This window comes from Bombina bombina, chromosome 2 (assembly GCF_027579735.1).
Source record: "Bombina bombina isolate aBomBom1 chromosome 2, aBomBom1.pri, whole genome shotgun sequence".
Taxonomy (NCBI): domain Eukaryota; kingdom Metazoa; phylum Chordata; class Amphibia; order Anura; family Bombinatoridae; genus Bombina; species Bombina bombina.
The window spans coordinates 743,965,479-744,109,657 of NC_069500.1; positions in this window are offsets into that span (position 1 = coordinate 743,965,479).

Sequence of the window (144,179 nt, forward strand, 5' to 3'; positions counted from 1 at the left end):
AAAAAAGAGTTTTAATTTTTATATTTAATAATTATATCTTTAATCTGAATTATTATGTCACTGTATTCATTTAAATATTAATTTCAAGTGACATTAAAAAATAAAATTGGAGAAATATGTATAAATAGCATAAAATGTGGTAAATTTCGATATTTGTTATACATTTGGTTTATTAAAATTTGTTCCAATAAAATTTAAAGACGATAATATGCCGAAAAAATATATAGCTGCTGATTGATGAATGCACATAGATACATTGAGGCACATTTATTGAGGGACCCTGTTTCTGGCGAGTATTAGGAATCAACAGAAACACAAGTTAGGGAGCAGCGGTCTAAAGACTGCTGCTCAATAACCCTGTCCACCTGCTCTGATGAGGCGGACATGAATCTCAACAATTCAAAACGATCGAGTACGATCGAGTTGATTGACACCCCCTGCTTGTGGCCAATTGTCGTCAAGTCTGCAGGGGGCGGTATTGCACACAAGAGCTGCTGGTGCAATGATGAATACGGAGAGCATATTGCTCTCCGCATTCAGCGAGGTCTGGCGGACCTGATATGCACTGTCGGATCAGGTTCGGCAGATATTTGTTAAATCGGACTCATTATATGATTGGCTTTCACATGTGCATTGCTATTTCAATTAGAAAAGGTTATCTGAGGATTAAAGTGAAAATGAATATCAATTTTATTGTTCATAATTCAGATAGAGTGTACAATTTAAATCAACTTTGTAAGATAGTCACATTCTCAAATTGTCATCAGTCTATATTTGTATCTGTATTTTAAATCAAACATTTCAAATTATGAATTGTGACCATTTTTAATCAGAACATGAGTTGACCTTGCTGATTGAACATCACCAATGAAATAGTGCTTTTCCATGGGGTTCAATTGAATTTATCCTGCTCCTCAGCCTGGATTCCTTCTTTTTAAAATAAAGATAACCAAAGAACTAATCAAAATGGTTAATAGTAGTAATTTTGACAATAATTTTAAATTGAATGTTCAATCATAATTCTGAAAGTACATAAATGTGCTTAGTGTTCCTTTAGTAAAAGTTCAAGGTTTGTATTGTTGCTTGAAATTATATTCTATGATATTGGTGTCCCATTTATTAATTAAAAATATATATGATATTTAAAAAAAAAAAAAAAAAAAAAAAAATATATATATATATATATATATATATATATATATACATAAATAAATACATCTATCATTCTATTTAAAAATTACATATATCAATATGTACATACATACAGATAGAGATATCAAGGAATACATATATATATGAGATGCTGAAAAACAATTAAACATATAACCTAACAAGTCAATTACAAACTATTACTATTAAATATGTAGCCACTGTGAAAAAAAATTGACATTTAATGCACTAGATATAGAAATACAAGAAAAATGCTTTGAATGGATTAGGCTCCAAGTTTGTCTCTCTTTAAAAATTAGAGATTACATATTTTATGCACAGTTTTGCACTTAACTTGTCGCAATACTTAATATACAAAGACAAAAGAAGTACATAATAGGCTCAGTGAGAAGCTAGCTCCCACTAGTGTAAATAATACATTTTTTATTTCCTATCACCTTCAAATAGTGATAGATATCAAATACATATACTCTGTATATACACACACATAGAAGTTGCAAATATAACGTAATTATATTAAAATATGTCCAATATATAAATTTTATAAAAAAATATAAATTCCCTCTCCATTTTGCTAAGAATATGTCGCTACTTGCTATCATTAAAATTCGATTGAAAACAAAAATTACAATATCTATATACAATCATCTGCTCACAAGGTATGTGCTATGTTCATGGAATTTACTGCAGATATAAATAAAGTAGGGAAAAAAACGAATCGCTGAGACGTCAATGACTCTTAGTTAACAAAAGTCCGCTCCTCTTCACACCGTACTTGACGCGCATGTTTTGGACGTTTTTTTTATAATTATGGTGAGCGTATTAAGGTCCACAACGGCGATGTATTGCGAAGTTTGGCGAGCGTATTGACGCCCGCAAATGCACCATATTAGAAGCTTTGATAACTAGAGGCCATTATCTAAGATCCTGCTGGTTTCCACAGAGCAGTTGAAGGTAGTGTAAAGAAATATATTCAGTATGGAGAACCGTGTCATGCTACAAGCAGCATTGCGGTATGTTCAGTCATTTGTTTCTGGGGAGACTTGATACATCAGAACAGGCTGACATTATTCCCTATCTGGGGAGGGGTAAGCAGTATGCACTATATGTATGGAAATGGTGTACCTGAAATTCCCTTTTATATTGATAGCTTGATGCGAACGTTATTTTGATATCAGTATGTTTTTCACTTATGTGTATAAAAATCAGTGTGGGCTAGACGCTGGGAGATGCGGTTTCTGTCTAAGGGCTGTCATTGTTATTTCATTGTAACTGTCTTGAGAGAGGGCAGTGTTTCATGAGGTTGCGCTTATTATTGAGAGTATGGAGGGGCACATGGCTTTAACGTTGTGAGTATCCGACATGTTGTTTTACTCCCATGCGGTTTTCAGTTTGGCTCGAGTTATGCCCACGGTGGGCAGGGCCTAATTTTGCACGCTCAGACGCGCAGCATTCATCCGGATCAACTGCAAGGGCCTTAGCTCCGGTGGGGCCTACATTGTTCTTGTATGAAGGATACTTAGGCAGAATCAGTGTGATCTGGGGGCAGGTAGGCACCGCAGCAGAGCTGTGGCGAGGTGAAGGGGCCTAAATTGAGATAAATTGATAAAACCAATAAAAGTTTATATAAATTGACAAATAACATAACCTACCAAGTGGTGCACTATTGTTAAGCTATTTTGGGCACATATGGGCATTTTTTATTGCTGCAAATGTTGTTTTGTCTGCTAACAGAAAAATAGTTGCACTTTTATTATTTAAAGGTGCAGTACACTTTTAAGTTCAAAATTTTTGTCTATGTAATTTGACTTCAGAGCTCAATATATCAAGTAAAGAACAACTATTATTGCTATTGCTAATCTGTTTAACATGCCTGAACTTGTAACTACTTATATGTGTTTTGATGCCATTGTGGAACCCCCTCTTACTTTTTGTCCCTCATGTACTGAAAGGGCCTTACAATGTAAAGAGCAGATTTTCTTTAAGGAAAGTGTGTCTAAAGATGCTTCTCAGTCTGATGAGAATCAGGGTATGCCGCTACTTTCTCCCAAAGCGTCACAACCTTTAACGCCCACTCAAGCGACGCTTGTTCTTCAACCGCGCCCACTTCATTTACACTGCAGGATATTGCTGCAGTTATGTCATCTACCCTTACAGAGGTTTTGTCTAAGTTGCCAGTATTGTAGGGCAAACGCAGCAGGACAGAGGCCACTCTGATCCCTGTGACTTCTGATGCTTTGATGGCTATTTCCGATGTACCCTCACAGGGATCTGAATTGGGGGTCAGGGAACTTCTGTCTGAGGGGGAACTTTCCAACTCGGGAAGTGTATTACCTCAGACGGATTCGCACGTAATGTCATTTAGATTTAAGCTTGAACACCTCCGCCTGTTACTTCGGGAGGTTTTAGCGGCTTTGGATGACTGTGACTCTATTGTGGTTCCACCAGAGAAATTGTGTAAGATGGACAAATATTTAGAAGTGCCTGCTTACTCTGATGTTTTTCCGGTTCCTAAGAGAATTTCGGAAATTATTACGTGGGAATGGGAAAGACCGGGTATCCCGTTCTCACCTTCTCCTAATTTTAAGAAAATGTATCCCATAGCTGACACCGTCCGGGACTCTTGGCAAACAGTCCCTAAGGTGGAGGGAGCTATATCTACCCTGGCTAAGCGTACTACTATTCCTATTGAGGACAGTTGTGCTTTCAAAGACCCTATGAATAAAAAATAGGAGGGACTTCTAAAGAAGTTATTTATTCATCAGGGATTTCTGTTACAACCGACTGCCTGCATTGTGCCAATCACAACTGCGGCGGCCTGCTGGTTGGATGCCTTAGAAAGTCTCTTAAGATTGAGACTCCTTTAGAGGAAATTTTAGGGACATGGCTGTGTTCTAGCTAAGCTCCGTAGCTGTCGTAGCTCAAATTATATATAAGGGGTAGGTGAAGGCTCCAACTTGAGTACAATTCCCTTACTGATACCTGGGGCATGACATTGAACTAGATTTGGCTTACTACGGATCCACAGAGAGCTGTAAAAGAACTAAGGAAGGCCTGATGAACTTGCAGGCCACCATCTTGAGTCACAATACAGAAACGGGCCTTGTTGACCAGAGGACGGTGCCTGTGTGTGGGCAGATTGATTATAAGACCAGTTCAGAAACTGGAGGTCTCGCCTACCTGATCTTTTGATACGACCTGTGCTGTCCTGGTCGGATGCCGGAGTGGAACCGCTTTGTTGGTTGCTATGCCATATGTCTTTGCGGTCCCTGAGGTGGTGAGTCTACATGTTCCCTGAGAGGGATTAACATTAATTGGGACTTAACTGCAACTTATATGAGAGAATCGGGTCACTCAGAGTTGAAGATTGCTGTGTGAGCAGTGGAAGTTTGAGGGAGGATTTTGTAATAAGATTCTGGGCCTTTCTGATCTACTAGACATTTCATATAACACACTTTAGGCTGCAAGCCAGCAAAGGAAAACATAAGGTGATAAGAAGGAGAAGATTGCAGGTATATCTTATATGTTTTCTAAGAGAGAGATATAGTTGGGATACTGAATAAACTGTTACACGTCATAATTATTATTGCCATTATTGTGCCCTCAATACAAACTTACCAAATAGGCATATATATACCTGAGCACCAGTGTTTATATGCTTTCCTGGATGCAACAACCCAATTATAGTGCAGCGTGATTAAGGACTTAAGAACATAATACATTGAGGTTGGCCGAGATCTGGGGACATATTTTCGTGTCTCTTTGGAGCTCACGGATATGTTGCAGCCCAAAAATGGATAACCCAGCCAAAACGGCATTAACTACTCCCTCAGTGACTGCTTTTTTCCACACTTCTGAATCAGCAGCTCCTGATTTATCCCAATCTTTAGATAAACCCAGCTTTACACCATACTACATTACAGATGTTACATTCACAGCTTGCAGACCTCCCTTCTAAATCTGATCTGGCATCGTTAAAATCTTTTATAAAGGAGGAAATGAGGGACCTCAAGAAAGACCTAACAGATATGGTTTCTAGAATTGAATATCTTGAAGAGGGACAAGAAGCTCTCAATAACCTTGTTAGCTCAAATACTACTCAAATATCAATACAGGACTCTATGGTACAAACACTACAGGAAAAGTTAGAAGATTTAGATAATCATGGAAGATGTAACAACCTCAGGATAAGAGGTATTCCAGAAGAGGTCCAACAAGACCAATTAAAGCCATATCAAAAGGACTTGTTTGCTTTTTTACTCCCGAGGTCACCCATCCTCCAACCTGAGGATATTGAACGAATACACAGGGCACTCAGACCGCCCTCAAAGTCTCCAGCACCACCAAGAGATGTGATTATAAAGTTCCTACGTTATACCACCAAAGAAGACCTTTGGCATGCTGCTCGGTGCAGGAGGGAAATCACATTCAGAGACAATTCTTTACAAATCTATCAGGACTTATGCCCTCAGACCATTCAGAGAAGAAGAGAGGTGAGATTTATCACCAAGACTCTTCAAGAAAATAGTATTCGTTATCGATGGGGTTTTCCTTTCAGTTTAATTGCCACACACAATGGCTCTCAAGCCATATATAAGGGTTTCCAAGACTTAGATAATTTCTCCAAGAAATTAAACATCAATATTGTCCCACCAGAGGACAATGTATTGGAAGCTCCTCCTCGGTCAAGAGACATTAACCTGGAGGTCCCCAAAGAGCAACAGTCTCAATGGACAAGATCACAACCTAAGAGAAGAAAAATAGATCCTCCTCCACCAGAAGGCTGAACTTGACCTTTTTGTCGGCACTTATGGGCCTCAATATTAACCCTTACAATACGGCATAACTTAGGGCCTGTATTGCTGACCTCATGTGGTCTTCTTACAGAGGACACCTGGACTTGAAGGTTGGGTAAGACCCATATGACTAATATTACTGTAAAAAAATGTTTAGACTAACCTGTTTATGGCTCTAGGGGTTCTTAGTCCACCCTTTCCCTTTAAGCATTGATGTAAGTTTATGATAATTAATATACCACTCTTCCTAACTTTTAGATTTTTGTCTATGAGTGTTAGTTCCCCTGGGTTACGTAACAGTGATGATACTAAATTCAATTGAGCCTTTAAAAACTCTCATGTCGGGGAATTTAGCAAAAATACTCATACAATCTATACAGATGTCCCTGTCACCTGGGCCATTCACCACCCCCTATTGTAGATTAATTTTATCTATCTAGAGCAAACATACAACACAATTTCCCTCCAATTAAGGTGTATAGTTCTAAAGATACACTATGTTTTAAAAAAGTTTACTGTTTGTGTTTCATAATTGTTTTGTCATATGTGTTTATGTTGTCTAACATGTTCTTGTATGATATCACTTCAGAGGCTAGAAGTTATATCTATAATTTTGCCAAGTTAGTCGAAATAAGATATGTGCTAAAATTCTACAATGACATCAGATATGAATAATCTTAAAATTCCGTTGCATAATGTTAAGGGGCTCAATATACAGCAGAAAAGATCCATAGCAATTAGGGACTATAAGAGAATTGGATGTGATGTAGTAATGCTCCAAGAGACCCACTTTAAAAGAGGTCATGAACCTAAATCCTCCTTTTTGAAATTCGGCCCTGCATATTTTACCTCTAACTCCACCAAACATAACGGTGTATGTATACTGATTAATAAAAACACTCCTTTGTTCAGTCATAAGGGATAGGGAGGGCAGATATTTGATTCTCACGGGGATCTTTCATCACAAACATATCACAATAGTCAATATTTACGTACCTAGCACAGACTCCCCTTGATTTTTCCATCATATTTGCAAAATAATTTTTGAGACGGCAAGAGGTAGCCTGATTGTTGGTGGAGACTTCAATATGGCCTTAGACCCATCTATAGATTGCTCTATGGGGAGATCATCGACCCCTAGTAAAGTTCTCCATCAAATAAGAACATACATCTCCTCTCAGTTCATGACACCCAAATGACAAAGATTATACTTTTTACTCTTATCCTCATCAACATTATTCTAGGATAGATTACTTAATGATTGATGTCACTAGTCTTGCCCAGGTGTGGCGTTCAGATATATACCCTATCACATGGTCCGACCACGCTATTATTAGTTGCACATTAAACTTCCCAGCGCGTACACACTCGCAGCGTACCTGGAGAATAGATGAGACCCTTTTGAAGGATGATCCGAATCCAAGTCACAAACATGCTAGAAGATTATTTTAAAATAAATGATACTCCCAACATCAGTCCCCAACACCTATGGAATGCTCACAAGTGTGTCTTAAGGGGGGAGATTATAGCCCTAAAGCAGATAGGATAAAACAAAATCAGGTCTACTTGTCACCCCTTTTGGCTGATTTAAATAAGTTACAGGAAATCCACAAGGCTTACCCTAAAGATCACTCTTTACTAGACAGCCTTGAACACAAAAGGCAGCAACTTAATTGTTATTTGGGGACTGAGGCCAAAAGAAATGCTCTGTACCTTAAGAAGAAATTCGATAAGGGTGCTAATAAGCAAGGGAAGATATTGGCTAGACGGCTTAAGAGGAAAACACTTAGTAGATATATCACACATATTAAAGATGACAAAGGCAAAGACTGGTATAATTCAGCTGAAATAGCAGAAAAGTTTAGAGGGCATTATGAATCCTTATACAGCTTGAACCAAGTAGATGCATCCCCTATGGATAATGCTATACAGAGTTACCTGTCGCAACTGGGTCCCCCAAGATTACGACGGAACAAAAAGATGACTTGGATGCCCCATGTACAACAGCAGAGATTCTGGGTGCTATCAAAACACTAAAGGGAGGGAAGTCCCCGGGCCCTGACGGTTTTGGTAATGACGATTATATCATTTTTAAAGACCTTTTGACTCCTTATCTTTTACGATATTTCCATAATATAGACAAGGATTGTGTGTTCCCTCCTGAGGCCTTGTAGACAAGACTGACCTTGATACCAAAACCAAATAAATCTAGTTTATATATCCGAAATTATAGACCAATCTTGTTATTGAACTCAGATATTAAAATTTATGCTAAAATTCTGGCGAATCGTCTGAATAGAATATTGCCCCAAATTATACATCAGGATCAGGTGGACTTTGTCCCTTTTTGTGAAGCCAAGGATAACACGGTACAAAACTTACATTTGTTGTGGCACGCTAGGTCTAAAAATATCCCTTCAATCTGGCTATCTACTGATGCAGAGAAGGCCTTTGACCATGTCGGATGGCCTTTTCTAAAGGCCACACTTGGTTCATTTGGGTTGAGAGACAAGACCGTTCATAAAATCTTTGCCCTATACAATAAACCAAGAGCCCAGATAGCTCTTAATGGCATGGTTTCAGACCCCCTGCAAATAACAAACGGAACCAGACAGGGCAGTCCCTTGTCTCCCTTACTGTTTACCTGCCTTATTGAGACATTGGCAACCAAAATCAGATTAAATAAAAATATACAGGGTTTTTGTGTAGGGGGAGAAGTGTACAAGTTGTTGTTATTTGTGGACGAGATCTTGTTTTCTTTAACAGACCCTATTAATTCTATCCCACCCCTCTTAGACGAACTAGGATTATTCAATAGACTTTCCAACTTTAAAATAAATGAAAATAAATCTGAAATGAAAGGTGTTGCTTTAGACCAGCAGACAGAAACCTTGATCTCTAATAGATGTACATTTAAATGAAGCAAGGGTTCCCTAAGATATCTGGGAATACAGCTTGCTGATAATCTCCCTATTTTCCTCAAATTATGCCCCAATTCAAACTGCCCTGATGAGAGAATTCTCGTCCTGGACAAGGAAGAACCTTTCTTGGTTAGGCAGAGTTCATACAGTTAAAATGAACGCTTTCCCCCGTCTGCTTTACATTATGCATACACTACCTATTCTCATACCTAACAATTATACCCTTCAGATGCAACAATTATTTGGGTCGTTCATTTGGAATAAATGCCCTCCTAAGATTAATAAATCTATAATGTCCCGTTCTGCAGACCGGGGGGGTTTGGGTGTCCCTGAAATTGAATACTACCGTAGATCCATATTTCTACAGAGAATCCTAGACTGGAGAATCCACAGAGCACAAAAGAGATGGATAATTTTAGAAGTGAGTCTTAATAGAGGGATACATCTCCCCACTATTTGTTGGAAACCCAACTTCAGTGCTATTTGTGGCCAGATTGCTAACCCATTCACGCGGGAAACACTTAAGACTTGGGAGCACACTACTAGAATAAACCCTTACTTGTCCTCCTGCCCCGGCCCCTTAACGTCACTTATTCACAATAGCGAATTCTCTCTCCTATCTGAATCATGAAAGTTTATTTTGGTTTAGACTGTCCCTTTAAATTTGACGCGACCACTGACCTTAACTGAAAAACTGTTTTCCTCATCTCCGCCACTTAGACATAGTCTCTTGTACATATATCACATGATTACACAACCTCCTCCGGGTGATGTGCCACGTTCGATATTTACCTGGGAGTCTGAATTGGGGTTATCAATCACTCCCAGAGTGGCTACTAACATTTTCCAAAACACTAAATCCTGCTCCACATCAGCCTGGATAAAAGAACTGAATTTTAAAATCCTACATTCTTGGTATTTGACCCCAAGGAGGCTTCATAAACTGTTCCCCAAAACTAGTAATACTTGCTGGAGATGTGGTCTTGTGGGTAGTGGTATGGGACACATGTGGTGGTGGTGTTCCCAGCTGAACTCTTTGTGGAGAAACATAATAACAGAGATAGAGGGTATCTTTCATATAATCCTCCCCTTGGACCCCCTTGTGTGGCTGCTTAATAAATCAATCGAGCTCCTTCAGGTACACTTTAGACCCCTTATGAGAATCATGATAAACAGTGTTAAAGTCTTGGTGGCACCGAACTGGAAATCTTCGGAGGTTCCTTCCATGGAAATGTGGTGAAATAAAGTCACTGAATTTATTGAGTTGGAGGAATATGGCTCCTATTCTTCAAATAAAAGGGATAACATCATAGAATTACAGATTACTTGGGAACAATATCTTAAAAATTCATAGGACCTGGTCTCTTTTGTGATTAACTTTTAAAATTCAATTCACATCCTAGAATAACTTTTAGACGAATAGAACTACACTACATTCTTATAGACATCAGGGTATATTATAGGGATGTTTTTGGACAGTGAGACTTTTATGTTTTATGTTTTGTTAAATAAATATATAAGTGAAAAACTAGAATCCATGATACATATCAATCCAAGTTTGAGATATTTCCGTATGTCAGGATTTGTTGTGAACCAGATCCATATGTAATTTACATTTTTCTTGAGAAAAATTGTTCATATTTTGTGAATTTTTCTTTGCTATGTTGTAAAATTTTGCTAATTGGATTCTCAATAAAAGAATTTGAAAAAAAAAAAAAGAATTAAGGCTCTTAAGCTGGCTAATTCTTTTATTACGAATGCTGCCTTTCAGATTGCCAAGTGTGGGGGTAAGAATGCCGGATTTGCCAATTTAGCACGTAGAGCGTTATGGTTAAAGTCTTGGTCTGCTGATGTGTCATCTAAGTCAAAGCTTTTGGCTATTCATTTCTGACATTACGTGAGGTAAGGGTCATCTCCTACCTCAGGATAAAGCAGCTAAACTGAGGGGTAAACAAAATAATTTTTGTTCCTTTCGGAACTTCAAAGGAGTCCCTGCTTCTTCTTCTGCTAAACAGGAAGGGAATTTTGCTCAAGCCAAGGCCATCTGGAGACCCAACCAGGCTTGGAACAAAGGTAAACAACCCAAGAAGCCCACTGCTGCTCCCCCCATGAAGGGGGGATGTTTCTTCATGATTGTCTGTAGACCAGATAAAAAGAGAGGCGTTCTTACGTTGTGTAAAATACCTCTCTACTATGGGAAAATTAGTTCCGTTCCAATACTGGAACAGGGACAAGGGTTTTACTCAAATCTTTTTGTGGTTCTCAAAAAAGAAGGAATGTTCAGACCCATTTTAGATCTCAAGAGTCTAAACAAGTTTCACAGAGTCCCATCCTTCAAGATGGAGACTATTCGAACAATTTTACCATTGATCCAGGAGGCTCAATATATGACTGCCATGGAGTTGAAGGATGCATACCTTCATATTCCTATCCATAAGGATCATCATCAGTTCCTAAGGTTTGCCTTCCTGGACAAACATTTTCAGTTCATGGCTCTTCCCTTCGGGTTGGCCACAGCACCTAGGATCTTCACGAAGGTTCTAGGGTCCCTTCTTGCTGTTCTCAGGCCGTGGGGTATTGCAGTGGCGCCTTATCTAGATGATATTCTGATCCAGGCATTGTCTTACCATCTGACAAAGTCTCATACAGGCATGGTTCTGTCCTTTCTGAGGACTCACGGGTGAAAGGTGAATCTAGAAAAGAGTTCACTAATTCCACAGACAAGGGTTCCATGAAAATTTTCTTGACAGAGGTCAGAAAGTTAAAGATTCTGAATACATGCCGAACCCTTCAGTCCAATCCTTGGCCATCAGTGGCTCAGTGCATGGAGGTAATAGGATTGATGGTGGCACAATGGACATCATTCCATTTGCTCGTTTTCATCTCAGACCGCTACAACTGAGCATGCTCAGGCAGTGGAATGGAGATTATGCAAATTTGTCTCCTCAGATAGATCTGACTGGAGTCAAGATACTCTCTTCTTTGGTGGTTGTCGCCGGATCATCTGTTCCAAGGGACGTGCTTCTGCAGACCCTCATGGGTGAAAGTGACAACAGACGCCAGTCTACTAGGTTGGGTTGCAGTCTGGAATTCCCTGAAGACTCAGGGTGTGTGGACTCGGTCGGAGTCTCTGCTTCCAATCAATATTCTGGAATTGAGAACAATATTCAATGTGCTTCAGGCTTGGCCTCAGTTGGTATCGGCCAAATGCATCCGGTTTCAGTCAGACAACATCATGACTGTGGCTTACTTCAATCATCAGGGAGGAACAAGGAGTTCCTTAGCGATGACAGAAGTATCCAAGATAATTTGGTGGCCGGAGGCTCACTCTTGTTATCTGTCAGCAATCTACATCCCAGGAGTGGACAACTGGGAAGCGGACTTTTTAAGCAGACAGATGTTTCATCTGGGGGAGTGGGAACTCCATCCGGAGGTCTTTGCCACCCTGATTCTCAGATGGGACAGACTGGAATTGGATCTGATGGCGTCTCATCAGAATGCCAAGCTCCCAAGATACAGATCCAGGTCAAGGGATCCTCACGCTGAACTGATAGATGCCTTGGCAGTGCCTTGGTCGTTCAACCTAGCTTATGTGTTTCCACCATTTGCTCTCCATCCCCGAGTGATTGCTCGGATCAAAGAGGAGAGGGCTTCAGTAATTCTAATCACGCCTGCGTGGCATCGCAGGACTTGGTATGCCGATCTAGTGGACATGTCCTCTCTGCCGCCGTGGAAACTTCCATTGAGGCAGGACCTTCTCATTCAGGGACCCTTCCAACATCCGATCTAGTTTCCCTGCAACTGACTGCTTGTAGATTGAACGCTTGATTCTATCTAAGCGGGGGTTCTCTGATTCGGTCATTGATATTTTGATTCAGGCACTTAAGCCTGTTACTAGAAAGATCTACCATAAGATATGGCGTAAATATCTTTATTGGTGCAAATCCAAGGGCTACTCATGGAGTAGAGTTAGGATTCCCAGGATTCTATCGTTTCTCCAAGAAGGATTGGAGGAAGTGTTATCAGCAAGTTCCTTAAAGGGACAAATCTCTGCTTTGTCAATTTTACTACACAAACGTTTGGCAGATGTTCCAGACGTTCAGTCTTTTTGTCAGGCTCTGACCAGAATCAAGCCTGTGTTTAGACCAATTGCTCCACCCTGGAGTTTGAATTTAGTTCTTAATGTTCTTCAAGGGGTTCCGTTTGAACCCATGCATTCCATAGATATTAAGTTGTTATCTTGGAAGGTTTTATTTTTGGTTGCTATTTCTTCTGCTCGTAGAGTTTCGGAGCTTTCAGCGTTACAATGTGACTCGCCTTATCTTATCTTCCATTCTGATAAGGTGGTTTTACGTACCAAACCTGGTTTCCTTCCTAAGGTTGTTTCAAATATGAATATTAATCAGGAAATTGTTGTTCATTATGTCCTAATCCTTCTTCTAAGAAGGAGCGTCTGTTGCATAACTTGGACATGGTCCATGCCCTGAAGTTTTACTTGCAGGCGACTAAGGAATTTCATCAATCAATCATCTTCATTATTTGTTGTTTTTTTCTGGAAAGCGTAGGGGCCAGAAAGCTACGGCTACCTCTCTTTCTTTTTGGCTGAAGAGTATCATCCGTCTAGCATATGAGACTGATGGACAGCAGCCTCCTGAAAGAATTACGGCTCATTCTACTAGAGCTGTGGCTTCCTCATGGGCATTTAAAAACAATGCTTCTGTTGAACAGATTTGCAAGGCTGCAACTTGGTCGTCTCTTCACACTTTTTCCAAATTTTCCAAATTTGATACTTTTGCTTCATCTGAGGCTGTTTTTGGAGAAAGGTTCTTCAAGCAGTGGTGCCTTCCATTTAGGTTCCTGTCTTGTCCCTCCCTTTCATCCGTGTCCTATAGCTTTGTTATTGTATCCCATAAGTAAGGATGAAATCCGAGGACTCGTCATATCTTGTAAAAGAAAAGGAAATTTATGCTTACCTAATAAATTTATTTCTTTTATGATATGACGAGTCCATGGCCCACCCTGTCATTTCTAAGACAGGTATTTATTTTTGTTAAACTTCAGTCACTTCTGCACCTTTGGCTTTTCCTTTCTCTTCCTAACTTTGGTCGAATGACTGGAGTGGGAGGGAAGGGAAGAGCTATATATACAGCTCTGCTGTGGTGCTCTTTGCCACTTCCTGCTGACCAGGAGGCGTAATCCCATAAGTAAGGATGAAATCTGTGGACTCGTCATATCGGAAAAGAAATACATTTATCAGGTAAGCATAAATTTCCTTTTATTTTGATTTATTTTAATTATATTTAAGTTAGGGGTGTTAGGGTTAGGGTTAGCTTTAGGGGTTAATACATTTATATAGGTGGCAGTGACATTGGGGGTGGCAGATTAGGAGTTTATAATATTGAACTAGTGTTTTTGATACGCGAGTGCGTTGGTTTAGGGGTTAATACGTTTATTATAGTGGCGGCGATGTCCGGAGTGGCAGATTAGGGGTTAATATTTTTATTATAGTGTTTGCAATGCGGGAGGGCCTCGGTTTAAGGGTTAATAAGTAGTTTATGGGTGTTAGTGTACTTTGTAACACTTTAGTTGTGAGTTTTATGCTACAGCTTTGTAGCGCAAAACGCATAACTACTGACTTTAGATGGCGGAATGAAACTTGTTGGTATGGGCTGTACCGCTCACTTTTTGGCCTCCCAGGCAAAACTCATAATACCGGTGCTATAGAAGTCCCATTGAAAAAAGGACTTTTTGAAAGGTGCTGTAGTTACGTTGCATTACGGCCAAAAAGGTGTGCGGTACAGCTATACCTACAAGACTCGTAATAGCAGCGGTAGTGAAAAAGAAGTGTTATGAGCCATAATACAAAACTAGTAATCTGGCCGTTTGTGTTTACCACCTCAATTGGAAGTTTTTTCCATGAATCCAAAACCCTTTCTGAAAAAGAAAAAAATGCTTCCTCACATTTCTCCTAAATCTGCTAGGGATAGTCTAGTCAAAATTGAAGTTTCATGATTCAGATAGAGCATGCAATTTTAAGCAAATTTCTAATTTACTCCTTATTTAGACACCAATTAGCAAGCACTTCCCAGGTGCGGAACCAAAAATGGGCAGTATCCTAAGCTTACATTCTTGCTATTACAAGTATATATATATATATATATATATATATATATATATATATATATATATATATATATATATATATATATATATATATAAATACTAGCTGTTGCCTGCGTCTTCGTTTGTGTGGATTTTGTGATTTGTAAAAAAAAATGCGACCTCTTGCAATGGCATGTTCCCTTACGTGTGTGCCCATTTGGGTTGCACACTCGCTGACATGAACTTCATGAGTTTTCATTAATTTTTGTTGTTTTTAGTACATGGGCATCAATCAGCTAAGTTGTGGGCGGGGCATCTGTTCGGCACATCAAAATATTTTATTATATCTTTTCATTTGACAACACTGAAGCAATAACACTTTGCTACAATGTAAAGTTGTAAGTGTACAGCCTGTATAACAGTGTAAATTTGCCTCAAAATAACTCAGCACACAGCCATAAATGTCTAAACCGTTGGCAACAAAAGTGAGTACACCCCTAAGTGGAAATGTCCAAATTGGGCCCAAATTGTCAATATTTTGTTTGGCCACCATTATTTTTCAGCACTGACTTAACACTCATGGGCATGGAGTTCACCAGAGCTTCATAGGCTGCCACTGGAGTCCTCTTCAACCCCTACATGACGACATCATGGAGCTGGTGGATGTTAGAGACCTTGCACTCCCCACCTTCCATTTGAGGATGCCCCACCGTTGCTTAATAGGGTTTAGGTCTGGATACATGTTTGGCCAGTTCATCACCTTTACCCTCAGCTTTTTCAGCAAGGCAGTGGTTGTCTTGGAGGTGTTTTTGGGGTTGGTGGATGTTAGAGACCTTGCGCTCTCCACCTTCCATTTGAGGATGCCCCACAGATGCTTAATAGGGTTTAAGTCTGGAGACATGTTTGGCCAGTTCATCACCTTTACCCTCAGCTTTTTCAGCAAGGCAGTGGTTGTCTTGGAGATGTTTTTGGGGTTGTTATTATGTTGGAATACTGCCCTGCGGCCCAGTCTCCGAATTATATTTTTTACTTTTCTAACATCTTTGGTTTTTGAGATATAGGTACCCTCATAAATCATCTCCCCTTTTCACCCCCCTTAAGTGGATTTTGGGGAAATGGTAAAACACATATTTCTTTAATTTTAAAGGAGAATGTAAATACCAATTTTCACATCAGTAACATCTTTGGTTTTTTAGATATTCTGTAGGTAGCCTCATAAATACCTCCCCTTTTCAACCCCCTTAAGTGGGTTAACAGGAAATGGTAAAGCATGGGTTTCTTTATTTTTAAAGGAGAATGTAAATACCAATTTTCATGTCTGTAAAATCTTTGTTTTTTGAGATTTAGGTATCCTCATAAATGACCAGCCCTTTTCACCCCCCCCCCCCCTTAAGTGGATTTTCTGCAAATGGTAAACACTTGTTTCTTTATTTTTAAAGGAAAATGTAAATACCAATTTTCATGCCTGTAACATCTTTGTTTTTTGAGATATAGGTATCCTCATAAATCACCCCCCCCCCATTTTGAGAAATGGTGAAACAGATTTCTTTTTTTTAAAGGAGAACCTAAATACCAATTTTCACTTCTTTAACATCTTTGGTTTTTGAAATATAGTTATCCTCATAAATCACCCCCCCCCCATTTTCACCCCCTTTAAGTGGATTTTCTGGAAATGATAAAACACATGTTTCTTTATTTTTAAATAAGAATCTAAATACCAATTTCCACGTCTGTACCATGTCAAGGTCTCTTCCAAAACCTGGGTTTGTTTGATTGAGAGCTTGCATTTTTATTTATATTAGCTACCCAGGTTATTTGTTTTTTTTATGTGTTCTCCCTTAAAGCGGCACTATGGCAACCCTATATATATAGGGTGGGCAAGCAGTATGGGGTCACTTCAAATCAGGCAACCTGACACCTTTATTACAGAAAGACATTACACATAGTGTAATGCAAACTTCAATATTTAATGCTAGGGAGGGGTATTTATTGCTGACCTCTAATGTAACGAGGTACATATGTTGCTGCACCTCTATTTTTAACCTATGGTGTTTGTAAATAAACACAAGAAAAACGCCTTCTTGTGCATTTTTTAGTGTAATATTATTTAGGTGTTTATTCACAATGCTTCCCTGTTAAATCACAGTGAATAAATAATATTTATGGTGATTATCATAAAAAAACTGAACCCAGCTAGATGGGCCAGGAACCTGTGCATGCACTATAACAGTACTATGCATTACAATACACTAGATTATCAGAATTTATTTTACCCAAATGTATCCTCTTGCAAACCCGGGCAACAGAAGCAACTTTAAAAGAAAGCTTCTTTTTTTTATTATTATTTTTAAATGTGTTACCTATGTAATGCAGTTGAGAAAACATAATTTATGCTTACCTGATAAATTATTTTCTTTCTTGGCAGTGAGAGTCCACAAATTCATTCATTACCTATGTGAAAAACTTCATGTGGCCATGAGGAGGAGACAAAGACACCCCAAACAAAGTATCAAATATCCCTCCCACTTGAGGGCCCAGAGGAGGGACACTACAAGATAGAAAGTTGTTATTTGAGATAAAGGTCACTGGCTCGCCTGAATCTATGCCAAGCGAATCAAGCGTCAGAGTCAAAAGGATGAAGAAACAGCAATAGCTCTCTGCCCTTTGTGGTTACTAGAGTGCAGAACAAATAAGTAAGATGATTGACAAAATTCCCTGGAAACATGAATAAAAACTTCAACGTTCCAACGACATCCAGAATATGCAAAGCCTCTCATAAGAGGAAGAAGGATTGGAAACAAAGAAACAGGACAACAATCTCTTGATTAATATTGTGGGATGACCCACCAACAGAAAAAAAAAATCTCATTCTCAGTATGTCCTTATCTAAAAGAAACAACTAGATAAGGAGGGACCCATTGAAGGGCAAACTAATCAGCTAGCCTTCAGTCAGAAAAAAGAGCCAACAGAAAAACCACTTTCCACATAAGAAACTTGATAACAAAAGAAAGCACAGGTTCAGATGACAACTGTCAAAAACTCGGAGAACAAATTAAGTTCTAAAGACCGCTGCTCCATAACCCTGTCCGCCTGCTCTAAGCAGACGGACAGACATCGCTGGAATTCAACCCTATTGAGTACAATCGGGTTGATTGACACCCTCCTGCTGGCAGCATTGTCTATCGGACATGATCCGCACTGTCGGATCAGGTCCGATAGACATTTGATAAATAGGCCTCTATGACTCTTTAAAGAACAACAGGTTTGCAAACAGGTCTAATTCTAGCAAGAGCCAGAACAGATCACCGAACATTTGGCAAATAGGCCAAAAACTATGGAACATGTCAAAAGTTTGAACTTAAAGAAAACTAACCTACAGACCCACTCTCTAAACCATATAGAACCAAACAGTAGGGCAGATGCACTTTCCATACCTTATGGAAACTGACACAAATCTGAATCGATCACCTTCTCAGAGAAACCTCTCTGAGACAAAAGTATTAGTACAATCTCCATGTATGCATCCTCAGAGAATCTAGAGATTGAAAGAAAAAAAGGCTAAGATGATTTGTAAATAAGATGATTAGCATTGAAATGCTAAAATTGCTCAAACAAGATCTGATCTTTTATTGAACCTGTGACTTCTGGTTCACAGTCTTTTGCTCTATCCTTGAGCCACAAAAAGGCTCTCCCAACAGGAAAAAGAAGTCAAGGGCTGGAAAGCTGATAAGCCATCAGATATGATATTGACGAAATAATAAATAAGAATGGTTGAGCATTGGGAGTAGTCACAAAATGCCTATAATGTCTGCGTTTGCACTTAGTGATCGCAATTGCTGACCGCCAAACATACCCAAAGTAAAAATAGAGAGCATTGTCTCAGGGACTCCACCGGATTCCTCCAAATATATATGTTTACACAGAACTGCGTGCAATGACTTCCGCTCATCTTATGCACAAGGAGCCGCTACCACTGAAGGAAACGTACCGGCACATATTAGCCTTCCACTAGAAGTCCCAAATAAAAAGTGTCCCTAAGATCATTTGCATGATTGCCCACCCCCACTGAGGGCTACCCAGCCAATTGAAAATGTCCCCTACCCTTAGTCAGAGATGTAGCCCCACGAATTAGACTACAAGCCATAGAGGAGATAAGGGGTTCCAAGGATTTACCGGTCAGAAGTCATGCAGTATATGCAACTGTCTTTGCAGCCCGAGATCTGACAGAAGCTGTCTTCATCCTGACAGGAACCTGTGGTACAAGTAAAATCATCGTAACTAACACTGTTTGTCCAAAAGGGAGGATAGCATAAGTGTACTGGAAGGGGACATGGAAACGTCCCTGCAACATCTAGAGCTAACATTCACCAAAACTCTACTAAGAGAATTACATGGCTACTAACAGCTCCCCTGTCCTCTCTGGCAGGAAACAATAAATTGAGGACAATAAAATCAGAATCTTCAGCAGAGCACCACTCTCTTCCAAACTTTATGAATGAGGCAAAGAACTACTGAAATTGTAGGGGAAGTGGGAGGGATATTTGATACTTTGTTTGGGATGTCTTTGCCTCCTCATTTCATGTCCACAATAGACTTACAGGACGCTTATCTTCACATTCCAATTAATACAGAGCACTATCGTTTTCTGAGATTCTCTTTTCTAGAAAAGCATTACCAATGTGTCGCTCTTCCATTTGGCCTAGCAACAGCACCAATAATTTTATCGAAGGTTATCGGTGCCCTTCTATCTGTAATCAGAGAGCAGGGTACTGAAGTGTTTCCTTATTTGGAAGATATCGTGGTACTAGCTCAATCTTTTCATTTAGCAGAATCTCACACAAAACAACAAATGTTTCTTCAAAGACATGGTTGGAGGATCAATTTACCAAAGAGTTTCTTGATTCCTCAGGCAAAGGTCACCTTCTTAGGTTTCAAGATAAATTCAGTGTCCATGACTCTTTCTCTAACAGACAAGAGATGAATGAAAATGGTCTTAGCATGTCTAAACTTTCAGTCTCTATCATTCCCTTCAGTGGCTATGTGCATGGAAGTTTTAGGTCTCATGATTGTAGCATCGGACGCAATCCCCTTTGCTCATTTTCATATGAGACCTCTACAGCTTTGCATGTTGCACCAGCAGTGCAGGGATTATATTCAGATATCACAGATATCACTCTCTCTGACTTGGTGGTTAAACCATCACCTTATTGTTCAAGGGGCCTCCTTTGTTCATCTTTCATGGACTGTGATCACAACAGATGCAAGTCTTACAGGTTGGGGAGCTGTTTGGGGGTTTCTGGCAGCACAAGGGGTTTGGAATCCTCAAGAGGCGAGGTTACCAATCAATATTTTAGAACTCTGTGCTATCTTCAGAACTCTTCAGGCTTGGCCTCTATTGAAGAGAGAACTTTACGTTCATTTTCAAACATACAATATCACAACAGTGGCATATGTTAATCATCAAGGGGGGACTCGCTGTCCTTTAGCAATGAAAGAAGTTTCTCTGATTGTGATGCACCAGGGTTATCCAACCCTGCCCCAGTCACTTATTTGGCACAGAAAGGGTCATCAGACCCCTTCTACTCTCACTAATATATCGCAATCTAGCCACACCAGGCCAACTTGTGATTTAGCACAGTGGGTGCAAGGGTTAACAACACTCTCCAGTCTGTACTAAACTTAAAAGAAATGCCCAAAACTCCCCTTTAATGCCACCCACACTAAACTAACTATGCTACCTAGCTAAAACACTGCCACCACTTATGATTTATTAAAGGGAAAATCCTAAGGAAAATCCCAGACTTACACATTAACTCTCTGAATACAATTTAGCAGAAAATAACTTAAATTATACAGTTCTAATATTCCAGTCTCTTTCAGTAAAGTGGTTCAATTATTAGACAAAGGCCAACACTTAATAAAGGAATTATTTATTATGCCAAAAATATTATGCACAATGCATTATTAATAAAAAGCTGTTACAAATACAATTACACACAGCAAACAGGTTAAAATAAAATGAAGAAAATAACAGACCTAATAGTTTCCTAGCTTATAAGTCTGCCCCCATGGAGATGGGCAAGAGAAAATGGTCACTCATGCTGTGGAAGCCTCCCTTGTAGAATGAACAATCTTATAGTTAAAAAATAATATTCTTATACCTATTGTCCAGAGATCAAGTTGCCTGACCACACCCTACTGGGTGGGCTAAGAAACCCCCCCTGTCTTTATGACCTTCAATAAACTAAATTTTTTGCCTGAAATTATAGAACCCATTATAATTTCTTCTAGGTAAATCTATTTTCAGATAAACTGACTGGCAGTCTCTTCCTTACATTGTTAGCAATGGTTTGATACCAGATATGACATGGTTGCCATACTTCCCGTAATTTAATGTCATAATAGTTTTAAACACATATATACATTATACCCATGTACCTTTATTGACCTTATCAGTTTCTGTGACTGAGGCACTGTTTTCTATCATGCCTTCTGCTGACAGTCTGAGCCATAAAGCTCTGTCCTGTGTATATTACAAAGCATTTATGAGGCTCCTGGCACTTCAAAGAAACACAAACAAGAACAAGACACAATTCTTCTTGAAAAGCAAATAACTGTTTTTAGTTCACAAACTAAAGAGAATTAACCCCTTAGCAGCTAAATCCTGAGGTATTTGTGACACTGATACTTTCTTGGGCAGAATCCAACTCTTGTCAAATCTCTGCAATTCATATCCCAGATATAGACAATTGGGAAGTGGATTATCTCAGTCATCATTCTGTACATCCAAGGGAGTTTTCTCTCCATTCAAATGTGTTTTTCAACTTGTACAGATGTGGGGTCTTCCAGAAATAGATCTGATGGCCTCTCCTCTGAACAAGAAACTTCACAGATACCTTTCCAGGTCCAGGGATCAGGCAGAAATTATGGATTCTATAGCAGTTCCATGGTTTTACCAACCTGCTTACATTTTTTCCACCTCTGGTTCTTCTTCCAAAGGTGATCTCCCAGGTTTTGGTATGCAGACCTTGTCCAAATGTCCAGTTGCCAGCCTTGGATATTTCCTATAAGACCAGACCTTCTGTCTCAAGGCCCAGTTTTCCATCAGGATCTCAAATCTCTAAATTTGAAGGCATGGAAATTGAACGGTTAGTTCTTAATCATAGAGGTTTCTCTGACTCAGTAATTAACACTATGATACAGGCTCGTAAGTCTGTTTCAAGGAAGATTTATCATAGGGTTTGGAAAACCTATATTTCATGGTGTTCCACTCATGATTATTCTTGGCATTCTTTTAGAATTCCTAGGTTTCTACAGTTTCTTCATAATGGTTTGGATAAAGTTTTGTCTGCAAATACTTTGAAAGGACAAATCAATTTCTCCTCCTTGGAGTCTCAATTTGGTTTTAAAGATTTAGCAGGCTCCTCCTTTCTTTTGATCCTATGCATTCTGTGGATATTAAACTACTTTCTTGGAAAGTGTTATTTCTTTTGGCTATCTCTTCTCCTAGAAAAGTTTCTGAATTGTCTGCTCTCTCTTTTGAGTCTCCTTATCTGATTTTTCATCAAGATAAAGCTGTTTTGCAGACTTAGTTAAAATTTTTACCTAAAGTTGTGAATTCTAACAACATCAATAGGGAAATGATTGTTCCTTCCTTGTGTCCTAATCCTGAGAATACTCTTGAAAGGTCTTTACATTCTTTTGATGTGGTAAGAGCTTTAAAATATTATGTTGAGGCTACTGAATATTTCAGAAAGACTTCTAGGGGTCAATTTATTAAAGTGAGGATGGACATGATATGCTACATCAGCATACACTGTCAGTATTTATCATTGCACCAGCAGTTTTTGTGAACTGCTGGTGCAATACCACCCCCTTGCAGATTTCCGGCCAATCAGGGAGATTGGCCGCTAGATTGGCCGTTATTAGGGAGTGTCAATCAAACTGATTGCATTCGATCGGGCTGATTGCTGTCCGCAACCTCAGAGGTGGCAGACGAGTTAAGGAGCAGCAGTTATAGGACCGCTGCATCCTAACTTCCGCTTCAGGTGGAACTGAAGCGGAGTGGGTTGGAAGCAGCATCGACTGATTCTTGAATTGACCCCCTAGTCTATTTATTATTTTTCTGGTTCCAGAAAAGGTCAGAAAGCCTCTGCCATTTCTCTGACAACTTGGTTGAAGCTTTTGATTCACAAAGCTTATTTGGAGGTGGGGCAGTCTCCGCCTCAGCGAATTACAGCTCATTCTACTAGATCAGTCATCACATCTTGGGCTTCAGTTGATCAAATTTGCAAAGCAGCAACTTGGTCTTCTTTGCATACATTTACCAAATTTTACAATTTTGAAGTGTTTGCTTCTTTGGAAGCAGCCTTTAGTAGAAAGGTTCTCCAGACAGCTGTCTCAGTTTGATTCTACCCCTATGATTGGAGTTTTTTTATTTTTTTTAAGAAAATATAATTATTTTTTGGATTTAATTTCTCAGCGTAAATAGCTGTTTTTATTGTATCCCTCCCGACTCTTGCCATCTATATGAAAGATGTAAGTACTTACCTGATAAATTAATTTCTTTCATGATGGCAAGAGTCCCCGAGACCCACCCAATTTTTTGGGGGTTATGATTTTTTTTATATAAAACACTTTATTTATCCTGTTCCTCTTTTTTATGGTTTTACTCCTTTTACACCTCACTAACTTGGCTATACGTTAAACTGAGCTATGAGTGAGGTGGGTGGTGTATTTATAGGCATTTGAGTTTTGGGAAACTTTGCCCCCTCCTGGTAGGAATGTATATCCCATATGTCACTAGCTTATAGATTTTTGCCACCATTAAAGAAATTAATTTATCAGGTAAGTTCTTACGTAAATTATGTTTTTCTGGCAGCTGTGGTATTCAAGTAATGAATTTCTATCTGTTATTTTTGAAAAAGTGATCTACCAAATTTACACTCAGTGTCTGACTCAATCTTGAATATATTAAGGTCCAGGAAATGTATTTCCCTTTCTGAAGATTCAATTTTGAATCTAATGGGAACTTAAAATAGTTCAATACTTTTACCCAGGTTTGCAGTTCTGGTACAGTATCCGCCACATCAAGAACACATCATCGATGTAGCGGGTATAGTATGCTATTATAGCCTCTATGTGTGGCTGCATGATACCATGCCATATATAGGTTGGCATATGCTGGGGCCATGTTAGAGCCTATGGCAGTTCCAGAGGTCTGTAAGTAGAAGTCTGATTCAAATCTAAAATATTTGTTACTTAAACATAAACTCATAAGTTCTAGAATAAACTCAATTTGCGGACCTCATTGGAGTCTGAATGTATTAACATTATTTTAGTTGCTTGTATGCCTGTCACATGTGGGATACAGGTTTAAAAACTACGTCCATGGTGACATTATGTCACCTTGTTGTAGCCAATCTGATGGTTTCAAAATTTTTATCAGTGTTGTAGGGGCATATTTATCAAGCTCCGTATGGAGCTTGATAAATACGTCCGCCTGTTTTGAGGCGGCAGACAGAAATCAACTTGATCAAATTCGATAGGGTTGATTGACACCCCCTTGTTCAAAATACAGCAGCATTTAGGACAAAACTCTGGGCATGAGCTACCCAGGGTAGGTACATTTTTTATTCTAAAACCCCTAGGTATTTTGCCTATTCTTATGATATCCTGAGAGATAAACCGCATGCAGATGGTAATCTTTTTCTCTTTTCCTCAAATTAACAAGTTTATGGTACACATTAATTGGGGTGTCACCAATCAACTCACTCAGGTCAGTATGGATCCGGATCATATCCGCTGTCATATTCGTCTGTATACATAAAGGTGTCTGTATTTGCAGCATCATCTCCCAATGCTGTTAGTGAGGGAGGTATTCCTTCCATGTTATCCATGTTATTGTCCCTTTATCAATAAGGTGCAGTTATAAGCAAAGTCAATGAGATATAATTTAAGCAGTTTCTTTTTATTTCCAATGTGATGAAGGGTGAAAAAATCCAAGGAATAATACAAAGTCAGAGAGAGACCAAACTACTATAAGAGAGAACACAGGATACACAGAATATCACAGCAAGAGGGGGAAACATAACACCGCAATAGTTACATAATAGCTGCATAATATTGCGGTTACACACTTACAAGTGAAGTGAGTTCCTCTACTATTTAAATATAAACAGTTAAATGTAACAGTTGGTGCATCTTATTATTTCAATAGTTACTAATAATCAGCACACTTATATTGGCTTAGTCATTAGGTGTAAGAACTATATTACACTTGGTTACTGGAAAGTGCACATTAGTACCATTAGAATTGGACCTAATGGAAGTCGTACATATACTCCCTATTTCAAAATAACACAATCCTACAAGAATCTCATATGTGAAAGTGGTACTGAGATAATAGGATAATAATCCCAACGCCAAGCATAGGATTACTGGTATTTTAGACGTATGACTAGCTATTAAACAGAAACAGACTTTGTTAATACTTTTGACACAAATTAATCAACTGAACCACACAGAGATTGTAAATAATTTATTTTGATAATAAACCTACAAACTGTGGAAATAAGTTGATTAAAGGAGATATACAATACACATTTGAATATTTAAAATACAACCAAAATAATACAGGATCACAAATTGTTACGTGAAACCTGATTATTCTGAATATCTCAACTATCTATACTCCAACATAAGATCAAACAGGAGTGACATTTATTAATAAAGTGAAGTTTCTAACACTACTTTTTATGTGTATTTTTGAGTTCACTGAGCGTTACTAGCATTGAATCTAATTCCAATACCCAAGCATAAATCAATAGCATATTTAGATACCTAGATATATGTGCATTTGACACAAAAATATTAACCCTTTAGTACTAGAAAAATTACTGAACAAAGAGGTCTCACTTATAACTCCCTGCCTACACATTTTCCTTCTAAGCACTTATAACATATCAAAGGCTTACTGAAGATTTAGGAATAGGCCTACTACTTCCAGGTTGTTTTTAATTGAGTGTTTAATTTTAATGTACTTAATAAAAGTTATATTTTAAATTCCCAATTTCTCCACTACTAGTCCAGGCACAGAGTGCTGTATGCGCAGTCTTTTAGAGAGGTCTCTCCCTCTCTTTTGGTTTAATATAATACAAAGTCAGTTCAAAAGGATGCACTCCATTCAACTAAATAACAAATGCCACAGTGCTTCACAATAGACAAATAGTAGTACAGAAGTCAGCACTCATTGGTCTTGTGTAATAAAACTTAGCATTTATTAGCCATATTTAAAAACAGCAAACGTTTCAAAGCCTAACTGGCCTCTTTGTCAATGCAAATAATATGGCCCAGTCATATGCCAACCTATATATGGCAACCTATCGGCTAGATTATGAGTCTTGCGTTAGGGTTAAAAAGAGGCGTTGAGAGGTCCCAACGCTGCTTTTTAACACCCACTGGTATTACGAGTCTGGCAGGTACAGGTGTATCGCTCACTTTTCTTCCGCGACTTGAGCTTACCGCAAATCCCCTTACGTCAATTGCATATCCTCTCTTTTTAATGGGATTTGCCTAATGCCGGTATTACGAGTCTTGGAAGAAGTGAGCAGTAGACCCTCTCCTGGCAAGACTCCTACCGCATTTAAAAATCAGTAGTTAAGAGTTTTATGGGCTAAGGCGTAACATAAAACTCTTAGCAAAAGTGCTAAAAAGTACACTAACACCCATAAACTACCTATTAACCCCTAAACCAACCCCCCCCCACATCGGAATCACTTACATAAATATATTAACCCCTAATCTGCCGACCGGACATCGCCGCCACTTTAATAAATATATTAACCCCTAAACCGCCGCACTCCTGCCTCGCAAACACTAGTTACATTTTATTAACCCCTAATCTGCCGACACCTACCTACATTTATTAACCCCTAATCTGCCACCCCCAATGTTGCCGCTACTAGATTAAATGTATTAACCCCTAAACCTAAGTCTAAACCTATCCCTACCCCCTAACTTAAATATAATTTAAAATAATCTAAATAATATTGCTACAATTAAATAAATTAATCGTATTTAAAAATAAATACTTACCGATAAAATAAACCCTAAGCTAGCTACAATATAACTAATAGTTACATTGTACCTAGCTTTGGATTTATATTTATTTTACAGGCAATTTTGTATTTATTTTAACTAGGTACAATAGTTATTAAATTGTTATTAACTATTTAATAACTACCTAGTTAAAATAAGTACAAAAGTACCTGTAAAATAAACCCTAAACTAAGTTACAATTACACCTAACACTACACTATCATTAAACTAATTACCTAAACTACCTACAATTAATTACAATTAAATTAAATAAACTAAATTATGAAAAAAACACTAAATTACCGAAAAAAAAAAGAATTACAAGAATTTTAAACTAATTACACCTAATCTAATTCCCCTAATAAAATAAAAAAGCCCCCCAAAATAATAAAATTCCCTACCCTATACTAAATTACAAATAGCCCTTAAAAGGGCCTTTTGCGGGGCATTGCCCCAAAGTAATCAGCTCTTTCACCTGTAAAAAAAAAATACAATACCCCCCCAACATTAAAACCCACCACCCACACACCAAACCCTACTCGAAAACCCACCCAATCCCCCCTTAAAAAAACCTAACACTACCCCCCTGAAGATCTCCCTACCTTGAGCCGTCTTCACCCAGCTGGGCACAAGTGGACCTCCAGAGGGGCAGAAGTCTTCATCCGATCAGGGCAGAAGGGGTCCTCCAAGCGACAGAAGTCTTCATCCAAGCGGCATCTTCTATCTTCATCCTTCTGGAGCGGAGCGGGTCCATCTTCAATGCAGCCGACGCAGAGCCATCCTCTTCAAACGAAGTCCAAGCGAAGAATGAAGGTTCCTTTAAATGACGCCATCTAAGATGGCGTCCCTTGAATTCCGATTGGCTGATAGGATTCTATCAGCCAATCGGAATTAAGGTAGGAAAAATCCTATTGGCTGATTGAATCAGCCAATAGGATTGAGCTTGCATTCTATTGGCTGTTCCAATCAGCCAATAGAATGCGAGCTCAATCCTATTGGCTGATCCAATCAGCCAATAGGATTGAACTTCAATCCTATTGGCTGATTAGATCAGCCAATAGAATTTTTCCTACCTTAATTCCGATTGGCTGATAGAATCCTATCAGACAATCGGAATTTAAGGGACTCCATCTTGGATGATGTCATTTAAAGGAACCTTCATTCTTCGCTTGTACTTTGTTTGAAGAGGATGGCTCCACATCGGCTGGGTTGAAGATGGACCCGCTCCGCTCCTGAAGGATGAAGATAGAAGATGCCGCTTGGATGAAGACTTCTGCCGCTTGGAGGACCTCTTCTGCCCGGATCGGATGAAGACTTCTGCCTCTCTGGAGGTCCACTTGTGCCCGGCTGGTTGAAGACGGCTCAAGGTAGGGAGATCTTCAGGGGGGTAGTGTTAGGTTTTTTTAAGGGGGGATTGGGTGGGTTTTAGAGTAGGGTTTAGTGTGTGGGTGGTGGGTTTTAATTTTGGGGGGGTATTGTATTTTTTTTACAGGTGAAAGAGCTGATTACTTTGGGGCGATGCCCCACAAAAGGCCCTTTTAAGAGCTATTTGTAATTTAGTATAGGGTAGGGAATTTTATTATTTTGGGGGGCTTTTTTATTTTATTAGGGGGATTAGAGTAGGTGTAATTAGTTTAAAATTCTTGTAATTTTGTTTTTTCTTCTGTAATTAATGTTTTTTTCTCCATAATTTAGTTTATTTACTTTAATTGTAATTAATTGTAGGTAGTTTAGGTAATTAGTTTAATGATAGTGTAGTGTTAGGTGTAAATGTAACTTGGGTTAGGTTTTATTTTACAGGTAATTTAGTACTTATTTTAACTAGGAAGTTATTAAATAGTTAATAACTATTTACTAACTATTGTACCTACTTAAAATAAATACAAACCCCTCCATATATGTTGGTGTGTACTCTACTTATCTAATTTTCATATCCTACCTATCTCATACCGCTGTCTGGTTAAAATACATCTCTCTCCACAGAGTCGGTATATTCGTAGCTTCTCAATTGTACACACCTCCCTCTCACTTCTTATTACTTAACACAAAAAATGAGGTTTCATTCTCATATACTTATCTTCCTATCCAGATAACAATCCAGTTATAGTCCTAAAGCGTTTTTGTTGCTGTTATTTGTTTTCTATGTTTATTCCTTGCAGATTACTTCCTCCCTATACTCATATGTATGGCAGCTAACCGTAGATTTCTCTTGCTATTTTTTTTTTTCCCCTTTGACAAGTGTATCTAGAAAAAGATTTGTAATACCACATTTCTGAAGTCTAAACATTGCCTCAGGTTATCTGAGCATAATCTTCAGCTATAACTCCTTGTAACTGGACATTCCCTATCTACTTTTTCTATTGTATTTTTATAATGCCTCAATAAAAATTTAAAAAAATAAAAAAAATAAAAAATAAATAAATACAAACTTGCCTGTAAAATAAAAATAAACCCTAAGCTAGCTACAATTTAACTATTAGTTATATTGTAGCTAGCTTAGGGTTTATTTTATCGGTAAGTATTTAGTTTTAAATAGGAATAATTTATTTAATTTTAGTAAATTTATTTAGATGTATTTAAATTATATTTAAGTTAGGGGGGTGTTAGGGTTAGGGTTAGACCTAGGTTTAGGGGTTAATAAATTTATAATAGTGGCGGTGGCGTTGGCGGCGGCAGATTAGGGGTTAATAAATTTAATATAGTTGTGGTGAAGTTGGGGGGGGGCAGATTAGGGGTTAACAACTATAATGTAGGTGGCGGCGATGTTGGGGGCAGTAGATTAGGGGTTCATAAGTATAATGTAGGTGGCGGCGGTGTCCGGAGCGGCAGATTAGGGGTTAATAATATAATGTAGGTGTCAGTGATAGTGGGGGCGGCAGATTAGGGGTTAATAAGTGTAATATTAGTGGTGTTTAGACTCGGTGTTCATGTTAGGGTGTTAGGTACAGACATAAAATTCCTTTCCCCATAAGAAACAATAGGGCTGCGTTAGGAGCTGAACGCTGTTTTTTCGCAGGTGTTATTTTTTTTTCAGCCAGCTCAACCCCATTGTTTTCTATGGGGAAATCATGCACAAGCACGTTTAGCCAGCTCACAGCTGACTTAAGCAATGCTGGTATTGAGGTGAGATGTGGAGCAAAATTTTGCTCTACGCTCACCTTTTTGCGGCTAACGCCACGCTTAAAAAAAAAAAAAACCCTGTAATACCAGCGTTGTCTTAAGGGAACAGTGGGGAAAAAAGGCTTGTTAGCACCACACAGCTTTACCGACAAAACTCGTAATCTAGCCGTATATATGGCATGGTACAGCTTTATATCATGCAGCCATACATACATGCTAGAATAGCATACTATACCCGCTACATCGATGATGTGTTCTTGGTGTGGCAGGGTACTGTACCAGAACTGCAAACCTGGGTAAACGTATTAAACCAATTTGAAGTTCCCATTAGATTCAAAATGGAATGTTCAGAAAGGGAAATACATTTCCTAGGCCTTAATATATTCAAGATTAAAGGGGCAATCAACACCAGAATTTATGTTGTTTAAAAATAAAGATAATCCCTTTATTACCCATTCCCCAATTTTGCATAACCAACACTGTTATAGAAACGCACTTTTTACCTCTGTGATTACCTTGTATCTAAGCTTCTGCAAACTGCCCCTTTATTTCAGTTCTTTTGACAGATTTGCATTTTAGCCAATCAGTGCTCAATTTTAGCTAATCAGTGGGGCATTATATAGCCCAAAAGGCATTACGTTGTACTCATACAATCCATAACGAGTCCTAAAGGCAGTTTTCCATTTGTTGTCTTTCCTTATTCTTATTAGATTGTATGCACCTTTTAAATCCAGCTTGGTAAATATAGTGGCATGGATGAGACGTTCTAAAATCTCGGGGATAAGAGGTAGCGGGTAACGATTTTTCACTGTTATAGAGTTTAACCCCCTAAAATCAATATTAGGTCGAAGTGATCTGTCCTTATTCTTCACAAAAAATATGCCCTCAGCAGCAGGGGAAGTAGATGGGCGGATTCAATTTTTCTTAAAATTTTCATTGAGATATTCTCGGAGGTGTTTTAATTCTGCCTGGGATACAGGGTATATACGCCCAAAAGGAATTTTTGCCCCAGGTAGAGTATCTATGGGACAGTCAAACGGACGATGAGGAGGGAGAGTCTCAGCTTCCTTTAGGTCAAATACTTCAGAAAAATCTGCATATTCAGATGGAATGAGTGTGGAAATATGATGTATAGAAGTGTGAGTTTGACAAGTTGAAAGGCAGTAAGAGGACTGGAATGTTATTTTGTTTAATTCCCAATCAATGTGAGGGTTGTGTTTCTGTAACCATCTGTGTCCTAGTATGATTGGGTGGATAAAAGAGTTGATGACGTCAAATGACAAATATTCAGTATGTCTAGAGGCAGTGGTAACTAATATTGGAAATGTGTGGTGAGTGATAGGTTCTTTCAAGAAACTAGAGCCATCAATAATTCTCACATGAACAGGAGTATGCTTTAACACACAATGAATTTTATTTTTTTTAACTAATCTGGCATCAATGAAGATTCCATATGCTCCCGAATCAATCATTGCTTCTGCTTGGATGACTTGATGATCCCACTGTAAAGATAGAGGTAATGAGCAAAAAGTGGTAAGTTTCTGTGTGTTAGAGTGTAATATAGTAGTAGTCTTACCCTTCTTTTGACGTAACAGACTTGGACATATTGATACTATATGTTCAGAACTAGCGCAGTACAGGCAATGATTGGCCAATTTTCTTTGTGTCTTTTCCTCCTGGTATAAAGGACCTTTGATGGCTCCTATTTCCATGGGTGTTACTTGTTGGGTGTCTCTATCACTTGACTAGAGAGGGTATCCTTTGGGGAAGACTTGTGGATAGGACTTCTTGGATTTCCTATCCCTGTATCTGCGATCCAGAGTTATGCATGTCTTAATGAGGAGATTGAGTGTTTCAGGCATTTCCATGCGGGCCAATTCATTTTTAAGATGTTCCGACAAGCCTAAATAGAATTGATTGCGTAGGCTCAGTTGGTTCCAACCAGAGTCCTTGGTCCACATCTGGAAATCTGCTATGTACTCCTCAACTGGCCATTTTCCTTGTCTAAGGGCTCGCAGGGTGTTTTCCGCAGTCAACTGTTTGTTTGAGTCATTATATAAATTGGCCATAGCATGGAAGAAATCATCTAGAGAGTTCAATATGAGATCATATGAGATCATTACTCTCAAAAAATCGATTGGCTCAAACTCTTGGCTGTAAAATAAAACCTAACCTATGTTACAATAACACTTAACACTACACTATAATTAAATACAATTAGATAAATTAAATAAAATTAGATAAATTACAAAAAAACAAACACTGAATTACAGAAAATAAAAAACAAATTACAGATCGTTAAACTAATTACACCTAATCTAATAGCTCTATCAAAATAACCCCCCCCCCAAAAAAAAAAACCCTAGCCTAAACTAAACTACCAATAGCCCTTAGAAGGGCCTTTTGTGGGGCATTGCACCAAAGAAATCAGCCATTTTTTCTGTAAAAACAAATACAAACACCCCCAACAGTAAAACACACCACCCACATAACCAACCCCTAAATTAAATAATAACTAAAAAAAACCTAAGCTCCCCATTGCCCTGAAAAGGGCATTTGGATGGACATTGCCCTTAAAAGGGCATTTAGCTCTATTGCAGCCCAAAGCCCTAACCTAAAAAATAAACCCACCCAATACAACCTTAAAAAATCCTAACACTAACCCCCAAAGATTCCCTTACCGGGAGAAATCTTCATCCAAGCAGCAAGATGTCCTCAACGAAGCCGGCAGAAGTGGTCCTCCAGATAGGCAGAAGTCTTCATTCAGACGGCATATTCTATCTTTACCCATCCGGCATGGAGCGGCTCCATCTTCAAGACATCCGGCGCGGAGCATCCTCTTCCAACGGCGTCTTCTTGCAGAATGAATATCTCTTTAAGTGACGTCATTCAAGATGGCGTCCCTTAGATTCCGATTGGCTGATAGAATTCTATCAGCCAAACGGAATTAAGGTAGAAACTTCAATCCTATTAGCTGATCCAATCAGCCAATAGTATTGAGCTCACATTATATTGGCTAACTGGAACAGCCAATAGAATGCCAGCTCAATCCTATTGGCTGATTGCATCAGCCAATAGGATTTTCTCTACCTTAATTCCAATTGGCTGATAGAATTCTATCAGCCAATCGGAATCTAAGGGACGCCATCTTGGATGACGTCACTTAAAGAGATATTCATTCTGCAAGAAGAGAATGCTCCATGCCGGATGTCTTGAAGATGGAGCCGCTCTGCGCTGGATGAATGAAGATAGAAGATGTCGTCTGGATGAAGACTTCTGCCCATCTGGAGGACCACTTCTGCCGGCTTCGTTGAGGACATCTTGCCACTTGGATGAATACTTCTCCCGGTAAGTGAATCTGCTGGGGATAGTGTTAGGATTTTTTAAGGGTGTATTGGGTAGTTCATTTTTTAGGTTAGGGCTTTTGCTGCAATAGAGCTAAATGCCCTTTTAAGGGCAATGCCCATCCAAATGCCCTTTTCGGGGCAATGGGGAACTTAGGTTTTTTTAGTTAGGCTTTTATTTGGGGGGTTGGTTGTGTGGGTGGTGGGTTTTACTGTTGGGGGGTGTTTGTATTTTTTTTTACAGGAAAAAGAGCTGATTTCTTTGGGGCAATGCCTCGCAAAAGGCCCTTTTAAGGGCTATTGGTAGTTTAGTTTAGGCTAGGGTTTTTTTTATTTTGGAGGGGCTTTTTTTATTTTGATAGGGTTATTAGATTAGGTGTAATTAATTTAAAGATCTGTAATTTGTTTTTTATTTTCTGTAATTTAGTGTTTGTTTTTTTGTAATTTAGCTAATTTTATTTAATTTATCTAATTGTATTTAATGAAGGGAATTTATTTAATTATAGTGTAGTGTTAGGTGTTATTGTAACATAGGTTAGGTTTTATTTTACAGGTAAATTTGTATTTATTTTAGCTAGGTAGTTAGTCAATAGTTGATAACTATTTAGTAACTATTCTACCTAGTTAAAATAAATACAAACTTGCCTGTAAAATAAAAATAAACCATAAACTAGCTACAATGTAACTATTAGTTATATTGTAGCTATCTTAGGGTTTATTTTTTAGGTAAGAATTATTTAGGTAATGATAGGAATTTTATTTAGATTTATTTAAATTATATTTAAGTTAGGGAGTGTTAGGGTTAGACTTAGATTTAGGGTTAATAACTTTAATATAGTGGCGGTGACGTTGGGGGCAGCAGATTAGGGGTTAATAAGTGTAGGTAGGTTGCAGTGACACTGGGGGCGGGAGATTAGGGGTCATTAAATATAATGTAGGTGTCTGTGATGTTGGAGGCAGCAGATTAGGGGTTTATAAGTATAATGTAGGTGTCGGCGATGTTGAGAGCGGCAGATTAGGGATTAATAAGTATAAGATTAGGGGTTTTTAGACTCAGGGTTCATGTTAGGGTGTTAGGTGTAAACATAAAATGTGTTTCCCCATAGGAATCAATGGGGCTGCGTTACTGAGTTTTACGTTGCTTTTTGGCAGGTGTTAGACTTTTTCTCAGCTGGCTCTCCCCATTGATGTCTATGGGGAAATCGTGCATTAGCACATACGACCAGCTCATTGCTGACTTAAGCAGCGCTGGTATTGGAGTGCGGTATGGAGCTCAATTTTGCTCTATGCTCACTTCTTGCCTTTTAACACTGAGTTTGTAAAAACCTGTAATACCAGCGCTGCAGGTAAGTGAGCGGTGATAATAAACTGCACGGTAGCAACGCACAGCTCACAACGCAAGACTCACAATCTAGCCGTATATTTTTTCTTTTAGAGTTTATAAATTTGCAGATTTTAATAGGTTGATGGTAACAATGATGGGTAGTTGCGCGCCCGGGATCTACTGGTATATGTGGTATTTCGCTACTGTATGGTTCTGTCTTACACAGCCAGGCAGAGGGTAGGATGTGAGTATGACAGCTGTCAAATTCAACTGATCGTAAGTCACATGGTACGGAGCCGACCGGCAACACATGATGACATCATAGGTGCAACACCTATCACTTATCCACACACACATGGTGTTTAGCATTTACATCACACAAGTGTGCAGCTTGTTAGTGAAATTAGCTGTGTATATAAGGGGTTTAAGAGGGAAGCACTTTAGGTAAGATTTTTGTATTTGCATTGACAAAGAGGCCAGTTAGACTTTGAAACGTTTGCTGTTTTTAAATATGGCTATTAAATGCTAAGGGCTCCATGTACTAAGCAGTCAGCGAGCTACCCGCAACAAATCTTGCGTCAAAACTCGCAAACTGATATGTACAAAGCCGTCAATTATGTTAAAACTCGCATCTTTAAAATTGCGAGCGTACTTATCCGCCAAACCTCGCTACCGCTACATTTTTCACTGTAATTAGACACATTTGACCACCAACTCGCCAAAAAACGAATGTACTAAAAAATCTATTTGTCCGCTCGCTACAATTTCCGCTCCCACCTCGCTATTTTTGCCTCGCCACCTTTTAGGTGGCGGGCAAGGTACAAAACAATAGGAAAGTCAATCTAGACGCCAGTCTAGACATATATAAAAGGCAGTAATATCAGCATTGTACTTACAGCATAACTGGCGTCTAATTTGTCTCTCATTTCCATGTACATAAATTGCGCCCAATTTGTCGACTGCAATTAAAGAGTAATCTATTTAAATTTGTATTGTTAGTTGTCAATCTTTATAATTATTTTTATATTAATATTTATATATTATCAGATCCAGATGAAGCCATATCCAAATTGTAAATAAATATTACAAAAATAACGCTCTGTTATCACTCTTCAAAAAATTTTGAACAATAATAAAGTTGTTTAGATAAGTTGAACTTTTATAGGAGCAAAATTCTATTCCCGCGACTACTATGATGTTCGTGACACCTTGCATGTCACGTGTTAATAATTGGCCAGACAATTCAACTGAAAGTTAAGTACCATCAGCTTAGTCGCGGCGAGCGAGGCGTCAAATTTATCAACAATCCGCAACTGCTCGCGGCAGGCTAGACTTGTCTATTTATTGGGGGAATATTAGTACATAGCGACAGCGGACACCATTTCGCCCGCGGCGAGTAACGGCGAGTTTATCCGCGTCTACAATGACGGATGAATTGACGGCTTAGTACATGGAGCTATAAGTTTTATTATACAAAACCAATGAGTGCTGACTTCTGTACTACTATTTGTCTATTGATTGTGAAACACTGGGGCATTTGTTATTTAGTTGAATGGAGTACATCCTTTTGAATTGACTATATATATATATATATATATATATATATATATATATATATATATATATATATATATATATATATATATATATAGGTATATATGTATATTGTACCAAAAAAATCACATAAATGTAGATATATGTATTTATGAATAAATAGAACATTTTCTGATATGTGAAGAACATTGGAATGTGAAATATAAATTTTTACTTTCAACTTGTAATTCAATCGCTACCCAAAATCAATTACATCTCAGCTCTATAAAGAAAGATGTGGGCAGCTCTTAAAAAAACCTTTCTGTAATACAAACTAACAGGCGATCCAATTGCTCTTACCTTTCACAGATAGTCTGTCCCTGAAATGGGAACCTTTACATAGTTCTGTGCATAACAAGGCAGAGAGCGACAATATCTATAAACTGCGCATGCACAATTTAGCATGAAAGTGCTAGAGTCATCATGGCTGACACTTCAGGAGATTTGCTGGTTAAAATCGGGTTCATAGTGACGTAAATATAGAGGGAGTTATGGAGCCATGCTTTTTTTTTCAAAACGGCAGTAAATTTTTTTTAATAAAATTGAGATTCCATGTGGACTACTGCTCTGAGTATTGATGTATGGACTAATCATGGGGAAACTAACGCCTAGTCAGGCAGGAAAGGGTCTACCGCTCACTTTCTTTCCACGACTCGAGGCTACCGCAGATACCCTTACGTCAATTGCGTATCCTATCCTTTCTATGGGATTTGCATAACGCTAGTATTACGAGTCTTGGAAGAAGTGAGCGGTAGAGCCTCTACCGACAATACTCCTACCGCCAAAAAAAGTCAGTAGTTAAGAGTTTTATGGGATAACGCGGGAACATAAAGCTCTTAACTACTGTGCTATAAAGTACACTAACACCCATAAACTACCTATGAACCCCTAAACCGAGGCCCCCCCACATCGCAAACCCTCTAATAAATTTTTTAACCCCTAATTTGCCGCTCCGGACACCGCCGCAACCTACATTATACCTATGAACCCCTAATCTGCTGCCCCTAACATCGCCGACACCTACATTATATTTATTACCCTCTAATCTGCCCCCCCATGTCGCCGCCACCTACCTACACTTATGCCGACCGGACCTCAACGCCACTATAATAAATTTATTAACCCCTAAACCGCCACACTCCCGCCTCGCAAACACTATAATACATTTTATTAACCCCTAATCTGCCCTCCCTGACATCGCCGCTACCAACCTACAATTCTTAACCCCTAATCTGCCGCCCCCAACATCCCCGCTACTATAATAAAGTTATTAACCCCTAAACCTAAGTCTAACCCTAACCTTAACACCCCCCTAACTTAAATTTAATTTAAATTAATCTAAATAAATTTACTATAATTAAATAAATTAATCCTATTTAAAACTAAATACTTACCTATAAAATAAACCCTAATATAGCTACAATATAACTAATAGTTACATTGTAGCTATTTTAGGATTGATTTTTATTTTACAGGCAACTTTGTATTTATTTTAACTAGGTACAATAGCTATTAAATAGTTAATAACTAGCCTAGTTAAATACCTAGTTAAAATAATTACAAAATTACCTGTAAAATAAATCCTAATCTAAGTTACAAATACACCTAACACTACACTATCAATAAATTAATTAAATAAATTACCTACAAGTAGCTAAACTAAAATACAATTAAATAAACTAAAAAAACAAACACTAAATTACAGAAAATAAAAAAGAAATTACAAAAAGTTTAAACTAATTGCACCTAATCTAAGCCCCCTAATAAAATAAAAAAGCCCCCCAAAATAATAAAATGCCCTACCCTATCCTAAATTACAAAGTAATCAGCTCTTTTACCAGCCCTTAAAAGGACTTTTTGCGGGGCATTGCCCCAAAGTAATCAGCTCTTTTACCTAAGAAAAATACAGTACCCCCCCAACATTACAACCCACCACCCAAATACCCCTACTCTAAAACCCACCAAACCCCCCTTAAAAAAAACCTAACACTAACCCTTGAAGATCTCCCTACCTTGAGTCGTGTTCACCCAGCCGAGCCGAATTCTTCATCCAAGCGGAGCAAGAAGAGGTCCTCCTTCCGGTAGAAGTCTTCATCCAAGCGGGGCAGAAGAGGTCTTCCATCCGATTGAAGTGTTCATCCAAGTGGTGTCTTCTATCTTCATCCATCTGGAGCGGAGCCATCTTCCATCCAGCTGACGCAGAGCCATCCTCTTCAACCAACGACTAACGACGAATGACGGTTCCTTTAAGGGACTTCATCCAAGATGGCGTCCCTCGAATTCTGATTGGCTGATAGGATTCTATCAGCCAATCGGAATTAAGGTAGGAAAAATTTGTTTGGCTGATTCAATCAGCCAATCAGATTGAAGTTCAATCCGATTGGCTGATCCAATCAGCCAATCGGATTGACCTCGCATTCTATTGGCTGATCGGAACAGCCAATAGAATGAGAGGTCAATCTGATTGGCTGATTGGATCAGCCAATCGGATTGAACTTCAATCTGATTGGCTGATTGAATCAGCCAATCAGATTTTTCCTACCTTAAAGTGAAATTAAATTTGGTCCCATTTGAACAAAGTACTGCATTGCCTAACTGTATAATAAGCAAATCACTTTTTTTTTTCTAATAAATGTATTGATTTATGCCTTTTTTTAATACATTCTTTTTATACCGATATGCTGCTGACTCCTCCCATCTACTTCTTCCAACTTTTTGCAGTGTTTGCGTATAGAGCGGTCCCACCCGCTCTATACGTATTAGAGAAGTGCATTTACATGGACAATTTATTGTGCGCATGCGCGAATCGCCGATTCCACTACAACAGGGCGATCAGAGCGCATGCGTGTATTTAGTTCACAACATAGTAATGAATGAATAACTATTGTATTCATTCATTACTATGCGTTTTTAAAAAGTGACAAGCTGCATCTTTTCATACCTCCGCGATCCGTCCTGAAAAATATAATTGCGCTTCAGTTTCTTCTTAGTCCGTCCCGAATGGTCTGCGAATGCGCGAAAAGGGCACGCGCATTGAAGAAAAAAGTAGACAGTTTATTTTACTGCATGCGCAGATGCCACAAGAGACCGATGACGTCGCTTCACGGCCGCCTAACGGCCAGTATTTCAGTTGGCCCAAATAAGAACGTGACCAGGAAGCAATATGCAGCCAAAAAATTGGGTTGCATTTATCGACACTAAAATTCAGAATTTATTTCAGGAAAAAATTGATTTGCAAACAAGTTATAAAAATTTGATGAATGAAAGTCCTATTCATTTAATACATAATATATTATAATGGTGAGCAACTAAGGAATGTTTACTTTCACTTTAATTCTGATTGGCTGATAGAATCCTATCAGCCAATCAGAATTCAAGGGATACCATCTTGGATGACGTCCCTTAAAGGAACCGTCATTCGTCGTTAGTCTGTCGGTTGAAGAGGATGGCCCTGCGTCGGCTGGATGGAAGATGGCTCCACTCCGGATGGATGAGGATAGAAGACGCCGCTTGGATGAACACTTCAATTGGATGGAAGACCTCTTCTGCCCCGCTTGGATGAAGACTTCTACCGGATGGAGGACCTCTTCTTGCTCCGCTTGGATGAAGAATTCCTCTCGGCTGGGTGAAGATGACTCAAGGTAGGGAGATCTTCAGGTGTTAGTGTTAGGTTTTTTTAAGGAGGGGTTAGGTGTGTTTTAGAGTAGGGGTATGTGGGTGGTGGGTTGTAATTTTGGGGGGGTATTGTATTTTTCTTTACAGGTAAAAGAGCTGATTACTTTGGGACAATGCCCCGCAAAAAGCCCTTTTAAGAGCTGGTAAAAGGGCTGATTACTTTGTAATTTAGGATAGGGTAGGGCATTTTATTATTTTGGGGGCTTTTTCATTTTATTAGGGGGCTTAGATTAGGTGTAATTAGTTTAAACTTCTTGTAATTTTTTTTCTGTAATTTAGTGTTTTTTTTGTATTATAGATTAGTTTATTTAATTGTATTTTAGTTTAGCTAATTGTAGGTAATTTATTTAATTAATTTATTGATAGTGTTAGGTGTATTTGTAACTTAGGTCAGGATTTATTTTACAGGTAATTTTGTAATTATTTTAACTAGGTAGCTATTAAATAGTTATTAACTATTTAATAGCTATTGTACCTAGTTAAAATAAATACAAAGTTGCCTGTAAAATAAAAATCAATCCTAAAATAGCTACAATGTAACTATTAGTTATATTGTAGCTATATTAGGGTTTATTTTATAGGTAAGTATTTAGTTTTAAATAGGATTAATTTATTCAATTATAGTAAATTTATTTAGATTAATTTAAATTATATTTAATTTAGGGGGGTGTAGGGTTAGACTTAGGTTTAGGGGTTAATAACTTTATTATAGTAGCGGCGATGTTGGGGGCGGCAGATTGGGGTTAATAATTGTAGGTAGGTGGCAGCGATGTTAGGGAGGGCAGATTAGGGGTTAATAAAATTTATTATAGTGTTTGCAAGGCGGGAGTGTGGCAGTTTAGGGGTTATTACATTTATTATAGTGGCGTCGAGGTCCGGTCGGCAGATTAGGGGTTAATAAGTGTAGGTAGGTGGCGGTGACATGGGAGGGCAGATTAGGGGTTAATAAATATAATATAGGTGTCATCATCCAAGATGGCGTCCCTCGAATTCCGATTGGCTGATAGGATTCTTCATTCCTTAAAGGAACCGTCATTCGTCGTTAGTCCGTCGGTTGAAGATGATGGCTCTGCGTCGGCTGGATGGAAGATGGCTCCGCTCCGGATGAAGATAATAGACGCTGCTTGGATGAACACTTCAATCGTATGGAAAACATCTTCTGCCCCGCTTGGATGAAGACTTCTACCGGATGGAGGACCTCTTCTTGCTCTGCTTGGATGAAGAATTCGGCTCGGCTGGGTGAAGATGACTCAAGGTAGGGAGATCTTCAGGGGTTAGTGTTACGTTTTTTTAAGGGGGGTTTGGGTGGGTTTTAGAGGAGGGGTATGTGAGTGGTGGGTTGTAATGTTGGGGGGGTATTGTATTTTTCTTTACAGGTAAAAGAGCTGATTACTTTGGGGCAATGCCCCGCAAAAAGCCCTTTTAAGGGCTGGTAAAAGAGCTGATTACTTTGTAATGTAGGATAGGGTAGGGCATTTTATTATTTTGGGGGACTTTTTTATTTAATTAGGGGGCTTAGATCAGGTGTAATTTCTGTAATTTAGTGTTTGCGAGGCGGGAGTGCGGCAGTTTAGGGGTTAATACACTTATTATAGTGGCTGTGAGGTCCGGTCGGCAGATTAGGTGTTAATAAGTGTAGGTAGCTGGCGGCGACGTTGAGGGATGGCAGATTAGGGGTTAATAAATATAATATAGGTGTCAGCGATGTTAGGGGCAGCAGTTTAGGGTTTCATAGCGATACTGTAGGTTGCGGTGGTGTCCGGAACGGCAGATTAGGGGTTAATAATATATTGCATGGGTCAGCGATTGCGGGGGCAGCAGATTAGGGGTTAATAAGTGTAAGGTTAGGGGTGTTTAGACTCAGGGTTCATGTTAGGGTGTTAGGTGTAGACTTACAGAGTGTTAGGTGTTAGGTTTTTTTTCAGCCAGCTCAGCCCCATTGTTTCCTATGGGGATATCGTGCACAAGCACGTTTTTCCAGCTTACCGCTACCGTAAGCAACGATGGTATTGAGGGTTGAAGTGGCGCTAAATTATGCTCAATACTCACTTTTCAGAGCCTAACGCAGCCATTCAGACAACTCGTAATACCGGCGTTGGCTTAAGGGTGCGCTGGAAAAAAAAGGAGCGTTAGCACCGCGGGTCTTTACCCACAAAACTCTAAATCTAGGGGTATGATAATACATTAATTGTATTTTGAGTGTTGACTGTCGCTTTAAAAGCTTACTTCTATCGGCGATAGCACTTGAGCACTTGAGTGATAAATAGAGCTCCACTTGTAATTTAGCCCACAATGATGTACTGACAATTAAACATAGAATATACCAATATATATGGGGTAAAAAAAATTGCTAGTCCACTCAATTTTAAAGATAAGAAAATAGTGCCACTGTAATTCCTTAATCATTCGTGACTAGTGGAAATTTTCAGCCCTTAATGTAATATATATATAGAGAGAGAGCAATCCAAATGTCCACTAGCTCACAGGATTTTTATAAACACATAGGGGCATATTTATCAAACTTCATATGAAGCTTGAGTCCCCTTTTTTCCGGCGAGCCATTGATAAATGCAGACAACATATGCTATTGGCATTTATCGATGTGGAGCAGACATGCTATTTTGTATCATGTCCGCTCGCACATTGATAAATATACCCCAGAAAATCCTTTATTGCAGTTCTTAGTACAAAGTAGATATTTTGGCTCCAATAGGAGCCTTTGTCAAAACAAAACAAACTCCTCCAGTTGCATAACAAAAAGTGCTCCTCTTACTAGTGAATGTTTAGATTTAAAACACAATCCCGGATTAGAAACCACATATAGTTTTGCACAGCAGACACAATTATATTAATATACTTTATACCGCTGTGATTCGCTGTGTTAGCTTGTAAGAGGATCACTGTTTGTTATGTGACTATTTGGAGAACTTTGTTTTGTCTTGACAAAATCCCCTATTGGAGCCGAAACGTTGACTTTGTAGTAAGAACTGCAATAAAGAATTATATGTGTTTATAAAAGTCCTGTGAGTGTCTGTATATTTGAATTGCTCTTTACATGAAGAACAGACCACCCAGGCAGTAAGGATTTGAAAGCGATGAGTGCATGACTTCAGGAACATATATATATATATATATATATATATATATACACAGTATATATATATATATATATACATATATATACACACAGTATATACATATATATATATATATATATATATATATATATATATATATATATATATATATATACACATGCACACACATCACTCGTATGTATAAAATAGGTTCCTAATTAGTTTTGTTGCTGCTAAAGCATAACAGCATATAATGGCAAGTTACAAAAACTGGACAGTGTAGTTTATTGATGGAAAACGCTTTTTAGCTGCATTAGCATCAATTTACTTTCTGTCGTAGAGCCTCTGAAAATATTTTCTTTAATAGCACCAAACAGCTTTTGTATGTCATTTTCATTGGGCTTATTTTTTTAGCTCATTTAAAGCTTTTTAATGTTCTATTTGTACATTGTATCATGCCATGCACAGTTACACAGTGAATAATTATCCTTGCAGCCTATAAAATATTCTTTGTTAGGTGTGAGAGTTCAGGGGGCGGATATGTTTTAGAAAGAGAGTTGCCTTCTGATCCGTGCTGCTGCTTTCACTGATTGTGTCAGACACAATCTAAAAAGCAATGTGACATTAGCATATATTTAACCCATTCTATTTACAATAAAATAGCTTACCTACATACTTTATATTTATTCCCTGTATCCTTGTAAATCTCAATGCTTTATTTCCATGGCAACATGTTGCTCAAGTTTGGACATCTTTCTGATATAACACTTGGGATGGAAAGCAGAATATGATCACATAAATCCTATGCATCTTTACTTTTGCTTATTACTTTGCTTTGTTGTTGTTCTGCTTTATTCATCCTGAGTCCCTCACAGACATTAAAGGCACATTAAATACATGACATGTGCACGGAAAGAACAAAATGACTTAGAAAGATTTGTTTCAGGTTTTCCTTGAGGTTCGTTTCTACATAATTTGGTTCATATGGCCATCAGCTCATCAGAATATTGATTGTTTTTAACAAAATGTGTTCATCATTATTTCTAATAGGAAGGGAAGAGAAAATTAATTTAAAAAAAAATACACTATGGAATGCCAACAATTAAAATTACCCATCTTTCAAGGCTAACAGAACATTCAAGAACTATAGGATTTTTAGATTGCAGAGAATGCGCTAACTTTATCCGCCACCCAATTATCTCATCCCATTCTAACCTTTAACTTCCCACTCATTCATCTTTCCGTACCATCTTATTTTCTGCACTTCCTCATCCATCCTCTGTGCTGCCATATTCTTTGCACTCCGTGGGGCCAAATTATCAAGCTCTGAACGGAGCTTGATGCCCCTGTTTCCATGTGAGTCTTCAGGCTCTCCAGAAACAGCAGTTATGAAGCAGTGGTCTTAAGACCCCTGCTCCATGACTTGTCCATCTGCTCTGAGGCTTCAGACATCAATCTGCCTGAACCTACACAATCAGGCTGATTGACAAACCAAATCTGCATTGGGCAGCATTGCACAAGCAGTTCACAAGAACTGCTTGTACAATGATAAATCACTGAGCGGATCATGTCGGACAGACCAATGATAAATCGGCCCCCATATGTTAACTTTGGGGAAACTATTGAGGCACTTAAATTACAGTTTGTGACAGAGCAAAGGGAATTGAAATTAGTATGGATGAAAGGAAATAAAGCTCCTACATTCATAGTTATCCTTGGAGACTCAGTTCACAGAAATGTGTATAAAGCTTCCAGACCATTGCTGCTACATCATTACTTAGTACTGACAGCTCTCTCAATTCTGTATCTGAAGGGGAGACAAGCGCAGAGCAATATATCACTGCATGATGTGAGAGTTGTTTTTTTTTTTAAATCATATGTTTATTAGTTTCAAATACACATGCACAGGGCTACTTATTCCATAAGCCACATAGAAACATACAAAAAAGAAAAAATTATAGATACATAACTAGTGATGTCCCGAACTGTTCGCCTGCGAACGGTTCACAGCGAACATAGCTTGTTCACGTTTGCGTTTGTGGGCGAACACATGGTGATGTTCGATCCGCCCCTATGTGTCATCATTGAGGAAACTTTGACCCTTTATGTCACAGCCGCCTTACACATTAGAGCCAATCAACATCAGACATTCCCTCACAGACCCACCCAGCTACTCGGAATCCCCCATTTTAGACTCATAACGACCTTGCTTTCTTAATGAGAGGACGTGTTGTGTTTTTGCTCCTGACATTAATAGGAAAAACATAGCTAGGCTAGTGTATTTACAGTCCAGAAGGACTCCACTCATCTCTGCTGCAAGCACAGCACCCCAAAAAGCCCTTTTTAGGGCTATATTTCGTGCTGTTTTTTTTTTTTTTTTTCGTTTTTTTTTTATTAGCATTTGCCTGGCTTTCAGGCTGTGTGTTTAAGGCTCACAGCATATGCTGTGATTACTGCCACCACTGATATCTCCCTAACAACATTAGTTTAAATTTAACTAACCCAAAAATATAATTATTTTGCTAGTGTAATTTTTTTTTCATTTTCTATCAGGCTAGTGTCACACAGCATATACTCTGGTTCATTGCTCTGTGCCAGCCACCAGTGTTAATATCCGTTTATAACATTATTTTTTAATTTAAAAAAAAAAAAAATATTTTGCTAGTGTAATCTAATTACATTTACTATCAGGCCTGTGTCTGTCAGGCTTACTCAGCATTAAGATACCTAATTTTTTTCAGTCTTTTGGTTAATTGGTCTGTGCCAGGCAGCCACCCAGCACTCATATCTTCTTCACCTTAATTTTAATATAAAAAAAAAAAAGTTTAAATTTGTTTGATAGTGTAATCTAATATAATTTTCTATCCGGCCTTTGTGTTTTGCTGACATACAGAGCCTACTGTGTTTACTTGCTGCCCTCCCTAGTCTATGAGCCATGACTCATATGTGTTTAACCTTTTTTTTAACCCCCCCCCCCCAAAAAAAAATAATTTAAATCATTTTTCTAGTGTAATCTAATAGTATTTTCTATCAGGCGTGTGTGTATCTGACTTACAGAGCCTACTGTTTTTAATAGCTGCCCTTCCAAGGCTATCAGCACGACTCATATGTATGTGCTTAACCTTTTTCTTTAAATTCCCCCAAAAAAGTCTTTAAATCATTATGCTAGTGTAATCTAATTTTATTTTCTATCAGGCCTGTGTCTAACTGTCTATCTGACTTACACAGCATACTGTTGTTAATTTCTGCCCTACGTAGCAGCCAGCCAGTGCGACCACTCATAGAGTCATATGTGCATTGCACTTCTTAACATAATTTTAATATTAAAATCTAAAATTTTAAAATATTTTGCTAGTGTAATCTAACTTAATTTTCTATCAGGCCTGTGTTTTTGTCACTTACACAGCATACTGTGTTAAATTGCTGCCCTACCTACCATCCACGACTCATATCTGCCAGCCTGTGTGCCAGGCCCAACTAGCCAATTAGTGGCACCAATCATAATTCTTCTAACAGTATATTAAAAAATAAAAATCATAATTTTTTTGGACTGCAAATATTCAGTCTCCTAGTGCCATTGAATTGCATTTAGCTCCTGCCTGCCACTGCCAGCCTTTTGTGCCAGGCCATCTAGCCAACTATTTATACCAATCATAATTGTTGTCACAGACAGTATAATCATAACCGCCATATAGACCTCCACCAATAGGGGGAGTTACAGGGCTGAAAGTGCGAAGAACAGTACTACTTAACACAACCTAGTTGGGTCCAAGAACGCATGTTTAATTATTAGACTTTATCAGGGTAATTATATATCTAATAAATCTATCTATTTCTCTTCTATCGATTCTATCTAACTATCAATCTATGTATATCTATCTATCCTATCTATCAATCTATCTTCTGTCCGGGATGTTTTGAGACAGCCACTTTGGGAATGTTAATTGATTTAGGCCCATTATGGCTTAAAAGCAGATTCTGCATAAACTATGTAATTTTCCATGGGAGTTTTGCCAGGGATCCCCCTCCAGCATGCGACAGTCCAGGTGTTAGTACCCTTGAAACAACTTTTCCATCACTATTGTGGCCAGAAAGAGTCCTTGTAGGTTTTAAAGTTTGCCTGCCTATTGAATTCAATGGCGGTACGCGACATCACTATACATAACCATCTACATTTCTCAACATAGTTCCAAATTGGATAGATATGAAATTGTAGCAAATTTAAAGCAAACATAAAACAGAGCAAAACATTGAACATATTCAAATCCTATAAAACTTGTAGGGTTTGGCCAAATAACATAAATGACCTGTACTTAAGAACACAAGAACAATCTGCAGAATATTACATTGGTTTAAAACAAGACACTTTAAATAGCCAACATTCTTAAATAGCTATAGCTAGCTATAGCAAGTCTATAGAATGGAGCCAACTTAACATACATAAAAAAGTGAAATTTAATATCTAGATGCCCACCTATTTAGTTATTATAATGTCCCCATATACTAAGATGTATCTACAGACCATAAAAGTGCAGATTATCTGCTGCACAAGAAGGAAAAAAAAATCAAACGAGTAACTTTAAATGGATACTGAACCCAAATTTTTACTTTTGTGATTCAGATAGAGCATGCAATTTTAAGCAACTTTCTAATTTACTCCTATTATCATTTTTTCTTTGTTCTCTTTCAATCTTTATTTGAAAAAGAAAGTGAGAACCCTGGACAGCACTTGTTTATTGGTGGATGAATTTATCCACCAATCAGCAGAGACAACCCAGGTTATTCACAAAAAATGGGCCGGCATCTAAACTTACATTCTTGCTTTTCAAATAACAATACCAAGAGAATGAAGAACATTTGCTAATGGGAGTAAATTAGAAAGTTGCTTAAAATTACATGCTCTATCTGAATCACAAAAGAAAAAAAAATTGAGTTCAGTGTCTCTTTAAGGTTATGAATACCCAGAAGTGAGGGAGGGGGGAGATTCCCAATAAACAAACTTCACTTTTATAATAATACTTTCCAGGCAGGCGGAAGTTTATTTGTAACAATCCAATTCATCATTAACTTAGATCTTTTTAATGGCTGAATGGGTTGGAGTTGAGAATTTAATGACAATGTCTCTATGACATATAACCATTTCTGAAAAAATGCCTTAAAGGGACACTAAACCAAAACATTTTCTTTCATGATTCAAGAAGATAATACAATTTTAAACAATATTCTAATTTACTTCTATTATCTAATTTGCTTCATTCATCTATGCACAGCAACCAATCAGCAGCTACTGAGCCTCAATATGCTTTTCTGCAAAGTATATCAAGAGAATGAAGCAAATTAGATAATAGAAGTAAATTAGAACGTTGTTGAAAATCGCATGCTCTTTCTAAATCATGAGAAAAAAAAAACATAATTTATGTAAGAACTTACCTGATAAATTCATTTCTTTCATATTAGCAAGAGTCCATGAGCTAGTGACGTATGGGATATACATTCCTACCAGGAGGGGCAAAGTTTCCCAAACCTTAAAATGCCTATAAATACACCCCTCACCACACCCACAAAATAAGGAATTGGAATAATTGTGCTTTATACAAAAAAATCATAACCACCACAAAAAAGGGTGGGCCTCATGGACTCTTGCTAATATGAAAGAAATGAATTTATCAGGTAAGTTCTTACATAAATTATGTTTTCTTTCATGTAATTAGCAAGAGTCCATGAGCTAGTGACGTATGGGATATAAATACCCTCCAAGATGCGGAACTTCCACGCAAGAGTCACTAGAGAGGGAGGGGTAAAATAAAGACAGCCAATTCCGCTGAAAAATGAATCCACTACCCAAATCAAAAAGTTTTAATTTTTATAATGAAAAAAACTGAAATTATAAGCAGAAGAATCAAACTGAGACAGCTGCCTGAAGTACCATTCTACCAAAACTGCTTCTAAGAAGAGAAAACATCAAAATGGTAGAACATAGTAAAAATATGCAAAGAAGACCAAGTCATTGCTTTGCAAATTTGATCAACAGAAGCTTCATTCTTTAAAAAGCCCAGGAAGTAGAAACTTACCTAGTAGAATGAGCCATAATCCTCTGAGGCGGGAATGGCAGAAGCTTTTTGACCTTCCTAAAACCAGAAAAGATAAAAAATAGACTAGAAGTCTATCTGAAATCTGAATAGCTTCAACATAGAAAGTAAGAATCTCACCAAATAATTCCTTCCTAATATTTGTTAGAATTTACAACTTTAGGTAAGAATGGAAATGAGGACAGCAAAAACCACCTTTTCCTGATGAAAAAAATCAGAAAAAAGAGATTCACAAGAAAGAACAGATAATTCAAAAGCTGTTCTAGCTGAAGAGATGTCCAAAAAGAACAATACTTTCCATGAAAGTAATTAATGTCCAGAGCAAGCATATGCTCAAATAGAAGAGCCTGAAAAACCTTCAGAACCCAATTAAGACTCCAAGGAGGAGAAATTGGCTTAATGACAGGTTTGATACGAATCAAAACCTGAAAAAATGATGACTATCAGGAAGTAACACTGCCTTATCCTGATGAAAAATCAGAAAAAGATATTCACAAAAAAGAGCAGATAGCTCAAAAATTCTTCTAGCAAAAGAAATAACCAAAAGGAACAATACTTTTCCAAGAAAGTAATTTAATGTTCAGAAAATGCATAGTTTCAAACGGAGGAGCCTGTAAAGCCCTCAGCACCAAATTGAGACTCCAAAGAGGAGAGATTGAATTAATGACAGGCTTGATACGGACCAAAGCCTGAACAAAACAATGAATATCAGGATGATTAGCAATATTTCTGTGAAAAAAAGAACAGAAAGAGTAGAGATTTGTCCTAACAAAGAACTGCAGACAAAACCTTATCAAAACCAACCTGAAAAAAATAATAAAATTCTATGAATTTTAAAAGAATGCCAAGAAAAGTAGGTCTTCCAGACTCAATAATAAATCTTTCTAGAGACAGATTTACGAGCCTGAAACCAAGCGTCTCCATCCCTTCAAATTTAATGATTTGAGATCCTGATGGAAAAAATGGGCCTTGAGAAAGAAGGTCTGGTTTAAACGGAAGTGTCCAAGGTTGGCAACTGGCCATCTGAATGAAATCTGCATACCAAAACCTGAGAGGCCATGCTGGAGCCACCAGCATAACAAACAAATACTCCATAAGAATTTTGGAAATAATTTTGGAAGAACTAGAGGCGGAAAGAAATAGGCAAAAATATAATTTCCAAAGAAATGTCAATGCATACACCACTTCCGCCTGAGGATCCCCGGACCTGAATAGGCCCCTGGGAAGTTCTTTATTCAGATGAGATGCCAACAGATCTATTTCTAGGAATGCTCACATCTGAAAAATTGAAAAACATATCTGGTGTGAGAGACCATTCTCCCGGATGTAAAGCTTGATTAACAGAGATAATCCGCTTCCCAAATATCTATACCTGGGAAAAAAAACACAGAATTTAGATAGGAGCTGGATTTAGCCTAAGCTAATATCCGAGACACTTCTGTCACAGCCTAAGGACTGATAGTCCTACCCTGATGATTGACATACACCATAGTTGTGATATTGTCTGAAAAACAATAAACGTCTCTTCCTCAAAAAGGAACTAACTGAAAAACTCTGAGAAAACACGGAGTTCTAAAATATCAAATGGTAATCTCGCCTCCTGAGATTTCCAAACCCCTTGTGCTGACAGAGATCCTCAGACAGCCTCCCAACCAAAAAGACTCACATCTGTAGAGATCATGGTCCAGGTTGAGAACTAAATGATGGTGATCTTAACCACCAAATCAAGAGAGATAAATATTAGGATTTAAAGATTTAAAATGCAAAATCCTAGAATCCCTGCACCATAATTCAGCATAAAAGACTGGAAAGGTTCTGTCTATTGAAAATGAGCAAAGGGAATTGAATCCAATGCTGTTGCCATAAGACCTAAAATTTATATGCATATATAGCAACTGAAGGAAATAATAGAGACTAAAGGTACCGACAGACGGAACCCAATAAAATTGTCCCTTGTCTGATAGAGACAAAGACAGTGACACAAACTATCTGGAAACCTAAAAAAGGTGACCCTTGTGAGAGGAATCAAGAGCTTTTGAAAAAAAAGATCCTCTAACTATGTCCTGAAGAACAAAGTGAATCATATGAGATTCCGCATCCTCAGAAAATAATCTGAATAAATACAGAAAAAATATGCATTTATTGTATCTAATGAAAACAAATAATGCTATCACTGACCAAAAAAAAGGCAGAATAGTTTGAATAAAAACTCCAAAACCCAGTTCCTAAAAATGGAACTGGAAGAAATACCCCAGAAGATTCCAGGTCTGAGCAGCGCTTGAACCCCACGGGTGACCAGCCATGCTTCAACAGTACCCAAAATATCGAGGACCGAAACACACTTAAAGAAAGTGTTAGCCTTACTGGAATAAAATCAAAGAAATTTGGACTGAATAGAACCAAATAAATTTCAAAAAAGTCTTAACCTGCCCCTTGCCAGCCAAGCTGGAATACGGCACATACATCGCAATTTAAGGGAGCTGATTTCGAACTGAAAACATTTCCGATTAAAAACATGTTACTTGGGAAAGAATTCAGGAATTCATTCCTTAATAAGAACAACCAAATTAGTATAAGCTTAAAGTTTTAGTCTTAGAACTCAATCTTGAAGCCCAGAGTAACAGTTAAGAATTGAATCCAATTATAAAACAAATAATTGATTATCTTAGAACAAAAGAAATATGGATTTTTAGAAATCACAAAATTCTTCTAGCTCAAACAGCTAAAGACATATATTAAACCTCATTTGCGAAAATATTCAATAAAATGAAGACACAAATTAAATTATTAGCATGATAGTCCAGTTAAAGGACCAGACAATACAGTGGACTTGCATAATCAATAAATGCAAAACAACAAGACAAATGCAACAGCACCTAGTCTAGTAAATGTTGTCCATTTAACAATGCTAAAATAAATCATAATCTGATACTTGATCTTAAAGTAAACAGAAAAACTGAAGCAATTGCAACATCCAAATAAATCACAGGTCCAAGAAAGGTACCTGAAACTAAATAATTTTCCATAAATAAGATACAACCATCTAAAGGAAAATAAATACTATTTTGCTATAGAAACAATAGCATAATTAGTAGGAGTAGAGATAGCCCCAATAAATTGGAGAACCCTCCAAATTGAATTAAACTGCCGGCAAAGAGTATACTGTAGTTTAAAACCTTTGAAGAAGGAATAAAAGAAAATTCTCAGCCTATTCCATTCCCTAGTATAAGGAATTGGAAAAAAACCTCTGAAAACACAGAAGAATAAATAAGCAGAAATAGTTTTAGCTAGTCTTGAAAAAGAACTAGTTACCTTAATGTCCAAAATAATCAACACCTTTTCAACAAAGAACAAATGTACTTTAATAAAAAAATAGATTTGTTAGTGTCAATATCTGATGAAGAAAATTCTGAATGAGAAAAAACATCATCAGAGAAGGATAAATCAGTATGTTGTTGGTCATTTGAAACTTCAATAAAAAAGAAGTTTGAAAAAGACCTAACAATTTTATTAGAAGGCACAAAGTCAGACAAAGCCTTTAAAATAGAATCAGAAAAATATTTCTTAAAAATCTTCTAAATATTTCTTGTACATAAGATGTAAAAAGAATGGCAATATATAAAGCATAAATACTAATGGATTCTGCATGTAAAAGTTTATCATGATAACCTATTACAAACCATAGCTAAAGATAAACATTCATAACATTTAAAATAAATGAACTTAGCTTTGGCAGGACTGAACTCAGTCAAGCGTTTTTCCAGAAGTAGCTTCTGATCCATGGTCAATCTGAGACATCTTGCAATATGTAATAGAAAAAACAACATATAAAGCAAAATCTATCAAATTCCTTAAATGACAGTTTCAGGAATGGGAAAAAATGCCAATGAACAAGCTTCTAGCAACCAGAAGCAAATAAACAATGAGACTTAAATAATGTGGAGACAATAATGGCGCCCATATTTTTTAGCGCCAAAAAAGACACCCACATTATTAGGCGCCTAAATGCTTTTGGCGCCAAGAATGACGCCACATCCGGCGACGCCGACATTTTTGGCGCAAAACGTCAAAAAAAGGACGCAATCACAAACAACTTCCGGCAACAAGTACGACGCCGGAAATGACAAAGAAAATTTTTGCGCCAAAAAAATCTGCGCCAAGAATGACGCAATAAAATGAAGCATTTTCAGCCCCCGCGAGCCTAATAGCCCACAGGAAAAAAAGTTAATTTTTAAGGTAAGAAAAAAATGAATTATTCATATGCATTATCCCAAATAATGAAACTGACTGTCTGAAATAAGGAATATTGATCATCCTGAATCAAGGCAAATAAATGTTTAAACACATCTATTTAGAACTTTATATAAAAGTGCCCAACCATAGCTTAGAGTGTCACAAAAAAATAAGACTTACTTACCCCAGGACACTCATCTACATGTAGTAGAAAGCCAAACCAGTGCTGAAACGAGAATCAGTAGAGGTAATGGTATATATAAGAGTATATCGTCGATCTGAAAAGGGAGGTAAGAGATGAATCTCTACGACCGATAACAGAGAACCTATTAAATAGATCCCGTGGAAGGAGACCATTGAATTCAAATAGGCAATACTCTCTTCACATCCCTCTGACATTCACTGCACTCTGAGAGGAAAACCGGGCTCCAGCCTGCTGCGAAGCGCATATCAACGTAGAAATCTAGCACAAACTTACTTCACCCCCTCCACGGGAGGCAAAGTTTGTAAAACTGAATTGTGGGTGTGGTGAGGGGTGTATTTATAGGCATTTTAAGGTTTGGGAAACTTTGCCCCTCCTGGTAGGAATGTATATCCCATACGTCACTAGCTCATGGACTCTTGCTAATTACATGAAAGAAATGTCCCTTTAATTTTTTTTTCTGAATCAATCACAATATTATATTGTTCCAGAATCATCTGGTTTATTATACCTTTACAGAATTCTGCTATGGTGGTTGCATATGGTGATTTCCACTTGCTTAGAATTAAATTGCAGAATCACTGTATTAATCAGCTTAGCATTTAATTTATCTACAGAACATCTATATAAAAAATAAAATTTGTCTCCTGTCAAGCTTAAAACTATGCCTAAGTACTCTTACTATCCAAAAGTTAATTTTCGCCAAAATTGCGAGATCTTGGGACAGGACCATAAACAGTGAATGTTGTCAGCACTTACATCTATGCATTTATAGAAAACTATTGTCATTTTTAAACCATTTTGCAAATTTAATAGGTCTATAATATAGTTGGCTAACTACTTTAAAATGAGACTCTCGAGTCTGTCCTTTGGAGGTTTAGAAGGCTGTGGATATTCTGGAGACTCTTCAGGCAGAGTCACGTAACTTTATTGGAAGTCAGGCTCATCTGTGGGGCCCTGAGGTGATACCCAGCTGCATCTCAACGCGGACCCTGCTGCGGCTTTGATATATCTCCCTGTCTCTACTGACCCTGACCGGGGGTCCACGGCAACACTACCTGAGCTACACTGCTGACCGGAGGGTCGGGGCTCCGCTCCGGTACAGCAGCTTCATACCCGACAGCTGGATTGAGGGGTTCGGGAGTCTGGATTCCCTCTAAGAGACATAATCGTTGACCGGACTCATCCCCTAATGGTCCCTCATCTGCGATCACAACCCGGCCCTGACTGGGAGCTGGCAAAGGTCCGTGAGGGGCGAGAAGAGAGTGAGCTGCGCCACAACCTTTTCGGCGTGAACACCCGCCATCTTGCGGCCGGCTATCCTGCCTCCGCTGACACTTCTGCAAAAGATTAGCCTACCTTGTCACGCTAGTAGCGGGTAAGACCAACAAGCTTATAGGTAGACTGGAGCCTGTACATTTTGACTTTTAGTGCTAATGCTGCTCCTACAACACCCAACCTCCACACACAGGATATAACCTGCATTATCCCCCAGGGCAAAATAGCACCATAGGTTAGTGGAACTGTTACCAGCTGTCCTGCTGTTTAGCCCTTTGTTAGAGAGGCTTATTTTGATTTGGTCACTGACTCTCACTGCCCCTGCCTTTGCCGGTAACAAGAGACTCCCAGCCAATTAAAGTCTGAGGCCTATGAGGGTGATAGGAGTCTGCTGACTGGCAGCCAAGTCTACCTAAAAAAATCATCTCAGGCCATTTATACCTAAGAGTGTACATCCTCAATCAAACACAGACAGACCTGCTTTTACCATCCCACTTAGATCAATATCTGCAGAGGGCCAGGAACACTTCTCTTTTCACTATTATTCCAGCAATTCTGTGGCCACCTTGCCCTTGTACACTGTCACAACTCACCTCCACATAATTTGAGGTGATCCATAAGGCTTTTGAATTTGAAACAACAAGCTGGACTTTCAGTGACATTCTATCTCACACAGAGGGTTTGCACTCATCCTCTTAAATACTTACCAGCTATTCTACCTAAAGCTGCTGCGTCAACGCCTTTGTTTTGTCAGCATTAGACACAAAGTGTAATGTGATGCTTGTTTGTAATCTGTGACCTCTCTAATAACAACTATTTTTTTTTTTTTAGCAGCGCTGCCAGCCATTGTCAGTTTATGAACAAATACTGCTTAGAAGCTACTATGTGTAAATTAAATTAAAGCTGGTATATACAGTGTACACCTAAGGGGGCTTCTACAACCTGATCTTTATCGTCTGACTAACCACTCTTATTCCCTGACAGGTTACCTTTATTATTGTCCTATTTATTGCAATTGGTTGATCATTTACTTGCTAAGACAGTAACCCCTCAAGACTCACCCTTTCCGGCCTAGCCAGTCTAGGTTGGTCACTACCCCTTCCCCTTTCCCCTTCCTCAGGGTCGTATCCTCTGTCCCCGAGTCGAGAGGGGGCCCTGGTGTCCTGGAGATAGTCTATCCAGCAACATTATTTGTAAAGGTATATGTGTGGTATTTAAACTTTACTGATAGCACAATCTTCAACCATTCCTCTCTGTTGTAATGCACTTTGAAAACATGTAGGCTGCTTTTTTTCTTATGCCATGACCCCAGTCAACCGGATATAAGCGAATCTCTATAGTGCTGTCTTGTGTCTACAAATCTTACTGAAAACCTGTGCAAGTCCACAAAATACCTCAAACATTTAAAAGAAAACAAAAAACCCTTAATACCACCAAGCGTACAGTGGTGGACCACTTCAGCAATCCCCTCTCCAGATCTCGGGCTGGCTCGGATGAGGAGCTTACAGATGCTAGTAGCTCGACTGAGACCGCTGGTGAGACTACCCTGTCCCAGGCTGTGGGACGTTCACTGTGTGCTGAAAAGGAAGTTAATAACAACCTCATGGATTCTATCACAGCACTCCTTGCTTCTCACCATGATTCTCTAACTAAAAAATTCGAGAAGAGCCATGCAGATTTGAAAGCGACATAGCCTCCATAGGTGAGCGCACAGACATAATAGAGCGCAAACAGGAGGATCTGATGGTTGACCATTCCAACCTACTTAGTTACTCTCAGTGCTTAGCCGAGCAAATAACAGATCTTGAACTCAAATTGGCTGACTTAGAAGACCGCACCCGACACAACAATATCCGGGTGAAGGGTATCCCTGAGACTGTCTCCCCTCAAGACCTAGAGAAATACCTACGGGAGTTGTTCACTACAATAGTGGGCTCAGAAGAAGGGCAAGAGATGATGATTGATCGGGCACACAGGGCACTGAGGCCCAGATCTAGTGAAGACGAGAAGCCTCGAGATGTCATAATCCGCCTCCATTATTATACCTTTAGAGACAAACTCCTTCGAGCTCTTGCAGGGGGCAGAACCCTCCCAGGCCAATACTCAGAGGTGCAGATTTACCAGCATCTCTAGCCGCACACCCTTCAATTACGGCGCCATTACCAGCCATACACCAGATTAATGAGAGATAAAGCAATAAAATACCGATGGGGGTTTCCCCTCAAGCTACATATAACCAAGGAAGGCCATCAGTACACGGTCTCCTCACCGGAACAGGCTAGAGAACTCATGCAAAAATGGGACCTGTTACCACCAGACCCGCCTAACTCCCAGCAACAAAAAGATCCAACCAGGGGTTTAAGGGCTTCAGCTCTGGAGTGGCGACCTCTCCCCCAAAGAGTGGGAAATCCTCAGAAAACACCCCCTCAACATACGGGAAAGAACCCCCCTGCAGGTGGTGCCCCTACAGATCCAGGCACCACATGAACCCCGCTCTGTTTAACACTCCACACTGGACTTTGGGCAATGAGGCCCCTTACTTCACTTAGACGATACTGATATCCCCTGCGGGATTTGACACTTTTACTGTTCCTTATGGGACCTTGCATGGATGTTTTCAGTTCCTCCTGTTCTATGGTTCCACCTTATCCTCCTTCTCTTTCTTTTTTTTTCTTTTTTCTAGGAGCTTCCCTCCCTATGCTGAGGGATATGCAAATGTTAATGTGTTGCAGCATTGTTATTATCATTAATGATTGTATGTTTATATTTTGCAAAGTTGAGAGACTTGTCATTAGCATGGCTTAATTACCACAGCCATGAGTATGGGATTCTATTCTACTGCATTTTCCAAGTCTTGAGACATAGCTCAACAGTGATAATCTCCCCTAGGGTAAACGTATATCATTACCCCTTTGCAATATCCAACTGAAATTACTTAAAATGGGAATTATGGGAAAAGATACCTTGTCATCAAATATCTGTCACTAGTAAGTAGATTGTTAAGAAAGGAGCCATTCTACAAGAATAATTTATCTAGCAATATTGCTAACGTTGTTATGTGTACCAGTTCTTGCCTTATAGTTAATGACACTGTTTAACTCTGTATCTTGTGTTCAACCTTATTGAAACGTGATAATGTATATTTTCTGTAGAGCTGTGTATTTGTCACGCTTGACCCACTACATGCTGCATGTGAAATGATACACATGACACAGACCGGAGAATCTTGACATCTGTAGACGTTTGACGCATGACACAAAACGACTGACTGGGGTCAGGCTATGTATGCTGACCTCCCCCCCACCTTAATAGTTGTGACCTCTTGCTATTTTTAGTAAGAGCACTCATAGAGATAGTGTACTCTACACATCACTGAGTATCCTGACTGTTCCTAAAATAATCCATACAGTTCCTTGAGCGCGGAGAGACCCACCTCTCCCTTCCTTCACCCCCCCCCTTTTTTTCCCCTGCCTCTCTAGTAAACACCCCCTTCCCATCCTTTCTTTATTCTACAAGAGACATAGAATGTCCTAATCATATGGCGCCTATAACTGTAGCCACTCTCAATGCCCAGGGCTTAAACTCCCCTACTAAACGAAGCCTTTTATCTAGCTACCTTGACTCCCACAAACTGCATATTGTGTTTCTCCAAGAGACTCATTGGGATAACAAAGCTAGGCCGTTCCGTGCCCCAATACATTACCCCATATGTGAAATGGCTTCCTTCTCAGATAAAAAGAGAAGGGTTGCGATCCTGGTCCACAGAGACATTTGTTGTGCCATAGAACATGTTGACCGGAATCCCGAAGGCAGATACCTGATTTTGGTCTGCTCATTAAATCGAATCCTATACACTTTAGCCTCCATTTACACCCCAAATGTCAAACAGATTCCATTCTTGAGAAAGTTTCTGCAGAGACTGGGAGAAGTTAGGAGGGGACACCTATTGATAGGGGGGGATCTTAATTTGGTTTGGGACCCTACTCTAGATAAAAAGACCCCGAAAACATAACCATCCAACCGAAACTTTAACACCCAATCCAATGCGCTGCGCAAGCTTATGTACCAGTATGGCCTCTATGATATTTGGCGTTGCCTTGACCTGACTGAACGAGACTACACACATCATTCTAAGCCACGTAACTCCTACTCCAGGATCGACTATCTCCTGTGTGATTCTTTGGCCCCACGTATAAGACCATGCCCCTGGTCGGATCATGATCTCGTCAGTGCCAGGTGTTCTATATTACGCCCTCCTGATTGCAAGCCCTCCTGGGGGTTGCCTGACCATATCCTCTCAGAGGGGAAAATCCCCCAATTGGTAGAGACAATCTCAGATTTTCTGAGGCACAACGACACGGGTGACACGAGCCAGGGAATTCTTCGGGCCGCACTCAAAGCCTATCTCAGGGGCCATTTCATTAAGAGAAGTGCGCTGTTAAAAGCTAAAAACAAGGTTTCCCTTGCTAAATTATATGCGGAACTGAGACAGACTGAACTGGCTAACAAAAATATCCCAACTCCCGCCTTGGGCGACCGAGTTGGCGCTATCAGGGATGAAATTAATAAGAGAGAGCAGCTACGAGTTCAGGCAAACGTGCTTCGACTTCGACAAGTGTACTTTTACAAAGGAAACAAAGCTGATAGGTTGCTGGCCCGTAAGCTTAGAGATCGTGCGGTTCAAACCAGGATCCCCACGATCTCTACGACAGCAGGCGCAGTTCACTCACCAAAAGATATTGGGAAGGCGTTTGCTGACTATTATACCTCACTGTATAATCTAAATAGTGACTCTTTAGGAGTCAAAGCTCGCAGAACAGTTCCTGGAGGGGTTAGAACTTCCCTCCTTGGAAGCAGACTCGGTTGATGACCTGACTGCCCCTTTCACTCTAGAGGAAATCAAAATGGCCATATTGGCCTTGAAACCACACAAGGCTCCGGGTCCAGATGGATTTACGGGCCTTTTCTATTGTACCTTTGCCCAGCTGCTATCCCCTATTTTGCTCCACCTTTTTGATGAAGTTAGAGAGAGGGGAGCCTTTCTCCCTGAATTTTTGGAAACTAGCATCCTGACTATACCCAAATAAGGGAAGGATCCGGCGCTCTGCGAGAGCTACCAGCCCATCTCCCTTATTAATGTGGATGTGAAAGTCTATGCCAAGGTCCTTGCGACCAGGCTTGGAAAACACTTACCGTCGCTGATCCATTTGGACCAAGTGGGATTTGTGAAAGGAAGGCAAGGTACAGATAACACCCGCAGACTACTGAACATATTCATGGAAGCGGCAGATATGGGATTACCCCTCCTCACCCTGTCTATGGACGCAGAAAAAGTGTTTGACAGAGTGGGGTGGGATTATATGTTCTGTGCCTTGGAACGTTTTGGGATTCCTGAGATGTTTCGTACAGCTATTGCAGCCCTCTACACCTCTCCGACGGCCGTGATCAAGGGTATGGGCTTCTGTTAAAGACTAAAAAGAAAAAGACATGGAGCGCAAGGAAGAAAACAGAGAACAGATCATTGTGCAGTATATCAGATTTAAAATTACAATTTATTAATAGCAAAAAACAAACTCACAAAGCAAACCCTCAAACAATATGAGGTATGTAGCAGCGTGTTGTATAGATGTTACTATACATTTTCACAGTATCCAGTTTCACCCTGCTGGCTAATCTGGTTGTGACCATCCAGTCTCGATGTTTCTTACACAAAGTCAGGATATATTGTCTTTGTTGTAGTCCTTCAAAAACAGAGATTTCCCTCCTAGGGTGGTTCAATCTGTATAGCCGGCAACAGATTCTCCTAACCTGGAGGGATTGTGACGTGACTCAGCGTGTGCGTGTGGGCGTGAGTCACGTCACAATCCCTCTCTGTTTTTGAAGGACTACAACAAAGACAATATATCCTGACTTTGTGTAAGAAACATCGATGATTGCTGTCAGCATTTATCATTGCATCAGCAGTTCTTGTGAACTTCTGGTGCAATGCCGCTCCCTGCAGCTCGTATTGGATCGGGTTGATTTCCGGCAATGTCTTTCCACCGCCTTAGAGCAGGCGGACAGGTAATGGAGCAGCGGTACATACGGAGCTTGATAAATATGTCCCATTGTCTCATCTGCTATTTTCTTGGTTAAATTTGCCAGGGGGTAATGTAGAAGGGCTGTCATGGCATAAGTCTTTTTCTAGTTGAAAGTATGTAGTATAATTTCCTTCGGTAAGCCAGTCAAGGGCAAATTTCAATAGGGCCACCAAATTATACATTTTTAAATTAGGTAAGGTCAGTCCCCCTGTTTCAATATGCAGGCTAAGAATATCTGCTGAATATCTAGATTTCTTCCCCTGCCATATAAAAAGGGAGCACATCCTATTACATTTCTTAATATCTTGCCACTTTATTATCAGTGGTATATTCTGTATAAGTATAGCAATCATGCAGCCAAGCTTTACGGCTTTCATTACACCCATCTAGGCAGGTAGTGAAATTCTGTGCATACCAATATGCTTAATTTGCTCCACCTCTTTAAATGAGCAGTTTTCCTGAGGACTTGCAGAAGAAGTAATCCACATAATTTCCGATTTTTGAGAGTTAATCTTGTACCCAGAAAAGTTACTAAAAAGGCCAGTGATGTCCAAAAACTGCTTAATACTCTGGTTTGTGTCACTAAGAAAAAATAATAAATCATCTGCAAATAAAGATAAAAAACAATTTGCTCTGCCGAACGGAAATACCTATCATCTCCTGTCTAAATTTAACCTCCAGAGGTTCAATTGAAAGGTTAAAGAGCAGGGGTGAGAGAGTCTTGTACCTTTTTCTAATTGGATATTTGTTGTTAATTCATTATTTGCAATTATATTAGAGAGAGGATTTCTATATATTAGCCAAATAAGAGAGGATATATTCCCACAAAGTCCAAACTTCTCTAGTACTGTAAACAAGTGATCCCATGTTATCGAATTAAACACTTTTTCAGCGTATAAAATTCGTCTGGTAAATGGTCTGGCCCTGGGGCTTTGTTCAGTATCATTTGATTTATAACGGTTTGGACTTCCTACTCAGTTATGGGTAGATTTAAGCTTATAATATTTTCCTCATTTAATTTAGGTATATTAATATTCTTCCAAAATTCGTATTTACGTTGCTGATTAACCTACTTGCTGTATATAATCTGGAAAAATAGTCATGCAGGACCTGTTTGATTTCTGGTGTAGTTGAAATAAATACTCTATGGTTACCGGATTTAATTGCTATGATATTATTTTTATGGTGCCTATTTAATCTGGACAGACATTTTGTAGATCTCCCATAATTACCATTATAGCTAGCTTTTTCTTTCATGTCATTTTGTGTTGAGTTCTGTTTTAAAAATAGGTCTTTTTCTTGTTTATTTTCCCTATATTTATTCCATAGCTGCTTTGTGGGGTTATCTATATAGGCTATGTAACTATTTTCTACTTAGCTATCTGTAATTCTCTCTGTTTACTTTTCTTCTTTCATTTGAAAAGATAGGCCTTTAATTTTCCTCTCATATAGGCTTTGGCTGTCTCCCAGAAAATCTCACTTTTGTGTTTGTAGGCGCTATTATGGAATTTAATTTTTTTTCCATTTCTCTACCATTTGATTTTTAAAATGTATGCTTGGAAGTAAATATCTCGGGAAGAAGAATGTAGAGGGATCATGCTTAAAATTTGCTGAGAATTGTATATCTAAAGAAATAATAGCATGGTCTGAGATACATATATCCTTAATGTCTGTTTTAAGTCCAAAACCTAATAAACTCTCTGAGAGTAAAACAAAATCAATGTGTGAAAATGTTCTAAAGGATTTAGATTTACACATAAATGTGCATAAATCAGGCTTTTGTATGCGCCATATATCTTTCAATCTTAACCTATTGCAGAAAGTGTGCATCAATTAAGATTCTCTTTTTTGATCATTTGATAGGTTATGCAAAAATCAATTATTTATGTCACCTGTGTATCTATTTCTTGTGACAAATTCTTACAAGATAAATTTTTGTTAAACAGAAATATGACTCCACTTTTCCTGCCACAATAAGGTTTTAATATAACCTTTGGATCTTGATAAAAGCTTCAAAGCCGAAAAGCGTAGATCACTATATCTGACCTCTGAGGACAAGTTTCACCGATTTTAACCCACTGTAACGGTTGAAAACTGACCAAAGGGGAAATACAAAGGGGGGGGAGACTGATTGAATACCCCATATGTACATTGCCCATTGGAGGTACATCTTCACATTTTGAATGTAAATACTTTGAGCACACAAATAATCTTTTTTGGATACACTGTCAATACTGCACACAATACAGGAGATTAGCGGCATCGTGTTCGACTGATCACAGGTAACGTTGACAGTGACGATTTTCAAAGAAGCAATGGATACTTACCACCAAACATGGAACCATAACTAAGGTACTGCCTAAAAGAGACCTCTGTTTGGAACATCTAAATTGTTTATATAGGGGCAATTTTTTTCATCAGTCTGTCTGACATGATGCGCTCAGTGGATCATGTCCAACAGATATTGATGAATGTCGTCAGATTACACTGTCAGCATTTATCATTGCACAAGCAGTTTTTGTGAACTGCTTGTGCAATGCCACCTCCTGCAGATTCGTGGCCAATTGAACGCTAGCAGGGGTGTCAATCAGCCCGATCATATAGGATTGTGCGGATTGATGACCACAGCCTCAGAGGAGGCGGACCAGTTATGGAGCAGCAGTCTTAAGATCGCTGCTTCATAACTGCTTTTTCTGGTGAGCCATTCGAAGCTTGATAATTCAGCCCCATAATATCAGTTGTTTAAGAGACATTGTTGCAAACAACTGACGATTATTGTATTACTTTAATAGTCTTTTGGAATGTTGCCAAATTAGTCCTGTTGAAGCCTGGTACACAGATTTTTAAGAGACTATGGGGGGTAGTTATCAACGTGTCAACTTTCCTGCCTTCGCCAGCCCAATACGCCCGCCTAAGCTCACCTCACATCGCCTCCGCGGACCTGAAAAAATACGCCTAAGTTATCAAATAAAGCTGTCAAAAAGCCGCGGGGCGATGAGCAGCGGACTGTGAGAGTTATCAATCATCCGATCTCGCTGCTATTCAGCTTATTTCCCAGCTTTATTTCTAGGCTGTCACTAAGCACTCACACTAAACTGCACTGTTCTACCGCCCCCGGAGCCCCCCACAACTAAATAAATTTACTAACCCCTAAACCGCCGCTCCTCCTAGACCCTGCCGCAACTCTGCTAAATGTATTAACCCCTAAACCGCCGCTCCTAGACCCTGCCGCAACTCTGATAAATGTATTAACCCCTAAACAGCCGCTCCTAGACCCTGCCGCAACTCTGCTAAATGTATTAACCCCTAAACCGCCACTCCTAGACCCTGCCACAACTCTGCTAAATGTATTAACCCCTAAACCGCCGCTCCTAGACCCTGCCGCAACTCTGATAAATGTATTAACCCCTAAACCACCGCTCCCTGACACCGCTGCCACCTACATTATAACCCCTATCCTGCCCCCCCTATACCGTCGCCCTCAATAATAAAGTTATTAACCCCTATCCTGCTGATCCCGCAGCTCACCGCAACTAAATAAATAGTTTAACCCCTAAACCGCCGCTCCCTGAACCCGCCGCAACCTATATTAAATTTATTAACCCCTATCCTGCCCCCCCCTAACACCGTCGCCACCTATAATAAATTTATTAACCCCTATCCTGCCCCCCACTACACCGCCGCCACTGTAATACAATTATTAACCCCTAAACCTAAGTCTAACACTAACCTAACACCCCCCTAACTTAAATATTAATTAAATAAATCTAAATAATATTTCTATTATTAACTAAATTAATCCTATTTAAAACTAAATACTTACCTATAAAATAAACCCTAATATAGCTACAATATAAAGAATAATTATATTGTAGCTATTTTAGAATTTATTTTTATTTTACAGGCAAATTTCAATTTATTTTAACTAGGTACAATAGCTATTAAATAGTTATTAACTATTTCATAGCTTACCTAGCTAAAATAAAGAGAAATGTACCTGTAAACTAAAAACTAACCTAAGTTAGAATTACACCTAACACTACACTATACTTTAATAAATTATTCCTATTTAAAACTAAATACTTACCTGTAAAATAAACCCTAAGATAGCTACAATATAATTAATAATTACATTGTAGCTATCTTAGGATTTATATTTATTTTACAGGTAACTTTGTATTTATTTTAGCTAGTTAGAATAGTTATTAAATAGTTATTAACTATTTAATAACTACCTAGCTAAAAGAAATACAAAATGTCCTGTAAAATAAATCCTAACTTAAGTTACAATTAAACCTAACACTACACTAACATTAAATAAATTAAATAAATTAACTACAAATAACTACAATTAACTACAATTACATAAACTAACTAAAGTACAAAAAATAAAAAAAGCTAAGTTACAAAAAATAAAAAAATAAGTTACAAACATTTAAAAAAATATTACAACACTTTTAAGCTACTTACACCTAATCTAAGCCCCCTAATAAAATAACAAATCCCCCAAAATAAAAAAATGCCCTACCCTATTCTACATTAAAAAAGTTCAAAGCTCTTTTACCTTACCAGCCCTTAAAAGGGCCTTTTGTGGGGGCATGCCCCAAAGAATTCAGCTCTTTTGCCTGTAAAAGAAAAATACAACCCCCCCAACATTAAAACCCACCGCCCACATACCCCTAATCTAACCCAAACCCCCCTTAAAATAACCTAACACTAATCCCCTGAAGATCATCCTACCTTTAGTCATCTTCACTCAGCCGAGCCACCGATGGAACTGAAGAGGACATCCGGACCGGAAGAAGTGATCATCCAAGGGGCGCTGATGTCAGATCCTTCCTTTTTTCTCTGCTCACTGCCCCTTTAATGAATGCACCTGCCTATTTAAGACACACCTTTGCCTCTCTTCTATGCTGGATTATCTGCAATTCTCAGTGAACTGTGTGTGAAACTGAGCCAATCCGGCTCCACCTAATTTCCCCAGCATCTCAGAGCGGCACTCTCGCTCTCGCTACTAACCGCAGCTTGTACTTTCAGCTTGTCTCAGACCAGTATCGGCTGCTACCCGCTGACGTCATCAGCTACCGCCTGGAGCCATTCTCACACAGCTCCACGCTGCAAGCCGCAAACCTCCGCGGTCTATCATATAACTTTGCACACCTCTGTTTCCAGGACTGATTAACAGGTCGTATGTTTACCAATACTATTACTTGATACCTTATATTTCATTCGCTTCAGTATCTACCTTGATCAATATCTCACTGAATATCTGGACAGTATTATTGCATGAACCTGAACTTTAATCCTGCCTAATTAGTTTACTGCAGACTACAGTGTTTGTAGGATAAAACTATCTAGCTGGCAAATATTAATACAGATAGGTTAACCTAGCAAAAGTCTTATTCTGTTAACCAACCTGTAACACTATACATATTTTTTGTCAATTCCTATAATAATTGCTATAAGAAATCCTGTATGTTTCACTTTCCATAGTGAACAAACAAACAAGAAATATAATTATAACAGTATAATCCAGCCTCTAAATACAGGTATAGCACTATGGATATGACAGAAATTGCAAACCAAATTGCCACTTTAACTCAACGTTTGGATTCTGTAAATTTAACTCTCAGAGATGTGCAAACTGAAAATCAGGTGCTCAAAGATTGCCTTAGAGATATGTATACTGCTAAAACTGCACATTCAGAAGCACATCCTGAACCACAGGTGTCTTTTCCTGACAAGTTTAGTGGTAATAGAGCAATGTTTAAGGAATTTAGAAATGCTTGTCTTTTGATGTTTGAACTAAAACCCAGAACTTATAGCACTGATAGAATTAAGGTGTTGACTACTATCTCTTATTTAAGGGGTGAACCCCGTGTCTGGGCGGATAGTTTGTTTGAAAATCAGAATCCCATTCTAAACTCTATACAGGATTTTCTAAAGGCTCTATCCTCACTATATGAAGATCCTTTTAAACAGGAATCTGCTGAATCCTCTCTCAGGGCCTTGAGACAGGGCAGACAACCTGTAGAAAATTATATATCACAATTTAAAATCTATGCAATTGAATCAAAGTGGAATGAACCCTCGCTTAGACATCAGTTCAGGATTGGGCTTTCAGAAGACATCAAAGATGAGCTCTCCCGTACTGGTGTACCTGAGCATTTGGAGGATCTCTTCACACATTGTACTACAATTGATAGGCGTATAAGGGAACGCAAACAAGAGAGGGCAAACACCCCAACCTCATACAAGCGACAGAATACTCCACCAGTACCCTCTAGGGATAATGAGACACCAATGGATATTGGATTTATCAGAGGTCCTTTATCACCTGAGGAGAAGGGCAGAAGACGCACTCATCGTCTGTGTATGTACTGCGCTGCCCCTGAGCATGACCTGACAGCATGTCCTCTCTTAAAAAAGACAAAAAACGGTAAGACTTCTTCAACATTTCTTAGCCTTTCAGTAAACAGACCAAAACAACCACATATTTCTATGTCTTTTACTTTACAGTGGGATCTACATTGCATAAAGATTGATGCGATTATTGATACAGGCGCTTCAGGAAATTACATTGATTGTGATTTTGTAAATAGAAATAAAATACCCTCACAAGCAAAAATGTCTCCTGTTTCTATAAATTTGGTTGATGGGTCTTCATTATCCTATGGTCCAGTAACTCTTGAAACCACTCCCTTACTTATGTGCACCTCCACAGGACATAGAGAATCTATCAGCTTTGACATTATACCTAGTCCTCTATATCCTGTTATATTAGGTCTTACTTGGTTACAACTCCATAAACCTATCTTTGACTGGCACAAATTGACTATAGACCTAACGTCTTCCTACTGCTCTCAGACTTGTTTCCCTCTCAATAACATTCTTCTCTCATCTACTTCTCAGTTGCCATCCGAATATACTGATTTCCAAGACGTATTTAACAAGACTGATGCACAGACACTTCCGCCACACAGGACCTACGACTGTCCTATAGACCTCTTACCTGGCTCCACAATACCAGTGGGTCACATATACCCCCTATCTAAACCCGAATTAGATCACCTAAAATTATATCTACAGGAAAATCTAGCAAAAGGGTTTATTAGACCTTCCACCTCACCTGCTGGCGCAGGTATATTTTTTGTTAAAAACAAAGATCAGTCGCTCAGACCAATTATTGACTACAGGGAGTTAAACAAACGTACCAAGAAAAATCGCTACCCATTACCCCTCATCCCTGAATTGATAGAAAGATTACGCACTGCCAAAGTCTTCACAAAATTGGACCTCAGGGGTGCTTACAATCTTATAAGAATGAGAGCTGGAGATGAATGGTTAACAGCTTTCAGAACTCGTTATGGCTTGTATGAATATACCGTTATGCCTTTTGGGTTATGTAACGCTCCAGCTACATTCCAATGTTTCATAAATGACATTTTTAAAGACATCTTGGACACCTTTATAGTAGTTTATCTTGACGACATCTTGATCTATTCTGATACTATACAACAACATGTGACCCACGTGAGAACAGTGTTAGCAAGACTTCGTCAACATAAGTTATACGCTAAACTAGAAAAGTGTGAATTTCATTGCAGTCAAGTCACTTTCTTGGGTTACATTATATCGAACACTGGTATTAAGATGGATGACTCTAAAATCCATGCTATCACTCAGTGGCCTACCCCAAAAAATCGCAAACAAGTACAAAGATTCCTTGGTTTTGCGAATTTCTATCGAAAGTTTATTCGTAATTTCGCCCAGACTGCTAAACCACTTACTGATTTAACAAAACACACAAACACTTTTAACTGGACATCTGACTGTCAGAGAGTCTTCCAACAGTTGAAAACTGACTTCACCACGGCACCTATTCTTAAATTCCCAGACCCAGATTTACAATTTATTGTAGAGGTTGATGCGTTGGATTATGCTCTGGGGGCAGTGTTGTCACAGAAACAATCTCTTACTGATGTGATGCATCCTGTCGCCTATCTTTCCAGGCTCATGCTACCAGCTGAACGAAATTACCCCATAGGGGAAAAGGAATTACTGGCCATCAAAACTGCATTTGAGCAATGGCGACATCTATTAGAGGGAGCTTTACACCCTATTATCGTTATTACAGATCACAAAAATTTACAATATTTACAACAAAGTAGGACTCTCTCCTCCAGACAACTCCGCTGGAATCTCTATTTCTCACGATTCAATTATCTCATCACCTACAGACCTGGTAGTCGAAACGGCAAAGCTGACGCCCTCTCCCGCAAAGACATTAGACCGCTCAATGTGGAAACCCCGTCTACAGTTATACCCTCATCAAACTTTTTAGGTCTACTCGTCCATAAAGATCCTCAGTTCCAGAAAGCTCAAAATCAGGATTCCACAAAACCAACTCATCTTCTGCAAAGAAATCCAGATGGTTTATATTACCATGGTAAACATCTATACATACCACCTCAGTATAGAATTTCTCTTTTACGAGCTCATCATGATTCCCCACTCACGGGACATTTAGGCATACAAAAAACTCTAGAGCTACTTAAGCGTAATTACTGGTGGCCAACTATGCTTTCCTCTGTAGAAGACTATATTTCAAATTGTGGTATTTGTGCCACGTGTAAACCATCACATCAATCTCCGATGGGACTTCTACAACCATATCCAGTTCCAGAAACCCCTTGGACTCATCTCGCAATGGATTTTATTGTCGATCTACCAAAATCTTTGTCCTACACCTCCATTTTTGTAGTAGTTGATTTACTAACAAAAATGGCGCATTTCATACCAGCTATAGGAGTACCCACTGCACAACAAACTTGCGACTTGTTTATTAGGAATGTTGTTAGATTACATGGGTTGCCTATGGTACTCCTTTCGGACAGAGGATCACAATTCACCTCTCGGTTTTGGAGACATTTATGTAATACTCTACAAGTAACTCAAAAGCTCACAACTTCATATCATCCACAAACGAATGGACAGGCAGAGCGCACCAATCAGTGGTTGGAGCAGTACCTCCGCTGCTTTTGCTCCAACCAACAGGATCATTGGGCTGACCATCTAGCTCTGGCAGAATTCGCCTACAACAACGCTAAGAATTCTTCAACTGGCTTTAGCCCTTTCTTTCTCAATCATGGACTCCATCCCAGAATCAGCTTCCTTCCTTATGCACCATCTCCCTGTCCTAAAGTCAACGACACTGTGAATGACATCTCCCAGACCTTGTCTGTTGCTCGAGACAACATAAAACATGCACAAGCATCCCATAAACGTTATTATGACTTGCGGCATAAGCCTCAACCTGTCTACCAGGTTGGACAACTAGTCTGGTTGTCAACTAAAAATTTGCGCTTACATACACCCTCCAAGAAAATGAGTAAGCTATTTATAGGTCCTTTTCCTATAATTGCCGTTAGGAATCCAGCTACTGTCACTCTACAACTGCCTCACTCATATAAGTTGCACCCGACTTTCCATGTCTCCCTGGTTAAACCCTGTCTTTCCGACAGATTTACTGTGGATTCTGTTACACATGTTCTTTCCCAGGATTTGGAATATGAGATAGAAGCTATTCTTGACTCCAGGAGGCGAAGGGGTGTTTTGGAATATCTAGTACGATGGAAAGGGTATGATCATTCTGAAGACTCATGGGAACCTGCTACTTCAGTCACGGCCCCCAGGTGTGTTTCACTTTTCCACCGTAGAAATCCGGAAAGACCTTGTCCTTAGAACCCTCGCTGTGGGTGTTCTTGGGGGGGGGATATGTCAGATCCTTCCTTTTTTCTCTGCTCACTGCCCCTTTAATGAATGCACCTGCCTATTTAAGACACACCTTTGCCTCTCTTCTATGCTGGATTATCTGCAATTCTCAGTGAACTGTGTGTGAAACTGAGCCAATCCGGCTCCACCTAATTTCCCCAGCATCTCAGAGCGGCACTCTCGCTCTCGCTACTAACCGCAGCTTGTACTTTCAGCTTGTCTCAGACCAGTATCGGCTGCTACCCGCTGACGTCATCAGCTACCGCCTGGAGCCATTCTCACACAGCTCCACGCTGCAAGCCGCAAACCTCCGCGGTCTATCATATAACTTTGCACACCTCTGTTTCCAGGACTGATTAACAGGTCGTATGTTTACCAATACTATTACTTGATACCTTATATTTCATTCGCTTCAGTATCTACCTTGATCAATATCTCACTGAATATCTGGACAGTATTATTGCATGAACCTGAACTTTAATCCTGCCTAATTAGTTTACTGCAGACTACAGTGTTTGTAGGATAAAACTATCTAGCTGGCAAATATTAATACAGATAGGTTAACCTAGCAAAAGTCTTATTCTGTTAACCAACCTGTAACACTATACATATTTTTTGTCAATTCCTATAATAATTGCTATAAGAAATCCTGTATGTTTCACTTTCCATAGTGAACAAACAAACAAGAAATATAATTATAACAGCTGAAGAAATCTTCAATCCGATGAAGTGATCCTCCAAGCGGCGCTGAAGAAATCTTCCATCTAAGCGATGTCATCTTCCAAGAGGCGCTGAAGAAGTCTTCTATCCGGGCGAGGTCATCTTCGAAGCCGGGTCTTGAATCTTCATCCCGCCGACGCGGAACATCCTTCTTTCCCGACGGACTACCGATGAATGAAGGCACCTTTAAGGGACGTCATCCAAGATGGCGTCCCTTCAATTCCGATTGGCTGATAGGATTCTATCAGCCAATCGGAATTAAGGTAGGAAAAATCTTTTTAATTTATTTAATGATAGTGTAGTGTTAGGTTTAATTGTAACTTAGGTTAGGATTTATTTTACAGGTAATTTTGTATTTCTTTTAGCTAGGTAGTTATTAAATAGTTAATAACTATTTAATAACTATTCTAACTAGCTAAAATAAATACAGTTACCTGTAAAATAAATATAAATCCTAAGATAGCTACAATGTAACTATTAATTACATTGTAGCTATCTTAGGGTTTATTTTACAGGTAAGTATTTAGTTTTAAATAGGAATAATTTATTTAATGATAGTGTAGTGTTAGGTGTAATTGTAACTTAGGTTAGTTTTTATTTTACAGGTACATTTCTCTTTATTTTAGCTAGGTAAGCTATTAAATAGTTAATAACTATTTAATAGCTATTGTACCTAGTTAAAATAAATTGAAAGGTACCTGTAAAATAAAAATAAATCCTAAGATAGCTACAATATAATTATTATTTATATTGTAGCTATATTAGGGTTTATTTTAAAGGTAAGTATTTAGTTTTAAATAGGATTCATTTAGTTCATAATAGAAATATTATTTAGATTTATTTAATTAATATTTAAGTTAGGGGGGTGTTAGGGTTAATGTTAGACTTAGGTTTAGGGGTTGATAAATTTATTACAGTGGCGGCGGTGTAGTGGGGGGCAGGATAGGGGTTAATAAATGTATTATAGTTGGCGACGGTGTAGGGGGGGCAGATTAGGGGTTAATAAATTGAATATAGGTTGCGGCAGGGTCAGGGAGCGGAGGTTTAGGGGTTAAACTATTTATTTATTTGCGGCGAGGTGCGGGATCGGCAGGATTGGGGTTAATAACTTTATTATAGGGGGGGCAGGATAAGGGGTTACTAGGTATCATGTAGGTGGCGGTGGGCTCCGGGAGCGGCAGTTTAGGGGTTAATATGTATAGAGTAGCTTGCGGTGGGCTCCGTGAGCGGCGGTTTAGGGGTTAATCATTTTATTTAGTTGCGGCGGTGTAGGGGGGACAGATTAGAGGTGTTTAGACTCGGGGTACATGTTAGGGTGTTAGGTGTAGACAGCTCCCATAGAAATCAATGGGATGTCTGGCAGCAGCGAACTTGTACTTTCGCTATGGTCAGACTCCCATTGATTCCTATGGGATCTGCCGCCTCCAGGGTGGCGGTTTGAAAACCAGGTACGCTGGGCCGTAAAATTGCCGAACGTACCTGCTAGTTTTTTGATAACTAGCAAAAGTAGTCAGATTGTGCCGCACATCTGGAGTGTGTGCGGAACATCTGGAGTGACGTAAGAATCGATCTGTGTCGGACTGAGTCTGGCGGATCGAAGTTTACGTCACAAAATTCTACTTTTGCCGGTCTCTAGCCTTTGATAACTAAGGAGAATCAGCCTCGCCACAAATACGCTGCGGAATTCCAGCGTATTTGAGGTTGACGGCTTGATAACTACCCCCCAATGTAGCAAACATTTTGGAAATAGATAATTTATCTCAGAACAATTTTTTATGCTTCGACATTACGAGACCCTTGAGCTTGACAAACGGATTTTTGTGAAACATTGTTGTTAATACTTTTAAAAGGACAATATATCCCAGAATAAGTTTTCTGCCTAATATTAGGATAATCTTGAGCATTAATTTATATTTTCATACACAGAGATCTGTGGCTGTATGCAAGTTTATCAAGAATGAATGGTGTATGGTGTATAGTTTTATTTTAAGGAGGCATTTGCATAAAATGCTATAATTTTATTATTAACGTTTAAGATACCAGTATCATTTGTTTTAACCTGTTTTGGGTTTGTATACATTTTATTTTTTTTAAATACTTTTATGAATAACATTTTAAAAGTCTTTGAGGGATATTTATCAAAGGTATGTTGGACCTGATCCGACAGTGTGGATCAGGTCCGACATACCTCGCTGAATGCGGAGAGCAATACGCTCTCCATATTCAGCATTGCACCAGCAGCTCTTATGAGCTGCTGGTGCAACGCCGCCCCCTGCAGATTTGTGGCCAATCAGCAGGGGGGTGTCAATCAACCCGATCGTACTCAATCGGGTTGAATTCTGGTGATCTCTGTCCGCCTGCTCAGAGCAGGCGGACAGGTTATGGAGCAGCGGTCTGAAGACTTGCCAGAAACACGGGCCCTCAAGCTCCATCCGGAGCTTGATAAATGGGCCTCTTTGTCTACAAATCAGTCAATATCCTGACCTGCATATTGTTTGTGCTACCTCATATTCAGCCAGATTACAAGTTATGCGCTAAACCGGGTGCATAAATAACGCAAAAAAATGAGCGGTATCACACTCTCCATAACACTGCCATTACAAGTTACACAAAAACCTTCTTTAGTTGTGTGGTATGGTGCGATAAGCTCCATACCGCACAAAAGCCAAGGCCTGACTCATGCATGTTTTCCCCCATAGACATCAATAGGGAGAAAGTGTTAGAAAAGACTATGGGGAAAAGAGAGTTACATTAAAACCTTACACCCTAACATAAACCAACATCCTAACATAAATCCCTAGTCTAAATACCCCTAATCCGCTGCTCTTAATATCGCCGACACAAATTAAAGTTATTAACCCCTAAACCGCCATCCACCTACAATGCCGACATTACATAAAGATATTAACCCCTAAACCTCCGCCCCCCACATTGCTACTACTATAATAAACCTATAAACCCCTAAACCGCTGGCCCCACATCACTAATAGGATAATAAACCTATTAACTCCTAAACCGCTGGCCCCCCACATCGCAAAACACTAAATTAAACTATTAACCCCCGAACCTAAAAAAAAATTCAAATCAGTCAATAGGATGAGAGCTGCTTAAATCCTATTGGCGGTTAAAATTTTATTTCACAGGTAAGTTTTTATTTATTTTAAGATAGTTATATTATAAAAATAATTTAAATTAGGGGGGTATTAGGTTTAGGGGTTACTAGTTTAATTTAGTGTGTTGCGATGTATGGGGCTGGTGGTTTAGGGGTTAATAGGTTTAGTTTAATAGTTGCAATGTGGGGGGCGGTGGTTTAGGGGTTAATAGGTTTATTATAGTATGAACCTTAGTTACAAAAAGAAAAGGATTGAATAAAATTATGTATCAATCAAAGAAGGACCAAGGCTGCACAGGGTTCAACATGCTTTATTACTAAAAATACACCAAATCACTCCCTAGACAGGGACGTCTATGCTCCACCCAAATCCCAACAATAAAGAACCCACAACTAAAAACAAAAGAGCTGAGAGCAGGAAACCAAACCGACCTCCTAACTATGATACTGCAGTATGCTATTAAAGTGCGATATAGAGTTGCCCTAACAGGCTCAATCACAAACTACATGGCACATATAGTATCAAAAAACTCAAGTAACCGGTTACTGTTGTGAAATGTGGCAGGCGGGGCCCCAGTAAAAAAACTTCCAATGATAGCTAGGAATCTGTGAATAGCAATGTCCAGTCCTAGACACTGAGTGCTAATTGCACGCTGTTGAAAACATCACAGTCTCTTTAGTAATTGCAGTTCATGGAAAACAATGATAACTTTTACTGGAATCGCCTGGCACATAAGTGTAAACTACACGCACAGGCTATAAACTTGTAAATCCACTTCAATATATATAAAGTGTTGCCGCTTGCTTTTTCATCTGTTCATAATGTAACCTTTTCAATACTGTTTGCATGCAATGTGTCAGATAGCTGATACCAATATACAGAGATGCTGTTGTGTTGATTGCTTGATCTCTTAAACAACTTAATCGTCGCTACGGTAAGCAAGACTTATCCTCGCCTAATCTCACCTTCAAGTCCAACTGCATTAACCACTGTGCAGCTTGTAAGTATGCGTAAACATATCCGACTTCACTAGAGTTCATTGAGGGATGTGAGCTGGCGTCTTCGCTCGCTTTACCGTAGAGGAGATCATGAGTTAGTTTGGCGGTCCATTTGATTCACCTGTTCCAGGCTCTTCGTCACCAGTGTCTCTGCATGACGCGTTTCGCCCCTACCACACCAGGTAAGAGACCGGGGCTTCATCAAATGTGCTAGAGAGAGACTGATCCTGACTTTTAAATGATTTCTTCACTTCAGGTTACGCCTCCTTTTGCACTGAGAAGTAGTTCGAAAAAAAGATCAAACCACATTCCGTGACATTTGCCCCCTTTAGTATGTGCCGTTCAAAAGTTGGGACAGGCTGGGAAAATCTTTTTCTTTTTTTATATAATTTCGTTAACCTCTTGTTTCTTGTTGCTATCTTTTGCCACAGAGCACAACTTACAAGAATTTTCGTTATTTACAATATGGCCATCATCTTGTTACATTTTAACACTAACTTTTCTGTACATATTTTTAAACACTTTTTATTGTTACTACTAAAGACATCAGAGAATTAAATAAAGAAAGAGATACAGTTATTGCCATATTTTGCAATCATATGGCTATACACACCATTAAAGCATACCCCATATAGTATATATTTTTAACCATTCAATTTTATTACCATCTCCGGTAAACCCCAGAGCAATGGTTTAGAATATTAATGCTCACCTAAATACATTTTTAACCTCTTCATGATACTACTCCATATACATAAACAAGATTTTACACTTCTAGTATATATCATAAACAGCTATAGGGAGTCAAATGGGGACATTTGCTTATTACAGACTGGTGGATATTGCTTGTTATATATATCCAAATTACCTTAGTGAATATGGATAGTTTTATACAAACTTGTAAAGATTTATAAAAAAACATGAGTACTCAATCTTCTCATTCAAAAGAAGATTGAGTACTCATGTTTTTTTATAAATCTTTACAAGTTTGTATAAAACTATCCACCAGTCTGTAATAAGCAAATGTCCCCATTTGACTCCCTATAGCTGTTTATGATATATACTAGAAGTGTAAAATCTTGTTTATGTATATTGAGTAGTATCATGAAGAGGTTAAAAATGTATTTAGGTGGGGGGGCGTGTCCGGCCAGCAGCCATACTAGCAGGGAAAAATGGAAGCTCCTCAATTACACTACAACAAACTGCTAATTATCCTGGCTATATGCATCCTTAAAGTTTTATATCCAAGAGACAAGTAATGCCAGCATGTGCTGCCCTGGATAATGCTAATTTTATATAATTAAGTGAAGTGGTGAGCTCTATTCTAGCCTATTCAAGACTCTAACTGCGGCCCTGGTTTTGACCGCCAACTCTCCCATGTCACTTGGCGTAACGCAACTAACATTGCATTACAGAAATAACTTCTACTAGTCACTTGAATAATTGCATATCAGCTAATCAATTTTCTTATTCCTGAAAAAGAATGCAAAGAGACGAGACATTTATTAAAAAAAAAAAAAAAAAGCCCACGCAATACTCCTTCAAAATGGAGACGGAAGTCATCGCGGTGCTTGCTGCATTGGAACGGACTATGGACTTGCAATTTGCTGACTTGTCGCATCAAGTACTGCGAACCGGAATGCCCAGCTGTCCTGGCCATGAAGCTCCTCAAGCAACACCTCATTCTATGGTGATAGAAGACGTAAGTTACCCACCGCTGATAAACCCGACCAAAACATCTGAAACCCGATCTCTTACCCAGCCCAGCATGTACCCTAAGCGGGCCGAAGAGGTTCATGTCCGAGTGTTCCGCTCTATGGGTCTTGAATCTAAGGCAGACATGGGCCATGAAATTGCAGCAGCCTCACCTGCACCTGTACCTATAGCGACACAGCCAATTAAGACAGGACCGGACTTTAGCGCAGTAAAGTACATACAGGCCCCACGCCATACACCATGCGCAGAAAACCCTCAGAGTCTAAAGACAGGCAACAAAAGCTTACTGACAGCCACTTACTATGACGGCTCAACTGGACAACAGCGCTTACAGCCTACTCTACTTCTAAGACTCGCACAAGTACCGGACACTGAAACCTGGTATATACCTGGTATATAGCTACCGATTTGGCGAGACATAGCCGGTTTTTGTGGCTTGGGATCTCCCTGCTACTTTTCATCAAAGGCCTGTTTGCGTCCATAATGAGTCCCCCACCAGCTACAGAAGGGGAGTCGGTTAGCAGCTCGAGGTATTTCTTTTTGAGAGTTGTGATAACCAGGAATGTCCTGTCGAATACAATATTTCATCACACTCTCTGAACTTATTCATCTGACCATTAAACTGACTTTCCCATTCTATACTGGAGATCAAGTAGGACATACACCCTTCAATTTTGAGAATATGCTTGTACAGGGAAAGCTTCAACATCACAGGCCTATATAACAATGGACATACTTATGATAGTTAGCTTCCCACACCGCAAGTCCCCACGAGGCAAACACCAAATCAGTCTCCTTCTTTCAAAGGACTGAACATTGATCCTGGGACACATAGCAGCACTCTCCTACGACAACTTTTTTCGCTAAAGTTTTCCTCTATGTTATCTTTACTAATGGGATTACCCACAGAATAGCTTAGTATCTGTCAAAGTTTATTCAGGTTTATGCACTGTGTACTTATGGTCTGCTTTGCATGTTGCAGTGTTTTATATTTTTCAACTGAGCACAGTATGCGCCATGTTACTGATAATATGTTTTATGTTTTACTAGATGCTTCGTGTGATATATAATGATACCCCATATGTATATTATGTACACCTCCCTACTCTCTCTATAAGGAGTCAACCCAGAGAAATATGTGATATCTCCCTCTACCTCCTTTATAACATTTAACTTAACCTATATCTTTCATCCAAAGATCTTGAGAGCATAATATCCTTTTTCCTAGAGAATCTGTATATTCTACTATGAAAATTTGAGTTACTTACAGTTTGAAAAATAATCCTGTTCATGAGATCTATTTGTCCTGTGCAATATTCACGTGCTTAAGAGATTTCTCCTCTGTATTGACACCCTCTCACTTTGTCAAAAAGGTCATTAATGTTGTACATAACTGATAATAATTAGATTTATATGCTTTCAATGTTAGAAAAGAAGTTTAGGCTCCATTGTTTTGCTTTTCTTGTGCACACATCATAGGTCTCTAGGGTTCACACTATATTTATATGCACCATGTATTTGCACACTGAAGTGGGAATATAAGTTTGTATAAGGGTCTCTGTCAGTTTTATTCCCAGCTTCTAAGACAGTCCTACACTTTGCTGGAGTCAGTAGGGTTGAGTATTCTCTATCTAACTTACACAGGACTCGCTAGCTTATTCGTTGAGTTTAGTAATTTCCACTAGAAGGTGGCAAGAACTGTTCGCCCTTCTATGTATGTTGGTGTTTCTCCCAAGTGCTCTAGAGTTGCTGTTAGCTCTGGATTTTTCAGTGATATTTAACCCTGTTCTCACAGACCTATATGCTCTTAATAGCCTTATAAGGAAAGATTGTATTCCCTATATTATCGCTTACACCCTTTCTGTCCTAACATAAGGCCCACTTTAGGGAAGTTAGCTCAACTCTCAATATATTAGCGATCAAGTGTAGCCTCTCAGCTCTCTGTTGGTAGATTTTGTTCATATAATCTCTTTATCCTCATAATTGTTTTTGGCCCAGACCTAAAACACAAATGTCATGGGTATGCAGGTCTCAAAGTAGCTTTTCATGTGCTTTATATATGGGAATTTCTAGAGTTTCAAGTCCTACTCTTTATGTAAATTGTAGAGTTCAAATTTATGTTATTAGGCATTAATATAAGCTCTGGTCTCAGACATTACATTGCCCTATCTTCACACTAGAGTTCTTAACTTATCCACGATTAAGTATTTCCCTGTATGTCCCTACACATTTTACCACTCAACAGTTTTTGTATTGTTATTAATGATTATCTAGTTCTAATATATAATCTCAACTGTATATTCTCCTCTATTGTGTTAGGGGCTAACCTCCAACCAATCTTCCCCTGGGCCACATAATGATCCCTTTATATGCTAACTCCTCTACATTTAGTTAATAAGTTTGGTATGGCCTAAGAGTAGCTATAGATATCCTATGAGGAACCTGTTCCCCAACCAACCTGTTGTCCTTCCCACTAAGTTTATAATGTGCTCAATTCTGATCCATCTAAACCATACTATAACAACTGAGCTATATCTTTCAAATTTCCAGATGCGCCCCCCCTATCCCCTTTTTCTTTAACCAGAGCGACTCTTGCCCGCTGAACCCCTCTCCCCCCAAAATAAACCCACGATACTCACCCCCATCTTACCACGATTCGCTTTGAATAGACAACTTACTTTATGGTTTTTACAGTAATTTGGGGACCATTCTTACCTTTACTAAGCCAAAGGTTATAAAATGAGGTTCCTTTATAATATGTTCTAGTTAGCTATCTCTACCGGACGCAAGTCTCTACTTTTTATTCTTAATTCTACATGTTAAATATCTTACAATTCACATTTTAGTCAGACTTCTGTAACTTCTCCCGGAGCTTGTACTCCCAGTGCTAGACTTGTGGCCTTGCCATTTAGTATAGTTCATCTCTTCATTCACAGGTACTTAGCATAAAGGTGGCTTTGGTATGGAAATTATAACAATTACATTGGTACCTTGATGCTTTTGACCTAGCCTACTCTCTTCGTTTGAATTGTTAAAAGATTTTGTCCCGGTTTTTCCTCCCAAGTTTGGTTTGTATTTAAACATATGTACTGTTTCTATGTCATTGCTCAATACCTCAATAAAAAAGTTATTTACAAAAAATTTATTTAGGTGAGCATTAATATTCTAAACCATTGCTCTGGGATTTACCGGAGATGGTAATAAAATTGAATGGTTAAAAATATATACTATATGGGGTATGCTTTAATGGTGTGTATAGCCATATGATTGCAAAATATGGCAATAACTATCTCTTTCTTTATTTAATTCTCTGATGTCTTTAGTAGTAACAATAAAAAGTGTTTAAAAATATGTACAGAAAAGTTAGTGTTAAAATGTAACAAGATGATGGCCATATTGTAAATAACGAAAATTCTTGTAAGTTGTGCTCTGTGGCAAAAGATAGCAACAAGAGACAAGAGGCTAACGAAATTATATAAAAAAAGAAAAAGATTTTCCCAGGCTGTCCCAAGTTTTGAACGGCACATACTAAAGGTGGCAAATGTCACGGAATGTGGTTTGATCTTTTTTTCTAACTACATCTCAGTGCAAAAGGAGGTGTAACCTGAAGTGAAGAAATCATTTAAAAGTCAGGATCAGTCTCTCTCTAGCACATCTGATGAAGCCCCGGTCTCTTACCTGGTGTGGGAGGGGCGAAACGCGTCATGCAGAGACACTGGTGACGTAGAGCCTGGAACAGGTGAATCAAATGGACTGCCAAACTAACTCATGATCTCCTCTACGGTAAAGCGAGCGAAGACGCCAGCTCACATCCCTCGATGAACTCTAGTGAAGTCGGGTATGTTTACGCATACTTACAAGCTGCACAGTGGTTAATGCAGTCGGACTTGAAGGTGAGATTAGGCGAGGATAAGTCTTGCTTACCGTAGCTATGATTAAGTTGTTTAAGAGATCAAGCAATCAACACAACAGCATCTCTGTATATTGGTATCAGCTATCTGACACATTGCATGCAAACAGTATTGAAAAGGTTACATTATGAACAGATGAAAAAGCAAGCGGCAACACTTTATATATATTGAAGTGGATTTACAAGTTTATAGCCTGTGCGTGTAGTTTACACTTATGTGCCAGGCGATTCCAGTAAAAGTTATCATTGTTTTCCATGAACTGCAATTACTAAAGAGACTGTGATGTTTTCAACAGCGTGCAATTAGCACTCAGTGTCTAGGACTGGACATTGCTATTCACAGATTCCTAGCTATCATTGGAAGTTTTTTTACTGGGGCCCCGCCTGCCACATTTCACAACAGTAACCGGTTACTTGAGTTTTTTGATACTATATGTGCCATGTAGTTTGTGATTGAGCCTGTTAGGGCAACTCTATATCGCACTTTAATAGCATACTGCAGTATCATAGTTAGGAGGTCGGTTTGGTTTCCTGCTCTCAGCTCTTTTGTTTTTAGTTGTGGGTTCTTTATTGTTGGGATTTGGGTGGAGCATAGACGTCCCTGTCTAGGGAGTGATTTGGTGTATTTTTAGTAATAAAGCATGTTGAACCCTGTGCAGCCTTGGTCCTTCTTTGATTGATACATAATTTTATTCAATCCTTTTCTTTTTGTAATTAAGGTTCATATTATTTTCTGGGACTGCTAGCACTGTTGTTCTGTGCAATTGATCATTGGTGTAGCACCACATTTTTATTTTTATTTTTGTCATAGGTTTATTATAGTAGTTGCGATGTGGGGGGCTGGCAGTTTAGGGGTTAATAGGTTTATTATAGTAGTTGCGATGTGGGGGGCCGGCGGTTTAGGGGTTAATAGGTTTATTATAGTAGATGCGATTTTAGGAGCAGCGGTTTAGGGGTTAATAGCTTTATATAGTGTTGGCTATGTGGGTATGTGCGGCTGATTAGGGGTTAATAAGTTTAATATAGTACTTGCGATGCAGGAGGGTGGTGGTTTAGGGGTTAATAGGTAGTTAAGGGGTGTTAGTGTACTTTGTAACATTTTAGTTATGAGTTTTGTGAAACATTTTTGTTTTGCAACATCCATAACTACTGGTCTCAGATCGAGGAATGGATAGTGTCGGTATAGGCTATAATGCTAGCATTTTAGCTGCACCGCACAACCTGTAATACAGCGTTATGGAAATCCCGCACTTAAAGATAATTTTTGAGTGCGAAATGGATTATTGCGTTACAGGCTAAAATGCTTGTGGTATAGCTACACCACCGCAACTTATAGTACGGGAGACCTGCCATTCCACGCGCAATGGTCAATTTTTCAGTGGTATAGCCTTAACGCACCATACTGCAAAACTTGTAATTTCGCTGTTAGTTCATAATAATAGTGCTTTAAGGCAAGCTGCACTACTCTTAATGTTTCTCTTTAGCACCATTTAAATGTATGCAATGGGCAACCAGAAATACAAAGGTCTTAAATCAATTAGGTCACTGAAAAATAAGTTTTTACTTCTATATATAATATTTGTAAAGACCTCAATTCTTGCTTATAAAGCCTATAACGTTAACTTTTGATACCATAACAACAGCATTTGATATACTTATTGACTTTTTACTAATTCAGTGCCTGGTACCTGATATATATTAGCAAGTTTAATGATTTTAGCAACATACAGATATACTTCATATCTTCTCTTACTTGCACCTTAAAGGGACATTAAACCCCAAAATTTGCTTTCATGATTCAGACAGAGAATACAATTTTAAACAACATTCCATTTTACTTCTATTATCTAATTTGCTTAATTCTTTAGATATCCTTTGTTAAAGAAATATCAATGCACATGGGTGAGCCAATCACATAAGGCAAACATGTGCAGCCACCAATCAGAAGCTACAGAGCCTATCTAGATATGTTTTTCAGGAAAGATTATAAAGAGAATGAAGCAAATTAGATAATAGAAGTAAATTAGAAAGTTGCTAAAAATGGTATTCTCTATCTGAATCATTATAGACAAAATGTGGGTTTAATGTCCCTTTAAGATATAACACAAAATCAACGTTTCAATTTATGTGTAACATGACTCAAAACCAACGCAGCAAAAGGCCATGTCAAAGTTAATAACGCTACAACTGTCCTAGGGTTTTTACTATAGGGCTATGATGTCCCTATGCAGCTTACAAAAGACTATCTTCTGATATGCTTTCATACATCTATTTTTTGCCAGTTATATGTTGCTTTTGCAACTGGTTAGATTTTTAAAAGTTTTATTCTTTTCTTCCTTTCAGTAACGTTAAACAGGCATACATCTGATGTTGGATACAGTATGAAATTGTTAATGACTACAATAAGAAGGTTAAACTTCGTCAAGGCTTAAATCCCATACATGCAGCTTCTTAAAGGAAATACTTAGCTTCAAATAACAAGGTCTCTTTACATAGGAATACAGAGTCTTGCAGCACTACAATTGAGCCCAGCTCCAGAGGAGCCCAAATCATATATATATATATAGCACTGCATGATATGAGAGTTTTGTTACACTTAACAATTTATGCATTGTATTTTATACTACTTTACACTTCAGATTGGGTCCATTCAGTATTATTACATTTAAGCTGTGCACTTTCCATTTTATATTTTTTTATATTTGATAATTTTTTATTGAGGTTATTAGCATAACAACTACAGAATAAGACAAACAAAGCATGTTACAATAGATGTTCAGAAACATATACTTAGATTATGATAATGTTAATAAACGCTCAAGTATATTATATAGTCACATGTAAATTAGAAATACTGTATTCCCTAAGAACATCCAGATTGGGCTCACCATAGTAAAGTGTAACAAGCTAAACTGAAACCTCATTTTATGTTTGAAAGCATCTCCCTCTCCTATTGTGATAAGCCACTCCTGGACTCATTTAACTCTCTATATGTCAGCTAAAGGGAGTAAAATGTTGAAAATGGTCTCTCTTGGACCCGTGAAAAATTAAAGTAAGATTCTCAACTGCTAACCGCAATGGAAAAATTTAAAAACAGTATATTCTATAATAGCTTCTCACATTTCCATTGCAATAATATCTTTAAAATTTCAATACGTAATGTAAAATAGCATATGATCTAGATGTAGCCTGAACTCACTACTGTATAATTTTTAACAAACAAACATATAGGCTATGAAACCAAAAAAAACAAACAAATTGTTATAAAGAATAGCGGACCAGAGCCGCTCTTGTCCATTTTATATTTTAATACATTTATATTTAGATTCAGTAGTGAATTTACAAATTCTGATAATTTTTTGAAAGTTTCTGTGTTACGTTCTACAAATTGGGCTCATACTTTGTATGTTTCTGTGTATATTTTACCATTTACATTGCACTTTGTATTTTTCCTATTGTAAAATAAAGCACAGCTTCAGAAAGTCAGAGGGACAGGGGAGTTCCTTGGGCTGAACAGGGGAGTTACCAGAAAATGTCTGAAGCTATCTTACAAGTCTTGTGAAATGCTGTGACCATTTTAAACAAGCTAGTCTTCCCAGCTGTATGCAGGTGAAGTTTGCTCAATTCACAATACACTTATTTAATTGACAGACAATGAATATATATATTAAACTATAGGCAAAAGTAAGTTAAATTGTAGTGAAAAGATTTCAGCTTAATTTGTAATTGATGCACACTGAGCCTTTATAATCAACCACATGTGTTCTCCAGTTACCTTATCTCTCCCCTGTGAAATTCTGTATTCCAGAATGCTTTATTACCTCCTATGGAAAACATTTCTCATCAATTTGGACATCCAGGTTCTGTCCATTTTCTTTAAAAAATCAGTGAGTTCCACCCCTGTGAAGTCTGCACTATAATTTCTCTCCAAGATAGATAGTTTTTTAATTATTGAGCCCATTTTGTTATTATTGTTTTTATTAAAGTACTAGTTGATAAGCCTGCCCAGAGGGCAGTCTATTTGTTGAAAATACAACCCCCAAGCTACAGAAAATAAAAAATAGAAATACAGAAAAAAGTAAACAAAGCTAGCAAAAATAATAAAATTAAACCTAAACTAATACCCCTATAAAAATAAAACATACCCCCAAATAAAAACACTCCCTAATCCAATACTAAACTACCAGTAGCCCTTAAAAGGGCTTTTTGTAGGGCATTGCCCTAAGTTTAACAGCTCTTTTACATTAAAAATAAATAAAGCCCCCCCTAACAGTAAAACCCCCCACCCACCAAACCCCCCAAAATAAAAAAACCCCTAACAATAATAAACCTAATCTACCCATTGCCCTGAAAAGGGCATTCATCTCTTCATTCAGCTCTTTCGAGATTAGCCCCCCAAAAAACCCTAATCTAAAAAAACAAACCCCCCCAAAAAAAACTAACAATAAAGCTTCAAATAGGTACTCACGGATTCAGAAGATCTTCTTCCAGGCAGGTCCATCATCTTCATGCACAGCGAAGGTGGTGCAAAGCGGATGTCCGGAGCGGTCTTCCCAGATGTGACGATCCTCGGCGGTGGTCATCTGTGGCGGCATCAGCAGTCCTCAGCCGTGGTGGTCCTCGGCAGCGATGGCAGTGGTCCATGGCAGCAACGGTCCACAGCAACATGGAGGCTCCTCTTCATCCGTGGTATACTGAATATTGAATGCAAGGTACTGCAATCAATTTGAGGTGCCTAGCATTCCTATTGGCTGAATATTTCAAAATAGCCAATAGGATTAGAACTACTAAAATTATATTGGCTGTTCAAATCAGACAATAAGATTTAAGTAGTTCTCATTCTATTGGCTGCTGAATTTTTCAAAACAGCCAATACAATGAGAGCTACTGAAATCCTATTGGCTGTTCAAATCAGCCAATAATATTTCAGTAGCTCTCATCCTTTTGGCTGATTTTGAAAATTTCAGCCAATAGGAATTAAAGGCACCCCAATAAATATGGGGTGCCTTGAATTCTTTCTTCAGTGTGCGGCGGACAATTGCAGGAAGAGGAACCTCCACGCCGATGACCGCCGCCGCCGAGGAGTGCCACCGCCGCCGATCACTGCCACTGAGACTCACCTCTCTGGACCTCCACTCCGTGCCGCCTTCACTGTGGATGAAGAGGATGGACCCGCCTGGAAGAAGACCTTCTCCGCCGGACTTCTGAAACCGTGAGTACCTATTTGGGGCTTTAGTGTTAGGTTTTTTTTAAAAAAAATTTGGGGGGGTTAATTTTGTTTGGGCAAATCTCAAAAGAGCTGAATGCCCTTTTAAGGGCAATGCCCATACAAATGCCCTTTTCATGGCAATGGGTAGATTAGGTTTATTAGTGTTAGTTTTTTTATTTTGGGGGGTTTGGTGGGTGAGGGGTTTTGCTTTTAGGGGGCACTTGGTTTATTTGTAATGTAAAAGAGCTGTTAAACTTAGGGCAATGCTCTACAAAAATCCCTTTAAAGGGCTATTGGTAGTTTAGCATTATATTAGTGTTTTTTTATTTTGGGGGAGCTTTTTTAATTTCATAGGGATTAGGTTTAATTTTTTTATTTTGGATAGTGTTGTTTATTGTTTTTTGTAATGTTAGCTTTTTTATTTTTTGTAATTAGATTAATGTAATGTAATTGTTTTGTATTTTTTATTGTAATGTAGTAATTTATTTTTATTGTATTTAAGGGGTTCATTTAGGGGGTGTTAGGTTAGAGGGCTTACTCATTAAATTAGTTTTTGCGTTGTGGGGGTTGGCGGTTTAGGAGTTAATATATGTATTAAGTAGTTTGCGATGTTGGGGTTTGCCAATTTAGGGGTTAATAATTTTAGTAGGTAGTTGTTGTTTTAGTTGAGTTAATAGGTAAATTCAGTTTAATGCGTTGTGGGCGTTGGCGGATTAGGAGTTAATATATGTATTAAGTAGTTTGCGATGTTGGGGTTTGCCAATTTAAGGTTAATAATTTTAGTAGGTAGTTGTTGTTTTTTTCTTAATACTTTGTGCGGGTGCTTATGTTTTTTTTAAATACTTATTGCAGGCGCTTAGTTTTTGTTTTTTTAAATACTTGTTGCGGGCGCTTAGGTTTTTTTAAAAATACTTATTTCAGGATTTTAGGTGTTTTGTTCATACTTATTGCATGCATTGTTTTTAATACTTTTTGTGGGCAGTTAGGTTTTTTTTATGCTTATTGCGTGTGGTTCTGTTTTTTTTCATACTTATTGCAGGCTTTTTTTTTTTGTAATGCTCCGTTTGCCTTTGCTACATCCCTGTGGATTCTGAAAAAGGAAGGTGGATTCTTTCACCACCCTGCCATTTTCAGAATCCACCTGGATGCAGCTTTGCTGCATCCAGGTGAGTTCTTTAGGCTGCACACGCAGCCAACATTCTGTTGACTGCCTCGTGCTGCCAACATTTCTTTGAGGATGCCTGCGCAACTGCCAACGGACATTACTAATGCAATTATAGTATAGATGAGCTCGGACAATGCAACTAAAATGCATAACATTTGTCTCAAACTCATGCAATGAAATGAACAGACAATAATATTGAAAGACATACCAATATCTCAGGTGAGTTACATAAACAGAAAATCTGTGAAACTAGCATTATACACACTCTGTTCTGCTAATAATAAGATAATATACCTCAAGCTGAAAAGATGCCAATTTTGGGCCCCATTGCACATTATAAACATCAACTATCAAAAAGAGTTTAGATATTAACTTGCAACATTTTAGTAAGCTATTTAAGAAAAAAAATAAGGTAATTCATATATAATAACGACAGGCTGATATAATCTAGGATTTCTGATATAAGGCCAAAGGATATCAGTAGCAGTGTAAATAACCCCTCAACAACATAAAGTAGCACAATATTTAAGCAAAAGGATAACTTAGACTTACTTAACATATTAAATGAAGCACTACATTAATATAATTGTCAAGAGCTCAAAATAAAGAAATATAAGAGGGTATAACCAAAGGCCTCAAACTGCCCAGTAGCAATACACAGGTCTATAAACGTGGAATAGTTATATGCATTGCTACTGCAGAGCTCAATGTACATTACTGTCATATATACGTAGCAATATATAGTAGTGATTATGGCCAAAATATTTAAACATATACAAACCCGTTATTTTATGTAAAATATTATATTCCTCCATTTAACCCAGGGTCACTCATGGACCCCTTTTGTATACTTGATAATACAATATAAGGGAGGATTAAGGTCAAGTCACAAGGTCATAAGGTTTGCGCCAATTGGTCAGAATGCTCTCTTGTTCTTGTCTATGAACATGAAGAATCTTTCAGCACTATTTAATGTAGCCATCAGGGTCTTGACAGTGCCTGCTTCTAGTGCTCCGTGGAGCGTAGTTTAATCCATGGAGGCATCCGACTATGGCCCCATTGTGCACAAATATCTTATAGATTTTTGGCCAATTTAATATTTTGCAAGTGCAATATCTAATAAGGTTCAATGTAAAGAACCCTTACTCACATTGACTCTATCTCAATATATGACAGCACAGCATTTTTCAATTACTTGGGTTTTTGGATACATGGCAGATGTGTTATTTCTATAATAATTTTGTTACTCTAATTTACCAATAAATACTGTTTTTCCACTCTTTGTCCTTATGTCACAATTTCAAATTTGAAATCTCACATGAAATTGAACTGGGAAAAAATAAACATATTTTAAACACATTCCTGTTATGAATTAGTATATGTGACGGACTCTGGATACCCCAACTGGATATCTCCACCAAACGAACCTTCTTTACCCTGGAACCTGTAGCTGTATAGCAGGAAAGTGATTATAGCAAGTAGCCCACCCTAATAACCAGACAAGAACAGTATTAAGGTAAAACACGAACAGACTTTATTGGGAAAAACACACAGCTTATATACACAATTGCCATATGATAAGAGCCTTATCTGTTCAAGAGATCACTGCCCCTCCAGACAAGCTGCCGCCTCCATAGGGCCATAGGAGTATAGAGATCCCCACAACAGCTAGGTTGTAGTTTTCGGGTGATCCCGAGGGAGCGGCAGCTATTCCAGTGTACCATTGGAGAGCTCCAGACCCCTAGATGTCACAGTCCAAAAAACGACATGATCTGTGGCTGGGGACCGGAGCAGCAGCCTGGCAAAGGGTACTCAGGAACAGTCTGAGGTGGGGAGTTTCAAAAACCCCAGGTTCCCGAGTGAGCTCCCTCTGAGTAATCACCCCAATCCATGCCCATTGAAAGTATGATAAGTTCTCCAGAAGAGTGGAGCTCTGGGGTAAAGGGCTTCCGAAGTGACCTTGGTTAAAGTTCAGTGGAGATCTCTAGTGATCCTAGCCGGTGAGTAGTTCCATAAGATTCCGACTGGGATTTAGCAAGGCAGAAAGGGCCAAGCATGGTAGCAATCAGCTCTTTCAGGGCAAAGTTCAATCATTGTAACAAAAAAATAGGGGAACTGGTGGGAAACACAATAATCCAAATAAGAGAAGGGGTGGCCTTGGCAGCCTGGTATCCGTAACAGTGCTCCCCCCTATAGTTCAGCAGACCCAGCTAGATCCTAACGGGTCGGCTTGGGGCTGTCTGGTGATGTTACTCCACATGTCCCCTGGACACCCACCTCCCAAAACACAGAATTCTCTCTAGATCTTGGGCCCATAGTCCGTGGGGAGGAGGCTGGCCTGCCATCCTCTGCAAGTGCAAAAGTAACAGAGGCTTCCGTTACATTTCTCTTACTGGTATGGACCTGAGTTAGTCGAATTGTCCAGCCCCAAACTCTCCTCCATTTTTGTTGTTGGCCACTGCCACTGGGGGGTGAGGATGCTTACCTCCTCTCCCTGGAACACACTAAGCTGCTGGGGCAAGAGGTCAACTATCTCCTCTCCCTGGTACTGTCTCTGCCATGGTGGAGAGAGTTTGGCTACCGCCTCTCCCTGGAAACAATAACCATTAACAAAATGTCAATCATAATATACACTTGTAGACTTAATAAGTGCAATAATAGTGAGTACACCCCTAAGTGGAAATGTCCAAATTGGGCCCTATTAGCCATTTTCCCTCCCCGGTGTTAATCGTTAGTGTTACAAGGTCTCAGGTGGGAATGGGGAGCAGGTGTGTTAAATTTGGTGTTATCACTCTCACACTCTCTCATACTGGTCACTGGAAGTTCAACATGGCACCTCATGGCAAAGAACTCTCTGGGGATATGAAAAAAAGAATTGTTGCTCTACATAAAGATGTCCTAGATTATAAGAAGATTGCCAATACCCTGAAACTGAGCTGCAGCATGGTGGGCAAGACCATACAGCAGTTTCACAGGACAGGTTCCACTTAGAACAGGCATTGCCATGGTCGACCAAAGAAGTTGAGTGCACGTGCTCAGCGTCATATTCAGAGGTTGTCTTTGAGAAAAAGACGTATGAGTGCTGCCAGCATTGCAGCAGAGGTTGAAGGGATGGGGGTCAGCCTGTCAGTGCTTATACCATACGCTGCACACTGCATCAAATTGGTCTACATGGCTATCGTCCCAGAAGGAAGTCTCTTCTAAAGATGATGCACAAGAATGTCCTCAAACAGTTTGCTGAAGACAAGCAGACTAAGGACATGGATTACTGGAACCATGTCCTGTGGTCTGATGAGACCAAGATAAACTTATTTGGTTCAGATGGTGTCAAGTGTGTGTGGCGGCAACCAGGTGAGGAGTACAAATACAAGTGTTTCTTGCCTAAAGTCAATCATGGTGGTGGGAGTGTCATGGTCTGGGCCTGCATGAGTGCTGCCAGCCCTGGGGAGCTACAGTTCATTGAGGGAACAATGAATGCCAACATGTACTGTGACATACTGAAGCAGAGCATGATCCCCTCCCTTTGGAGACTGGGCCACAGGGCAGTATTCCAACATAATAATGACCCCAAACACACGTCCAAGATGACCACTGCCTTGCTCAAGAAGCTAAGGGTAAAGGTGATGGACTGGCCAAGCTTTTCTCCAGACCTAAACCCTATTGAGCACCTGTGGGGCATCGTCAAACAGAAGGTATGGCAGCGCAAGGTCTCTAACATCCACTAGCTCCGTGATGTCATCATGGAGGAGTGGAAGAGCTGCCGCCTCCATAGGGCCATAGGAGTATAGAGATCCCCACAACAGCTAGGTTGTAGTTTTGGGGTGATCCAGAGGGAGCGGCAGCTATTCCAGTGTACCATTGGAGAGCTCCAGGCCCCTAGATGTCACAGTCCAAAAAACGACATGATCTGTGGCTGGTGACCGGAGCGGCAGCCTGGCAAAGGGTACTCAGGAACAGTCTGAGGTGGGGAGTTTCAAAAACCCCAGGTTCCCGAGTGAGCTCCCTCTGAATAATCACCCCAATCCATGCCCATTGAAAGTATGATAAGTCTCCAGAAGAGTGGAGCTCTGGGGTAAAGGGCTTCCGAAGTGACCTTGGTTAAAGTTCAGTGGAGATCTCTAGTGATCCTAGCCGGTGAGTAGTTCCATAAGATTCCGACTGGGATTTAGCAAGGCAGAAAGGGCCAAGCATGGTAGCAATCAGCTCTTTCAGGGCAAAGTTCAATCATTGTAACAAAAAAATAGGGGAACTGGTGGGAAACACAATAATCCAAATAAGAGAAGGGGTGGCCTTGGCAGCCTGGTATCCGTAACAGTGCTCCCCCCTATAGTTCAGCAGACCCAGCTAGATCCTAACGGGTCGGCTTGGGGCTGTCTGGTGATGTTACTCCACATGTCCCCTGGACACCCACCTCCCAAAACACAGAATTCTCTCTAGATCTTGGGCCCATAGTCCGTGGGGAGGAGGCTGGCCTGCCATCCTCTGCAAGTGCAAAAGTAACAGAGGCTTCCGTTACATTTCTCTTACTGGTATGGACCTGAGTTAGTCGAATTGTCCAGCCCCAAACTCTCCTCCATTTTTGTTGTTGGCCACTGCCACTGGGGGGTGAGGATGCTTACCTCCTCTCCCTGGAACACACTAAGCTGCTGGGGCAAGAGGTCAACTATCTCCTCTCCCTGGTACTGTCTCTGCCATGGTGGAGAGAGTTTGGCTACCGCCTCTCCCTGGAAACAATAACCATTAACAAAATGTCAATCATAATATACACTTGTAGACTTAATAAGTGCAATAATAGTGAGTACACCCCTAAGTGGAAATGTCCAAATTGGGCCCTATTAGCCATTTTCCCTCCCCGGTGTTAATCGTTAGTGTTACAAGGTCTCAGGTGGGAATGGGGAGCAGGTGTGTTAAATTTGGTGTTATCACTCTCACACTCTCTCATACTGGTCACTGGAAGTTCAACATGGCACCTCATGGCAAAGAACTCTCTGGGGATATGAAAAAAAGAATTGTTGCTCTACATAAAGATGTCCTAGATTATAAGAAGATTGCCAATACCCTGAAACTGAGCTGCAGCATGGTGGGCAAGACCATACAGCAGTTTCACAGGACAGGTTCCACTTAGAACAGGCATTGCCATGGTCGACCAAAGAAGTTGAGTGCACGTGCTCAGCGTCATATTCAGAGGTTGTCTTTGAGAAAAAGACGTATGAGTGCTGCCAGCATTGCAGCAGAGGTTGAAGGGATGGGGGTCAGCCTGTCAGTGCTTATACCATACGCTGCACACTGCATCAAATTGGTCTACATGGCTATCGTCCCAGAAGGAAGTCTCTTCTAAAGATGATGCACAAGAATGTCCTCAAACAGTTTGCTGAAGACAAGCAGACTAAGGACATGGATTACTGGAACCATGTCCTGTGGTCTGATGAGACCAAGATAAACTTATTTGGTTCAGATGGTGTCAAGTGTGTGTGGCGGCAACCAGGTGAGGAGTACAAATACAAGTGTTTCTTGCCTAAAGTCAATCATGGTGGTGGGAGTGTCATGGTCTGGGCCTGCATGAGTGCTGCCAGCCCTGGGGAGCTACAGTTCATTGAGGGAACAATGAATGCCAACATGTACTGTGACATACTGAAGCAGAGCATGATCCCCTCCCTTTGGAGACTGGGCCACAGGGCAGTATTCCAACATAATAATGACCCCAAACACACGTCCAAGATGACCACTGCCTTGCTCAAGAAGCTAAGGGTAAAGGTGATGGACTGGCCAAGCTTTTCTCCAGACCTAAACCCTATTGAGCACCTGTGGGGCATCGTCAAACAGAAGGTATGGCAGCGCAAGGTCTCTAACATCCACTAGCTCCGTGATGTCATCATGGAGGAGTGGAAGAGCTGCCGCCTCCATAGGGCCATAGGAGTATAGAGATCCCCACAACAGCTAGGTTGTAGTTTTGGGGTGATCCAGAGGGAGCGGCAGCTATTCCAGTGTACCATTGGAGAGCTCCAGGCCCCTAGATGTCACAGTCCAAAAAACGACATGATCTGTGGCTGGTGACCGGAGCGGCAGCCTGGCAAAGGGTACTCAGGAACAGTCTGAGGTGGGGAGTTTCAAAAACCCCAGGTTCCCGAGTGAGCTCCCTCTGAATAATCACCCCAATCCATGCCCATTGAAAGTATGATAAGTCTCCAGAAGAGTGGAGCTCTGGGGTAAAGGGCTTCCGAAGTGACCTTGGTTAAAGTTCAGTGGAGATCTCTAGTGATCCTAGCCGGCGAGTAGTTCCATAAGATTCCGACTGGGATTTAGCAAGGCAGAAAGGGCCAAGCATGGTAGCAATCAGCTCTTTCAGGGCAAAGTTCAATCATTGTAACAAAAAAATAGGGGAACTGGTGGGAAACACAATAATCCAAATAAGAGAAGGGGTGGCCTTGGCAGCCTGGTATCCGTAAAAGTGCTCCCCCCTATAGTTCAGCAGACCCAGCTAGATCCTAACGGGTCGGCTTGGGGTTGTCTGGTGATGTTACTCCACATGTCCCCTGGACACCCACCTCCCAAAACACAGAATTCTCTCTAGATCTTGGGCCATAGTCCGTGGGGAGGAGGCTGGCCTGCCATCCTCTGCAAGTGCAAAAGTAACAGAGGCTTCCGTTACATTTCTCTTACTGGTATGGACCTGAGTTAGTCGAATTGTCCAGCCCCAAACTCTCCTCCATTTTTGTTGTTGGCCACTGCCACTGGGGGGTGAGGATGCTTACCTCCTCTCCCTGGAACACACTAAGCTGCTGGGGCAAGAGGTCAACTATCTCCTCTCCCTGGTACTTTCTCTGCCACGGTGGAGAGAGTTTGGCTACCGCCTCTCCCTGGAAACAATAACCATTAACAAAATGTCAATCATAATATACACTTGTAGACTTAATAAGTGCAATAATAGTGAGTACACCCCTAAGTGGAAATGTCCAAATTGGGCCCTATTAGCCATTTTCCCTCCCCGGTGTTAATCGTTAGTGTTACAAGGTCTCAGGTGTGAATGGGGAGCAGGTGTGTTAAATTTGGTGTTATCACTCTCACACTCTCTCATACTGGTCAAGGAAGTTCAACATGGCACCTCATGGCAAAGAACTCTCTGAGGATATGAAAAAAAGAATTGTTGCTCTACATAAAGATGTCCTAGGCTATAAGAAGATTTCCAAGACCCTGAAACTGAGCTGCAGCATGGTGGGCAAGACCATACAGCAGTTTCACAGGACAGGTTCCACTTAGAACAGGCATTGCCATGGTCGACCAAAGAAGTTGAGTGCACGTGCTCAGCGTCATATTCAGAGGTTGTCTTTGAGAAAAAGACGTATGAGTGCTGCCAGCATTGCAGCAGAGGTTGAAGGGATGGGGGTCAGCCTGTCAGTGCTTATACCATACGCTGCAGATTGCATCAAATTGGTCTACATGGCTGTCGTCCCAGAAGGAAGTCTCTTCTAAAGATGATGCACAAGAATGTCCTCAAACAGTTTGCTGAAGACAAGCAGACTAAGGACATGGATTACTGGAACCATGTCCTGTGGTCTGATGAGACCAAGATAAACGTATTTGGTTCAGATGGTGTCAAGCGTGTGTGGCGGCAACCAGGTGAGGAGTACAAAGACAAGTGTTTCTTGCCTAAAGTCAATCATGGTGGTGGGAGTGTCATGGTCTGGGCCTGCATGAGTGCTGCCAGCCCTGGGGAGCTACAGTTCATTGAGGGAACCATGAATGCCAACATGTACTGTGACATACTGAAGCAGAGCATGATCCCCTCCCTTTGGAGACTGGGCTACAGGGCAGTATTCCAACATAATAATGACCCCAAACACACGTCCAAGATGACCACTGCCTTGCTAAAGAAGCTAAGGGTAAAGGTGATGGACTGGCCAAGCTTTTCTACAGACCTAAACCCTATTGAGCACCTGTGGGGCATCCTCAACAGAAGGTGTGGCAGCGCAAGGTCTCTAACATCGACTAGCTCCGTGATGTCATCATGGAGGAGTGGAAGAGGACTCCAGTGGCAACCTGTGAAGCTCTGTTGAACTCCATGCACAAGAGGTTTAAGGCAGTGCTAGAAAATAATGGTGGCCACACAAAATATTGACACTTTGGGCCCAATTTGAACATTTCCACTTAGGGGTGTACTCACTTTTGTTGCCAACAGTTTAGACATTAGTGGCTGTGTGTTTAGTTATTTTGAGGGGACAGCAAATTTACACTGTTATACAGGCTGTACACTCACTACTTTACATTGTAGCAAAGTATCATTTCTTCAGTGTTGTCACATGAAAAAATATAATAAAATATTTACAAAAATTTGAGGGGTGTACTCACTTTTGTGAGATACTGTATATAATATACACACACACATATATATATATATATATATATATATATATATATATATATATATATATATATATATATATATATATATATATATATATATATATATATATGTGTGTGTGTGTGTGTAGCCCTTTGTCATTTTGCTGCAGGGATTAACTGCACTTTGCACTTTGCCCTTTGCTCAACCCTGCATCACATGGTAGTGAGAGCCAATCAGAGGCTGCCAGTTTTTCAGAGACTTCCTGTGAGGAGAGTTTAGTCAGAGCTGTTCAGGGCTGCTGAAATATGTGTGTGTGATTCTGCCTGGGATGATAAAGGCTGCATCCAGGACCCTGCATGCTGTGAAAACTCAGCCTGATGTCACAGTAAAAAGCAGCTACAGTAGGACTAGAGTGAGCTGTCATTTCAGACTGTCAGCAGCACTTAAGTGGAAAAGCAAGCAGCAGAGAAAGCAGCCAGACCTTTTCTAGAACATTCTACAGGAGGATTCAGGTAGTGGAACAGTTACAGTTATCCTTCACACTAAACAGATATCTGAAACTTACTAAGGGCCCCAACGTGCACCACCACAAGGGACTTTACTTAGCAGTGTATTTTGGGAAAAAGGGTACCCTGCAAAGTGTGGGACTGTTATGTTATCTATATGTTGTTCTATTTGCATTTAAATATATTCTGTGTTACTTTATTATCTGCTTCTGTTTATTATTGTATGTTGTGGGGAAATCATTGTCTCAGTGTTGTGGGTTCCCTGAGAATTGTTATCACTGAGTGGAGGCACTGTATGTTACATTAATCAAGATGTCCCAGACTCCCTACTCCAGTGGAGACTTAGGTCATTCCTGTGAAGCCACAGCATCAAAGGTGACCATCCAACCTGTATCATTCTAACCAAAAATAGATAAGGAAGGGGTTACAGATGGAGGCAACGCTGAGATGAACTGGGCCAGTAAGAAGTGTTTAAGCAAGGCCCCTGTTCCATCACCCAGAGATGTTAGAGAGTGGGCTAGAATAATGAGGGTTCCTCCCCAGAAGGTTGTGGCTGTGCAAACTCCTATTGGACTCAGCCGGAGGAAGTTTATAGATGCCCTAAAACTGATCCCTGGGTTGGAAAACCCTGCCATAGTTCAGGCTAAGAAAACAGGAACTCATGGTGTGACCCTTGTTCAGGGGGACCAGGATATAAATCTAGAAAAAGGAACAACTAGAATCCTTATACCTGGAGCAGACCCTAAAGGGTGCCTGATAGTATACCCAGAAGGAGATTCTGACCATGAGGAGGGTTATGATTCTGACCTGATATTTCAAAATAGTGACAGTGAGTCTGAAGATGATTTAAATGTAAATTATTCTGAAGGCAGTTCTATAGTAAATGAAAGGAGACTAAAGAATGATTCTCCTAAGCAAGAGATTACTTCTCCCATAACAAATGTACTTAAACAATTAGCGGTGGAACTGACCCAAGCTCAACACATTCACAATTACAAGAGATTGAATATTTTCTCTGGGATTGACCCTACTCCTGTTGGAGAAGAGTGCTTCAAATCCTGGAGAGACACTACTTTGCAGCTTCTTAGAGAATGGGCTTGTTCTGAGGATGTGAAATGACAAAGGCTCATAGAAGGTTTAAAAGGTCCGGCCTTAGACCTGTTAAGGCACCATCAAATTATCCATCCTCAAGCTTCTGCATCAGAGCTCCTTCAAATTATAATGACTGCATATGCAGAGGAAGAAGATGAGTTTGAGTTGAGAGAATGATATGCAAATACAATTCAAGTAAAAGGTGAAAAACTGTCAGCCTATGTTGCGAGAGTAGAACTCATAGTAGGAACATTAGTGTAGAAAGGGATCATTCCTGCATCTGAAATTGACAAATACCGGTGCAAACAGCTCCTTAGAGGAACACTACCTGGAGACTCCTGTGCAGCCACCTTGGAGAATCTTTTATGTATTAAAAAGGTTCTATCTTTTGCTGAAGTAATGAAGGAAGTAAGGGCTATAGAGAAGACTCATCTTACTCGTTCATGGATAAGAGCTCCTGAGAAATCCTCTGCTCAGGACAGTTCCCAGAAAATCAAAAGTACAAAAGAGAAAAAAGAACCTCAACCCAGAAATTGTGAATCAATCAATTCAACTACCCAGGATAATAAACATGACAAACCTCTCAGGTGTTTTAGATGTAATGGGCTTGGGTATACAGCATCCCATTGTACACATAAAGAAGATGTTCTTCAGGTTGAAACCTTTGTCACAGATACCTTACCCAAAAGAAAAGTTTCTAGAAAAAAAAAGTGGACTCATTGGATGAAGTGTCACATTAAGAGCATGGAAACAGCTGCAAGTATTAGAGTTGGACCCAAGCCACTGGTATCACTTATGGTTGAGGGCATCCCAGCTTCTGCATTGCTAGACACTGGATCCCAGGTGAACATTATCTTCAGATCATTTTATGATGCTCACCTACGTCACTTACCTATTGCCACAGCTAAAGATGTCAGTTTATGGGGGCTAGGTTCACAAGCCTGTACAGTAGAATGAGTTGTCAGAGTGCAGATTGTCATCCCACAACTGAACACTGGAAAGACTTTCTCCATGGATGTGGAGGCTCTGTTGTGCCCTACCCCTAAACAATCAAGTTTCCCAATTCTCCTGAGAACCAACACTAGTATGGTTCGAAACTTGTTTAGATCCTACTTGCAAGAGGTAGGAAATGTATCCATTAATCAGATGGCTGAATTGGAGCCTGCCCTAAGACACCAATGTCACAAATTAGCTCAAGAATCACTGACTGGGCAGTTCCATTACTGGGGCCCCCAGCCTTTGACTTTACGACCTGGAGAAATGAAATCTGTTAAAGCTGTACCCACCTTACAGGAGGGTATGATTAATTGTGCACAGATCTATTGTGTAGAATCTATTCCTGAAGAGGACATTCAAAAGGGCTGGATGATTATGCCTCAAGTCAAGGATTGGCAGAAAGGCACAACAGGCATTTTTGCAGTAACTGTCTGTAATCTGTCCCCAAGAAATGTCCATATTGATCATTGTCAAGAATTGGGAATCCTTCACCTCTTAGAGGAAATAACCCCAATTTCTGCCCTTCCCATAGAACCAGCAGTCAACTCCTCAGGAGAATTGGAGTTTGATTTTGAAGACTCAAGTTTACCATTTGAATGGAAAGAGAGAAAGTTCTAAAAACCAGAAGAGGAGTCTTCTCAACTAAAGACATGGATGTAGGGTGTTGCAGGAGTGCACAACACACCATAAGATTGACGGACTCTGCTCCCTTTCGTGAGAGGTCTCGACGTATAGCACCATGAGATGTGGAGGATGTGAGAAACATCTTGCAAGAAATGGAAGATACTGGCATTATCAAAGAATCTAGAAGTCCCTATGCTTCTCCCATTGTAGTGGTGATGAAAAAGAATGGCTCTGTGCGATTGTGTATAGACTATCGAACTTTAAATAAACGAACAATTCCTGACCAGTATACACTACCCCGAATAGAAGATCTACTGAATGCTCTATCTGGTAGCAAATGGTTTAGTGTATTGGATCTCTGCTCTGGATATTATCAAGTTCCCATGAAAAAAGAAGACCAAGAGAAAACAGCATTCATCTGCCCTTTGGGTTTCTACCAGTTTACCCGTATGCCACAAGGCATTACCGGGGCCCCAGCAACTTTCCAGAGATTAATGGAAAAGACCCTTGGGGACCTTAGTCCAAGAGAGTGCCTTGATTATCTGGATGATATAATAATTTTTGGAAGAACCCCTGAAGAACATGAAAATTCGGTTGCTGAGGGTGTTAGATCGATTGCAAGCTGAAGGTCTGAAGTTATCAGTTAACAAATGCAAATTTGCAAGAAGCTCAGTGACTTATGTTGGACATATAGTTTCTGCTGAAGGTGTGGCCACAGACCCAGCAAAAATAGAAGCAGTGGTAAATTGGCCAAGACCAAAGAATATTGAAGAGCTACATTCTTGGGGTTCTGCGGTTACTACCGTCGTTTTGTAGAAGGTTATTCCAAGATAGCCAGAAGTCTTCACAATCTTCTGAAATTGGAGCCTGGAGAGAATGCCAAGAAGAAGAGCCTGCATTCCAAGAAACCCATAGGAGATAAGTGGACTAATTCCTATGAAGAGGCTTTTCAGCTACTTAAAAGTAAGATGACTGAAGCTCCTGTACTGGCATATGCAGATCTTGAGAAACCATTTGTGCTTCATGTAGATGCCAGCATGGAAGGGCTTGGAGGCATTCTCCATCAGGCACATCCTGAGGGGCTGAGGCCTGTTGCCTACATTAGTCGGAGCTTGTCTAAAGCTGAAAAGAATTACCCAGTGCATAAACTAGAATTTCTGGCATTGAAGTGGGCTATTGTAGATAACCTACATGATTACCTGTATGGTGCAGAATTTGAGGTGAGGACCGACAACAATCCCCTCACCTATATCTTGACCAGAGCTAAACTAGATGCCACTGGACATCACTGGCTTGCAGCTTTGTCCAACTATAGCTTCTCATTGAAATACAAGCCTGGATCTACTAATGTGAGAGCTGATGCTTTATCTCGGAGACCTGGACTTCCTCCAGAGACAGATAAAGAAGATTGGATTGAAATTCCTGGCCCTGGAGTAAGGGCATTGTGTCAGAACTCTATCACTGAAGATGGGTGGGTAAACTTTTCTGAATTGAGATGCATCGACTCACTCAGTTGTAGTGCTGAGGCAGTTCCAGAGGCTATGTGTTACCCAGTTAACCTACCACAGTGGACAAGCATCAGTAATGAGGATAAACAACAAACTCAAGCTCAAGACCCAACAGTGGGCCCATTATTAAAAGCTGTTAAGAATGGGTGCCAAAAATACTTGAACTGTTTACCTGCTGAGTTGCAACAACTATTCAAGAGAGAATGGAGCCATTTCCGTATTGAGAAGGGACTTCTCTATAGGCTCATTCAATATCATGATCACCCAGGACAAAGACAGTTGGTATTACCAGAACAGTATAGAGGAATGGTACTAAGATCCTTGCATGACCACCATGGACACCTGGGGGTGGACAAAACTTTTGGATTGGTGCAAGATTGTTTCTTCTGGCCAAAAATGAGAGAGTCTGTGGAGAGGCATTGTCATAATTGCCAAAGGTGTATTCAGAGGAAAACTCTACCTACCCGAGCTGCGCCAATGGACCACCTAAAGAGCTCTGGCCCCATGGATCTAGTCTGTATGGATTTTCTGTGTATTGAGACTGATTCAGCAGTAGGAAATGTACTGGTAGTGACTGATCATTTCACCAGGTATGTTCAAGCTTACCCTACTAAAGACCAGAAAGCCACCACAGTTGCCAAAGTGCAATGGCAGAAGTTTTTCATTCACTACGGGTTACCTAGCCGAATTCATTCTGATTAGGGTTGTGACTTTGAAAGCCAACTCATAAAAGAACTTTTGAAACTGCTAAACATTGAAAAGTCCAGAACTAATGCTTACCATCCTGAAGGGGATGCTCTTCCTGAAAGGTTCAACCGTACCTTGTTGGACATGTTAGGGACCCTTAACGATACAGAGAAAAGAACCTGGAGTAGGCATGTTGAAGCCATGGTTCACGCATACAATTATACAAGACATGAATCTACAGGATATTCTCCTTATTACTTGCTTTTTGGTTGAGAAGCAAGGCTTCCAATAGATCTTCAGTTTGATGTCTCTTCTGATGGAATGGCCCATGTCCCACATTACCAGTATGTTTGCAACTTGAAACAGAGTCTACAAAGAGCCTATGACCTGGCAGAGAAGGCTTGTTCCCGGATTAACGAAAATAACAAAAGACATTATAACGCTAAAGTCAGGCATAGTTAAATTCAGCCAGGATATAAGGTACTCCTTAAAAACCAAGGTATTATCGGAAAACACAAACTCGCTGACCAGTGGAAAGTCACCCTTTTTGAAGTGGTTTCCAAGCTTCCAGGACTTCCTGTATACAAAATAAAAGGGCCTGAAGGCCGAATTAAGGCATGGCATTGAAATCATTTGTTACCTGTTGGTCAACCAGAAGTGAAGGAAGCAGATAATTCTAGTGAAGGAAACCATGACAATTCAGGTTTAGATCAAGAGTGGTGGACACCCCCTGATGCTCAGCCAGAAGCTTCTTACCCTCCTGTTGCTTCTCCTCAGTCAGATCTTAATCCTGAAATCCCCAACTTCTTCCCTAGATCTACTGACACAGATACATATTCTATGGGGAGACCTAGGCCACAAGCTATAGCACCTTTTCCAAACAGAGCAGAGAGAAGATCTACTTGTGGAGGAATTCAACAGTTGCCACAAAGAGACTCAAGAGGAAGTCAAAGACATAGGCGTCCATCAAGATTATTCACTTATGACCGAGTAGGGGAACCCACATACTGGCAAGAGTCCCACTCCAAGGTCATACAAGTATTACATGCCCTTGACACCTTGAATACATTGTTAGGTAAAGGAACACAGCTGTATTAGATTAGTTTGTTACTTGTGCCAGAGTGATGTTTAATTATTTAATGTATCTACCCTGCCAGTGGAAGGCAGGAATTTTACAGGGGGGAGAATGTAGCACTTTGTCATTTTGCTGCAGGGATTAACTGCACTTTGCACTTTGCCCTTTGCTAAACCCTGCATCACATGGTAGTGAGAGCCAATCAGAGGCTGGCAGTTTTTCAGAGACTTCCTGTGAGGAGAGTTTAGTCAGAGCTGTTCAGGGCTGCTGAAATATGTGTGTGTGATTCTGCCTGGGATGATAAAGGCTGCATCCAGGACCCTGCATGCTGTGAACACTCAGCCTGATGTCACAGTAAGAAGCAGCTGCATTGGGACTAGAGTGAGCTGTCATTTCAGACTGTCAGCACTTAAGTGGAAATAAAGCATCCAGGACCCTGCATGCTGTGAACACTCAGCCTGATGTCACAGTAAGAAGCAGCTACAGTAGGACTAGAGTGAGCTGTCATTTCAGACTGTCAGCACTTAAGTGGAAAAGCAAGCAGCAGAGAAAGCAGCCAGACCTTTTCTAGAACATTCTACAGGAGGATTCAGGTAGTGGAACAGTTACAGTTATCCCTCACACTAAACAGATATCTGAAACTTACTAAGGGCCCCAACGTGCACCACCACAAGGGACTTTACTTAGCAGTGTATTTTGGGAAAAAGGGTACCCTGCAAAGTGTGGGACTGTTATGTTATTTATATGTTGTTCTATTTGCATTTAAATATATTCTGTGTTACTTTATTATCTGCTTCTGTTTATTATTGTATGTTGTGGGGAACTCATTGTCTCAGTGTTGTGGGTTCCCTGAGAATTGTTATCACTGAGTGGAGGCACTGTATATTACATTAATCAAGATGTCGCAGACTCCCTACTCCAGTGGAGACTTAGGTCATTCCTGTGAAGCCACAGCGTCAAAGGTGACCGTCCAACCTGTATCATTCTCACCAAAGATAAATAAGGAAGGGGTTACATATATATATATATATATATATATATATATATATATGTACAGTATATATATATAATATTCTTGGTTCAAAGAGGTAATTAGTTCTAGAGTGAGGACAGCACCCCAAAAACCAATCACCAAAGGTAAATACTAAACCTCTGGAGGCTATCTGCATGTGCTCCCATGTCTATACTACTCCAGCCCTCTCAGTTAACTTAGGAATATGATATGGTCCTTCAAGCAGGTCAAAGATGTACACAGTCATACCCAGTGGAGCAATGCGTCTGCCTGATTAGTAGGTACAAAAACTGAATGCTAACCCAGGAGGAACAAACAAAGTACATTTAAATAAGACCCTTAGCATAATAGTATATATGCGGTCTCTCTGCTCTACTCACAGGTTTAATGACTGGGCCCACTACCATGTTGGGCTTCACAGCATCTTTGCCAGAGGTATGTTCTCCTCTATAAGAGAAAGGGGGTTGGTGCTAAGCTGCTGGTCTACAATACAAGCAGTGTTAGGGACTGGAATACAGGCACAATCAGGAGTCACCGGATCTCTGAAAGTATTCATATCACCAACATTGTCAATAACCTGTATTGTGCTGTTGTTTTCTCAGTAGTAGCTCTGTTGTAGATCAGCATCTTCAACATAAATGCCAACTGCTTAGGGTCAACCCTTCAAAAATCCTATCCACTGTTCAAGACAAAAAAAAGTTTTTTAATAAACTGAATTATCTGAACCTCCCATCTGCCTAATAATCCAGTGATGCAAACTGCTGCTGCAAAAAGGTTTGCCCTCTTTTTGCATTGTGACTGCCAATATGCAATAGTGTGATTATATGATTAGACTTGGCGCTTATGTGTAACAATTTTTGGTGATCTTTAATAGAGCATGATTAACACACTAACCCAGTTACCTGGGGGGATAAATGTGCAAGAGCCCAAACTACGCAAATGATCAACACACAGTCTGGACACCTAGGTTAGCTGCCAAACTGGAAACCATAAAATACCTTAAGCACACAGAAGGTTGATCTTGCAGTAGAACATCTCTTCTTTAAAATGGTGGAATGTGCCTTATAAAATGACTGAAGCTCTCATCCACACTGTCCCAAAACATCTCAGGAATATACTCCAACTTTACAGGTCCAGATCCAATAAAAAAAACAGTGTATCCAGTGTATCCAATAGTTGTATAAGAAGTGTAGATGACCTTCAAAGCCATGTGGCTTCTTGATGCATAGCTCTGCTGGAGAACATAAGCACAGTTTCAACAATCATGATATGATCTCCCAGGCTCCATTACTACTCCGTAGGGTATATCAGTTTATGGACGCTGTAGATTCAGGCATGCAAACTAAACAAAAACTTGAATGAATCCCTAATAGTTAAATTGGTGCTGGGAGCTTCTCTCAGATGTGTCTTTTTGATTCAGCAGTATGTTCACCCCCCCCCTATTTTTTAGTTTTATTTTAAATAGAACAAATACAAAGTGCAATGCAAAGTGCAATGTAAATTGTAAATGGTACACATAAATATACAAAGTATGAGTCTAATTTGTTAAACTTACAAAGAAATATTTGATTCTATTTTTTTTTTTTTAAATATTTTTTTATTGAGGTAATAAGTAATAACAATAGAACAAACAATATATCCAGGCACGGATCAGCAATAATAAAAACACTTATACATTTCTCAAATAAGAAATAAATGTGGGCTAAAACATTGGTGCGCTAATGTAGCAGTTGTTCTCACAATATCCAACCCGTAGTGGTGCTATATATACTTATGAATAGTAGAATAACAGTTGACATGCGTTATAGCACCACTTCTGCCATCATGAAGAGAAAATGTAAAACTATATATAAGAAGCACAGGTGACTGGAACATATATCAATGAGACCTCAATTTTTATATTATATAACTAATGATCCCTATCTCGAGATAAGAGGTACTTTATAAACTATAAATGATAGGAGGTAGGGAATTGGCTTTTGTCTGACCTCTCAGAAGCCTGAGTGTATGGGGGGGGGTGCAGCGGGCAAGAGCCGCTAGAAATGGGGGAAATGGAGGGCGGAGCCAGCTAGGATGCCGGAAAGATAAAGACTACTGGGCCATTAATCTTAATAGTTGAAGGGGCTCTAATTTAATATTAGAAAAATAGTCGTACATATATATTGACCAACATACAATACAATACATCTAAGCTAAATATTATGCTGGGGTTCATATGAATGCAATGCCGGCGGGAAAGGGAGGAGAGGGGTCAAATAGAGGTAATGGATTTAAATAACATGACAATTGAGAAATAGTACGAACTGTCTCTATACCTGACAAAGAGGATGTGCTACCATTAACAAATAAAATACTTACAATTATAGCATGATAACATATATGAGATGGGTCGCAGATATATGGTCTCCTCATAATAGATTTAGTAAGAAGAGATCTCCACTAAGGACGAATCAGCGGATGTTTAAATTCTGAAGATAAAAATATAAACCTCTTTTGGGAGCTATAAGTATATTCAGTTATTAATATATTATGAGACACAGAACACATACAATTGAGGATTATAGTAATACCAATGTCATCGTCCACCTCAAACTATTTTTATAAAAATCTAAGAAGGGGTTACTCGAGATTGATTGCTATCCTCCATATAATATTGCGCAGTATATGTTCTCGGAGATGTTAGGTGCGCTACTAACCAGGGTACTGGTCTTATTGTTAAAGGAGCCCCAAATACCACATATAACCAAAAATGGAGATAGTTAGCTGAAACAACATTAAGATAACATAGAGTCAAATTAGGTTAGGCTAAGAACATTTAACTGCAGAATTGAGCTCCTTGAAACACAAGGAGGTGGGTTTCACTATCTAAAGCAAAACATATGAAACATCTATACACATATTACATACTAATAGTACAGATAATAATTCCAGGGTCCCCTTGATAACTAGCAAGGCAGTCAGCTGTATATTGGGATGCTTGATAATTTGCGGAGCTATATGTAGAAGAGGTAAGTATACACCTGCTGTCTGACTACTACTAACTACTCTACAATGTCTTCAAGTAATAGCAGTGTGTCACTAGGGAATTAGTTTATCTAGGACAGAGAAGCCATGCATATAAAAGGGTATAGACACAGTTAACTAATCCTTTGTACTTATATAGAGATAGCTTCAAAACATATGTAAACAGACTAAGGTGACAAGTATTGCAAGACTAATATTAAGGGTAACAAATAGAATATGCAAGTATTAGATAGGCTTAAGACAAGTTCCCAAGTTCTCAGTATAGTGACCTCGCAATGAGTGGAAGCAAATGGGTACCATAAAAGCGAAAGTAGCTAAGTGTTGCTAGTAGCCAAAATATCTGAGGTCAATATACTTCTGTCTTATAGTGACACTATAAATAAATTAAAGCCATGAGGCAGAGTGACCCAAGTCGCAACATTTTGTGACATGCTTAACCAACATTATAAACCATAAACTGATAAACAGAGGACCTTACACAGGAAGTCCATATTGAATGAGAAAGTCTCAGGGAGGTTTTAAGTAGCAGGAAGGCACAACAAGTTCCTGAGAGCTTGAAAATAATGTCACTGGAATCATGAGTCGTCGCCCAAAATTTTCTCAAGTTCCGGTAGGGCAATAAGGACACTGATCCTAGATTTTGGGAAATCAATAACCTCAGCCGACACCCACTTTAATATCTTTGAGGGCTTGCAGAGAGAGTGACCCGATGAGAGGATTAGCAAACAGGGCTAACATCTGTGGTCTGAGAGAACCAAAGGGCTTTATGAAGAATTCTGTGAGACCAATATTCTGAGGACTTTGCTGCGCTTGACCCTCTAGGAGTGTGAGTGCACTTGAATATGAGTAATACTGCTTGCGCTCCGGGGGGTCAACCACCCACTCACAAAAGCTGTAGGGATTGAGAGCAATACTGCTCTTTCCTTGAAAGGAATTTAGTTGGAAGCATTCAAGGTTTTCTGAGCCCGGCCACCACAAGAATGCGTGCATCATTCCAGCAGCCTCCGCCATTGTCGTATGATCCGCTTGTGCTGCTTCGAGTATGGTGGATGAAGACGGGTCGATCTTAGCTGAGCTCAGGTCCTCAGGCAAGGATTCGGGTGGCGGTGGTTGTGGGTTGGCTCGCTCTGACCCTAAGAGGGGTCAAGAGGTCCCTGAATTGTTCCTCCATTTGTCTTCCGAAATTTAGTAATAGGCCCAGCAATTCCAGATTAAGATCTTCCTGGATCATTGTGATAGCGCGTGATGTACAATCTCCGTGCAGAGGTGGCTGTTGCAGGTCTGCCCCAGAATTCGATTTCTCAATATGCAATGTCAATAGCAGGCCCACTAGTGTGCTGTACCGTAGGTATCGACAGACGCTTACTGGGGAGCCACATGTAGAGTCCGCAGCATCATGGCAGTCTTCGGGACAGTCGGCTGCTCAGATGATTAATAAGCCAGTTTTCGTGCAGGGTTGCTATGTCTCAACATTTACCTCTCGTGTGTTAGGAGAGTAACAGTCTCAGGGCCCTATTGCGGCTCATGGCCTCGGTGCTAGGTTGGTGAGACGGTGCGGCCTTAATGTGTCCAGAACCAATCTTCTTGTCCCCATATTCGGCAATTGTTAATCTCTATGAATAAGTTGCATCAAGGTATCCTACTGAGGTCGGGAATAGGAAACTTTCAGATAGGGAAAAGACGGGTAGATTACATTAATTAAATTTTTTTACAGAGCTCTGCTAAAACATGTCCGTTCACTCTGACTGCTGGCTCCACCCGCTAATTGATTCTATTTATTTAGACATTTCCTTTTTTGACCGTTTTGATTTGTGTGTCTCTCAGTTGACTAGATTTTCCTGGAGATATTCCCCTTGATAATTTGTATTTTGTATTTTTTACTTTTGGCTTGACAACGTGAGACATTACTCTGATAATTTGGCTTAATATTGTATCTGTCTGAGCTGTTTTGACAATGGCTGATTGACAATATATTCCCTAAGTGTGCTAGTTCATAAGTGTAGAGAGAGTTATAACAACGGAGTTAATATATATATATTATATGGATATTAACAATATAGAACAGCGACTGGTATATAATTGGAACATAATTGGAACTTTTAATCCTGCTTACACTGCTGTCTCTCCTCTCTCATCAGGTATGTGCTTAACAAGGACTCCATTTTAAACTGCAACACATATTAGAACTGCATATTTCCCCCCAAAAACTGTATTTCTCTCTGGTATGTGCTTAACAAGGACTCCATTTTAAACTGCAACACATATTAGAACTGCATATTTCCCCAAAAAAACGGTATTTCTCTCTGGTATGTGCTTAACAAGGACTCCATTTTAAACTGCAACACATATTAGAACTGCATATTTCCCCAAAAAAACTGTATTTCTCTCTGGTATGTGCTTAACAAGGACTCCATTTTAAACTGCAACACATATTAGAACTGCATATTTCCCCAAAAAAACTGTATTTCTCTCTGGTATGTGCTTAACAAGGACTCCATTTTAAACTGCAACACATATTAGAACTGCATATTTCCCCCCAAAAACTGTATTTCTCTCTGGTATGTGCTTAACAAGGACTCCATTTTAAACTGCAACACATATTAGAACTGCATATTTCCCCCAAAAAACTGTATTTCTCTCTGGTATGTGCTTAACAAGGACTCCATTTTAAACTGCAACACATATTAGAACTGCATATTTCCCCCAAAAAACTGTACCTTAAAAAAAAACAAAAAAACATTCTTTTCTGTGTCTTCCATTTTGATAAGGAAAGTGCCATTTGCAATGTTTGTTTAGGCCTTGTTTGATCCTGCTCTAATTTATGACCTATGCTAATTAGGATCATGTGACTGTTATTACCTTTAAATTGAATATCCCCAGCTTGTTACATCAGCACTGCATGTGTGTAGTTCCCTAAGTGTGCTAGTTCATAAGTGTAGAGAGAGTTATAACAACAGAGTTAGACAAAGGAGTGGACAACAGAAATAAGTACTTTTCAATTCCAACATTTAAATGCAAACATGCTACACTTTCTAATGTCTGCATTAACCTTTTCCTCCCTTCTACTTAAAGTCACAGCTCTTCCTTACACAAACAGCACTCAGAAAATTCATATTTCTCCTTCCCTTCTACCTTCCCCCCTCTACAACACACATGAACTTTATTCCTATCTCACATCCCTCAGCCAGCCATGCTTTACTAATCAAAAACGTAAACACTCACATAAGACATATTCTCATCTCCTTTCACTCACCATCTTTCTTCTTCTTGCAGCTGGGGATGTCTCGCCTAACCCAGGTCCACCCCAAATGACACCTCATACACCTTGCACACGAAACCCTCTAAACCTCATTAACTGCACCTCTATTTCTACACCCCAATTATCGTGTGCCCTTTGGAATGCACGCTCGGTATGCAATAAGCTTACATCTATTCACGACCTATTTATTTCACGTTCACTTAACTTGTTAGCCCTCACTGAAACTTGGCTCTCCTCCTCTAACACAACTGCTGTAGCCTCTCTGTCCTATGGCGGCCTGCACTTCAGTCACACTCCCAGGCCTGGAGACAAACAAGGAGGAGGAGTAGGAATTCTCCTGTCTCCACACAGTACCTTTCACTGCATTCCTTCACCCCCCTCTCTTTCCTTCTCATCTTTTGAAGTTCATGCTATCCGCCTCTTCTCCCCTATAGCTCTTCGTGTTGCAGTTATCTATCGGCCCCCTGGCCCAGCATCACAATTTCTGGACCACTTTGAAGCCTGGCTTCCACATTTTCTCTCTTCTAATGTCCCTTCTCTCATCTTAGGGGACTTCAACATACCCCTTGATAAGCCTAACACGCCTGCTGCCTCTAAACTTCTATCCCTTACCACCTCTTTAGGCCTGTCCCAGTGGACAACATCTCCAACACACTGTGAAGGCAACTCCATAGACCTGGTCTTCACAAATCTCTGTGCTGTTTCCAACTCTCTTAACTTCCCCTTTCCTCTCTCTGACCACCATATATTAACATTCTCTCTCACTCTACCTGCTACATCTTTGCAAGCCCCCAAAAAACTGCTACCTCACAGGAATTTAAATGACTTGGATCTCACAGACTTTTCCACTCAACTGAGTCCTCTGCTCTCTGACATTTCATCCCTCTCTTGCCCAACCCTCGTGAGTCTACAGTATAATTCGGCACTAAAATCAACACTTGACAAAACTGCACCCTCCACTCTTCGACATACATCAATCACTCAACGGCAACCGTGGCACACTAAACAGACCAGATATCTTCAGCGATGCTCACGGGCCGCTGAACGGCAGTGGAGGAAATCACGCACCTTTGCTGATTTCCAACATTATAAATTCACCCTTAAGTCCTACAACTCTGCGCTCAGCCTGGCAAAACAAGTCTATTTCTCCTCCCTCGTGTCATCTCACGCATCCAACCCCAGAAAACTGTTCTCAACCTTTAACTCCCTTCTACGTCCGCCTGCCCCCCCGCCCACTACCAACCTCACTGCTCAAATTATTGCTGATCACTTCAAAAATAAAATTGACACCATTAGAAAAGAGATCTGCACCTCGCACCCCGCAAACCCAGCGATCCTACCCACCCCTTCTATTAACAAAAATCTATGCTATTTCCCTCCTGTAACAGAGGAAGAAGTCTCTGCACTCCTATCCTTGGCTCATCTCACAACCTGCCCACTTGACCCTATTCCTTCACAACTTATTCCCCTTCTCTCTGCTTCACTAACCCCTACCCTAACTCATCTCTTTAACCAATCCCTCACTGCTGGCACATTTCCTGACACATTCAAGCATGCGTCAATCATACCAATCCTAAAAAAGCCCTCGCTTGACCCCTCCACGCCTTCTAACTATCGACCGGTCTCCTTACTTCCCTTTGCTTCAAAATTATTGGAACGACTAGTCTATAATTGGCTAACTCAATTTCTCACAACTAACTCCTTACTTGATCCACTACAATCTGGTTTCCGCCCTAAACACTCAACAGAAACCGCTCTTGCTAAAGTAACAAATGACCTGTTATCAGCCAAAGCAAAAGGCCATTACTCATTACTAATTCTTCTTGACCTGTCCGCAGCTTTTGACACAGTTGACCATCCTCTCTTCCTAGAAATACTACATTCATTTGGCATCCGAGACACAGCCCTCTCCTGGTTTGCATCATATCTTTCAAACCGCTCGTTTTCAGTTTCCTTTAACAACATATCTTGTGATCCTATGCCTCTCTCAGTTGGAGTACCGCAAGGCTCTGTCTTGGGTCCCTTGCTTTTCTCTCTTTATACATCCTGCCTTGGAAAACTTATAGCCTCCTTTGGATTCCAGTACCACCTATATGCTGATGATACCCAAATCTATCTTTCCTCTCCTGATATCTCTCCCTCTTTACTCAACCAGATTTCTGACTGCCTCTCTGCAATTTTCTTTTGGATGTCTTCACACTACCTCCAACTCAGTCTGTCCAAAACTGAGCTGCTTCTTATTCCCCCCTCTTCAAGACATCCGACACCTAACATTTCTCTGATGGTTGGAGACTCTATTCTCAACACATCACCCCAGGTCCGCTGCCTTGGGGTCACACTAGACTCAGAACTCACATTCAACCCACATATACAAACGCTTACCAAATCCTGACGGTCACACCTACGCAACATTTCCAGAATGCGTCCCTTCCTTACTCAAAATACTACAAAAATACTTATTCATTCCCTCATCCTGTCACGCACTGATTATTGCAATCTACTCTTAAATGGCCTTCCAAAACACTGCCTCTCCTCCCTCCAATCTATTATGAATGCTTCTGCTAGACTCATCCACCTAAGTCGACGATCTACATCAGCTGCTCCGCTCTGCCAGTCTCTACACTGGCTCCCCATACACTCCAGAATACAATTTAAAGTATTAGCCCTAACCTACAAAGCACTCAACAGTCTAACTCCCAACTATATCTCCTCTCTCATCGTGAAATACTCCCCATCCCGTCCTCTTCGATCAAACTCTGACCTACGTCTTTACACTCCTGTTATCTCTACATCCCACTCCCGCCTCCAAGACTTCGCATGTGCTGCCCCTGTCCTCTGGAACTCTCTACCCCGCTCCATCAGACTGTCTCCAACCTTGTATAGCTTCAGAAGATCCTTGAAAACCCACCTATTCAGAGAGGCTTACCATCTCTCCTCCATCCCGCATCCGAACCAAGCTAATACATGTACATGAACTGCCTTACTCACTGCTGCAAATACATCCGATGTAACAAGCTACCCCAACCTTATGTCTCTGCACCCTAAACCTATAGACTGTGAGCTCTCCTGAGCAGGGCCCTCTTCATCCTGTGCTAGATTTGTTTAGTCTTGTTATGTTTTGTATTGTATCACAGATCTTTGTCATTGTATACCCCCATCGTTGTACCCAGCGCTACGGAATTTGGCGGCGCTATACAAATAAATGATAATAATAATAATAATAATAATAATAATAGTAATAATATCCTTTACTTCCCTGTCTGCATTATTTGTTATTTCCCTGGCTATTCTGTCCCTGTTTTGTTACTCTAGCTTTGCTGCATTTAAGCTCCAGTGTTCGTGCTGTGTTATGTGTATTAGATGTTCCCATATAGCGAAAACTCCACTAGGATTTTTATTTTTGCGGTAGTAGGATTACGTCCTTATTACAAGTTGAAAGTAAACATTTTTCCTCCAGTGGACACCCATATCGCACTTAAAGTCGAAATTCGAAAATCGCAATCCATTTTCACATTCCCCTATAAAAGTCAATAGAGAAAGAAAGTTGAAAAAAAAAAATAACACCCACTCTTTTGCGCAAACACCATGACATATTATCATTAGCACAAATCTGACATGAAAATATGAATATTTCATATTTCAATGTTCTTTAACGTTGGTAATATTCGCATACCCGATCACATACTGTAATATGTGCAAAAATGATTGCATACTGTAATATGTGCATACACAACATTAAAATATGAATATTTTATATATATATAGGTGATTATATATAGGTATAGATATATACAGATATGTATAGGAATATCTATTTATAAATACTTAGAACATATTATGCTATGTACAGAACACTGGAATGTGAAATAGTAACAGTAAATACATAGTTAAAACCTTTATTAAATATGAATATTGCATAAATATTATTTTACATGTTTTAATATACTTAACAGTAAAAGCTCCAAAGCACTTATATATGTCTATATATGTGTACATATATGTTAATGTTTTTATATGTGTATATTTATGTCTGTAAATACATATATACTTGTCAGATAATTTGTGAGTTACATTATGTAATATATATATTTACACATATACATATATGATGTAGAGAAAGAATGTTTTTTTTATGTGAAAATCTGGCTAATGTAAGTTGCATTAAATTCTGAAATCAGAATTTGACTCAGACCAGCTGCTTAAATACAAAATTAGATGTCTCAAATATACACACTTCAAAGGAACCTTATCACATTGTACTCTAAGGTTTGAACTTCCATATAAAGAGCTTCCTGCCTGGAGAGTGTGTAATACAATTAGTTCATCATAGGCTTCTGTGGTGACCGCAGACACTGAGTCTGTACTGTAGTGGAGATATGCTCAGAATCCCAAGATAAGGTAAATTAACAGATACATGTGATAATCAACATGTTGGTTCACTAGGTCCTTTTGAAGTCCCAATACACAATATGCTGTCTAAAGGAGACATATTTTCATCTTGTGGAAATTGAAAGAGTTTGAAGATTTAAAGTTTAAACAAATTGTCTATATATAGTTTTCATTTACAGTATCCCACAAAAGTGAATACACCCCTCACATTTTTGTAAATATTTTATTATATCTTTTCATGTGACAACACTGAAGAAATTACACTTTGCTACAATGTAAAGTAGTGAGTGTACAGCCTGTATAACAGTGTTAATTTGCTGTCCCCTCAAAATAACTCAACACACAGCCATTAATGTCTAAACCATTGACAACAAAAGTGAGTACACCCCTAAGTGGAAATGTCCAAATTGGGCCCAAAGTGTCAATATTTTGTGTGGCCACCATTATTTTCCAGCACTGCCTTAACCCTCTTGGGCTTGGAGTTCACCAGAGCTTCACAGGTTGCCACTGGAGTCCTCTTCCACTCCTCCATGACAACATCATGGAGCTGGTGGATGCTAGAGACCTTGCACCCCCCACCTTCCATTTGAGGATGCCCCACAGGTACTCAATAGGGTTTAGGTCAGGAGACATGCTTGGCCAGTCCATCACCATTACCCTCAGCTTCTTTAGCAAGGCAGTGGTCGTCTTGGAGGTGTGTTTAGGGTCATTATCATGTTGGAATACTTCCCTGTGGCCCAGTCTCCAAAGGGAGGGGATCATGCTCTCCTTCATTATATCACAGTACATGTTGGCATTCATGGTTCCCTCAATGAACTGTAGCTCCCCAGTTCCAGCAGAACTCATGCAGGCCCAGACCATGACACTCACACCACTATGCTTGACTGTAAGCAAGACTCACTTGTTTTTGTACTACTCACCTGGTTGCCGCCACACATGCTTGACACCATCTGAACCAAATTAATGTATCTTGGTCTCATTGGACCACAGAACATGGTTCCAGTAATCCATGTCCTTAGTCTGCTTGTCTTCAGCAAACTGTTTGTGGGCTTTCTTGTGCATCATCTTTAGAAGAGGCTTCCTTCTGGGACGACAGCCATGTAGACCAATTTGATGCAGTGTGTGGCATATGGTCTAAGCACTGACAGACTGACCCCCCACCCCTTCAACCTCTGCAGCAATGCTGGCAGCACTCATACGTTTATTTCCCAAAGTCAACCTCTAGATATGATGCTGAGCATGTGCACTCAACTTCTTTGGTCGACCATGGCGAGGCCTGTTCTGAGTGGAACCTGTCCTGTGAAACTGCTGCATAGTCTTGCCCACCAGCTCAGTTTCATGGTTTTGGCAATCTTCTTATAGCCTAGGCCATCTTTATATAGAGCAACAATTCTTTTTTTCAGATCCTCAGAGAGTTCTTTACCATGAGGTGCCATGTTGAACTTCCAGTGACCAGTATGAGAAAGTGTGAGAGCGATAGCACCAAATTTAACACACCTGCTCCGCATTCACACCTGAGACCTTCTAACACTAAGGAGTTCCATGACATTGGAAAGGGAAAATGGCTCATTGGGCCCAATTTGGACATTTCCACTTAGGGGTGTACTCACTTTTGTTGCCAACGGTATAGACATTAATAGCTGTGTGTTGAGTTATTTTGAGGGGACAGCAAATTTATACTGTTATACAGGCTGTACACTAACTACTTTACATTGTAGCAAAGTGTAATTTCTTCAGTGTTGTCACATGAAAAGATATAATGAAATATTCACAAAAATGTGAGGGGTGTACTCACTTTTGTGGGACACTGTAAGTTAACATACTGAATACTAGTAAAAAAAAAAAAATATATATGTATATATATATATATATATATATATATATATATATATATATATATATATATATATATATATATATATATATATATGGGTTCTGAGGGATATCTCATGTCTCAACCATGATGCATCACATATTAAATATGAAGTGAAGTAAATATGTGTCTGTATTGATGTTTACATTTTTGACAAACTGTTTCAGAATAAATATAGGGCGCAACCCGCTCCGAGGACAGTGGCAGGTGGGGATTTTGACTGGGGCGGTACACCTGTCAAACCGTAATGCAGGTGTCATAAGGCGAGCTCAGGGAGGACAGAAACCTCCCGCAGAGCAGAGGGGCATATTAAATAAGCTATACTATGAATATTATCATAGACATGAGTCCATACATTAAAACATTATTAAGACATTTTAAATGATGAAATAACATATATAAATAAAATAGTAAAAAATAATAAAATTAAATACATATATCTATAATGAAATTAGTTCCAACAGAATTCTACTTGCAGGTATATATGGAATATAGAGATAACTGGAAAATGTGGCGATATAATATCAGAAGATGAAATTAAAAATAATTAAACTTCCTGAAATATTAATTATTAACATGGTACTAGAATTATTAAAATCATTTTAAGTAACCGAAAATATGACTCTTAAGTACATCTCTTAAGACATTATTAGTAGGAAGTATATATATATACTGTATATATACTGTATATATTCTGTATATTTATATTATAAGACTTAATATTATGCCCAGGTCTATTATTTAAATATAAAATAATCTATACTCTATCAATATACCCATTGCTAGTCTTAAAATATACGTGCTCAGTCAAATTAAACAATCACATATATATTAACCAGATACTCTATTAAAGCTAGGAAATAATAAGCATATTGAATATACTTTTATGAAAATATATATTGTTCTGTTCTTTAAAGTATCTTACTGCCAAAACCACATTCCAATTCATGTTGCCCCCAGTGCTCAATATGAGAATTGCAGGCAAAAAGATATGTGTTTGAGAGGAATTAAAGGGACATGAAACCCAATTTTTTTTCTTTCGTGATTTAGAAAGAGCATGTCATTTTAAACAACTTTCTAATTTACTTCTATTATCTCATTTGCTTCATTCTCTTGATATCACTTGCTGAAAAGCATATCTAGATATGCTCAGTAGCTGCTGATTAGTTGCTGCACATAGAGGCCTTGTGTGATTGGCTCACACATGTGCATTGCTATTTCTTAAACAAAGGATATCTAAAGAATTGAGCAAATTAGATAATAGAAGTAAATTGGAAAGTTGTTTAAAATTGCATGCCCTATCTGAATCATGAAAGTTTAATTTTGACTAGACTGTCCCTTTAAGTAAACAGAGTGGAATTCCCCAGGGCCAATGAAAGCTGAGTTCAGACTCAAAGGGCATACCCAGAGAAATGCTATTGAATGATTCAATAATGAAGGATGAGTCTATCCCTGATATAGCCTTTCACACTATGGAAGAGAGGAACAGACTCACTTTGTTAAACAAGAGACTCACACCGTCCGGGCCTGCTTTTTTGGATAAGTTTTTGAACCCTGGTTGAAAAACTCTCTTAAGGAAAGAGAGATATAAACACTGTGACCTGTTACCCTGTTTGCAAAGAAATAGTGGAATTTCCTTCATGTATGATGATAGAAATATCTGGAATATTGAACTATCAAATTGGTTTACTGATAACGTATCAGCAATTGTTTTAAGTAATTTTAATAGACTTTAGCAAAGATATTCTTTATAACTATAGTTTAACGGAAGCTGTGATTTATAGTGATAATTTAATACTTCATAGACCTATGTAGTCTATAAATAATTGCTTTATTGCTAAGTAACTTTATTATTAAGAAGAGGGGTTTTGCAGTCCATACTAATAAATTATTATTTTATTTCATTTTCTATGAAATCTTTTAAGAATTGCACATGAATTCGATATTGTGTTTATAATATATACTGTACATTTCTCTGGTTGATTATTTGAAGTGATATAAGTCTATTTTTGGCTAGTTGTTGAACATTAATCTCCCGCAAATTCCAATAGACTTAATGAATTTGAGCTAAGATTTTACTGTGAGAATTGTATATAACGTTGTTAAATAAGTTATATATTGAATTGGTTAATATTTCTGGCTAACTACAAATTGTTCTTGTAAAGTTTAATGGTAATATTTGATGTTTAATTAATTTTGTTATGGTAAATTCATAGATAATACTGTTTCCATATACAGAAGAATAAGCAAATTAATTGAACAGTAAATAATCTAAATATCTCTATAGCCTGCTTTATACTTTAATATTGTATTAACCAATTGACATATATAGCTGGTCATAAGTGATATTCAGTTACTACACAAATATAGTCAATGTGTTCATAGAGATTAACTGGCCAGAATTTAGGAATTAATTTAATTTGAGATTAAATATTACTGTTTATAATAATTTTATCATCATAATTTCTATATATCTCAATAGCATTTTGGAATATACTACATAGATTATATAACATTTCACTGGAGTGTATTGATAAGATTCTACTATATTAGCTGGAGGTATTGCTGACGATAATTTTATGATTGATTATTAATATTCATAATTACACTAATCAAAAATATTGTTACATAAATATATAACACGTTGGAGGACACTCCTGAGATGTACCAATATACAGCTAGATTACGAGTTTTTCGTTTTGAGCTGTGCGGCGCTAACGAGCAGTTGTCCCTCACCACTCACTTACCTACAGCTCTGGTATTACGAGTTTTTACAAATCCATTGTTTAAAGGCAAGAAGTGAGCGTTGAGCAACATTTTGCTCATTACCACACACCAATACCAGCGCTGCTTAAGTCAGCGGTGAGCTGGTCGCACCTGCAAAAAAGCAGCATAAAGCTCCCTAAAGCAGCCCCATTGGTTCCTATGAGGAAATAAAATTTATGTCTACACCTTACACCCTAACATGAACCCTGAGTCTAAACACCCTTAATCTTAGACTTATTAACCCCTAATCTGCCACCCCCGACATCGCCAACACCTACATTATTTTTTTAACCCCTAATCTGCCTCTCTGAACACTGCTGCTACCTACATTATACTTATTAACCCCTAATCTGCTGCCCCCAACATCGCCGCCACCTACATTATATTTATTAACCCCTAATCTGCCGCCCCCAATGTCGCCGCCACCTACCTACACTTATTAACCCCTAATCTGCCGCCCCCAACGTCGCCGCCACTATATTAAAGTTATTAACCTCTAAATCTAAGTCTAACCCTAACCCTAATATCCCCTAACTTAAATATAATTTAAATAAATCTAAAGAAAATTACTATCATTAACTAAATTATTCCTATTTAAAACTAAATACTTACCTATAAAATATACCCTAAGCTAGCTACAATATAACTAATAGTTACATTGTAACTATTTTAGGATTTATTTTTATTTTACAGGCAAGTTTGTATTTATTTTAACTCGGTAGAATAGTTATTAAATAGTTATTAACTATTAAATAACTACCTAACTAAAATAAATACAAAAGTACCTGTAAAATAAAACCTAACATAAGTTACACTAACACCTAACACTACACTATAATTAAATAAATTAACTAAATTAACAACAATTAAATCAATTAAATTAAAATAGCTAAAGTACAACAAAATAAACACTAAATTACAGAAAATAATAAACAAATTACAAGCTATTTAAACTAATTACACCTAATCTAATAGTCCTATCAAAATAAAAAAAGCCCCTTTTGCAGTTAGCTCTTTTGCAAGCCCAAATCATAACCTAAAAATAAAACCCTTCCGATACACCATTAAAAAAATCTAACACTAACCCCCTGAAGATCGACTTACTGGGAGAAGTCTTCATCCAAGCCGGGCCGAAGTCCTCAACAAAGCCGGGAGAAGTCTTCATCCAAGCCAGAGCAAAGTGGTCCTCCAGACAGGTAGAAGTCTTCATCCAGATGGCATCTTCTATCTTCATCCATCCGGTGCGGAGAGGGTCCATCTTCAAGACATCCAACATGGAGCATCCTCTTCATCCGACGACTAAAGACAAATGAAGGTACCTTTAAGCCAATAAAATGCAAGCTCAATTCTATTGGCTGATTGGATCAGCCAATAGGATAGAACTTCAGTCCTATTGGCTGATTGCATCAGTCAACATGATTTTTTCTACCTTAATTCCGATTGGCTGATAGAATTCTATCACCCAATTGGAATCTAAGGGACACCATTTTGAACCGTCACTTAAAGGTACCTTCATTTGTCTACCCCTCCCAGGGTTGAGGCGCAGAGTCTGCAGGCTGATAGAAGGGAGTTGTATTGCTTGTGGGATATTCCACTATCAGACCGAACTCGTCCAGTAGTCTTCTTATCCCGGCGTTGAGCCGGAATGATAGGGAATATCCCAGAGCAGAGAAAGTTTGCAAGATGAGGTAAGCAGCACTCACCACAGGCAGGATAGTCTTTTTTTGGCAACAGACATGGAATTAGAGAAAGGCAGTTCAAATGTAAACCACTAGAATGATCCAGCAGGCAGGTTTTGGCAACAGTAAAGCAGTCCAAAGGTAAACCACAAAGATGGTCTGGCAGGCAGGGTCTGGCAACGGTAAAGCAGTCCAGAGGTGGACCACTAGGATGGACAGGCAGGCAGGGTTTGGCAATGGTAAATCAGTCCAGAGGTAAACCACTAGGATGATCAGGCAGGCAGGGTTTGGCAACAGAGAGGCAATCCAGAGCAATAGGGGTAAATCAAGCAGGACAGGGTTCAGCAATATAATATCAATCCAGCAGTTTAGGGATAAATAGGCAGAGTGGTCAGACAAGCAGAGTTCAGCAGCAGTATATTATCCAGCAGTTTAGGGGTTAACAGGCAGAGTGGTCAGACAAGCAGAGGTCAGCAACAATATAACAGTCCAGCATACAGCAATAATAACACCCAGGAGAACACTAAGAAACACCTATACTTGGGCAGAGAATGTAAGTGAAGCAAGTACTTACATAGCTGCTGATTCGCGCCAAGACCTCAAGGACTCGGCTTCAGAGGAACCGCCGGATCCCTGGCAACCACCAGAGTGTCCTAGGCAATGAGCAGAGAGGAAGCGTTGCACCCTGGCAATAGCCAGGGTGGCATGACATAGCCCCCCTCCGGGAACCAGAGTTGGCTTCAAAGGATGAGCAGCATGGAATCTGGAGACCAAAGATGGAGCATGCACATCACCAGGAATGATCCGCCACAGTGTAACCCTTCCAGTATACCAGATACTGCCGTTTGTCTGTGTCTGTATCTGGAGTCCAGGATCTTAGCAACCTCATATTCAGAGTCACCACAGACCAGGAGTGGAGGAGGAGGAGCTCGGAGTCGGGTATATCTATTTCTGATGTAAGGCTTGAGTAGTGAGATGTGGAAGACTGGGAGAATGCGCAGGGTTTTGGACAAGGCCACTTTATAGGCAACAAAAGACAGTCTTTTCAGGACTTTATATGGACTGATAAATCTAGGCCCCAATTTGTGACAGGGTTGATGCAGATGAATATGTCAAGTAGAGACCCAAACACATTCACCTACCGAGATGGCACGTACAGAAGCTTTATCACGATCAGCAAACTTTTTGTATCTAGAGAGAGCTGAACATAGCTGAGAGCGAATACGTTTCCAATGAGTGGTGAGTTCAGTAACGTGTTGCTCTGCAGCAGGAACTCCAGTGGACTGAGCAGAAAGAGGGAAAACATGAGTTTGATACCCTGCTGTGTCTTGAAATGGAGAATATCGAAGAGAAGAGTGCCAATGAGTGTTTCTTGCCAGCTCAGCTAGGGGTAACAACTCAGACCAGTTGGTATGGAGAGCATTGACAAAGGCTCTAAGGTAGGCCTCAAGATCCTGGTTTACTCTCTCAGTTAGTCTATTGGTCTGAGGATGATAGCCAGAAGACAAGGAAACAGTGGTTACAATCAACTTACAAAAGGCTTTTCAAAAGGTAGAGATGAACTGTGGACCTCTGTCGGAAACAATATTCGCAGAAATGCCATAAAGTCGTACCATATGCAAGAGAAAAAGAGACGATAATTCTTGGGCAGAAGGCAGCTTGGTTAGGGGTACAAAATGAGCTAGTCTGGAAAAGCGATCCACCACAACTCAGATAACTGTATGGGGATCAGAAGGAGGAAGGTCCACAGTAAAATCCATTGTTATCTGTGTCCATTGTTATGTGTGTTGTTTGGGAATGGACAATGGTTGGAGCAAGCCGGGAGGCAATGATCGTGGAGTTTTGTTGGCAGCAGGCTTTCACATAATCCTGAGTGTCAGACTTCATAGTAGGCCACCATACGTGTTGGAAAAGACGCTTAAAAGTCCTTGTCAAAGCAGGATGTCCTGAGAGTTTAATATCATGAGCCCAGGACAGCACAGGAGTGCATAGGTTCAGAGGTACAAAAAAGATATCGGAAGCCACGGGGGCTTCAGGAGGTTTACTAGACTGGGCACGTTGCAGTCTTTGAAGAAGGGTGGTGTTCAAATGAGCAACCACACAGGAGCGAGGTATGATGTGTTCAATAGGAGCTTCAGAGGAATCACTTGAGTGAGGAAACTGACGGTAAAGGGCATCAGCCTTCTTGTTTTTGGTCCCAGGAAGATAAGAGACCACAAAGTTAAAATGGGAAAAGAACAAGGCCCACCTGGCCTGTCGAGGATTGAGTCGATGAGCAGTCTCTAGGTAAGTCAGATTCTTGTGGTCGGTGAGAATCTGAATGGGATTGGCAGTGCCTTCTAACCAATGGCACCATTCAGTCAAGGCCATCTTAATGGCTAAGAGTTCACAATTACCCACATCGTAATTTCTCTCTGCAGGAGTAAAGCGTTTGGAAAGAAAAAGGCTACAAGGTGTGACTTGGAGGTTTAAGGATCCCTTTGGGTTAGAACTGCTCCAGCCTAGTGATGTTGCGAACCTAAAAATTTGGGGCGAACCGGGCGAACCGCCATAGACTTCAATAGGCAGGCGAATTTTAAAACCCACAGGGACTCTTTCTGGCCACAATAGTGATGGAAAAGTTGTTTCAAGGGGATTAACACCTGGACTGTGGCATGCCGGAGGGGGATCCATGGCAAAACTCCCATGGAAAATGACATAGTTGATGCAGAGTCTGGTTTTAATCCATAAAGGGCATAAATCACCTAACATTCCTAAATTGCTTGGAATAACGTGCTTTAAAACATCAGGTATGATGTTGTATCGATCAGGTAGTGTTAGGGATACGCCCGCTTCACAGTGCGCAGTGTAGGTGATATACCTGCCCTGACCATGCTTTGCAGACCAGGTATCAGTGGTCAGATGGACCCTTGCCCCAACACTGTGTGCCAGACATGCCATTATAACAGACTTATATGGCTTTGGCGTTGCTTTTTGGTAATTAGAAGGCTGCTAAATGCCACTGCGCACCACATGTGTTTTATGCCCAGCAGTGAAGGGGTTAATTAAGGGAGCATGTAGGCAGCTTGAAGAGTTAATTTTAGCTTAAGTGTAGTGTAGTAGACAACCCAAAGTATTGATCTAGGCCCATTTTGTTATATTTCATGCCACCATTTCACCGACAAATGCGATCAAATAAAAAAAAAGTGTTCACTTTTTCACAAACTTTAGGTTTCTCACAGAAATTATTTACAAACAACTTATGCAATTATGGCATAAATGGTTGTAAATGCTTCTCTGGGATCCCCTTTGTTCAGAAATAGCAGACTTATATGGCTTTGGCGTTGCTTTTTGGTAATTAGAAGGCTGCTAAATGCCACTGCGCACCACACGTGTTTTATGCCCAGCAGTGAAGGGGTTAATTAGGGAGCATGTAGGCAGCTTGTAGAGTTAATTTTAGCTTAAGTGTAGTGTAGTAGACAACCCAAAGTATTGATCTAGGCCCATTTTGGTATATTTAATGCCACCATTTCACAGCCAAATGCGATCAAATTTAAAAAAAAACTTACATTTTTTCGCAATTTTAGGTTTCTCACTGAAATTATTTACAAACAGCTTGTGCAATTATGGCACTAATGGTTGTAAATGCTTCTCTGGGATTCCCTTTGTTCAGAAAAAGCAGACATATATGACTTTGGCGTTGTTTTCTGGTAATTAGAAGGCCGCTAAATGCTGCTGTGCATCACACGTGTATTATGGCTAGCAGTGAAGGGGTTAATTAGGTAGTTTGTAGGGAGCTTGCAGGGTTAATTTTAGCTTTAGTGTATTGATCAGCCTCCCACCTGAAACATCAGACCCCCTAATCCCTCCCAAACAGATCCCTTCCCTCCCCCACCACACAATTGTCCCTGCCATCTTAAGTACTGGCAGAAAGTCTGCCAGTACTAAAATAAAACTTTTTTTAGCATATTTACATATGCTGTGGTGTAGCATCCCCCCTTAGCCCCAACCTCCCTGATCCCCCCCAAAACAGCACTCTAACCCTCCCCATCTGCTTTATTGGCGGTCATCTTGGGTACTGGCAGCTGTCTGCTATTATTTCACAGTCAAAAAAGTGCTGTTTTTTTAAATGTACACTACTGTTACACCAGATATGAGTGGTGGCACTGGGCAAGAGGGCACAGTATACCAGTGACGTGCACACATAGGAGGCAGGTGAGGCAGTGCTTCCCCTGGCCAATGTGGTGTATTACATCCTTTTTTATAAAATAAAAATAAAAATAAAATAAATGTGTTTTTTTTTCAACAATTTTTTTTCCATCTCAAAAGGTGACCCCCTTACCCCCCCACCCCTCCACCAAATTCAGTATTTTATTGACATTTATTATTGTTTTTTTTTTTAAAAAAAACGTAATATTTAAGTAATTACATTCATATTGCGCAAGAAAGTAGAGGCCAGCTATCCTTCCATTGCGCAATATGAATGTAATACTGTATGGGCCGCCAGAGACTGCCACCGAGTGGGGAATGAGAGCTAATGCAGCAGTCTCTTGCGGCCCATACGCTCCCACCGGAGGCCAGCCTCGGGAGCCCTCAGCCCTGCCTGCCCGCCCCTCAGCCAATCAGACATGAGTATTGTCTCAGTCTCTGGGCTGAGTTGCGGGCGGGAAATTGTTAGGAGCATGACTGGTGATCAGGTGTCACTCAGAGCAGAGGAGTGAAGGAGTCAGACTGTCAGACAGGAGTCAGGAGTGGAGCACTTTGTCAGTTTTAGGTAGGTGACGCCGGACTATGGCATGCATGGTTATGCTGATGCTCGATTTTGTGACTGTGGGTCTCAGTGAGTCAGGACTCAGGAGCGGAGCACTTTGTCAGTTTTAGGTATGAGTCAGTCAGGCACGGGATTGTTACTAGCCAGCTGCATTGCTATTTATCTTTAAGCAGAAGACAGTTGTGTTTGCATTGGTACTGCAGTCAGTGTAAGACTGGCTATTTACACCTACTCAGTCTGCACATTTCAGCACACTCCTGTGCTGGATCGCAGAGTAGCCCTGCCCCTCCTCCTCTGACTCTGCACTTGGAGGAGAAGAGGGGCACAAAGCATGGCTGCTCTGTGTGCTGAGCCTGACTGAGGGAGACATGCCAGTATTGTCAGTGAGGAGCAGAGGTAAGAACAGTTAGATAATTAGATTATTAGTGTGCAGGAACAGCTTTCTCTACCTCTCCTCATCAGCTCCGTTTTTCTAGAGTTGCACTCTGGCTTCTCTCCACTGCCTCTCATATTCTCTTTTAGTAAGGTCTTATCTTAGAAGTTAGCATGTCTTTCTGAACAAATCCCCAGACCCCTTTGATCAGTAGAGTACAGCTTTTTGTGTATAAGATAGGAAATATTAAAGCTGAAAATAACTTAGTAAGCTGCAGCTTAATTGAGAGACTATCTAACAGATTCATTTTTAAAACTTGTGTATTTAAGATATTTTATTAGGTTCATTTTACAGCTTTGGGGAAAAAACTTGACTGTGTACTTAGAAATTTTGTCAACATTTCTGAATATACACAATCAAGTTTTTTTCCCCAAAGCTGGAAACTGAACTTAATAAAATATTGAAATGTATTAATCTCATAATACACACAAGTATTTGATGCCATGATTTCTATCTAGTGTTTCATAGGGCTGTTTTGTGATTTTTTTGTTTGCTGCTAGATATACTCAATTAAAACATTATTGTAAATGCCCAAGCTTAGTTCTCATAAATCTGTGAATATGCTAACAAAAAAGTGCAATGTTTATATGTGTGTGGTTGTGTATAACTGTGTGTGTGTGTGAGACAAAGAATGAGTGTGTAATATGTGTGACATGGAATGTGTGATTAATAATACATATGACCTAGAATGTGTGTGGTATTGTTCATATGATATAGAATATGTGTGAAAAAAATTGTACATACATATTATGTAGAAAGTATGCAAATGTTTTCTCATAATGCACACAGGTATTCTGCCCCATAATATACTATATATATTAAATAATAATAAATATATTTATATCTTTCTATCTATTTATCAGTTTAGTAGAGTTACCCAGGGTCCTAATGTAATGTGTATTATGACAAACATACATACATAATAATATAAATATAACTAGTGTTAAAGGGATAGTTAAGAACTATTATTATTCAGATTGACCATTCAATTTTAAACAACATTCTCATTTACTTTATCTACTTTGCTTAATTGTTTCATATTCTTTGTTGAAAATCTTACCTAGATAGGCTTAGGAGCAGCAGTTCACTACTAGAAACTAGCTGTTGATTGGTGGTTGCAGATATATGCCTCTTGTCATTGGCTCACCTATGTGTTCAGCTAGCTTCCAGTCGGTGCATTGCTGCTCTTTAAACAAAGGACACCAAGAGAGTTAAGCAAATGTATTAATATAAATAAAATAGAAAGTTGTGTCAAATTGTGACGGTATCTGGTATGGTGATGGTTTAAACACCTTTTCTATCCAAAAATGTGTTGAGAGTCACCAAAAACATTACTGGGGGGGTGACACCATGAGTTACCGCACCGGGTGACACCAACCCTAGTGACACCACTGCTAGTATAGCATGCATGGCTATGCTCTATTTTGTGACTCTGGGTCTAGGAATCGTTTCCATCACTTCAAGTCAAGATGGAAAATTTATAACAAATGAACTTTTTTTAATTCTGTCACTGTGCCATATTAAATACAAATATGTCAACCACAGCACAGTAGCACAGAAAATATAGTTAGCGACAGCCCGAGGAGATAAATTAGCAGTAAATTAGGCATTCACAATTGTGATTCAGAGCTATGGCCTAACCTATAATATCACAGCAATAAAGCATTATGATTGTGTTGCTGTGTGCCGAAGCTCTCACAAACACTCTCTCTTACACACTAACACACACTCCCACACATTCTCTCTCACACACAAATACACTCACTCTCACACACAGACTCACACACTATCACACACTCACACACATACTCTCACACACACACTCTTTCTCTCTTACACACACAAAAAGACACACACAAAGACACTAATGCTCTCACAAACACTCTCTCTTACACACTAACACACACTCCTACACATTCTCTCTCACACAAATACACTCACTTATGAATTAAGTTTATTAAGTTTATGAATGAAGCATTCTTAGTGTTTAAATTAATATTGATTTAAAATTATTTATAATTTTATGGAGGCAAAATGCAAAAGTTTTAATATTACTAATATAAAATAGCAATAACAACTTTCTTGAAGGTATTTTTTTAAGTCCAATAAAACAGATTATATATATATATATATATATATATATATATATATATATATATATATATATATATATATATATATATATATTAAAATTTAATTTTGTGGAATTAAAGTAAAATAGGTACATAATAAGTGGTACAAATTATTTTCTACTCTAAATGTGAATACTAAAGGTGCTGTGCAAGCAAATATAACAACAACAAAAACTGCCAACGACTTAGCAGTAAAGAAGTTGAACTTGAGGTTGGACACAGTGTCTTGCATTGCGAGTTTTCACATTATAAATATATGTGGTGTTTAGTGGTCTAGTCCGGATCTCAGCTGCCCACACCCAGGCCAGTGACCAACTGCCCATTACAATAATAAAGTAATACCAACAATTTGAGCAAAGTATGCTATCTGCCTCCCTTTTAAGCACTCTCTTAGTAGTTAGAGGTGAGCCTGTATCTGTTAGTGTAAGTGTTAGCATTAGCAAGAAGATTTAATTGTTTAATAAAAAATGATATAAGTAAAACATAGCAGCCACCATTATATGGATATCAAAGGTTCATGCTGTGATGTGAGAATATACCACATCACAGCATAAACCCTTGATATCCATATAATGGTGGCTGAGTTACTCATATAATTTTATTAAGCAATCTGTGAATCTGCTAATGCTAACAGCTATTATTAGAGACCATAATTAAAATGTTAGAATATCTCACATCATGTGAGATTTTCTTACATATGGTCTCTAATAAAAGCTGTTAGCATTAGCAGATTCACAGATTGCTTAATAAAATGATATGAGTAACTCAGCCACCATTATATGGATATCAAATGTTCATGCTGTGATGTGAGAATATACCACATCACAGCATAAACCCTTGATATCCATATAATGGTGGCTGAGTTACTCATATCATTTTATTAAGCAATCTGTGAATCTGCTAATGCTAACAGCTATTATTAGAGACCATAATTAAAATGTTAGAATATCTCACATCATGTGAGATTTTCTTACATATGGTCTCTAATAAAAGCTGTTAGCATTAGCAGATTCACAGATTGCTTAATAAAATGATATGAGTAACTCAGCCACCATTATATGGATATCAAGGTTCATACTGTGTGAGATATTTTTTACATCACAGGACAAGATTTATGAGACCCTTGATAAATTTCCCTCCTGCTGACAACAGTTTGTCTGAGCCCTGAGGGATATGTGTACGCTGTACACTGTACAGTTAATCCAGTAATGCTACTTTTTGTTTAGTTTTACGATGTGTAAAGAGCTTCCATAGGAAAAAAATATTAATTAACCCTTTGGTAGCTAGAGAGAATAATGAGATAGGCATTTATTTGTTTATGTGATTTTATGTGTGTTCTGTATGACAGTAACCTGCAGCAGCAACTGTGTTATTTGTTACTGCAGTTTGAGTCAACTTAATCCTTTGCTCAGATAGATATTGGTAGTGTGCACTCACCATTGTTTTTAAGCCTCCCTTTTTTGATGGTTATTTGCTTTAATTAGGTACAATTTTTTATGTCTGTTCAGTTAGAGGATGCAGTGTCTCTTTTAATTTTTATCTGTCTCCATTTATTTAAAGACTGCTGTTAACTTGTAATTCACAAATCAATTGAAAGCTTTTGCATTGTGTTTTTAATATGTCCTGCTTTTATACAAGTTTATATTAATTAAAGGAGATGATGAATTCTCATCTGAGTCATTTAAAAAACACATAGTTAAAGGGACAGGACATTCAAAATTAAACTTTCATGATTGAGGTAGAGCATGCTATTTTAATAGACTTTTCCAGTTATTTATATTTTGAAAATTAGCTTTGTCTTAACTGTTACTGGCCCCATGTCAGCAAATCAAATTAGTTTTTGAAAGGAACATGAACGTCATAATTAAACTTCCATCATTCATATACAAATTGCACACAAGAAACCCCCAAACTTTCTATTTTAATTTTATTATTAAACTTTGGTATATTATACCAAAGGATACTTCATTCTTTTGGTATCCTTTGTTGAAGAGCATACCTAAGTGGGATGTGCACGTGCGTTTCTTGAGCACCATATTGCAGCAGCTGTGTTGGCAGTATTGATAACTTGTTCTTTGCGTAAAATTTGTATGGTAAATTATTTCTATTTTTACAACACTGTAGTGAGTAGAGATTGTGTATCATTCTAATTGCTTAGTAACTGGCACTGTGCCACATAATTGTGTGAGTGGGTATTGAGCAGAGTGTGTGTGTCAGTGAGTATGTGTGATGTATTCTCCAGGTAATCAACACATTTTAGATGAGCTGGTGCTTTAGTGCAGTGTTTCTCAACCATGGTCTTTAAGTACCCCCAACAGGCCAGGTTTTCATTATAGCTGATTCAGTGCACAGCTGAAGTAATCAGCTGATCAGTAACATCATGGCTACTAACTTGCTCTCACCCATCAGCTGATTATTTCACCCGTGCACTGGTTCAACTATAAATAAAACCTGCCCTGTTGGGGGTACTTGCGGCCCGCTGTATATGTGTTTCTCCGTCGTATCATATCTAGTGCCTCACCAGTCTCTGACCTCACCGCACGTCACTGCAGTATACGCTGTGAGCCTGACACACACGCTGGCAGGCAGGCAACTGCAATTAGATTACGCAGGAAAAAAAAAAAAGCAGACTGATGTTCTAGCCCTAAAAGAGGGCATTTTGGGGTGCTGTCCTTACAGCAGAGATCAGATGAGTCCTTCAGGACTGTAGTGGACACTGAATACACTAGCCTAGCTATTGATTTCCCTATTAAATCAGCAGCAGCTACACTGTCCCTCCTCTCACTAAGAATGCAGCTTCTGAATGAATCTGAAATGGATGCTGTCCAGGAGGTGGGAGGGTCTGCTGCTGATTGGCTGGAATGTGTCTGCTGACTATGAGGTACAGGGTCAAAGTTTACTCAATGATGATGAATAGGGGCGAACCGAACATTGCATATGTTCGCCCTTCGCGGTGAATGCGAACATGCTATGTTTGCCGCGAACTATTCGCCGGCGAACTATTCGCGACATCACTACTCATATGATTCACTTGCAGAAATCATAAGGAGCTTGGAAGGAAGGGGTATCATCAGACAGGTGCATAGCTCTCATAATAATCCTATTATAGGTATTCTTAAACCCAATGGACAATGGTGTTTGTGTGCTCATCTAAGACAGCTAAACAAACAAGTGTACATGTCTGGCTGGCCTGTGCCATACATTGACCAGTGCCTAGCGCAAATGCAGGGATCTAAGATATTCAATGCCATTAATTGTTCGCAGGGATATTGGACCTTAAAGGCAAATGAGGAAGACCAGTATTAACTCACATTCTCCTTCCAAAAGGTTCAATATGCGTTCACTCGGTTCCCGTTTGGATACATAAATTCAGGACATGAATTTGCAGTTTTCATGCATCAGGCTATGCCTGATGCACTAGAAAGGGGAACCTTATCTTATGTTGATGATGTGTTAATCAAAAGCGCAGACTTTGAAAAACACACAACAGAACTCAAACACATCCTCAGCCAACTTAAAAGGGCAAGTGTCAAATTATCCCTACAAAAAGCCCAATGGTGTCACACTCTTGTCAACTTCTTGGGACATGAGGTTACTTCTGAAGGGTTAAATCCTCTGAAGAAAAAAGGTTGAAGCCATAATAAATTCCAAGAACCCACTAACTTAATGGAATTATGATCATTCCTGGGTATGACAAATTATTCTCGCAAATGTATTGATAATTATGCAGAATTAGCTAAACCACTGAAAAATCTTCTAAAGAAGGATGTAGTTTGGCACTGGAGTGAGGCTCAAGAGACAGCCATAAGAGAACTGAAAAGGAAACTCACTCAAGCACCTTGCTTACCTTACCCTGAAGGTGGTAAACCTTTCTATTTAGAAACAGGTTATACAGATGTAAGCATGAGTGCTGTTTTATATCAAAAACATGATAATTTGAGCTTATGCGAGCAAAACTTTATTCCCAGTTGAAATAAAATTTAATGATTATGAAAAAGCCCTCTTATCTACTGTATGGGCTTTACAAAATTTCTGCAGCTACATACATGGTGAGAAAATTATTGTAGAAACATCCCACCAGCCTCTGCTATATTTGCAAACTGAGAAAATAAGAGAAGGGAACCTGTCCAATAGCTGCATAACAGCTTAGACTCTTTCCTTACAAGGTTGGCATTTAGAAATTCGCTATAAGAAAAACAAAAAGAATCCAGTCGCACAGGGGCTTGCTGAGCTCCATGACTGTACTGCTAAAGATAATGGGGAAGATTTAATAGAAAATTATTTCCTGGAGGAACAAGTGCTTTCCCGATATAAAATATACAATGAGGACCATTGTCAAACACTACCTTGGGTATATGTGGATGGCTGTTCTTACCATGCCACTATTGATAATGAGCACAGATTAGTCGCTGGCATTGGTATAGCTTGGGCAAACGGGTTCCCAAATATTTCTGTAGAATTCAACATTGGACCAAGATCCAGTCAAGTAGCAGAACTCACTGCTATTTTAAAAACCATTGAAATGGCTATTGAACAAGAAATTCATGAATTTGTGATCATTACTTACTCAAATTATGTGTGTAACAGTTTCATTTAATACCTGCCAACTTGGCAGAGAAATGGCATGCAGAAAACAAGCAACAAAGCAGTCAAACATGGCAAGTTGTTCTGTTAGATTGATACATTTTTTGGGTTCCAATGGGTTAACCATACACTGAAAAAAGACCAAGGATCATTCCAGGATTCAAGGTCCTGATAAAGAAGGCAATGATCTTGCAGATTCATTAGCCAAACAAGGAGCCATAACTGGAGAGCTCCTCAATATTGACCACTTAATGGGTGCTATTCATGTAGAAGCCATTACCAGAAACCAGGCTAAACCACAAAATAATCCTAACATGGGGGGGCGGGTCCGCACACCGACCAAGATGGCTGCTTTTTAATTATGACCGAGACCGGGGGTGGATAGATCCGCTGTTTATCATCCCTTTGATGCACAATCTGTTACCTATTTGACAACAGTTTCAAAGATTAATACTTAAGGAACAGAACTCTGTATATTTCATCTAGACTCTTAGCCACGCAGTCCGGATTAGATGTGGTGCGCAGCGGAGGCCTTCTAAACGGCCTGACCCTCATCTACCCTCCCTAATACCTGACAAATCAGGTCCAGCAGCTCTACAAGCTGTCCCTAATTCCTACAACTTTCAATCAAGGGTGCTTCAAGAAACATAAAAATTTAATCTGCTTGACTGACTTGCAATACAGTGCTATTTCCCACGCTGAACCCGGCTGGGTAGTATGGAGATCAGGATGGAGTCCGCAGCAATGACATGAGAAGAAAATATCTGCAACACGCTAGAGGAGCACTTTACAGAGCTGATCCAGCTAGGGAGGCATTGCTTTTCTGGAGCTCCTGAACGACAGGAGCAGTTTGTAAATGGCTCAGAACCAGGGAGCACACTGGAGGAGCATTGTAGTGAAGATGCGGATGCCGCTGTAGAGATGGCTGCGGCCTATATGCACAGCACCGTGAGCAGTATCTTAGAGGTGGACAGGCAAAGCCCTATGTTCGGGATCACAACGATGCAGCCACTATCATCTACTACGACTCCTCCTGAGCTAACACCACAGAGGCAGCTCTCCCACACTGAAACTAAGGGTGAGATGACATCTACTCCCTCTGCGGTGCGTCCGACCTCGGAGGGTTTGACAGACACTCTTTTGGTAGCAGTGTGTACTACCGGTTATACCCGAACACAGTTGTTTTGCAAAACGGGGCAGGCGGCAGAGGTGACTAGATATCTCCTTCATAAAGAAGTTTACTGTTACAGAGACCGCAGCAGATCAGAGATTCATACCTATTCCAGTAAGCCCCCACTTACCTACAGAGACTTGCTTGAAAGTGGGTGAATGGCACTTTAACACTCGTATGGGTATGGGGTGATGATGTTATAGACTCATCAGGACAGCTCTTATACGTCTTGGCTAAGTTATCTATCACTCATATATGTTCATCTATAGAAGCCCATAATTGCACCAGAATCTGGTATAGATATCATGACGGTCTGCTAAACCCGATCCTAGACTCCATAGAACTGATATCTGGTATCTGATATACATCACAGACCCAAACTTTAGTTTACATTCAGCTAATATATATTGTTTATCTGTTTATCTAGCTATGTATTTTATATTGTGGACACCATTCATGCCTATAGTACAGTTGTTTTTTTTGGCTTCTCACAGGCCTCCACTGAAATACCTATGCATGACATGCTAGCTATAGGCATGTTTCCAGAGTTATAGTCCTGCAGAGTATCTTCTAGATTGGCCTAATGTTTATTCAGTTCTGTACACCTTATTCTGCAGGAGGGTTCAGTATTTGCTAGTTGCTATTTTTCTAAGAATAGATATTGATGCTAAGTGTACTTTTGTGAGATGGGTACACACTGTTCTGTTAATAATGTTCATTGTATGGTATGTTTTATCCGGTAATCCTAGTATTGAATACTGATGTGATCTCCAGATCTGAACGACAGATTACATTTATATATATATTCCTGTGGAGCTGTAGCTGCTAAACTATGACAAATACTATGCTATCCAATAGACATACTTGGGAAGTGATACCCATACATCATATATGCTGCTAAACTATATTTATATATTTATTGCGATTAGCCAAAGACCCACACTAGTACGTAATACACAGCTTTAATAGTCACTAAGATTATAGTGTTTTGTTCATAATTCATATGTCTCTCTAGGGATTAGTTAACCCTAGGATACTGGCCTCCATCTAATTTTAATATGTCTATCCTCCTGTGACTATAGCCCCTCCAAATTTAGCCTCGCCCTGTCTATTTATTAAACAAAGGAACGCAAATTCTAAGATATCTTTCCCTTTAAATATAAAAGTCAAGTGTTTTCCTTTTGAGAAGCAAATATCTATATATAGATTACTATAGGTGGTATGGGATCTCACTACATGGGAATAGTACAACGATTAATTTGGATATTTTACTCTAGTTGTCGATAATATACAAAGAATATTGATGTTTCCACTTCGATTAAGATGCTGGCATAGTTTACGCCCAGTATTTAACATGCAAAATACTATTCTAGCTTATCACTAATTATTATCCAGGGACAGCTGTTACTCTATAGATACTTATGTCACCTGACACTTCTTTTATCTAAATGGTATGAAGCTTCTTTACTTTAATATCTCCCTTCCCTTATTATTGATAGTTTTATATTATATACTAACTGTATTTGACATAACCACAATTTATATATTTTCATAGTACCCAGAAGGTCCAAAAAGGTCAGTATATTAATATAACCCTCCTGCTAGTCCCATTACTGCTGTGTTGGAGGTCTAAATGAGGCCTCACTTTTGTTGTGGGGGTGAAAAACTGAGGATTAGAGCCTGTTATTTCTTTTTCTTTTCTCCTTCTATTCTACGGGTAATACTCGGATAGGTTGGCTATGCCATAGTATTCCATTTTATTTCATAGTTATATATCTATCTGCTCATATGTCATCCCACAAATATGAAACATATTGCCTAAGATTTTTTGTTATCTCACAATGGTATTCCTGTATGTTTATGTTTATTCCTCAATAAAAATTAAAATAAAAATAAAATAAAAAATAATAATCCTAACATTGTACAATGGAGTCAGGATTCTCCTAGTGAGGACCTGATCACTAGTCAGACCCCAATATAGGTATTTTCTATAAACATATAGAAAATCCTGAAAACAACCCCATCTCAAACGATGACTGTATTGGTAAGGAAAAACTTAGAATCTTAATGAAGTCCAAATCACAATTCAAATTACAGGATGGTTGGTTAATTAGAACCTCCAAAACAGGTATCCAACAATGGGATGTACCTACCCAGTTCAGTGGTCTCATCCTTCAACATGCTCATGATGCTCCAACATCTGGCCATCGTGGTGCCAAATTAACATATGAAATATTGCATGACTACGCCTTTTGGTTTTACCTCAACATTTACTGTATCGTACCTCAGCCCAGAATTTAACAAATGCCACCACTACACATCAGTATGTAGAAAACTTAAGAAAACATCTGCAATATGCTTTTGCATTTGCTCAAAAGAACATAGGGAAGGCTGCAACTGCCGCAAAAACTTATTATGATCTCAAAACTTCCAAAAAGGAATATGAAATAAACTATACAGTTTATCATTATAATATTGGAAGGGACCAAGTCAAGGAGAGAAAGTTCCTTCCATCATTGAAGGGTCCTTTCATCATTACTGACAAAATATCTCTAGTTGCCTTTAAAATAAGGATCCATAAAAATTATACTTGTATGGATAAATGGGTCCATATTAATCAGCTGCGGGAGTGCCATCCTAGGTCCCAACTACAAGTCATAGAGGGAGATATTATTAATATTATGCCCATGCCCAGGTCTAATATTTAAATATATAAAAATACTCTATCTACATACCCATGTCTAGTCTTAAAATGTACGTGCTCAGTCAAATTAAACAAATCACGTATATATTAACCAGATGCTTTTTTAAAGCTAGGAAATAATAAGCATATTGAATTTACATTTATGAAAATATATATTGTTCTGTACTTTAAAGTATCTTACTGATAAAACCCCATTCCAATTCATGTTGCCCCGGGGTTCAATACGAGAATTGCAGCCAAAAAGATACTTGATTGAGAGACAGAGTGGTATTCCCCAGGGCCAATGAGAGCTGAGTTAAAACTCAAAGGACTTACCCAGAGAAATGCTATTGAATTATTCAATAATGAAGGAGAAGTTTATCACTGATAAAAGCTTTCGCACTATGCAAGAGAGGAACAGACTCACTTTGTTAAACAAGAGACTCACACAGTTTGGCCTGCTTTTTTGGATAAGTCTCTGAACCCTGGTTGGAAAACTCTATTAAAGGGACAGTCTACACCAGTCTTATTGTTTTAAAAGATAATCTCTTTTTAACCCATTCCCCAGTTTTGCATAACCAATACAGTTATATTTATATATTTTTTACCTCTGTGATTATCTTCTATCTAAGCCTCTGCAATCTGCCCCTTTATTTCAGTTCTTTTGACAGACTTGTCGTTTAGCCAATTAGTGATGGCTCACAGGTAACTTCACGTGCATGAGCACAGTGTTATCTATATGAAAAACATGAACTAACACCCTCGAGTGGTGAAAAACCTGTTAAAATGCATTCTTAAGAGGCGGCCTTCAAGGTCTAAGAAATTAGCATATGAACCTCCAAGGTTCAGCTTTCAACTAAGAATACCAAGAGAACAAAGAAAAATTGGTGATAAAAGTAAATTGGAAAATTGTTTAAAATTACATGCCCTATCTGATTCATGAAAGGTTTTTTTGGACTAGACTGTCCATTTAAGGAAAGAGAGATATAAACTTTGTGACCTGTTACCCTGTTTGCAAATAAATAGTGGAATTTCCTTCACATATAATGATAGAAATATCTAGAATATTGAACTCTCAAATTGATTTACTGGTAATGTATCAGTGATTGTTTTAAGTAATTTTAATAGACTTTAGCAAAGATATTCTTTATAACCATAGTTTAACGGAAGCTGTGATTTACAGTGATAATTGAATAATTCATAGACCTGTGTAGTCTATAAATAATTACATTAGTGCTAAGTAACTTTATTATTAAAAAGAGGGGTTTTGCAGTCCATACTTAGAAATTCATTTTTTTTCTCTGTGAAATGTTTTATGAATTGCACATGAATTGGCTATTGTGTTGATAATATATCAATTTCTCTGGTTGATTATTTGAAGTGATATAAGGCTATTTGTTGAACAATAATCTCCCACAAATTCCATTAGACTTATTGGCCTCTAGTTATGAAGCTCCGTACTTACCTGCATTCGCCGGCCCAATACGCTCGCCTAAGCTTGCCTCACATCACCTGAATACGCTTGCCATAGTTATCAATAAATCTGTCAAAAAGCTGCGCACAAGTACGGGGCGATGAGCAGCGGACTGTGATAGTTATCAATCATCAATCTCGCTGCTCTTCGGCTTTTTTACAGCTTTATTGATACCCCTGTCACTAAGCACTCACACTATACTATACTGTTCTACCCTCTATACCGGCACCCCCGGAGCCCCCGGAGCCCCCCCGCAACTAAATAAAGTTATTAACCCCTAAACCTCCGCTCCTAGACCCCGCCACAACTCAAATAAATATATTAACCCCTAAACCACCACTCCCGGACCCCGCCGCCACCTACATTATATCTATTAACCCCTAATCTGACGCCCCCTATACAGTCGCCACCTACATAAACTTATGAACCCCTATCCTGCCGATCCCGGACCCTGCCGCAACTAAATAAATTGTTTAACCCCTAAACCGCCGCTCCCGGACCCCGCCGCAACTATAATAAATATGTTAACCCCTAAACTGCCACTCCTAGACCCCGCCGCAAATATAATAAATATGTTAACCCCTAAACTGCCGCTCCTAGACCCCACCGTCACCTACATTATACCTATTAACCCCTATCCTGCCCCCCTATACCGCCGCCACCTATAATTAATTTATTAACCCCTATCCTGCCCCCCCACACCACCACCACTATAATAAAATTATTAACCCCTAAACCTAAGTCTAACACTAACACTTACACCCCCCTAACTTAAATATGAATTAAATAAATCTAAATAATATTACTCTTATTAACTAAATTAATCCTATTTAAAACTAAATATTTACCTATAAAATAAACCCTAATATAGCTACAATATAACTAACAATTACATTGTAACTATTTTAGGATTTTTTTTTATTTTACAGGCAAGTTTGTATATATTTTAACTAGGTACAATAGTTATTAAATAGTTATTAACTATTTAATAACTACCTAGTTAAAATAAAGACAAATTTACCTGTAAAATAAAAACTAACCTAACTTACAATTACACCTAACACTACACTATCATTAACTAAATTATTCCAATTTAAAACTAAATACTTACCTGTAAAGTAAACCCTAAGATAGCTACAATGTAATTAATAATTACATTGTAGCTATCTTAGGATTTATATTTATTTTACAATGAGCCAATCAGATTGAACTTAATTCCGATTGGCTTATAGAATCCTATCAGCCAATCGGAATTCGAGGGACGCCATCTTGGATGACGTCATTTAAAGGACCAGCCATTCGTCGGGTAGTCGTCGTGCAGGAAGGATATTCCGCGCCGGAGGTCTTGAAGATGGAGCCGCTCCTCGTCGGATGGATGAAGATAGAAGATGCCGCTTGGATGAAGATGTCTGCCGGTCTGGATGTCCTCTTCTGCCCGGATAGGATGAAGACTTCTGCCCTTCTGGATGTCCTCTTCAGCCCATCGGATGAAGACTTCGGCCCGGCTGGGTGAAGACGACTCAAGGTAGGGAGATCTTCAGGGGGTTAGCGATAGGTTTATTTAAGGGGGGTTTGGGTGGGTTAGAGAGCTGATTACTTTGGGGAAATGCCCTGCAAAAAGCCCTTTTAAGGGCTGGTAATAGAGCTGGTTACTTGGTAATGTAGAATAGGGTAGGGACTTTTATTATTTTGGGGCTTTTTTATTTTATTAGGGGGCTTAGATTAGGTGTAATTAGTTTAAACTTCTTGTAATATTTTTTTATTTTCTGTAATTTAGTGTTTGATTTTTTGTAATTTAGTTTAGTTTATTTAATTGTATTTAATTGTAGGTATTGGTAGCTAATTTATTTAAATAATTTAATGATAGTGTAGTGTTTTTAATTGTAACTTAGGTTAGGATTTATTTTACAGGTTATTTTGTATTTCTTTTAGCTAGGTAGTTATTAAATAGTTAATAACCATTTAATAACTATTGTACCTAGTTAAAATAAATACAAAGTTGCCTGTAAAATAAATATAAATCCTAAGATAGCTACAATGTAATTATTAATTACATTGTAGCTATCTTAGGCCTAGATTTAGAGTTCGGCGGTAGCCGTCAAAACCAGCGTTAGAGGCTCCTAACGCTGGTTTTGGCCGCCCGCTGGTATTTGGAGTCAGTGATTAAAGGGTCTAACGCTCACTTTACAGCCGCGACTTTTCCATACCGCAGATCCCCCTACGCCATTTGCGTAGCCTATCTTTTCAATGGGATCTTTCTAACGCTGGTATTTAGAGTCGTTTCTGCAGTGAGCGTTAGAGCTCTAACGACAAGATTCCAGCCGCCTGAAAAAAGCAGGAGTTAAGAGCTTTCTGGCTAACGCCGGTTCATAAAGCTCTTAACTACTGTACCCTAAACTACACTAACACCCATAAACTACCTATGTACCCCTAAACCGAGGTCCCCCCACATCGCCGCCACTCGATTAAAATTTTTAACCCCTAATCTGCCGACCGCCACCTACGTTATACTTATGTACCCCTAATCTGCTGCCCCTAACCCCGCCGACCCCTATATTATATTTATTAACCCCTAACTTGCCCCACACAACGTCGCCGCAAGCTACTTAAAATAATTAACCCCTAATCTTCCGACCGCAAATCGCCGCCACCTACGTTATCCCTATGTACCCCTAATCTTCTGCCCCTAACATCGCCGACCCCTATGTTATATTTATTAACCCCTATCTGCCCCCCACAACGTCGCCGACACCTACCTACACTTATTAACCCCTAATCTGCCGAGCGGACCTGAGCGCTACTATAATAAAGTTATTAACCCCTAATCCGCCTCACTAACCCTATCATAAATAGTATTAACCCCTAATCTGCCCTCCCTAACATCGCCGACACCTACCTTCAATTATTAACCCCTAATCTGCCGACCGGAGCTCACCGCTATTCTAATAAATGTATTAACCCCTAAAGCTAAGTCTAACCCTAACACTAACACCCCCCTCAGTTAAATATAATTTTTATCTAACGAAATAAATTAACTCTTATTAAATAAATGATTCCTATTTAAAGCTAAATACTTACCTGTAAAATAAATCCTAATATAGCTACAATATAAATTACATTTATATTATAGCTATTTTAGGATTAATATTTATTTTACAGGTAACTTTGTATTTATTTTAACCAGGTACAATAGCTATTAAATAGTTAAGAACTATTTAATAGTTACCTAGTTAAAATAATTTTAAACTAATTACACCTACTCTAAGCCCCCTAATAAAATAACAAAGACCCCCAAAATAAAAAATTCCCTACCCTATTCTAAATTTAAAAAGTTACAAGCTCTTTTACCTTACCAGCCCTGAACAGGGCCCTTTGCGGGGCATGCCCCAAGAAGTTCAGCTCTTTTGCCTGTAAAAGAAAACATACAATACCCCCCCCCCCCAACATTACAACCCACCACCCACATACCCCTAATCTAACCCAAACCCCCCTTAAATAAACCTAACACTAAGCCCCTGATGATCTTCCTACCTTGTCTTCACCATGCCAGGTTCACCGATCCGTCCTGGCTCCAAGATCTTCATCCAACCCAAGCGGGGGTTGGCGATCCATAATCCGGTGCTCCAAAGTCTTCCTCCTATCCGGCAAGAAGAGGACATCCGGACCGGCAAACATCTTCTCCAAGCGGCATCTTCTATGTTCTTCCATCCGATGACGACCGGCTCCATCTTGAAGACCTCCAGCGCGGATCCATCCTCTTCTTCCGACGACTAGACGACGAATGACGGTTCCTTTAAGGGACGTCATCCAAGATGGCGTCCCTCGAATTCCGATTGGCTGATAGGATTCTATCAGCCAATCGGAATTAAGGTAGGAATTTTCTGATTGGCTGATGGAATCAGCCAATCAGAATCAAGTTCAATACAATGCGAGCTCAATCTGATTGGCTGATTGGATCAGCCAATCGGATTGAACTTGATTCTGATTGGCTGATTCCATCAGCCAATCAGAAAATTCCTACCTTAATTCCGATTGGCTGATAGAATCCTATCAGCCAATCGGAATTCGAGGGACGCCATCTTGGATGACGTCCCTTAAAGGAACCGTCATTCGTCGTCTAGTCGTCGGAAGAAGAGGATGGATCCGCGCTGGAGGTCTTCAAGATGGAGCCGGTCGTCATCGGATGGAAGAACATAGAAGATGCCGCTTGGAGAAGATGTTTGCCGGTCCGGATGTCCTCTTCTTGCCGGATAGGAGGAAGACTTTGGAGCACCGGATTATGGATCGCCAACCCCCGCTTGGGTTGGATGAAGATCTTGGAGCCAGGACGGATCGGTGAACCTGGCATGGTGAAGACAAGGTAGGAAGATCATCAGGGGCTTAGTGTTAGGTTTATTTAAGGGGGGTTTGGGTTAGATTAGGGGTATGTGGGTGGTGGGTTGTAATGTTGGGGGGGGTATTGTATGGTTTTTTTTACAGGCAAAAGAGCTGAAATTCTTGGGGCATGCCCCGCAAAGGGCCCTGTTCAGGGCTGGTAAGGTAAAAGAGCTTGTAATTTTTGTATTTTAGAATAGGGTAGGGAATTTTTTATTTTGGGGGTCTTTGTTATTTTATTAGGGGGCTTAGAGTAGGTGTAATTAGTTTAAAATTGTTGTAATATTTTTCTTATGTTTGTAAATATTTTTTTATTTTCTGTAACTTAGTTCTTTTTTATTTTTTGTACTTTAGATAGTTTATTTAATTGTATTTATTTGTAGCAATTGTGTTTAATTAATTTATTGATAGTGTAGTGTTAGGTTAATTGTAGGTAATTGTAGGTAGTTTATTTAATTATTTTATTGATAGGGTAGTGTTAGGTTTAATTATATCTTAGGTTAGGATTTATTTTACAGGTAAATTTGTAATTATTTTAACTAGGTAACTATTAAATAGTTCTTAACTATTTAATAGCTATTGTACCTGGTTAAAATAAATACAAAGTTACCTGTAAAATAAATATTAATCCTAAAATAGCTATAATATAAATGTAATTTATATTGTAGCTATATTAGGATTTATTTTACAGGTAAGTATTTAGCTTTAAATAGGAATCATTTATTTAATAAGAGTTAATTTATTTCGTTAGATAAAAATTATATTTAACTTAGGGGGGTGTTAGTGTTAGGGTTAGACTTAGCTTTAGGGGTTAATACATTTATTAGAATAGCGGTGAGCTCCGGTCGGCAGATTAGGGGTTAATAAGTGTAGGTAGGTGTCGGCGACGTTGTGGGGGGCAGATTAGGGGTTAATAAATATAACATAGGGGTCGGCGATGTTAGGGCAGCAGATTAGGGGTACATAGGGATAACGTAGGTGGCGGTGGTTTACGGAGCGGCAGATTAGGGGTTAAAAGTGTAATGCAGGGGTCAGCGATAGCGGGGGCGGCAGATTAGGGGTTAATAAGTGTAAGGCTAGGGGTGTTTAAACTCGGGGTACATGTTAGAGTGTTAGGTGCAGACGTAGGAAGTGTTTCCCCATAGGAAACAATGGGGCTGCGTTAGGAGCTGAACGCTGCTTTTTTGCAGGTGTTAGGTTTTTTTTCAGCTCAAACAGCCCCATTGTTTCCTATGGGAGAATCGTGCACGAGCACGTTTTTGAGGCCGGCCGCGTCCGTAAGCAACTCTGGTATCGAGAGTTGTATTTGCGGTAAAAATGCTCTACGCTCCTTTTTTGGAGCCTAACGCAGCATTTGTTTGAACTCTTGATACCAGAGTTAAATTTATGGTGCGGCCAGAAAAAAACCTGCGGAGCGTTAACAGCCCTTTTACCGCCAAACTCCAAATCTAGCCGTTAGGGTTTATTTTACAGGTAAGTATTTAGTTTTAAATTGGAATAATTTAGTTAATGATAGTGTAGTTTTAGGTGTAACTTTTATTATTTTGGGGCCTTTTTATTTTATTAGGGGGCTTAGATTAGGTGTAATTAGTTTAAACTTCTTGTAATATTTTTTTATTTTCTGTAATTTAGTGTTTGTTTCTTTTGTAATTTAGTTTAGTTTATTTAATTGTATTTAATTGTAGGTATTGGTAGCTAATTTATTTAAATAATTTAATGATAGTGTAGTGTTAGGTTTAATTGTAACTTAGGTTAGTTTTTATTTTACAGGTAAATGTGTCTTTATTTTAACTAGGTAGCTATTAAATAGCTAATAACTATTTAATAACTATTGTACCTAGTTAAAATATATACAAACTTGCCTGTAAATTAAAAATAAATCCTAAAATAGTAATTATTAGTTATATTGTAGCTATATTAGGGTTTATTTTATAGGTAAGAATTTAGTTTTAAATAGGATTAATTTAGTTAATAAGAGTAATATTATTTAGATTTATTTAATTAATATTTAAGTTAGGGGGGTGTTAGGGTTAATGTTA